Genomic DNA, 110848 nt, shown 5'->3' with positions numbered 1-110848 from the left:
CATACATTTGTAATCTGTCCTTTCGAACTGGTGTGTTTCCCTCACAAATGAAAACAGCAAAGTTATTCCAATCCATAAAAACGGAGAGAGATGTCAGTTTACCAATTACAGGCCAATATCACTACTCCCACAGTTCTCAAAAATTTTAGAAAAGTTATTTGTTAATAGACTTGATAAATATATAGAGAAGCATAATCTCCTAAGTGATAACCAATATGGCTTTAGAGTGAAAAGGTCCACTTCGATGGCAGTGATGGAACTTGTAGAAGGGATATCTAATGCAATAGATAATAAGGAATATACCGTTGGTGTTTTTATAGACTTAAAAAGGCGTTTGATACAATTGATCATTCTATATTAATGAATAAACTAGAGAGATATGGTATAAGAGGATAGCATATAAGTGGATGAAAAGTTACCTGGATGACAGATATCAATATGTTGAAATCAATAATGTAAAATCTAATCAGTTGAAGGTAACTTGTGGTGTTCCTCAGGGCTCTGTGCTGGGCCCTAAATTATTCATATTATATATAAATGACATATGTAGTGTTTCCAAACTGTTAAAATGTGTATTGTTTGCTGATGATACCACTCTGTATTGCTCAGGTAAAGACCTAGAACAGCTTCTGACTACAGTGGAAAAGGAGTTAAATATATTAAAAACTGGTTTGATGTAAATAAGTTATCATTAAATATAAAGAAAACAAAATTGATTATTTTTGGCACTAGACAAATGAAAAATATATCTAAAATCAGGGTTAATGGAATTGAAATTGAAAGAGTGTTCGAAAATAAATTTCTTGGAGTGCTAATTGATGATAAGCTGAGCTGGAAGTCTCATATAAATCATGTGACAACAAAATGTCAAAAACCATTGCTATTCTCTACAAAACAAAGCATGTCCTGAACAAAAAATCATTATACACACTTTATTGTTCTCTGTTGCTTCCATATATGACTTATTGTCTGGAGATATGGGGTAATGCATATAAAACAAATACTCTTCCTATTTTCAAGTTACAAAAAGAGCTATAAGAATTATAAATCAATCAAACTATATAGAACCAACTAACATTTTGTTTATTAATCTGAATACCCTGAAATTTTATGATTTAGTCGAATATAAAATGGCACAGATAATGTATAAAGCACAAAATAACTTGCTTTGCCAGCAGTATTCAGAAGCTGTTTAAAGTCAGAGAGAGTCAATATGACTTAAGGGGAACAGATGTCTTTAAAACAAACAAGATAAGGACAAACATAAAGCAAAGATGTGTTTCTGTTAGAGGAGTTAACCTGTTGAATAGTTATGACAATGATTTGAAAAGGTGTAGTTCATTTTCCTTGTTTAAAAACATGTTTAAAAATAGAGTATTAGAAAAATATATTAATCAAGAATGAAAAGAGCAAAATAATAATTCTGAAACTCTTGATTGTTTTGCTTTGATGTAATTATCTAAGGTGGAAAAAATTTTTGTTTGTTTGTTTGTTTGTTTTGCTTTGCTTTCTTTTATTCTTTGCTTCGAGCCCTGTGTACAGGAGCTGCATGCAAAAGATTTTTTGTTAAAAGGGTTGGCATAATAAGCAAATGCTTCAGCCAATACCCTTTGATTAGCCTTGTCTCATGATTTTTTTTGCTTTTTGGTAATCTTTATTTTGTATTCTGTATGCTAATCAATAAAAATCAATCAATCAATAAAACAACAGCCTTATCCTAATTGTCCGTCATCATTTGCTCCACATGATACGTTAAATTTCTCTGTGCTCTAAATGTCTGTAGTATATTTATATTAATGTATTTGTATATTGTTATTTCACTTCCACTTCATGGACCGTACCAGAGAAATCAGGAGACCCTCGTTTATTAAAAAGATTTTCTATAATTATTTTTAGAGTGACTATTATCAATGAAGGCATTATTTGTTCTGTTAAATGATTAATGCTGGATCAAACTAAAGGGTTTTCCAATAACTCAAACTTAAATCAAAGTATTTTCTTCTTTCTTTATTCCAGGATATCGCTAATAATCTCATGGCAAAATTGCAGTTTTCTGCAAAGTACCAGACTTTATGTTGGACTGACCTGATGAGGGCAGTATTACGCCTTTGATACCTCCAGCCTACCGTAAGTGCAATAAAAGAAGAATAGCGGCAATAGCGCCCGATTTAAGTGACTGAGTTGACCCGAGTTAAGTTTGAAGACGTTGGTTTGGCCGTATCGGTTGCTGTTGCAATAATGTCTTCAGTTCAGCATCTGAGAGATTTTATCAAGGAGAGGTTAACTACTGCTGCAGAACAAATCTTCTCGGAGTTTGAAAAAACGATCGTCCGGTATGAGGAGGAGATCCGTCAGCTAAGACTGCTGAATATCAGACCCGGGATAAAGTCACACAATACAGGTGTGTAAATTTGTGGAGATGTAGGATTGGGGGATCATCGTGTGATTCACGTGGGCATGATCTAAATGCATTGATCTAAATTAGTAATACACCACAGTAAAGTGTATGCAGTTATATCTGTGCAGCTTTGAGAAGGTTACTTTTAAAACGTTTTCCACTACAGATTACAAATTAATGGCCCAAATGTAGTTTGTAACATATTTCGTTAAGTTACTCAATGTGAATAATGTATTCTGAATACTTTGGTCCGGATTACTTGATATATTTTCATGCTTTTTACAACTACATGAATGTAATATTGCCGTGTGAATGATTGCTATAACTGAAGGCTACTAGCCACCTGTTACGTCCCTCTGCAGCCCCTAATCTCCTCAGTATGTTCAGCTGGTGCTAATTGGCCCCACCTAGTCAGGTGTTGATAAAAACATACCTGAGGCAGGCTTTCAGGAAGCTCACTAGTCTTTGCCTTGGTGGCCATTTTAGCCAACCTGCTATGCCATTTTAAGATAAAACCTCTTCTCACTAAAACTCTGGTATTCATCTCCTTTTTATGTTGCGGCTTTTGAGCCGGGTCGTAACGCTGCAAACAATCATGTGCAGACAAATCATCGTACCTGTTGTTTCTGCGCATGCGCACAATACGAAGTTAAGTTTCGAGCCGTCTTACCTTTATGAATATTAGCTAGAAAAATACTCTGATAAAATTCAGTGCCAAACCATCCTGCCTTTGTGAATGTGACCTACAAGCATGCTTTAACAGCTCAATTAAGAGGCAAATCGTCTTACCTTTGTTTATCTGAGCTAGAAGCATACTTCACTACCTAAAATTCAGTGGCGAACCATCCTACCTTTGTTAATAAGAGCTAGAAACATACTCTGATGGGCAAAGTTAAGTGGCAAACCGTCATACCTACTTAAATTTGTGCTGGAATTACTCTGTGACAACAGAAATGTGCATAAACTACTTACGGTAGGACGTTTTGCCAAAGTAGGATGGTTTGTCAGAACACCATAATGTCGTATAGAAAAAAATTTTCCACCAACCACACTCACCCATATTTTGTTTTTGAACTCCACTGCAGTTATTTCACACATTAAACCTTTGATAAAAAATAACAACATGGGTATTTTTGTAAACACAGATTTTTCTATGCCTTTGGTCCTTTTGTCCACACGCAAACGGCGTTTCGAATCACCGAAAAGGTTGGAGAAAACTCAGTTTTGCAGGCGAAGCCAAATGCAAGATATGCTTCATCATATTTTCTAGTTTTTGGCTTTGGAAACATATTCGGCGATGCTTCAACCTCTGCTTTGCGTTTGTGTGGGAGCCCCGTCAAAAAAACCTGTCCATTATTCTAGCAGTGTCCAAGCATTTTTTTTTAATTTTTTTTTTAATAAACATTCATACCGCGCCCACCTGCAATGGCTCTGCGCCCCCCACTTTGGGAACCCCTGTAGTAGGCTAACATTACAGCTGTGCACTGTGACGAAATATATCCAATGATCAAATTAAAACCTCTATCGTTTCAAATGATACGCTATTATTTGTTTTGTGGTGTCGCAAAATACATTTACAGCAATATTTTTGTCATTGGTTTCATCTTCACTGGCTATCAATAAAGATGAGGCAGAACCTGGTAGCTCCAAACAGAAGGACCAGTCAAAACAAATTGAGGATGTTATTCCTAAACCAGGGGCTCCCCCTGTAGCATGGACATGGTTTGGTTATGAAAAATCTGACACGGATCAGAAAACTCTGCTATGCAAATTATGCATAAGCGGTCCCCACCACGGACTCAAACACGACATTTCTGTTCGACCACCTACAGAAGAATCATTTGAAAGGTTGTGGAGAGAGTTTATAGATGAGAAGCAAAAAAGAGCCGTCAGGTGCTCAAATAAACCTTAGACTCAAATGTAAGAACAGGCTTTTCCCCACAACACGCCATATAATAAATACTCAGAATGAAAATGGCGGCCGTTAAAACTTATATCTAGAAATATATAGTTTAATGCATTGGTCAAAAAACAAAGACTTCCAGTCTGCCGTCTTAAAAACTACTTTAAGCTTTCATGATCATATTCAAATCATGCTACTGTTCGTTCGGTTGTTTGTTTATTCACATTGTGTGATGATCACTGGCACTCACATCTAAAAATTAGACCCCAGATGTCTGTACGGTTATCAGCATCACCCAATGAACGCATGACTGAGTGAATGTTTCTGTGACAACATCTGCAAGAATGTAAGAAGCCGTGAAAGGATAAACTTGATTCTCAATAGGTGACCCCTTTTCATCCTTCTTGATCTTTCTTATCATCACATTAGTCACTATTTTCTTGTGTCCCTTTGTTGAACACGAAGGTCTGGATGATCAGCAGGTCTGTGACCAGGAAAGGAGCTCCAGTCTCAACCAGGAGGACCCAGAGCCTCCACAGACTAAAGAGGAACGGGAGGAAACCTGCAGCAGTGAGGAAGGAGAGCAGCTTGAATTGAAGCAGGAGGATGAAGGCATTCATGTCTGGACCGGAGAACAGCTGGATTTCTTGTGTAAACTTGGATTACGGCTGACCAAAATAGGTATGTGAATCTGTAATATACAGATTTCATAATACCGAAGTGAATATGACTCATATCAATAGGCCAGGTGATGATGTCACAAAGACACGTGGCGTGCATTACTGCCTGGGATACTACCTCACTGAAGACATGTTTTCTGTTAGCACAGTAAAATAAAAACTGGATTTCAAATCTTCTGTTTGTTTAATAAAAAACAAAAAATTCCACCAGATTTAAGTCATGTTGGCCCAGAACTGTATGCAGAATGTAGAAAAATGTTGAGACGATGAAAACTGGGGATTATTGGCCACAAGGATCAAGTTGGGGTAGCGAGCTGTACGCCTCATAAATGATGACTTTCTGCATGTAAACAGAATTCTTCGCTGTTCACTGCATGAGAGAGAATATTTAAATATCGCTCACATATCTGAGAGACCTGCTCACAGTGTAACTTTTTTCTTATGTGTTGTGTCCGTCAAGACCTCCCACAGCAACATGATTGTAAGGAAAATGAGGATCTGGATGACCCGCAGGTCTGTAGCCAGGAGAGGAACTCCAGTCTGGACCAGCAGGACAAAGATCCTCCACAGATTAAAGAGGAACAAGAGGAAATCTCCATCAATCAGGAAGAAGAGCAGCTTGCACTGAAGCAGGAAACCAAAAGCGGCATCGTCTGGACCGGGCAGCAGCTGGGCATCATGTGGAACCCTGAAGTAGAGTTGCACAGAATAGGTATGCAAAACCTTAATAGATAGATTCAGTTTTGTATTAAGAAATCTAACTCATGTTGGGTCCTAATGAGACCTCAGAGATATGTTATAGAGACACATGACGAATCTAAGGACGAACTGCAACAAGGAAACTGACATAATATTCTAAGAGCCAAAATTTCTAGCCCTCCCAGTGTCGCCCCTGTCAGGACTGTCCTATGTTGTAAATAAATAAGTTGAGTACAAGAGAGAGGAAGACACCCTGCAATGAGTTGAAACATGGTTATTTATTCCTGCATATACATTTTTGTCATTCATATTGTCACTTTGTTTGTCCCTCACGAATTGCAGTCATCACTCCTTCGGCCACATTTTTCAAGTGACCTATATTTGACATCGGCATATTTAAAAAAAACAAAACCTTAAATTATGTTTTTGGTGTGCCATCTCAATATTTTCAGTAGCCCCCATATGGCCACCCATATGAACAAAATTCTAGAGACACCCCTATACATTATGACTGAGTACATCCACTGGACCTTTTGTGGATAACATAATTATCCCCATTAGGACTGAACAATCAATTTAAAATATTGATTTGAAACTAAGCTTTTAACAAGCCACACAACACTATGATAGGTGTGTCCTTGTGCCATGTTTTTCTTTCTTCTTCTGTCCCTTTGGATTCCAGTACACGGCCTGTGTAGTGATGTTATTGGTGGACTTCCTGATTGCGTGGCCAATCCAGCACCACTTTCTTTCAGAACTGGTAATGCTATTGGTTCCTGGTTTGTTCTTGACTACATTTTTTAATCTTCTCTGGCCACTGGATACAGAGGATTTGTTGCAAGCAGATGTTGATGAATGTCTATAACATACAGAGCGCTGTCTTTGTCCTGCTCCATGTTTATGAACTATAGAGAAGTATAGGTTTGACCCTGATTTTAAAAATGCTCCGCTTGGTGGAATTTCTGACCTCTTGAGTTTCAAACATCTTTTTAAATTATGTTGTTTCTTTTTTCTTTCTTTCTTTTTTTTTTTTTTTTTTAACCATAATATAAACCAACAAGTGGCCACCAGTAAATAAAACATACAAACAGACTTTAAGAGAATGCTAACTGCCCTAACAGTACTGACCTTATGAAAGCATACGAGAGAAGAAAATTAAGAAGCTTCAGCTTTGTCACTGATTCCTGGACATTTGTCTCCAGAATCTGCTGATACTGAGTGGAATCCATGTGTCCCTCTACTCTGACAAGATTCCCAGCCCCTGCACTGGCCACACAGCCCCACAGCATAGGTTGACTCTGACTCTTCTCACCATTTGTCGCTTCTGTCTATCTGAGATTTTTTCTTAGTGTGCCACTTCGAGCCTTAACTTGAACTGAGCCTTTGGTCTTCCATTTTCTCAATATGTTCCTAACTGTGGAAACAGACAGCCTAAATCTCTGAGACAGCTTTCTGTATCCTTCCCCTAAACCATGATGGTGAACAGTCTTTGTCTTCAGGTCATTTGAGAGTTGTTTTGGGACTCCCATGTTGCTACTTTTCAGAGGAAATTAAAAGAGGAGGGACACTTACAATTGACCCCCTTAAATACTCTTTCTCTCATTATTGGATTCACCTGTGTATGTAGGTCAGGGGTCACTGAGGTTACCAAGCCAATTTGGGTTCCAATAATTAGTTGTAAAGGTTTTGGAATCAATAAAATGACAACAGTGCCCAAATTTATGCACCTGCCTGATTTTGTTTAAACAATTATTGCACACTTTCTGTAAATCCACTAAACTTCATTTCACTTAAATATCACTGTGTGTGTCTCCTATATGATATATTTAACTGGCATTTTTTATTGTACCAAACAACGATTTATACAGGAAAAGAATGACTATTAACAAGGTTGCCCAAACTTTTGTATCCCACTGTGATCCCAACAACAGTGTCCTGAAGGGGCTTTATACTGCAAGGTAGGGCTGCCACGATTTGTCGACTAGTCATGATTACGTTGACTATCAAAATCGTCGACAACTAATTTAATAGTCAACCTTCGTTTGAAGCTTTGTAAGATCCCAAAAGTTGCAGGAATAAGTAGTAGGATTTAAGAGTGTAATAACGGACTGAAACGGAAGATGGCAGCACTGCATGTACAAGGATGCCAGTTGCCATTAAACCCCGAAGAAGAAGCAGTTTCCGGTATCGTAGCTGTGTCCAAAGTCAGGGGCAGCATCCTTCGGAGGCTGCATTTGTAGGCCGATTACGTTACAGCGACTTGATGAAGGCTGTCCAAATTTGAAGATTCTTACTTCTTACTTGCAGATTAGACTATTGCAATTCATTGTATTATGGTCTAGATCAGGCCACCATCCATCGTCTTCAGATGGTTCAAAATGCAGCTGCTCGCCTGCTAACTGGTACCAAACGGAGAGAGCATATAACCCCAGTTTTAGCTTCTTTACACTGGCTTCCTGTCTCCTACAGGATCCAATTTAAAGTTATACTTTTTGTTTTTAAGTCACTTAATGCCCGAGCCCCTCCTTACCTGTCTGAGCTCCTCTCTGCCTATGCTGCAGGAAAAACCATGAGGTCTAGCTCAAAATTAATGCTGTCCATCCCACGGACTAATCTCAAATCCCGTGGTGATAGATCCTTCTCTGTGGCAGGTCCCAGACTTTGGAACAGTCTCCCCTTAAATATTAGATCTGCACAAACACTTGAGCAATTTAAATCATTACTAAAGACACATTTTTATGCCCTAGCTTTTAACACACTATGATCCAAGCATTTTGGTCTTATTTGAATTAGTTTTAGTTATTGTTTTAATTCTTTCATTGTCCTATTATTGTTTTTTTTATTGTTATTATTCTATTACATTGTTACTTTTTATTGCCATTTTTATATTGTTAAGCACTTTGTGCAGCATCGGCTGTTTGAAATGTGCTATATAAATAAATTTTGACCTTGACTTCTCCAAATGCGGCCGACAAATGTGTCCTTCATTTCCAGGTTTGAAGGATGGGTCGGGTGTATCCTTCGCTGCCCAACCTATCCCAAGATTCATAGCGCGGCCCAGCCAATTCCAGTTTCCAACAATGACGGCAGCTACTTAGTTTTACTATTACCTTTATTACTCTTTCTAAAGCTCAATAAGGATAAAACTGAAATCCTCCTTATTGGCACCAAATCCAACCTTTTGAAGGCAAACCACTTCTCACTCACTATCGATAACTCCACGGTTTTCCCTTCTCCTCAAGTTAAAAGCTTTGGTGCCATCCTAGACAGTTCACTTTCCTATAAATCTCACATCAGTAATCTCACCCGTTCTGCCTATTTCCATCTACGCAACATTAACAGATTTCGTCCTTCTCTTTTCACCCGGTCTACATCCATTCTTGCCCAGTCTTGTTACCTCCCGCATTGACTACTGCAACTCTCTCTTGCATGGTCTCCCCCAAAAATCCCTCCATATGATTCAACTGGTTCAGAATTCTGCTGCTCGCATTATCACCAGGACTCTCTCCTACCAGCACATCACCCCTGTTCTTCAGGAACTTCACTGGCTCCCAGTGAAATTCCGGATAATCTACAAGTTTCTTCTGCTCACCTTCAAGACCATTCATAACCTCGTACCTCCTTACCTTTCTGACCTGTTAAGCACTACCTTTTCTGTCCGCTCACTTCGATGTTCTTCTTCTATCCTGCTTTCTGTGCCTTCCTTCCGCCTCACCACGATGGGAAGCAGAGCTTTTTAAAGAGAGAGTCTGTTTTCCGAAACCAAACCGGCAGCTTTTTCCACAGAAGAGGGACCTGAAAGCTGAAGGCTCTACCTCCCATTCTCCCCAACTTTCAGGCAATGAATGGTTAATCTAAAGAATAAATAAATAAATCCTGCAGTGAGTGTCCTGTAAAGTTTTTGACTAATTTTAAATAAACTTTTAAATGTTTTGTGCACTTTGATAACAAAATTTAAGAGATACCACTTTGTGCTTTTGTTTGATTATATCTTGTCTTTATTTTCTCATCGTAGATGGTCTGTTTATATTATTTGTAGAATTTGTAAATGAGCAACCAAAATGGTTTTCACTGAAGCAGTAAAACGGATTCTCCCACAACATGCCTTCATAGGTATATCTAAGCAATATGCTTACCATGTGGAGGCCTGCTAATGGTTAAGCTTACCTTGTAATTTCTCAAATGTATGTTTTTGATCTGTTCCTTCAGATTTTCCACAACATGACTGTAAGGACGAGGATGGGCTCACAAATCAGCAGGTCTGTAACCAGGAGAAGAACTCCAGTCTACACCAGAAGGATCCTTCACAGATTAAAGAGGAACAGGAGGAACTCCGTACCACTCAAGAGGAAAAACCGCTTGTTCTAAAGCAGGAGACTGCAACTTTTCCTGCTCGTGAAGCAAGTAACCACAGTGAACCAGAACCAAGCAGTGACCAGCTCCTTTCTCACAACTCTCCTGTCACAGATCAGGATGAAATCAAGGATGGTAACTCACACAGAAATGAGTCGGAGCAAATCGTATCAGGCCTGACAGTTCAAAATTGCAAGACAGCACATTTATGTAGCACCTGTGGGAAAAGATTTACTCAGAGGGGTCAGTTGCAGAGTCACATGCGAATTCACACAGGTGAGAAGCCACATTCTTGTAGCACCTGTGGGAAAAGATTCACTCAGAAGGGTCAGTTGAAGAGTCACATGCGAATTCACACAGGTGAGAAGCCACATTCTTGTAGCACCTGTGGCAAAAGATTCACTCAGAAGGGTCAGTTGAAGAGTCACATGCGAATTCACACAGGTGAGAAGCCACATTCTTGTAGCACCTGTGGGAAAAGATTTAGTGTGAAACAAATTTTGAATAGGCACATGCGAATTCACACAGGTGAGAAGCCACATTCTTGTAGCGCCTGTGGCAAAAGATTCACTCAGAAGAGTCAGTTGAAGAGTCACATGCGAATTCACACAGGTGAGAAGCCACATTCTTGTAGCACCTGTGGGAAAAGATTCACTCAGAAGGGTCAGTTGAAGAGTCACATGCGAGTTCACACAGGTGAGAAGCCACATTCTTGTAGCACCTGTGTGAAAAGATTTCATGTAAAATCAAATTTGAAAACACACATGCAAATTCACACAGGTGAGAAGCCACATTCTTGTAGCACCTGTGGGAAAAGATTTCATGTAAAATCAATTTTGAAAACACACATGCTAATTCACACAGGTGAGAAGCCACATTCTTGTAGCACCTGTGGGAAAAGATTTCATGTAAAATCAAATTTGAAAACGCACATGCAAATTCACACAGGTGAGAAGCCACATTCTTGTAGCACCTGTGGGAAAAGTTTTACTCACAATGGTCTGTTGAATAGACACATGCGAATTCACACAGGTGAGAGGCCACATTCTTGTAGCGCCTGTGGGAAAAGGTTTAGTCTGAAACAAATTTTGAATATGCACATGCGAATTCACACAGGTGAGAAGCCACATTCTTGTAGCACCTGTGGGAAAAGATTTACTCAGAAGAGTCAGTTGAAGAGTCACATGCGAATTCACACAGGTGAGAAGCCACATTCTTGTAGCACCTGTGGGAAAAGATTTACTCAGAAGAGTCAGTTGAAGAGGCACATGCGAATTCACACAGGTGAGAAACACATTGTTGCAGCACCTGTGTGAAACATTTTAGTTCTCCAGTACAGTTGAAAATGCAATTAGGAAAACATGCTACATGCTAAGTTTCATTCTTAGAAAATGGTGATGGTAGGACACATAAACAGTGTTTGGATCATTGAAAACTGAAAATTTCAAAAGGCTTTCGGAAGCTCAGTTTCTGTTTTGACACATGGACAAGACAAACAGTTTGTCTTGCAGCATAAAATGTGTGCACCTTTATCACCTTTTTCTGACGTCATTGTTTTATAGTTTATAGGCTTTGTCTTTGCTGAAGTTTCTTCATTTTCTTTGGCATGGCCTCGACAGTGCTTGAGATATTTTTAGTGTCATGATGTAAAAAGAACTATTTCTCCAAAACACACTCGGTAATATCTGTTGAAAAAACAACTACACGTTTGAGGTAGCCTTTATTGAAATCTTTTTGTTTTTTTTGTCTGAAGTTCAGTTTGAATTTATACACTGGATTGACATTAATGGGAAGTTCTTTGTAGATGGAATGGGAATATTTTAGGGAATGACAATGTTGACAAGTTGATCCATGTTCTTGTATTGTTTGTGACCCAGATTTTTAGGTCATTTATTATTTATATTTATAACATAACTTACACTACTTTTATGTGAACACCTGGTGATACCCAGCTGTTGTTTTGAGATATAATAATATGGACTAATGTGTAATTTTAACAGTGTTGTGTTCCATTTTGACAGGAAATAAATCCAGTTTAAGATTGTAGATTATTCATTTTAAAGATAAAATATGGATAATTATATAATAAAGGAGGAGGAGCTGGTGACTCATCTCCCATAAAGGAGCTCAGAAGTGCCCCGGGTCTTCATCTTTATTTATCTTTGTTGGCTTTTGGCCTCCATGTGCTTATAAGGCGAACACCCTAGAGAGCTTTGCTTTCTTTTAAGTTGTTTTTAATCTTGTATGTTCAATAAAACTGTTGGCATCAAACTTTACATCATCTCCTGTAGATTTTGTGTTTTGGTTTAAATTGTTCCGAAAGCCTGAATCAACATCTTTCCGGCCTGAAGAAATTCTGCAAAGCCTTTCAAATATGCGACTCCACAATCCTGCTGCTCTTTGAAAAACTTAGTGCTTCCAAACGAGCTGTTAAACAGGGCTTTGTGTGATCTGCCTTTTAATGAAGCAACTGGTCAGGAAGATTCAACACATTCAAGGGGCTTAATCATACTAATTTCCTTGATTCTCGTCCTCACTTTCCAGGTCCTCAAAAAGTGGGGCACATAATAGCAAACACTGAACACACACCTCCCCTGTCTGCTAAGAGCATGTCTTCCTTTTTTTTTTTATACCACCATCAGTGACGTGAAAAAAGTTTATTCAAACAAATCTGCAGTGGTATTTTCAGATTAAGTTAGCCAATTAAACATTACAGTGGACTTAATTAATGCGGTCTACAATTCCTTAGGAGGTACCCAACATGAATTGAAACTAGCATGCATTTTATTTAAATAACACACCTCTCCCTCTGGGAGCTTCAGTAACACCAATTTGTATCAAAATCTTTATTAACCTCTTAGGACCTGGTGTCCACATCACATTTTTGGGTGTCTAGACCAAAATACAAAATTTTGCTCTTCAAAGGCCTGATATCCACTTACAAGGACTGTTCTATCGAAAGGCCCAGGATCCTCCAGCAGCCACCAGGCCCAGGATCCTCCAGCAGCTTCTAGGCCTAGGATCCTCCAGCAGCTTCTAGGCCTAGGATCCTCCAGCAGGCACCAACAACTAAGCAGCGTTTTTGGTGAGTTGAAATTAACTACTACTTCAGAAATGGGGCTTAAGAGAACACCAACAGCTGAGGAAATTGAGGACATTAAAAAGTCATTGGACTTTTTAACTGAAGAAACATCAGCTATCAAGCTACAACAGAAATATATCCTGGACATTGTCAAGGAGATAAGGTCGCTTCACAATCAGAATGCAGAGAAGGAGAAATGGATTGTCTATCTGGAGAGCAGGGTCACGGACCTTGAGCAATACACGAGAATAAATGATGTGATCATCATGGGGCTAAAGATAAAACCTCGGTCATATGCTCGGGCCGTGACTGCTGACAGCAAAGAAGAGCATGGAGAACTGGATGTTAGCTCTGCAGAGCAACAGGTGGCTGGTTTCTTGCAGTCAAAAGGGATCGACCTGGACTCTAATAACATCAAGGCATGCCACCTTCTGCCCAGGAAAAGCACGGCACCTAAAGAAAATTCAAAATACCTGGACTGCAAACTGTAAAATATTTATTAAACTCAACGGAACACTGGAGGAAGCCAAAGTGCTGGTCATCAAACACATCCAGGATCTGGAAAAATAATAACAAGCCACATGGACCACAAATGCAAGAAGCTGAACAAATAATCTACACTCATCAAACCAAGAAGGTAACAACAGAAACTAAAGCACAACATATTAAATTATAACACAGTCAACTAATAACTTACATCTGGGAATTATACACTGCTATCACAGAGGATTGCTAATCATGAGAATCTGGAGTTAAATTCACCACAAAACACGGAATACATACACACTTCACAGAGCAGGACATTGATCAAGAATTGAACTTTTTTAAGACCAGTAACACCTGCTGTTACTATGCTGAAGAACAATTCAATAAAATTGTCAAGGCTGACTGCAAAATGTCCATAATCCACTTTAATAGTAGAAGTTTATATGCCAACTTTCACAACATAAGAGAATATTTAAGCAAATTTGCACATCAATTCAGTGTGATTGCAGTATCTGAGACCTGGATTAATAAGGAGAAAGGAGTGGACTTTGAAATAGACGGATATTAACTAAATTTTATGAACAGAAAGAATAAGAATGGTGGGGGTGTGGCTTTGTTTGTGGACAAAAATTTTAAATACAGGGTAGTGGAAAAAATGACCGTGGTGGTGGACAACATATTAGAGTGTGTAACAATAGAAATTAGTATGGAAAAAAAGAAAAATGTCATTGTAAGTTGTATATATAGAACACCAGGTTCTAACATTGAAATGTTTAAGGAGTGGGTAGATAAAACATTTATTGAGACAAATCAAAAAGTTATGTTCATTTGTGGGGATTTCAACATAGACCTATTAATTCCAAAAAAACATAGTATGACAGATGAGTTTATTAATACAATGTATAGCATGGGACTCGTTCCAATGATCACTAAGCCCAGCAGGATTACAGTACAGTCGGCAACCTTAATAGACAATATATTTGAAATGAATATTTGAATGAAATAGAAAACAGATCTATAAGTGGTCTCCTAATTAATGACATTAGTGATCATCTACCTGTTCTTGCAGTGTATGACAGCAATAACAGGAAGGTCAAACAGGAAAATACAACAAAATACAAACGAGTGAGAACAGAGGAGTCCATAAATGCATTTAAAAGTAATTTACTTAAGCAAGAATGGGAGATGGTGTATAAGGAAAAAAATATTGATAAAGCTTATGAGACTTTTTTAGGAAAATTTAAACTGTTATATGATAGCCGTAGCCCAGTAAAGAAATATAGCAACAAACAAAAATATGCAGCGTGCCCATGGATCACAAAAGGATTACAAAATGCATGTAAAAAGAAAAATACCTTATGTAGAGAATTTATAAAGAACAGAAGTATAGAAGCTGAAAATAAATACAAAAAATATAAAAATAAATTAAGTAGTGTTTTGAGGTCATGTAAAAGGAATATTATGAGAAATTATTAAATCCATCCATCCATCCATTCGCCCGCTTATCCTTTTCAGGGTCGCTGGGGGCGCTGGAGCCTATCCCAGCTGTCATAGGGCGAGAGGCGGGTACACCCTGGACAGGTCGCCAGTCTGTCGAGGGTCAACACACAGGACAGACAACCATTCACACTCACATTCACTCGCACATTCACACCTAGTGACAATTTCGATTATCCAATTAACCTACATTATTGCATATAACACTAAAGGGTTATATTAAAAATGGTTCTAGGCAGTTAAATTATCCTTTGTATTTCACTAATAATGATAGAAATATTAGTAACATGAGTGATGTGGTTAATGAGTTCAATAAATTCTTTGTAAGTGTTGGGCTGATAGAATTCCTGATACAAGAAATTGTGCAGAGAAAGAAACTAAACTCATTCAACGTAATCCTCATTCAATGTTTTTAAAGGTGGTAGAAGAAAAGGAAATCACTGATATTGTCAGGAAATCACAAAAAAAATTCTACAGACTTTGATGACATTGATATGGAAATCGTTAAGAAAGTTATCGATGGCATCTCCAAACCCTTAACACACATTTGCAATTTGTCTCTACAAACTGGTCAATTCCCAACACAAACAAAAACAGCTAAAGTAATACCACTGTTTAAAAATGGAGATAGACACCAATTCACAAATTACAGGCCTGTTTCTCTACTTTCACAATTTTCAAAAATACTGGTTTAATAATTTAATAATTTAATAAAAGTTTTCATTAATAGACTTGACAAATTTATAGATAAATATAAAATAATAGTGGACAGTCAGTATGGTTTCAGACCAAACAGATCAACATCCATGGCGTTAATGGAACTTATTGAAAATATCACCAATATAGACAATGCACAGTTGGTGTTTTCATTGACCTAAAAAAAAGCTTTTGACGCAATTAATCATGAAATATTACTTGATAAACTGGAGTACTGTGGCATTAGAGGACTGGTGCTAGAGTGGGTCAGGAGTTATTTGAGAGACAGGCAACAGTTTGTGAAGCATGGTGGATAGAAATCAGAGTGCCTGGACATTGTTTGTGGAGTTCCACAGAGATCAGTATTGGGACCAAAACTGTTTATCCTGTACATCAATGGTATATGTAAAACATCTGATATATTACAGTTTATTTTATTTGCAGATGATACAAATATTTTTTTGTGCTGGAGAGAATTCACAGCAGCTTTTGGAAATTGTCACACCAGAAATGATTAAACTGAAAACATGGTTTGACAGAAACAAGTTATCACTAAATTTGAATATAACTACATTTATATTATTTGGAAATTGTAAAACAAAAAAAAAGATGCTGGAGCAAAAATGTTGATAAATGATGTTGAAGTAGAGCAAGTTTCTCATACAAAATTTCTGGATGTGATAATAGACAACAAAATCTGCTGGAAACCTCACATAAAGCATATACAAGCTAAACTGTCAAGAAGCATCTCTGTACTGAGTAAAGCTAAACATTTTTTTCATTTTTCCAAATCACTGTGGGTACTTTACTGTTCACTTATACTGCCATATTTGGAATACTGTGTGGACATCCGGGGAAATACATACAAAACTTCACTTCAACCATTATATAAAATTCAGAAAAAAGCTATCAGGATGATTACTAAAGCAGGATTTAGGGACCACACTAACATTATGTTCTTGAAATTAAAAATTCTGAAGTTTATGGATCTTATAAAATATAAAACTGCAAAAACTATGTACAAAGCCAGATACAATATGTTACCAGGATATGTGCAGAGGGTGTTTTTTGAAAGAGGAGGGGACTATGAATTGAGAGGAAAATGAAATCTGAAGACTCTTAAAGCACGGACAAAGGTTAAAACATTTTGTATTACCATTTGTGTGGTAAAACTGTTGAACAGTTTTCCTGTGGACCTACAGCAACGTTCAGGCATTAGTCAGTTCATAAAGATGTTTCGAAAACTGCTTTTGGAAGAGTATGAAACTGATAAGTTGATGACCCATTGTATATATAACTATGCTAAATTGTATGAAGAGTATATCTATCACTGTAGCTAGGTTTATACATTTCCTTCATTCCTTGTTTATTGTGTGGGGTAAGTAATAATGGGAATTAGGGGTAACAATGAATAGTAGGATTCAATAGAATGTTGAGCATGGTTAGGGATTAATAAGTATGTATATACAGTGGCTTGTAAAAGTATTTGGCCCCCTTGAACTATTCTACATTTTGTCACATTACAACCACAAATATGAATCAATTTTATTGGAATTCCACGTGAAAGACCAATACAAAGTGGTGTACACGTGAGAAGTGGAACGAAAATCATACATGATTCCAAACATTTTTTACAAATAAATAACTGAAAAGTGGGGTGTGCGTAATTATTCAGCCCCCTTTGGTCTGAGTGCAGTCAGTTGCCCATAGACATTGCCTAGTGCAAATAATAATAATTGATTGCATTTATATAGCGCTTTTCTAGGCAACCAAAGCACTTTACAATTCCACTATTCATTCACTCACTGGTGGAGGCAAGCTACAGTTGTAGCCATAGCTGCCCTGGGGCAGACTGACAGAAGCGAGGCTGCCATATCACGCCATCGGCCCGGCGATCAGCAACCAGGTGGATCGAACCGGTAACCTTCCGGTTATAGATGAGCTTCCCAATCCCCTGAGCTACAATCGCCATAGTGCTAATGACTAAATAGAGTGCACCTGTGTAATCTAATGTCAGTACAGCTGCTCTGTGACGGCTTCAGAGGTTGTCTAAGAGAATATTGGGAGCAACAACAGTATGAAGTCCAAAGAACACACCAGACAGGTCAGGGATAATGTTATTGAGAAATTTAAAGCAGGCTTAGGCTACAAAAAGATTTCGCAAGCCTTGAACATCCCATGGAGCACTGTTCAAGCGATCATTCAGAAATGGAACGAGTATGGCACAGTTGTAAATCTACCAAGACAAGGCCGTCCACCTAAACTCACAGGCCGAACAAGGAGAGCGCTGATCAGAAATGCAGCCAAGAGGCCCATGGTGACTCTGGACGAGCTGCAGAGATCTACAGCTCAGGTGGGGAATCTGTCCATAGGACAACTATTAGTCGTGCACTGCACAAAGTTGGCCTGTTAGCAGAGACGGGTCTTCCAGCAGAATCTGCATGAATATTGAAGATACTTAATATCTAGATGGAGGAATAATCACACGTGGGGCATCAGATTTTACCGGAACATTCACACCAAAAGGCGACTTTGTTTATTGAACTCTCGCGTATACTCCGCAGCTTAAGAGGAAGCATCCTTTCAAAATAAAATCACAACAGATGACAATGAGGGCATACCTATTAACTAGCTCAACATGGCCTTTATGGAAGAGTGGCAAGAAGAAAGCCATTGTTAACAGAAAACCATAAGAAGTCCTGTTTGCAGTTTGCCACAAGCCATGTGGGGACACAGCAAACATGTGGAAGAAGGTGCTCTGGTCAGATGAGACCAAAATGGAACTTTTTGGCCAAAATGCAAAACGCTATGTGTTGCGGAAAGCTAACACTGCACATCACTCTGAACACACCATCCCCACTGTCAAATATGGTGGTGGCAGCATCATGCTCTGGGGGTGCTTCTCTTCAGCAGGGACAGGGAAGCTGGTCAGAGTTGATGGGAAGCTGGAGGATGGAGCCAAATACAGGGCAATCTTGGAAGAAAACCTCTTGGAGTCTGCAAAAGGCTTGAGACTGGGGCGGAGGTTCACCTTCCAGTAGGACAATGACCCTAAACATAACATATCCATGTGTTAGAATGGCCCAGTCAAAGTCCAGATCTAAATCCAATCGAGAATCTGTGGCAAGATCTGAAACCCGCTGTTCAATCAATCAATCAATCAATCAATCAATCAAGGCTTTATTCGCCACATGCAGGTTGCCCTGCAGTGAAATGGCAGCTGTAATTGCAGCAAAAGGTGGTTCTACAAAGTATTGACTCAGGGGGCTGAATAATTACGTACACCCCACTTTTCAGTTATTTATTTGTAAAAAATGTTTGGAATCATGTATGATTTTCGTTCCACTTCTCACGTGTACACCACTTTGTATTGGTCTTTCACGTGGAATTCCAATAAAATTGATTCATGTTTGTGGCTGTAATGTGACAAAATGTGGAAAAGTTCAAGGGGCGAATACTTTTGCAAGCCACTGTATGTCCACTGTGAGCGACCATTTTGCACAGAGGCGGTGGCTTACGACACCAACTGTCGGCCATCTATAATCCAGTTTTGAGATCCATTCCCAGGCGCCTTAACGCCCACTCACACCCTGGGCCATCTTACCTCAGGAAATCACATGATAGGGTGGGGCTAGGTTTCACAATGAGCTCACCCGAAACCCTGGCTGATTGTGACCCACACCTGTTTTCACACCTTGGCTCATGTGATTAGGTGGAGGATCATCAGGGGTCCTTTGTCCCTCTTTGGGGGTATACTCCCACAGGGCTTAAATGTGGGACTCTCCACCATTTGACCCTAGAACTGAAGAAGCTTCTTGGATGAGAGGTGAAACGTCTTCAAGCAACTTAAAGAAGTCCAGACGCTTTTCTTTGCAAGCTTCTTAGACCATAAAAACGCAACTTTCAAATTTGGACAGTGGACTTCTTTTGCCTGAGTACAAAATATTATCTCAGTGCAGCAGTGGCTTGTGGATTTTTAATTGTGGAATGTTTGGTTTGTCAAACTAAATGAATTTCCACTACACAGCTGTTATTATCAGAGGGAAGAGAAAGGCGACCAAAATGAAAACAACAGCCTTATCCTAATTGTCCGTCATCATTTGCTCCACATGATACGTTAAATTTCTCTGTGCTCTAAATGTCTGTAGTATATTTATATTAATGTATTTGTATATTGTTATTTCACTTCCACTTCATGGACCGTACCAGAGAAATCAGGAGACCCTCGTTTATTAAAAAAGATTTTCTATAATTATTTTTAGAGTGACTATTATCAATGAAGGCATTATTTGTTCTGTTAAATGATTAATGCTGGATCAAACTAAAGGGTTTTCCAATAACTCAAACTTAAATCAAAGTATTTTCTTCTTTCTTTATTCCAGGATATCACTAATAATCTCATGGCAAAATTGCAGTTTTCTGCAAAGTACCAGACTTTATGTTGGACTGACCTGATGAGGGCAGTATTACGCCTTTGATACCTCCAGCCTACCGTAAGTGCAATAAAAGAAGAATAGCGGCAATGGCGCCCGATTTAAGTGACTGAGTTGACCCGAGTTAAGTTTGAAGACGTTGGTTTGGCGGTATCGGTTGCTGTTGCAATAATGTCTTCAGTTCAGCATCTGAGAGATTTTATCAAGGAGAGGTTAACTACTGCTGCAGAAGAAATCTTCTCAGAGTTTGAAAAAACGATCGTCCGGTATGAGGAGGAGATCCGTCAGCTAAGACTGCTGAATATCAGACCCGGGATAAAGTCACCAGAGATGGGCAGTAACGCGTTACTTGTAACGCGTTACTGTAATCTGATTACTATTTTCAAGTAACGAGTAATGTAAGGGATTACTATTGCAAAAACGGTAATTAGATTACCGTTACTTTCCCGTAGGAACGCTGCATTACTGCGTTACTAAAACCGTGATTTTTTCGAGAATGTCTCATGACAGTGACGTAAACGAAAAGCGACGTTCGTGACAACAGCTGTCTGCAGATCAACAATGGATAATATATCGAAAGCGGGAGTATGAGCGTGCAGCGTTTAAAGCGTGGAAGTACTGACCTTATTTTGAGTTTGATTCCATAAAAGTGACAAAAACATTAGTGTCCATTGTGCGTGGAAGAAACCTAAACTTCCAAGCAAGCACTGAGTGCGCTACTGACGTAATGTGAAACTCACAGAGAAACTCATGGATTCTTCCACTGACCGCCAAGGCACACCTGCACCAGGGTAAACCTCCGCCTACCCCAGTCCTGCTTTACAGGTGAAAATAGAGCAACAGGACCGCTGAGTCTTTGATTTTATTTATTTTCTGCTGTGTTTTACTTTCATCTATTTGAAAGAGTGAGTGTAAACACAAAAAAATATTTTATTTTATGTGCTGGAATGTGCAGAAAATAGGTTTAAATGTTAAACAAATTTCTTCCAGTCAGAGAATGTTGCATATAATTAAGTTTTTGCTTGATGCATAAAGTTAAAAGATTTAAAGTTTTAAAAAGAGACGTTTCCATTTGATTACATTTTGTATGATGGATTATGCAGAAAAAGTAGAATTGGGCTGAAAGATCTATCGCTTTATCACCTATTCAGGTTGTAAATCGTGTTTTTAAAAAGTAACTAAGTAACTAAGTAACTAAGTAATTAATTACTTTTGAAAATAAGTAATCAGTAAAGTAACGGGATTACTTTTGGGGGGAAGTAATCAGTAATTAGTAACTGATTACTTTTTTCAAGTAACTTGACCAACACTGAAAGTCACACAATACAGGTGTGTAAATTTGTGGAGATGTAGGATTGGGGGATCATCGTGTGATTCACGTGGGCATGATCTAAATGCATTGATCTAAATTAGTAATACACCACAGTAAAGTGTATGCAGTTATATCTGTGCAGCTTTGAGAAGGTTACTTTTAAAACGTTTTCCACTACAGATTACAAATTAATGGCCCAAATGTAGTTTGTAACGTATTTCGTTAAGTTACTCAATGTGAATAATGTATTCTGAATACTTTGGTCCGGATTACTTGATATATTTTCATGCTTTTTACAACTACATGAATGTAATATTGCCGTGTGAATTATTGCTATAACTGAAGGCTACTAGCCACCTGTTACGTCCCTCTGCAGCCCCTAATCTCCTCAGTATGTTCAGCTGGTGCTAATTGGCCCCACCTAGTCAGGTGTTGATAAAAACATACCTGAGGCAGGTTTTCAGGAAGCTCACTAGTCTTTGCCTTGGTGGCCATTTTAGCCAACCTGCTATGCCATTTTAAGATAAAACCTCTTCTCACTAAAACTCTGGTATTCATCTCCTTTTTATGTTGCGGCTTTTGAGCCGGGTGGTAACGCTGCAAACAATCATGTGCAGACAAATCATCGTACCTGTTGTTTCTGCGCATGCGCACAATCTGGTTAAGTTTCGAGCCGTCTTACCTTTATGAATATTAGCTAGAAAAATACTCTGATAAAATTCAGTGCCAAACCATCCTGCCTTTGTGAATGTGACCTACAAGCATGCTTTAACAGCTCAATTAAGAGGCAAATCGTCTTACCTTTGTTTATCTGAGCTAGAAGCATACTTCACTACCTAAAATTCAGTGGCGAACCATCCTACCTTTGTTAATAAGAGCTAGAAACATACTCTGATGGGCAAAGTTAAGTGGCAAACCGTCATACCTACTTAAATTTGTGCTGGAATTACTCTGTGACAACAGAAATGTGCATAAACTACTTACGGTAGGACGCTTTTGCCAAAGTAGGATGGTTTGTCAGAACACCATAATGTCATATAGAAAAATTTTTCCACCAACCACACTCACCCATATTTTGTTTTTTGAACTCCATTGCAGTTATTTCACACATTAAACCTTTGATAAAAAATAATTAAACTGCATTAAATTACAGGTAGCAGTAAAACTATTAACTCTTATATGCTACGTCCACACCAACATGGGTATTTTTGTAAACACAGATTTTTCAATGTCTTTGGTCCTTTTGTCCACACGCAAACGTAGTTTCGAATCACCGAAAAGGTTGGAGAAAACTCAGTTTTGCAGGCGAAGCCAAATGCAAGATATGCTTCATCATATTTTCTAGTTTTTGGCTTTGAAGGAAGTTGGTTTGGAAACATATTCGGCGATGCTTCAACCTCTGCTTTGCGTTTGTGTGGGAGCCCCGTCAAAAAAAAAACCTGTCCATTATTCTAGCAGTGTCCAAGCATTTTTTTTTTTTTTTTTTAAATAAACATTCATACCGCGCCCACCTGCAATGGCTCTGCGCCCCCCACTTTGGGAACCCCTGTAGTAGGCTAACATTACAGCTGTGCACTGTGACGAAATATATCCAATGATCAAATTAAAACCTCTATCATTTCAAATGATACGCTATTATTTGTTTTGTGGTGTGGCAAAATACATTTACAGCAATATTTTTGTCATTGGTTTCATCTTCACTGGCTATCAATAAAGATGAGGCAGAACCTGGTAGCTCCAAACAGAAGGACCAGTCAAAACAAATTGAGGATGTTATTCCTAAACCAGGGGCTCCCCCTGTAGCATGGACATGGTTTGGTTATGAAAAATCTGACACGGATCAGAAAACTCTGCTATGCAAATTATGCCGCAAAGCGGTCCCCACCACGGACTCAAACACGACATTTCTGTTCGACCACCTACAGAAGAATCATTTGAAAGGTTGTGGAGAGAGTTTATAGATGAGAAGCAAAAAAGAGCCGTCAGGTGCTCAAATAAACCTTAGACTCAAATGTAAGAACAGGCTTTTCCCACAACACGCCATATAATAAATACTCAGAATGAAAATGGCGGCCGTTAAAACTTATATCTAGAAATATATAGTTTAATGCATTGGTCAAAAAACAAAGACTTCCAGTCTGCCGTCTTAAAGTACTTTAAGCTTTCATGATCATATTCAAATCATGCTACTGTTCGTTCGGTTGTTTGTTTATTCACATTGTGTGATGATCACTGGCACTCACATCTAAAAATTAGACCCCAGATGTCTGTACGGTTATCAGCATCACCCAATGAACACATGACTGAGTGAATGTTTCTGTGGCAACATCTGCAAGAATGTAAGAAGCCGTGAAAGGATAAACTTGATTCTCAATAGGTGACCCCTTTTCATCCTTCTTGATCTTTCTTATCATCACATTAGTCACTATTTTCTTGTGTCCCTTTGTTGAACACGAAGGTCTGGATGATCAGCAGGTCTGTGACCAGGAAAGGAGCTCCAGTCTCAACCAGGAGGACCCAGAGCCTCCACAGACTAAAGAGGAACGGGAGGAAACCTGCAGCAGTGAGGAAGGAGAGCAGCTTGAATTGAAGCAGGAGGATGAAGGCATTCATGTCTGGACCGGAGAACAGCTGGATTTCTTGTGTAAACTTGGATTACGGCTGACCAAAATAGGTATGTGAATCTGTAATATACAGATTTCATAATACCAAGTGAATATGACTCATATCAATAGGCCAGGTGATGATGTCACAAAGACACGTGGCGTGCATTACTGCCTGGGATACTACCTCACTGAAGACATGTTTTCTGTTAGCACAGTAAAATAAAACTGGATTTCAAATCTTCTGTTTGTTTAATAAAAAACAAAAAATTCCACCAGATTTAAGTCATGTTGGCCCAGAACTGTATGCAGAATGTAGAAAAATGTTGAGACGATGAAAACTGGGGATTATTGGCCACAAGGATCAAGTTGGGGTAGCGAGCTGTACGCCTCATAAATGATGACTTTCTGCATGTAAACAGAATTCTTCGCTGTTCACTGCATGAGAGAGAATATTTAAATATCGCTCACATATCTGAGAGACCTGCTCACAGTGTAACTTTTTCTTATGTGTTGTGTCCGTCAAGACCTCCCACAGCAACATGATTAAGGAAGGAAAATGAGGATCTGGATGACCCGCAGGTCTGTAGCCAGGAGAGGAACTCCAGTCTGGACCAACAGGACAAAGATCCTCCACAGATTAAAGAGGAACAAGAGGAAATCTCCATCAATCAGGAAGAAGAGCAGCTTGCACTGAAGCAGGAAACCAAAAGCGGCATCGCCTGGACCGGGCAGCAGCTGGGCATCATGTGGAACCCTGAAGTAGAGTTGCACAGAATAGGTATGCAAAACCTTAATAGATAGATTCAGTTTTGTATTAAGAAATCTAACTCATGTTGGGTCCTAATGAGACCTCAGAGATATGTTATAGAGACACATGACGAATCTAAGGACGAACTGCAACAAGGAAACTGACATAATATTCTAAGAGCCAAAATTTCTAGCCCTCCCAGTGTCGCCCCTGTCAGGACTGTCCTATGTTGTAAATAAATAAGTTGAGTACAAGAGAGAGGAAGACACCCTGCAATGAGTTGAAACATGGTTATTTATTCCTGCATATACATTTTTGTCATTCATATTGTCACTTTGTTTGTCCCTCACGAATTGCAGTCATCACTCCTTCGCCACATTTTTCAAGTGACCTATATTTGACATCGGCATATTTAAAAAAAAAAACAAAACCTTAAATTATGTTTTTGGTGTGCCATCTCAATATTTTCAGTAGCCCCATATGGCCACCCATATGAACAAAATTCTAGAGACACCCCTATACATTATGACTGAGTACATCCACTGGACCTTTTGTGGATAACATAATTATCCCCATTAGGACTGAACAATCAATTTAAAATATTGATTTGAAACTAAGCTTTTAACAAGCCACACAACACTATGATAGGTGTGTCCTTGTGCCATGTTTTTTCTTTCTTCTTCTGTCCCTTTGGATTCCAGTACACGGCCTGTGTAGTGATGTTATTGGTGGACTTCCTGATTGCGTGGCCAATCCAGCACCACTTTCTTTCAGAACTGGTAATGCTATTGGTTCCTGGTTTGTTCTTGACTACATTTTTTAATCTTCTCTGGCCACTGGATACAGAGGATTTGTTGCAAGCAGATGTTGATGAATGTCTATAACATACAGAGCGCTGTCTTTGTCCTGCTCCATGTTTATGAACTATAGAGAAGTATAGGTTTGACCCTGATTTTAAAAATGCTCCGCTTGGTGGAATTTCTGACCTCTTGAGTTTCAAACATCTTTTTAAATTATGTTGTTTCTTTTTTCTTTCTTTCTTTTTTTTTTTTTTTTTTTTAACCATAATATAAACCAACAAGTGGCCATCAGTAAATAAAACATACAAACAGACTTTAAGAGAATGCTAACTGCCCTAACAGTACTGACCTTATGAAAGCATACGAGAGAAGAAAATTAAGAAGCTTCAGCTTTGTCACTGATTCCTGGACATTTGTCTCCAGAATCTGCTGATACTGAGTGGAATCCATGTGTCCCTCAACTCTGACAAAATTCCCAGTCCCTGCACTGGCCACACAGCCCCACAGCATGATGGAACCACCACCATATTTTACTGTAGGTAGCAGGGTTTTTTTTGGAATGCTGTGTTCTTTTCCCTCCATGCATAACGCCCCTTGTTCTGCCCAAATAACTCAATTTTAGTTTCATCAGTCCACAGCACCTTATTCCAGAATGAAGCTTGCTTGTCCAAATGTGCTTTAGCAAACCTCAAGCGACTGTTTGTGCTGTGGGCGGAGAAAAGGCTTCCTCTGCATCACTCTCACATACAGCATCTCCTTGTGTAAAGTGCGCCGAATGGTTGAACGATGCACAGTGACTCCATCTGCTGCAAGATGATGTTGTAAGTCTTTGGTGCTGGTCTGTAGGTTGACTCTGACTCTTCTCACCATTTGTCGCTTCTGTCTATCTGAGATTTTTTCTTAGTCTGCCACTTCGAGCCTTAACTTGAACTGACCCTGTGGTCTTCCATTTTCTCAATATGTTCCTAACTGTGGAAACAGACAGCTTAAATCTCTGAGACAGCTTTCTGTATCCTTCCCCTAAACCATGATGGTGAACAATCTTTGTCTTCAGGTCATTTGAGAGTTGTTTTGGGACTCCCATGTTGCTACTTTTCAGAGGAAATTAAAAGAGGAGGGACACTTACAATTGACCCCCTTAAATACTCTTTCTCATTATTGGATTCACCTGTGTATGTAGGTCAGGGGTCACTGAGGTTACCAAGCCAATTTGAGTTCCAATAATTAGTTGTAAAGGTTTTGGAATCAATAAAATGACAACAGTGCCCAAATTTATGCACCTGCCAATTATTATAATTATTAACAATTATTGCACACTTTCTGTAAGTCCACTAAACTTCATTTCACTTAAATATCACTGTGTGTGTCTCCTATATGATATATTTAACTGACATTTTTTTTATTGTAACAAACAACGATTTATACAGGGAAAGAATGACTATTAACAAGGTTGCCCAATCTTTTGTATCCCACTGTAATCCCAACAACAGTGTCCTGAAGGGGCTTTATACTGCAAGGTAGGGCTGCCACGATTTGTCGACTAGTCATGATTACGTTGACTATCAAAATCGTCGACGACTAATTTAATAGTCAACCTTCGTTTGAAGCTTTGTAAGATCCCAAAAGTTGCAGGAATAAGTAGTAGGATTTAAGAGTGTAATAACGGACTGAAACGGAAGATGGCAGCACTGTATGTACAAGGATGCCAGTTGCCATTAAACCCCAAGAAGAAGCAGTTTCGGTATCGTAGCTGTGTCCAAAGTCAGGGCAGCATCATTCGGAGGCTGCATTTGTAGGCCGATTACGTTACAGCGACTTGATGAAGGCTGTCCAAATTCGAAGACTCCTCCAAATGCGGCCGACAAATGTGTCCTTCATTTCCAGGTTTGAAGGATGGGTCGGGTGTATCCTTCGCTGCCCAACCTATCCCAAGATTCATAGCGCGGCCCAGCCAATTCCAGTTGCCAACAATGACGGCAGCTACTTAGTTTTACTATTACCTTTATTACTCTTTCTAAAGCTCAATAAGGATAAAACTGAAATCCTCCTTATTGGCACCAAATCCAACCTTTTGAAGGCAAACCACTTCTCACTCACTATCGATAACTCCACGGTTTTCCCTTCTCCTCAAGTTAAAAGCTTTGGTGCCATCCTAGACAGTTCACTTTCCTATAAATCTCACATCAATAATCTCACCCGTTCTGCCTATTTCCATCTACGCAACATTAACAGATTTCGTCCTTCTCTTTTCACCCGGTCTACATCCATTCTTGCCCAGTCTTGTTACCTCCCGCATTGACTACTGCAACTCTCTCTTGCATGGTCTCCCCCAAAAATCCCTCCATATGATTCAACTGGTTCAGAATTCTGCTGTTCGCATTATCACCAGAACTCTCTCCTACCAGCACATCACCCCTGTTCTTCAGGAACTTCACTGGCTCCCAGTGAAATTCCGGATAATCTACAAGCTTCTTCTGCTCACCTTCAAGACCATTCATAACCTCGTACCTCCTTACCTTTCTGACCTGTTAAGCACTACCTTTTCTGTCCGCTCACTTGATGTTCTTCTTCTATCCTGCTTTCTGTGCCTTCCTTCCGCCTCACCACGATGGGAAGCAGAGCTTTTTAAAGAGAGAGTCTGTTTTCCGAAACCAAACCGGCAGCTTTTTCCACAGAAGAGGGACCTGAAAGCTGAAGGCTCTACCTCCCATTCTCCCCAACTTTCAGGCAATGAATGGTTAATCTAAAGAATAAATAAATAAATCCTGCAGTGAGTGTCCTGTAAAGTTTTTGACTAATTTTAAATAAACTTTTAAATGTTTTGTGCACTTTGATAACAAAATTTAAGAGATACCACTTTGTGCTTTTGTTTGATTATATATTGTCTTTATTTTCTCATCGTAGATGGTCTGTTTATATTATTTGTAGAATTTGTAAATGAGCAGCCAAAATGGTTTTCACTGAAGCAGTAAAACGGATTCTCCCCACAACATGCCTTCATAGGTATATCTAAGCAATATGCTTACCATGTGGAGGCCTGCTAATGGTTAAGCTTACCTTGTAATTTCTCAAATGTATGTTTTTTGATCTGTTCCTTCAGATTTTCCACAACATGACTGTAAGGACGAGGATGGGCTCACAAATCAGCAGGTCTGTAACCAGGAGAAGAACTCCAGTCTACACCAGAAGGATCCTTCACAGATTAAAGAGGAACAGGAGGAACTCCGTGCACCACTCAAGAGGAAAAACCGCTTGTTCTAAAGCAGGAGACTGCAACTTTTCCTGCTCGTGAAGCAAGTAACCACAGTGAACCAGAACCAAGCAGTGACCAGCTCCTTTCTCACAACTCTCCTGTCACAGATCAGGATGAAATCAAGGATGGTAACTCACACAGAAATGAGTCGGAGCAAGTCGTATCAGGCCTGACAGTTCAAAATTGCAAGACCGCACATTTATGTAGCACCTGTGGGAAAAGATTTACTCGGAGGGGTCAGTTGAAGAGTCACATGCGAATTCACACAGGTGAGAAGCCACATTTATGTAGCACCTGTGGCAAAAGATTTACTCAGAGGGGTCAGTTGAAGAGTCACATGCGAATTCACACAGGTGAGAAGCCACATTCTTGTAGCGCCTGTGGGAAAAGATTTACTCAGAAGAGTCAGTTGAAGAGTCACATGCGAATTCACACAGGTGAGAAGCCACATTCTTGTAGCGCCTGTGGGAAAAGGTTTAGTTTGAAACAAATTTTGAATAGGCACATGCGAATTCACACAGGTGAGAAGCCACATTCTTGTAGCACCTGTGGGAAAAGATTCACTCAGAAGAGTCAGTTGAAGAGTCATATGCGAATTCACACAGGTGAGAAGCCACATTCTTGTAGCACCTGTGGGAAAAGATTCACTCAGAAGGGTCAGTTGCAGAGTCACATGCGAATTCACACCGGTGAGAAGCCACATTCTTGTAGCACCTGTGGGAAAAGATTCACTCAGAAGGGTCAGTTGAAGAGTCACATGCGAATTCACACAGGTGAGAAGCCACATTCTTGTAGCACCTGTGGGAAAAGATTTAGTTTGAAACATATTTTGAATGGGCACATGCAAATTCACACAGGTGAGAAGCCACATTTCTGTAGTACTTGTGGGAAAAGATTTCATGTAAAATCAAATTTGAAAACACATATGCAAATTCACACAGGTGAGAAGCCACATTCTTGTAGCACCTGTGGGAAAAGATTCACTCAGAAGGGTCAGTTGAAGAGTCACATGCGAATTCACACAGGTGAGAGGCCACATTCTTGTAGCACCTGTGGGAAAAGATTTAGTCTGAAACAAATTTTGAATATGCACATGCGAATTCACACAGGTGAGAAGCCACATTGTTGTTGCACCTGTGGGAAAAGATTCACTCAGAAGGGTCAGTTGAAGAGTCACATGCGAATTCACACAGGTGAGAGGCCACATTCTTGTAGCACCTGTGGGAAAAGATTTAGTCTGAAACAAATTTTGAATATGCACATGCGAATTCACACAGGTGAGAACCACATTCTTGCAGCACCTGTGTGAAACCTTTTTGTTCTCCAGTACAGTTGAAAATGCAATTAGGAAAACATGCTACATGCTAAGTTTCATTCTTAGAAAATGGTGATGGTAGGACACACAAACAGTGTTTGGATCGTTGAAAACTGAAAATTTCAAAAGGCTTTCGGAAGCTCAGTTTCTGTTTTGAAACATGGACAAGACAAACAGTTTGTCTTGCAGCATAAAATATGTGCACCTTTATCACCTTTTTCTGATGTCATTGTTTTATAGTTTATAGGCTTTGTCTTTGCTGAAGTTTCTTCATTTTCTTTGGCATGGCCTCGACAGTGCTTGAGATATTTTTAGTGTCTTGATGTAAAAAGAACTATTTCTCTAAAACACACTCGATAATATCTGTTGAAAAAACAACTACACGTGTGAGGTAGCCTTTATTGAAATCTTTTTTTTTTTTTTTTTTTTTTTTTTTGTCTGAAGTTCACAGTTTGAATTTATACACTGGATTGACATTAATGGGAAGTGCTTTGTAGATGGAAAGGGAATATTTTAGGGAATGACAATGTTGACAAGTTGATCCATGTTCTCGTATTGTTTGTGACCCAGATTTTTAGGTCATTTATTATTTATATTTATAACATAACTTACACTACTTTTATGTGAACACCTGGTGATACCCAGCTGTTGTTTTGAGATATAATAATATGGACTAATGTGTAATTTTAACAGTGTTGTGTTCCATTTCGACAGGAAGTAAATCCAGTTTAAGATTGTAGATTATTCATTTTAAAGATAAAATATGGATAATTATATAATAAAGGAGGAGGAGCTGGTGACTCATCTCCCATAAAGGAGAGATGAGTCAGAAGTGCCCCGGGAGTCTTCATCTTTATTTATCTTTGTTGGCTTTTGGCCTCCATGTGCTTATGGCGAACACCCTAGAGAGCTTTGCTTTCTTTTAAGTTGTTTTTAATCTTGTATGTTCAATAAAACTGTTGGCATCAAACTTTACATCATCTCCTGTAGATTTTGTGTTTTGGTTTAAATTGTTCCAAAAGCCTGAATCAACATCTTTCCGGCCTGAAGAAATTCTGCAAAGCCTTTCAAATATGCGACTCCACAATCCTGCTGCTCTTTGAAAAACTTAGTGCTTCCAAACGAGCTGTTAAACAGGGCTTTGTGTGATCTGCCTTTTAATGAAGCAACTGGTCAGGAAGATTCAACACATTCAAGGGGCTTAATCATACTAATTTCCTTGATTCTCGTCCTCACTTTCCAGGTCCTCAAAAGTGGGGCACATAATAGCAAACACTGAACACACACCTCCCTGTCTGCTAAGAGCATGTCTTCCTTTTTTTTATACCACCATCAGTGACGTGAAAAAGTTTATTCAAACAAATCTGCAGTGGTATTTTCAGATTAAGTTAGCCAATTAAACATTACAGTGGACTTAATTAATGCGGTCTACAATTCCTTAGGAGGTACCCAACATGAATTGAAACTAGCATGCATTTTAATTAAATAACACACCTCTCCCTGGGAGCTTCAGTAACACCAATTTGTATCAAAATCTTTATTAACCTCTTAGGACCTGGTGTCCACATCACATTTTTGGTGTCTAGACCAAAATACAAAATTTTGCTCTTCAAAGGCCTGATATCCACTTACAAGGACTGTTCTATCGAAAGGCCCAGGATCCTCCAGCAGCTTCTAGGCCTAGGATCCTCCAGCAGGCACCAACAACTAAGCAGCGTTTTTGGTGAGTTGAAATTAACTACTACTTCAGAAATGGGGCTTAAGAGAACACCAACAGCTGAGGAAATTGAGGACATTAAAAGTCATTGGACTTTTTAACTGAAGAAACATCAGCTATCAAGCTACAACAGAAATATATCCTGGACATTGTCAAGGAGATAAGGTCGCTTCACAATCAGAATGCAGAGAAGGAGAAATGGATTGTCTATCTGGAGAGCAGGGTCACGGACCTGGAGCAATACACGAGAATAAATGATGTGATCATCATGGGGCTAAAGATAAAACCTCGGTCATATGCTCGGGCCGTGACTGCTGACAGCAAAGAAGAGCATGGAGAACTGGATGTTAGCTCTGCAGAGCAACAGGTGGCTGGTTTCTTGCAGTCAAAAGGGATCGACCTGGACTCTAATAACATCAAGGCATGCCACCTTCTGCCCAGGAAAAGCACGGCACCTAAAGAAAATTCAAAATACCTGGACTGCAAACTGTAAAATATTTATTAAACTCAACGGAACACTGGAGGAAGCCAAAGTGCTGGTCATCAAACACATCCAGGATCTGGAAAAATAACAAGCCACATGGACCACAAATGCAAGAAGCTGAACAAATAATCTACACTCATCAAACCAAGAAGGTAACAACAGAAACTAAAGCACAACATATTAAATTATAACACAGTCAACTAATAACTTACATCTGGGAATTATACACTGCTATCACAGAGGATTGCTAATCATGAGAATCTGGAGTTAAATTCACCACAAAACACGGAATACATACACACTTCACAGAGCAGGACATTGATCAAGAATTGAACTTTTTAAGACCAGTAACACCTGCTGTTACTATGCTGAAGAACAATTCAATAAAATTGTCAAGGCTGACTGCAAAATGTCCATAATCCACTTTAATAGTAGAAGTTTATATGCCAACTTTCACAACATAAGAGACTATTTAAGCAAATTTGCACATCAATTCAGTGTGATTGCAGTATCTGAGACCTGGATTAATAAGGAGAAAGGAGTGGACTTTGAAATAGACGGATATTAACTAAATTTTATGAACAGAAAGAATAAGAATGGTGGGGTGTGGCTTTGTTTGTGGACAAAAATTTTAAATACAGGGTAGTGGAAAAAATGACCGTGGTGGTGGACAACATATTAGAGTGTGTAACAATAGAAATTAGTATGGAAAAAGAAAAATGTCATTGTAAGTTGTATATATAGAACACCAGGTTCTAACATTGAAATGTTTAAGGAGTGGGTAGATAAAACATTTATTGAGACAAATCAAAAGTTATGTTCATTTGTGGGATTTTCAACATAGACCTATTAATTCCAAAAAACATAGTATGACAGATGAGTTTATTAATACAATGTATAGCATGGGACTCGTTCCAATGATCACTAAGCCCAGCAGGATTACAGTACAGTCGGCAACCTTAATAGACAATATATTTGAAATGAATATTTGAATGAAATAGAAAACAGATCTATAAGTGGTCTCCTAATTAATGACATTAGTGATCATCTACCTGTTCTTGCAGTGTATGACAGCAATAACAGGAAGGTCAAACAGGAAAATACTACAAAATACAAACGAGTGAGAACAGAGGAGTCCATAAATGCATTTAAAAGTAATTTACTTAAGCAAGAATGGGAGATGGTGTATAAGGAAAAAATATTGATAAAGCTTATGAGACTTTTTAGGAAAATTTAAACTGTTATATGATAGCCGTAGCCCAGTAAAGAAATATAGCAACAAACAAAATATATGCAGCGTGCCCATGGATCACAAAAGGATTACAAAATGCATGTAAAAAGAAAAATACCTTATGTAGAGAATTTATAAAGAACAGAAGTATAGAAGCTGAAAATAAATACAAAAATATAAAAATAAATTAAGTAGTGTTTTGAGGTCATGTAAAAGGAATATTATGAGAAATTATTAAATCCATCCATCCATCCATTCGCTTCCGCTTATCCTTTTCAGGGTCGCTGGGGGCGCTGGAGCCTATCCCAGCTGTCATAGGGCGGGCGGCGGGTACACCCTGGACAGGTCGCCAGTCTGTCGCAGGGTCAACACACAGGGACAGACAACCATTCACACTCACATTCACTCGCACATTCACACCTAGTGACAATTTCGATTATCCAATTAACCTACATTATTACATATAACATTAAAGGGATTTGGAAAACATTAAATGCCATCATTAAAAATGGTTCTAGGCAGTTAAATTATCCTTTGTATTTCACTAATAATGATAGAAATATTAGTAACATGAGTGATGTGGTTAATGAGTTCAATAAATTCTTTGTAAGTGTTGGGCTGATAGAATTCCTGATACAAGAAATTGTGCAGAGAAAGAAACTAAACTCATTCAACGTAATCCTCATTCAATGTTTTTAAAGGTGGTAGAAGAAAAGGAAATCACTGATATTGTCAGGAAATCACCAACAAAAAATTCTACAGACTTTGATGACATTGATATGGAAATCGTTAAGAAAGTTATTGATGGCATCTCCAAACCCTTAATACACATTTGCAATTTGTCTCTACAAACTGGTCAATTCCCAACACAAACAAAAACAGCTAAAATAATACCACTGTTTAAAAATGGAGATAGACACCAATTCACAAATTACAGGCCTGTTTCTCTACTTTCACAATTTTCAAAAATACTGGTTTAATAATTTAATAATTTAATAAAAGTTTTCATTAATAGACTTGACAAATTTATAGATAAATATAAAATAATAGTGGACAGTCAGTATGGTTTCAGACCAAACAGATCAACATCCATGGCGTTAATGGAACTTATTGAAAATATCACCAATATAGACAATGCACAGTTGGTGTTTTCATTGACCTAAAAAAAAGCTTTTGACGCAATTAATCATGAAATATTACTTGATAAACTGGAGTACTGTGGCATTAGAGGACTGGTGCTAGAGTGGGTCAGGAGTTATTTGAGAGACAGGCAACAGTTTGTGAAGCTTGGTGAATATCAATCAGAGTGCCTGGACATTGTTTGTGGAGTTCCACAGAGATCAGTATTGGGACCAAAACTGTTTATCCTGTATATCAATGGTATATGTAAAACATCTGATATATTACAGTTTATTTTATTTGCAGATGATACAAATATTTTTTTGTGCTGGAGAGAATTCACAGCAGCTTTTGGAAATTGTCACACCAGAAATGATTAAACTGAAAACATGGTTTGACAGAAACAAGTTATCACTAAATTTGAATATAACTACATTTATATTATTTGGAAATTGTAAAAAAAGATGCTGGAGCAAATGATGTTGAAGTAGAGCAAGTTTCTCATACAAAATTTCTGGATGTGATAATAGACAACAAAATCTGCTGGAAACCTCACATAAAGCATATACAAGCTAAACTGTCAAGAAGCATCTCTGTACTGAGTAAAGCTAAACATTTCTTGCATTTTTCCAAATCACTGCGGGTACTTTACTGTTCACTTATACTGCCATATTTGGAATACTGTGTGGAAATCCGGGGAAATACATACAAAACTTCACTTCAACCATTATATAAAATTCAGAAAAAAGCTATCAGGATGATTACTAAAGCAGGATTTAGGGACCACACTAACATTATGTTCTTGAAATTAAAAATTCTGAAGTTTACGGATCTTATAAAATATAAAACTGCAAAAACTATGTACAAAGCCAGATATAATATGTTACCAGGATATGTGCAGAGGGTGTTTTTTGACAGAGAAGGGGACTATGAATTGAGAGGAAAATGAAATCTGAAGACTCTTAAAGCACGGACAAAGGTTAAAACATTTTGTATTACCATTTGTGTGGTAAAACTGTTGAACAGTTTTCCTGTGGACCTACAGCAACGTTCAGGCATTAGTCAGTTCATAAAGATGTTTCGAAAACTGCTTTTGGAAGAGTATGAAACTGATAAGTTGATGACCCATTGTATATATAACTATGCTAAATTGTATCAAGATTATATCTATCACTGTAGCTAGGTTTATACATTTCCCTCATTCCTTGTTTATTGTGTGGGGTAAGTGATAATGGGAATTAGGGGTAACAATGAATAGTAGGATTCAATAGAATGTTGAGCATGGTTAGGGATTAATAAGTATGTATATACAGTGGCTTGTAAAAGTATTTGGCCCCATTGAACCTTTCTACATTTTGTCACATTACAACCACAAATATGAATCAATTTTATTGGAATTCCACGTGAAAGACCAATACAAAGTGGTGTACACGTGAGAAGTGGAACGAAAATCATACATGATTCCAAACATTTTTACAAATAAATAACTGAAAAGTGGGTGTGCGTAATTATTCAGCCCCTTTGGTCTGAGTGCAGTCAGTTGCCCATAGACATTGCCTAGTGCAAATAATAATAATTGATTGCATTTATATAGCGCTTTTCTAGGCAACCAAAGCACTTTACAATTCCACTATTCATTCACACACTGGTGGAGGCAAGCTACAGTTGTAGCCATAGCTGCCCTGGGGCAGACTGACAGAAGCGAGGCTGCCATATCACGCCATCGGCCCGGCGATCAGCAACCAGGTGGATCGAACCGGTAACCTTCCGGTTATAGATGAGCTTCCCAATCCCCTGAGCTACAATCGCCATAGTGCTAATGACTAAATAGAGTGCACCTGTGTAATCTAATGTCAGTACAGCTGCTCTGTGACGGCTTCAGAGGTTGTCTAAGAGAATATTGGGAGCAACAACAGTATGAAGTCCAAAGAACACACCAGACAGGTCAGGGATAATGTTATTGAGAAATTTAAAGCAGGCTTAGGCTACAAAAAGATTTCGCAAGCCTTGAACATCCCATGGAGCACTGTTCAAGCGATCATTCAGAAATGGAACGAGTATGGCACAGTTGTAAATCTACCAAGACAAGGCCGTCCACCTAAACTCACAGGCCGAACAAGGAGAGCGCTGATCAGAAATGCAGCCAAGAGGCCCATGGTGACTCTGGACGAGCTGCAGAGATCTACAGCTCAGGTGGAGGAATCTGTCCATAGGACAACTATTAGTCGTGCACTGCACAAAGTTGGCCTGTTAGCAGAGACGGGTCTTCCAGCAGAATCTGCATGAATATTGAAGGTACTTAATATCTAGATGGAGGAATAATCACACGTGGGGCATTGGCTTTTACCGGAACATTCACACCAAAAGGTGACTTTGTTTATTGAACTCTCGCGCATACTCCGCAGCATAACAGGAAGCATCCTTTCAAAATAAAATCACAACAGATGACAATGAGGGCATACCTATTAACTAGCTCAACATGGCCTTTATGGAAGAGTGGCAAGAAGAAAGCCATTGTTAACAGGAAACCATAAGAAGTCCCGTTTGCAGTTTGCCACAAGCCATGTGAGGGACACAGCAAACATGTGGAAGAAGGTGCTCTGGTCAAATGAGACCAAAATTGAACTTTTTGGCCAAAATGCAAAACGCTATGTGTTGCGGAAAGCTAACACTGCACATCACTCTGAACACACCATCCCCACTGTCAAATATGGTGGTGGCAGCATCATGCTCTGGGGGTGCTTCTCTTCAGCAGGGACAGGGAAGCTGGTCAGAGTTGATGGGAAGCTGGAGGATGGAGCCAAATACAGGGCAATCTTGGAAGAAAACCTCTTGGAGTCTGCAAAAGGCTTGAGACTGGGGCGGAGGTTCACCTTCCAGTAGGACAATGACCCTAAACATAACATATCCATGTGTTAGAATGGCCCAGTCAAAGTCCAGATCTAAATCCAATCGAGAATCTGTGGCAAGATCTGAAACCTGCTGTTCAATCAATCAATCAATCAATCAAGGCTTTATTCGCCACATGCAGGTTGCCCTGCAGTGAAATGGCAGCTGTAATTGCAGCAAAAGGTGGTTCTACAAAGTATTGACTCAGGGGGCTGAATAATTACGTACACCCCACTTTTCAGTTATTTATTTGTAAAAAATGTTTGGAATCATGTATGATTTTCGTTCCACTTCTCACGTGTACACCACTTTGTATTGGTCTTTCACGTGGAATTCCAATAAAATTGATTCATGTTTGTGGCTGTAATGTGACAAAATGTGGAAAAGTTCAAGGGGGCGAATACTTTTGCAAGCCACTGTATGTCCACTGTGAGCGACCATTTTGCACAGAGGCGGTGGCTTACGACACCAACTGTCGGCCATCTATAATCCAGTTTTGAGATCCATTCCCAGGCGCCTTAACGCCCACTCACACCCTGGGCCATCTTACCTCAGGAAATCACATGATAGGGTGGGGCTAGGTTTCACAATGAGCTCACCCGAAACCCTGGCTGATTGTGACCCACACCCGTTTTCACACCTTGGCTCATGTGATTAGGTGGAGGATCATCAGGGGGTCCCTTTGTCCCTCTTTGGGGGTATACTCCCACAGGGCTTAAATGTGGGACTCTCCACCATTTGACCCTAGAACTGAAGAAGCTTCTTGGATGAGAGGTGAAACGTCTTCAAGCAACTTAAAGAAGTCCAGACGCTTTTCTTTGCAAGCTTCTTAGACCATAAAAACGCAACTTTCAAATTTGGACAGTGGACTTCTTTTGCCTGAGTACAAAATATTATCTCAGTGCAGCAGTGGCTTGTGGATTTTTAATTGTGGAATGTTTGGTTTGTCAAACTAAATGAATTTCCACTACACAGCTGTTATTATCAGAGGGGAAGAGAAAGGCGACCAAAATGAAAACAACAGCCTTATCCTAATTGTCCGTCATCATTTGCTCCACATGATACGTTAAATTTCTCTGTGCTCTAAATGTCTGTAGTATATTTATATTAATGTATTTGTATATTGTTATTTCACTTCCACTTCATGGACCGTACCAGAGAAATCAGGAGACCCTCGTTTATTAAAAAGATTTTCTATAATTATTTTTAGAGTGACTATTATCAATGAAGGCATTATTTGTTCTGTTAAATGATTAATGCTGGATCAAACTAAAGGGTTTTCCAATAACTCAAACTTAAATCAAAGTATTTTCTTCTTTCTTTATTCCAGGATATCGCTAATAATCTCATGGCAAAATTGCAGTTTTCTGCAAAGTACCAGACTTTATGTTGGACTGACCTGATGAGGGCAGTATTACGCCTTTGATACCTCCAGCCTACCGTAAGTGCAATAAAGAAGAATAGCGGCAATAGCGCCCGATTTAAGTGACTGAGTTGACCCGAGTTAAGTTTGAAGACGTTGGTTTGGCCGTATCGGTTGCTGTTGCAATAATGTCTTCAGTTCAGCATCTGAGAGATTTTATCAAGGAGAGGTTAACTACTGCTGCAGAACAAATCTTCTCGGAGTTTGAAAAAACGATCGTCCGGTATGAGGAGGAGATCCGTCAGCTAAGACTGCTGAATATCAGACCCGGGATAAAGTCACACAATACAGGTGTGTAAATTTGTGGAGATGTAGGATTGGGGATCATCGTGTGATTCACGTGGGCATGATCTAAATGCATTGATCTAAATTAGTAATACACCACAGTAAAGTGTATGCAGTTATATCTGTGCAGCTTTGAGAAGGTTACTTTTAAAACGTTTTCCACTACAGATTACAAATTAATGGCCCAAATGTAGTTTGTAACATATTTCGTTAAGTTACTCAATGTGAATAATGTATTCTGAATACTTTGGTCCGGATTACTTGATATATTTTCATGCTTTTTACAACTACATGAATGTAATATTGCCGTGTGAATGATTGCTATAACTGAAGGCTACTAGCCACCTGTTACGTCCCTCTGCAGCCCCTAATCTCCTCAGTATGTTCAGCTGGTGCTAATTGGCCCCACCTAGTCCGGTGTTGATAAAAACATACCTGAGGCAGGTTTTCAGGAAGCTCACTAGTCTTTGCCTTGGTGGCCATTTTAGCTAACCTGCTATGCCATTTTAAGATAAAACCTCTTCTCACTAAAACTCTGGTATTCATCTCCTTTTTATGTTGCGGCTTTTGAGCCGGTCGTAACGCTGCAAACAATCATGTGCAGACAAATCATCGTACCTGTTGTTTCTGCGCATGCGCACAATACGAAGTTAAGTTTCGAGCCGTCTTACCTTTATGAATATTAGCTAGAAAAATACTGTGATAAAATTCAGTGCCAAACCATCCTGCCTTTGTGAATGTGACCTACAAGCATGCTTTAACAGCTCAATTAAGAGGCAAATCGTCTTACCTTTGTTTATCTGAGCTAGAAGCATACTTCACTACCTAAAATTCAGTGGCGAACCATCCTACCTTTGTTAATAAGAGCTAGAAACATACTCTGATGGGCAAAGTTAAGTGGCAAACCGTCATACCTACTTAAATTTGTGCTGGAATTACTCTGTGACAACAGAAATGTGCATAAACTACTTACGGTAGGACGTTTTGCCAAAGTAGGATGGTTTGTCAGAACACCATAATGTCGTATAGAAAAAATTTTTCCACCAACCACACTCACCCGTATTTTGTTTTTGAACTCCACTGCAGTTATTTCACACATTAAACCTTTGATAAAAAATAATAACATGGGTATTTTTGTAAACACAGATTTTTCTATGCCTTTGGTCCTTTTGTCCACACGCATAAGCGGCGTTTGAATCACCGAAAAGGTTGGAGAAAACTCAGTTTTGCAGGCGAAGCCAAATGCAAGATATGCTTCATCATATTTTCTAGTTTTTGGCTTTGAAGGAAGTTGGTTTGGAAACATATTCGGCGATGCTTCAACCTCTGCTTTGCGTTTGTGTGGGAGCCCCGTCAAAAAAACCTGTCCATTATTCTAGCAGTGTCCAAGCATTTTTTTAAATTTTTTTTTATAAACATTCATACCGCCCACCTGCAATGGCTCTGCCCCCACTTTGGGAACCCCTGTAGTAGGCTAACATTACAGCTGTGCACTGTGACGAAATATATCCAATGATCAAATTAAAACCTCTATCGTTTCAAATGATACGCTATTATTTGTTTTGTGGTGTCGCAAAATACATTTACAGCAAGATTTTTTCATTGGTTTCATCTTCACTGGCTATCAATAAAGATGAGGCAGAACCTGGTAGCTCCAAACAGAAGGACCAGTCAAAACAAATTGAGGATGTTATTCCTAAACCAGGGCTCCCCTGTAGCATGGACATGGTTTGGTTATGAAAAATCTGACACGGATCAGAAAACTCTGCTATGCAAATTATGCATAAAGCGGTCCCCACCACGGACTCAAACACGACATTTCTGTTCGACCACCTACAGAAGAATCATTTGAAAGGTTGTGGAGAGAGTTTATAGATGAGAAGCAAAAAAAGAGCCGTCAGGTGCTCAAATAAACCTTAGACTCAAATGTAAGAACAGGCTTTTCCCCACAACACGCCATATAATAAATACTCAGAAAGAAAATGGCGGCCGTTAAAACTTATATCTAAAAATATATAGTTTAATGCATTGGTCAAAAAACAAAGACTTCCAGTCTGCCGTCTTAAAGTACTTTAAGCTTTCATGATCATATTCAAATCATGCTACTGTTCGTTCGGTTGTTTGTTTATTCACATTGTGTGATGATCACTGGCACTCACATCTAAAAATTAGACCCCAGAAGTCTGTACGGTTATCAACATCACCCAATGAACACATGACTATGAGTGAATGTTTCTGTGGCAACATCTGCAAGAATGTAAGAGGCCGTGAAAGGATAAACTTGATTCTCAATAGGTGACCCCTTTTCATCCTTCTTGATCTTTCTTATCATCACATTAGTCACTATTTTCTTGTGTCCCTTTGTTGAACACGAAGGTCTGGATGATCAGCAGGTCTGTGACCAGGAAAGGAGCTCCAGTCTCAACCAGGAGGACCCAGAGCCTCCACAGACTAAAGAGGAACGGGAGGAAACCTGCAGCAGTGAGGAAGGAGAGCAGCTTGAATTGAAGCAGGAGGATGAAGGCATTCATGTCTGGACCGGAGAACAGCTGGATTTCTTGTGTAAACCTGGATTACGGCTGACCAAAATAGGTATGTGAATCTGTAATATACAGATTTCATAATACCGAAGTGACTATGACTCATATCAATAGGCCAGGTGATGATGTCACAAAGACACGTGGCGTGCATTACTGCCTGGGATACTACCTCACTGAAGACATGTTTTCTGTTAGCACAGTAAAATAAAAACTGGATTTCAAATCTTCTGTTTGTTTAATAAAAAACAAAAAATTCCACCAGGTTTAAGTCATGTTGGCCCAGAACTGTACGCAGAATGTAGAAAAATGTTGAGACGCTGAAAACTGGGGATTATTGGCCACAAGGACCAAGTTGGAGAAGCGAGCTGTACGCCTCATAAATGATGACTTTCTCCATGTAAACAGAATTCTTCGCTGTTCACTGCATGAGAGAGAATATTTAAATATCGCTCACATATCTGAGAGACCTGCTCACAGTGTAACTTTTTTTCTTATGTGTTGTGTCCGTCAAGACCTCCCACAGCAACATGATTGTAAGGAAAATGAGGATCTGGATGACCCGCAGGTCTGTAGCCAGGAGAGGAACTCCAGTCTGGACCAGCAAGACAAAGATCCTCCACAGATTAAAGAGGAACAAGAGGAAATCTCCATCAATCAGGAAGAAGAGCAGCTTGCACTGAAGCAGGAAACCAAAAGCGGCATCGTCTGGACCGGGCAGCAGCTGGGCATCATGTGGAACTCTGAAGTAAAGTTGCATAGAATAGGTATGCAAAACCTTAATGGATAGATTCAGTTTTGTATTAAGAAATCTAACTCATGTTGGGTCCTAATGAGACCTCAGAGAGATGTTATAGAGACACATGACGAATCTAAGGACGAACTGCAACAAGGAAACTGACGTTTCCAGAGCGCTGTCTTTGTCCTGCTCCATGTTTATGAACTATAGAGAAGTATAGGTTTGACCCTGATTTTTAAAAATGCTCCGCTTGGTGGAATTTCTGACTTCTTGAGTTTCAAACATCTTTTTAAATTATGTTGTTTCTTTTTTCTTTCTTTCTTTTTTTTAACCATAATATAAACCAACAAGTGGCCACCAGTAAATAAAACATACAAACAGACTTTAAGAGAATGCTAACTGCCCTAACAGTACTGACCTTATGAAAGCATACGAGAGAAGAAAATTAAGAAGCTTCAGCTTTGTCACTGATTCCTGGACATTTGTCTCCAGAATCTGCTGATACTGAGTGGAATCCATGTGTCCGTCAACTTTGACAAGATTCCCAGTCCCTGCACTGGCCACACAGCCCCACAGCATGATGGAACCACCACCATATTTTACTGTAGGTAGCAGGGTTTTTTTTGGAATGCTGTGTTCTTTTTCCCTCCATGCATAACGCCCCTTGTTCTGCCCAAATAACTCAATTTTAGTTTCATCAGTCCACAGCACCTTATTCCAGAATGAAGCTTGCTTGTCCAAATGTGCTTTAGCAAACCTCAAGCGGCTGTTTGTGCTGTGGGCGGAGAAAAGGCTTCCTCTGCATCACTCTCACATACAGCATCTCCTTGTGTAAAGTGTGCCGAATGGTTGAACGATGCACAGTGACTCCATCTGCTGCAAGATGATGTTGTAGGTCTTTGGTGCTGGTCTGTAGGTTGACTCTGACTCTTCTCACCATTTGTCGCTTCTGTCTATCTGAGATTTTTTCTTAGTCTGCCACTTCGAGCCTTAACTTGAACTGAGCCTGTGGTCTTCCATTTTCTCAATATGTTCCTAACTGTGGAAACAGACAGCTTAAATCTCTGAGACAGCTTTCTGTATCCTTCCCCTAAACCATGATGGTGAACAATCTTTGTCTTCAGGTCATTTGAGAGTTGTTTTGGGACTCCCATGTTGCTACTTTTCAGAGGAAATTAAAAGAGGAGGGACACTTACAATTGACCCCCTTAAATACTCTTTCTCATTATTGGATTCACCTGTGTATGTAGGTCAGGGGTCACTGAGGTTACCAAGCCAATTTGGGTTCCAATAATTAGTTGTAAAGGTTTTGGAATCAATAAAATGACAACAGTGCCCAAATTTATGCACCTGCCTGATTTTGTTTAAACAATTATTGCACACTTTCTGTAAATCCACTAAACTTCATTTCACTTCTCAAATATCACTGTGTGTGTCTCCTATATGATATATTTAACTGGCATTTTTTTATTGTACCAAACAACGATGTATACAGGGAAAGAATGACTATTAACAAGGTTGCCCAAACTTTTGCATCCCACTGTAATCCCAACAACAGTGTCCTGAAGGGGCTTTATACTGCAAGGTAGGGCTGCCACGATTTGTCGACTAGTCATGATTACGTTGACTATCAAAATCGTCGACAACTAATTTAATAGTCAACCTTCGTTTGAAGCTTTGTAAGATCCCAAAAGTTGCAGGAATAAGTAGTAGGATTTAAGAGTGTAATAACGGACTGAAACGGAAGATGGCAGCACTGCATGTACAAGGATGCCAGTTGCCATTAAACCCCGAAGAAGAAGCAGTTTCCGGTATCGTAGCTGTGTCCAAAGTCAGGGGCAGCATCATTCGGAGGCTGCATTTGTAGGCCGATTACGTTACAGCGACTTGATGAAGGCTGTCCAAATTCGAAGACTCCTCCAAATGCGGCCGACAAATGTGTCCTTCATTTCCAGGTTTGAAGGATGGGTCGGGTGTATCCTTCACTGCCCAACCTATCCCAAGATTCATAGCGCGGCCCAGCCAATTCCAGTTTCCAACAATGACGGCAGCTACTTAGTTTTACTATTACCTTTATTACTCTTTCTAAAGCTCAATAAGGATAAAACTGAAATCCTCCTTATTGGCACCAAATCCAACCTTTTGAAGGCAAACCACTTCTCACTCACTATCGATAACTCCACGATTTTCCCTTCTCCTCAAGTTAAAAGCTTTGGTGCCATCCTAGACAGTTCACTTTCCTATAAATCTCACATCAATAATCTCACCCGTTCTGCCTATTTCCATCTACGCAACATTAACAGATTTCGTCCTTCTCTTTTCACCTGGTCTACATCCATTCTTGCCCAGTCTTGTTACCTCCCGCATTGACTACTGCAACTCTCTCTTGCATGGTCTCCCCCAAAAATCCCTCCATATGATTCAACTGGTTCAGAACTCTGCTGCTCGCATTATCACCGGGACTCTCTCCTACCAGCACATCACCCCTGTTCTTCAGGAACTTCACTGGCTCCCAGTGAAATTCCGGATAATCTACAAGCTGCTTCTGCTCACCTTCAAGGCCATTCATAACCTCGCACCTCCTTACCTTTCTGACCTGTTAAGCACTACCTTTTCTGTCCGCTCACTTCGATGTTCTTCTTCTATCCTGCTTTCTGTGCCTTCCTTCCGCCTCACCACGATGGGAAGCAGAGCTTTTTAAAGAGAGAGTCTGTTTTCCGAAACCAAACCGCAGCTTTTTCCACAGAAGAGGGACCTGAAAGCTGAAGGCTCTACCTCCCATTCTCCCCAACTTTCAGGCAATGAATGGTTAATCTAAAGAATAAATAAATAAATCCTGCAGTGAGTGTCCTGTAAAGTTTTTGACTAATTTTAAATAAACTTTTAAATGTTTTGTGCACTTTGATAACAAAATTTAAGAGATACCACTTTGTGCTTTTGTTTGATTATATATTGTCTTTATTTTCTCATCGTAGATGGTCTGTTTATATTATTTGTAGAATTTGTAAATGAGCAGCCAAAATGGTTTTCACTGAAGCAGTAAAACGGATTCTCCCCACAACATGCCTTCATAGGTATATCTAAGCAATATGCTTACCATGTGGAGGCCTGCTAATGGTTAAGCTTACCTTGTAATTTCTCAAATGTATGTTTTTGATCTGTTCCTTCAGATTTTCCACAACATGACTGTAAGGACGAGGATGGGCTCACAAATCAGCAGGTCTGTAACCAGGAGAAGAACTCCAGTCTACACCAGAAGGATCCTTCACAGATTAAAGAGGAACAGGAGGAACTCCGTACCACTCAAGAGGAAAAACCGCTTGTTCTAAAGCAGGAGACTGCAACTTTTCCTGCTCGTGAAGCAAGTAACCACAGTGAACCAGAACCAAGCAGTGACCAGCTCCTTTCTCACAACTCTCCTGTCACAGATCAGGATGAAATCAAGGATGGTAACTCACACAGAAATGAGTCGGAGCAAGTCGTATCAGGCCTGACAGTTCAAAATTGCAAGACCGCACATTTATGTAGCACCTGTGGGAAAAGATTTACTCGGAGGGGTCAGTTGAAGAGTCACATGCGAATTCACACAGGTGAGAAGCCACATTTATGTAGCACCTGTGGCAAAAGATTTACTCAGAGGGGTCAGTTGAAGAGTCACATGCGAATTCACACAGGTGAGAAGCCACATTCTTGTAGCGCCTGTGGGAAAAGATTTACTCAGAAGAGTCAGTTGAAGAGTCACATGCGAATTCACACAGGTGAGAAGCCACATTTATGTAGCACCTGTGGCAAAAGATTTACTCAGGGGGGTCAGTTGAAGAGTCACATGCGAATTCACACAGGTGAGAAGCCACATTCTTGTAGCGCCTGTGGGAAAAGATTTACTCAGAAGAGTCAGTTGAAGAGTCACATGCAAATTCACACAGGTGAGAAGCCACATTCTTGTAGCACCTGTGGGAAAAGATTTACTCAGAAGAGTCAGTTGAAGAGTCACATGCGAATTCACACAGGTGAGAAGCCACATTCTTGTAGCACCTGTGGGAAAAGGTTTAGTTTGAAACAAATTTTGAATAGGCACATGCGAATTCACACAGGTGAGAAGCCACATTCTTGTAGCACCTGTGGCAAAAGATTCACTCAGAAGGGTCACTTGAAGAGTCACATGCGAATTCACGCAGGTGAGAAGCCACATTCTTGTAGCACCTGTGGGAAAAGATTTAGTATGAAACATATTTTGAATAGGCACATGCGAATTCACACAGGTGAGAAGCCACATTGCTGTAGTACTTGTGGGAAAAGATTTCATGTAAAATCAAATTTGAAAACACACATGCAAATTCACACAGGTGAGAAGCCACATTCTTGTAGCACCTGTGGGAAAAGATTTAGTTTGAAACAAATTTTGAATAGGCACATGCGAATTCACACAGGTGAGAAGCCACATTCTTGTCGCACCTGTGGGAAACAGTTTAGTCTCAAACAAATTTTAAATATGCACATGCGAATTCACACAGGTGAGAAACACATTGTTGCAGCACCTGTGTGAAACATTTTAGTTCTCCAGTACAGTTGAAAATGCAATTAGGAAAACATGCTACATGCTAAGTTTCATTCTTAGAAAATGGTGATGGTAGGACACATAAACAGTGTTTGGATCATTGAAAACTGAAAATTTCAAAAGGCTTTCAGAAGCTCAGTTTGTGTTTTGACACATGGACAAGACAAACAGTTTGTCTTACAGCATAAAATGTGTGCACCTTTATCACCTTTTTCTGACGTCATTGTTTTATAGTTTATAGGCTTTGTCTTTGCTGAAGTTTCTTCATTTTCTTTGGCATGGCCTCGACAGTGCTTGAGATATTTTTAGTGTCATGATGTAAAAAGAACTATTTCTCCAAAACACACTCGATAATATCTGTTGAAAAAACAACTACACGTGTGAGGTAGCCTTTATTGAAATCATTTTTTTTTTTTTTTTTTTTTGTCTGAAGTTCACAGTTTGAAGGTGTTTAAAGCAGAAGACAGTTGACTAACTTTGCACTGTTTGCTAACTTTTGCTAACTACACTGCCAGAACTCCTGTTGGGATTTTTTTTTTTTTTTTTTTTTTTAAATGAAATTTATACACTGGATTGACATTAATGGGAAGTGCTTTGTAGATGGAATGGGAATATTTTAGGGAATGACAATGTTGACAAGTTGATCCATGTTCTCGTATTGTTTGTGACCCAGATTTTTAGGTCATTTATTATTTATATTTATAACATAACTTACACTACTTTTATGTGAACACCTGGTGATACCCAGCTGTTGTTTTGAGATATAATAATATGGACTAATGTGTAATTTTAACAGTGTTGTGTTCCATTTTGACAGGAAATGAATCCAGTTTAAGATTGTAGATTATTCATTTTAAAGATAAAATATGGATAATTATATAATAAAGGAGGAGGAGCTGGTGACTCATCTCCCATAAAGGAGCTCAGAAGTGCCCCGGGAGTCTTCATCTTTATTTATCTTTGTTGGCTTTTGGCCTCCATGTGCTTATGGCGAACACCCTAGAGAGCTTTGCTTTCTTTTAAGTTGTTTTTAATCTTGTATGTTCAATAAAACTGTTGGCATCAAATTTTACATCATCTCCTGTGGATTTTGTGTTTTGGTTTAAATTGTGTTCCAAAGGCCTGAATCGACATCTTTCCGGCCTGAAGAAATTCTGCAAAGCCTTTCAAATATGCGACTCCACAATCCTGCTGCTCTTTGAAAAACTAACAGTGCTTCCAAACGAGCTCTTAAACAGGGCTTTGTGTGATCTGCCTTTTAATGAAGCAACTGGTCAGGAAGATTCAACACATTCGAGGGGCTTCATCATTCTAACTTCCTTGATTCTCGTCCTCACTTTCCAGGTCCTCAACCATACTCCATCAATGTCTCCTGAAGTTGTGTGTTTCAGAACAAAAGTGGAGCACATAATAGAAACATTGAACACACACCTCCCCTGTCTGCCAAGAGCATGTCTAAGACCTTCCTTTTCCATACCACCATCAGTGACGTGAAGACAGATTGTTCAAACAAATCTGCAATTGTATTTTCGGATTAAGTTAGCCAATTAAACATTACAGTGGACTTAATTAATAATTAATAGAGCTTCCAAGATGGCAGCTTTGACCAAGATGGCAGCAGCATGTCTCCTTGTTGAATGTCTGCTTTGACTTTGTGGGGTATTTTTTTTGGTTTTTTACTATTTTAAATGGATTTTGGTTTCTTCCAACAAGCTTTTTAAAGAGTATTTCAAATTATTCTGTCAGTTATTGGAAAGTGGGCTATTTATTGGGACCTCTGCTACTACCAGACGTTGTCTGCACCACCCCAGGGCCTGTGCTGCTAGAAAAAGCTCATCTGCTAGAAAAAGCTCATCGGGCCCTGTGCTGTTGATTGAAGCCCTCTATACCACATTGGTGCATGTGCTAGCAGAAGCCCTCTACTAGCAAGCCACCAGGACCTGAGCTTCTGGCTGGAGCCTTACTTGCCATCCTAGGTCTGTGCAGCCTATTTAATTCAGCAGCAACAATCATTGTGTGTTTTGGATAATGGCTTTTTTAATAACTTTACTTTGCTTATTGGTTGTGGGGCACTTTGGGACGCTCAGTTTTTCTAAGACGAGCACATTTACCAGTGTCCTCATTCTGCGAGACATGGTCCCCAGATCTACATGTGTCACTGCTGCTGTACATCCTGTACAATTTCCAATGTATTTGGAACAGGACATGAATTTATCATTTGATCTGATTGATTACAAAATTAATTATGAAAAATTCTGATTTGTTTCAACATTTCACAAGTCAAAATCAATAAGTAATGTTACAAAGCAGAGACTTCTGTTGTCTTACTACTGCTCTTATCTGGTAATGTGCAACCTAACCCAGGCCCTGAGCTGCAATGTAGTCAGACACCATCTGAATTTAAATCCTCACCTGGGCTGAAGATAGTTCATCGTAATGTGCACAGTTTGTTACCCAAGATGGATATGATCAAGATTTGGGTTCAATCAGCAGATGCAGATATTGTCCTCATTTCTGAAACTTGGTTGTCTAAATATATATCTGATGAACATATTAGCATGGCTGGATACAATATCTATCGTACCGATAGGCTTAAGAAAGATGGTGGTGTTGCTGCTTATGTTAAGTCAAAATTTGATGCTACAATAGTTCTATCAGAATCCATTTGCAAACAATTGGAATTTCTGGCTCTGAATGTGAATATTGCAAAGGGTCTTTGCATAACAGTTGCTTGTTGCTATCGACCTCCTCCTGCCTCCACAGAAGCTCTGCATTCTTTAAACCTTTTGCTGTCCAGACTAAATTATGATGAGCTTGTTTTAGCTGGTGACTTTAACTGGGATTGGCTCAAAACTGTTTCAGATGATTTTAAATCTTTCTGTGATACTATCAATCTTACCCAGCTGGTCAATTTACCCACTCGGCTGGATCTCAAAAGCCCTGAAAAGTCTACCTTGATTGACTTGATTTTGACAAATGTTCCTCATAAATTTTCATCCTTGGGTGTCTTTTGTAATGACTTAAGTCAGCGGTCCCCAACCTTTTTTGCGCCACGGACCGGTTTATGCCCGACAATATTTTCACGGACCGGCAATGAGGTGTTGCGGATGAATACAACAAAATAAAACTAGTGCCGGTACCGAAAAAAAGAAGATTTATTCATAACACACGTGAAAAGACCCAGGAAAACTGAGTTAACGATAAAAACGATAACAAAATAACGTTGAAAACCGATAAAAACCCTGAAAACCATACATTTCACACCTGAGCCTCAACTCTCGCGGCCCGGTACCAAACGACTCACGGACCGGTACCGGTCCGAGGCCCGGGGGTTGGGGACCGCTGACTTAAGTGACCACTGTGTTGTTGCTGTTATTAGAAATACTAAGGTGCCCAAGTCACAACATGGTATTGTTTTTAAAAGAACTCTTAAACATTTTAATGAACAAGCATTTTATCATGATTTGTGTCAATGGAAAATTGTACTTAGTAGTCAGTATAATCTTTTAATGATACAAGTTTACTTATGGTAGAATACTGCACGTAATCATTTGTGTTTAGAAGTATATAGTTGATGGCATATTGAAAGAATGTCTCATCCTAGGAGGTCTGTGTAGCATGAAGAGGGGGGTGCGTTCACTCCTCTTCAGAGTGCTCTGGCTTTCACACCCACACCCACATCCTAGGAGCATGGGAAAGGGAATACCTTCTTTTATTGTTTTACGGTAGGATAAACGTAGTTATGTCAGTTTTAGTCTAAGTGCCTTTTTTACATTTAGATGAACTGTTGGATTTTCCAGACCAGCAGGTTTAGGGAAGTCTTCACGGGGTCACCCACTGGTGTATATAATAAAGAGCAGGACAATGGGAGAGGGGACTCTTGGAGCCCTCGCTTCCATGCGAGCGCTCTGAGAGCTCCCCTTGCTTGCAAGTGAATTCTGCAGTGTGTGTGTCTCCACTCTCTGACTCTCAGCTGAAGAAGTGTTATTTAGAATAAATCTCTTGACAATTTGTCAAACTATGACTGGAGGAAAATAGGATTGATCCCTGATGTAGAATTAGTATGGGCATTCTTTAGGGATGGGTTTATGCAAATTGTGAATAAACATGCTCCATTAAGGAGATATAGGATAAAAGGTCGTGAAAACCCCTGGTTCTCCCCAGAGCTGGCAGATATCATTCATGAGCGTAACCTGGCTTGGGCCAAAGCTAGGAAAACAGTCTCCCCCCCGATTGGCTTCTTTTCAGACAACTAAGAAACAAATGTGCTTCCTCTATTAAGAAAGCTAAATCAGAATATTATCTGTCTGTCACCACTGAGAACCTAAATAATCCACAGAAGTTCTGGAAAATCATTAAATCTCTTTCAGTGAGTAAAAGCTCCCATGCTCTACCCACCTATGTTTTTAAGGATTCTGTTCCTGTTTATGATAGGAAGGAGATAATGAATTGCTTTAACAAGCACTTTATATCTTCTGGCTCTTTGTTTGACTCTCTGAACCCAGTCTCTGTAAAATCTGGCACAAACCTTCCGGTGTATACTGGTCAGCCATTTAACTTTGTTCCTTTCTCTGTGCAGGAGGTCTGGAAAGCTCTTAAAGTGTTAGATCATAGAAAATCTCCAGGGCAAGACTTAGTAGATCCTTACTTCTTAAAAATGGAGGCTGATTATGTGACAGAGCCTCTTACAACACTTTTCAACCTCCCACTGGATACGAACGAAATTCCCTCAGTATGAAAATCAGCTTTTGTTGTTCCTCTATTACAAGGGGGCGACCCAGCAGTGTTAACTAATTACAGACCAATATCTAATCTGTCTGTGCTGGCCAAAGTTCTTAAAGCTCTTGTGTGTGAGCAGTTAAAGGAGTTTTTACACACCAATGCCATTTTATCTGAATATCAATCAGGCTTTAGGAAAAATCACAGTACTATCACTGCTGCAGTGAGAGTGGTAAATGATATTACTATTGCACTTGAGAAGAAACAACACTGTGCATCCCTTTTTATTGATTTGTCAAAAGCATTTGACACTGTTGATCAGTGTATTTTAAAACTTAGACTCTTCCAGTCAGGACTCTCTGAGAGAGCAGAGGCATGGTTCTCAAACTACCTCAGTAATAGGTCTCAATCTGACGGTCTATGTTCTGACTTTGTTACAGTACACAACGGAGTGCCACAGGGTTCTGTATTAGGTTCCCTTCTATTTTCATTTACATAAACAATCTTGGTCTAAATGTGCCAGATGCAAACTTGCACTTCTATGCTGATGATACAGTTATTTACAGCTGTGGTTCAACTCTTGTCCAAGCCACTGACTCCTTGAAGAAAGCCTTTTTTGCTGTCCAGCACTCATTACTTCAGCTTGAACTTGTTCTCAGTGCAGACAAAACAAAGCTCATGTTGTTTTCTAAATACAGGAAATGGGCCCAAACAATCTTATCAGTAACCACTCTCGAAGGTAATAAAATAGAGTTGGTTCACACTTATAAATATCTGGGAATCTTGATTGATGACTTGCTCACCTTCAAACCACATGTAGAGAATCTTGTGAAAAATCAGAAGTTAAAACTGAGATTTTATTTTCAAAATAAGTTGTGTTTTTCTTTTAATACAAAGAAGTGGCTTGTCGCTGCAACATTTTTGCCTGTGCTGGATTATGGGGATATTCTATATATTGTCATGTATTAAATATTTATTTTTAATGCTTATTTGCTGATTATATTGTTTTATATATAAGAGAGGCCCAACTCTTAGTACAGGCTGTGCCAAAAGTACTGACAGGAAACTGCATGCTTTTGCAGAGCACAGGAGCAGAAAGTGAAACTAAGTAGAGTGTTTGATCAAAACTTAAAGTGTGTGTGGCATCTATATAAATAACCTGGCTTCCTGTTTTTGGCTTGAGACCTCGGCTGGCGTGTCTGTGAGCCTGCTCGTCTCCATATTCTGGAATATGTAAAATTAAAGATCATTTTTAAGTTACTTTTTAACCACTTTGAGCTGTGTCTTTCTTGGCCGAAAAGAATACAAAGAACCGAATTTAATACTTGGTGCCAGTGACCCGGATTCTTTTGCGGCTGAGGGGACTAATTCGGAGCTTAAGGTACGATCTGATATGAGGCGGACAACAGACCGGTCTAAAAGATTTAAAGGTAGGCACAAGCCTGTTCAAAGAAACAGCAAAATTGTGCATATTGGATGAATTAATAAATTATTTGTCCGCTGAGTGGATGACTATGACCGTCAAATTGGCTCAGTAGTAGTGAAATTAAACTAAATTATAAAATCTGTTAAGTAGATTTCAGGTGACATGTCCATGATAATTTTGGGTAATTTGGGATGAATAAAAGTAAAGTTTGGGGATATTTGATGAAAGCTCATTGTTGTTAATACTGGGGTGGATTTTTAATTGCTGTGACGTATGTTTGAAGTTGGTGTATTATGTGTGTGTTACGTCAGCCATGAAAAGAGATTAGATTAGGACATTTGGTCAGGGAATGTTATTCCCACATTGATTATAGGGTGGGACCCGAGCATCAGATAATAAACTGGCGGTTAGAGTCCACAGTGATGCTTCTAGAATTATTTAAATTACTTAGGATGGGAACGGCGATTCCTAGGAGCGTGGTTGCTCAGCGTGTGACAACGACTCTTGACCACGGACGCGTGGTTCATGTCATATTTATCTGAAAGATCTTTAACTGTTCGTATAAATCAAGTGTCCAAATCAACAGTTCTGGCTTGTGGGGTTCCTCATGGATCTATCTTGGGTCCAATTCTCTCTTGCTTTATATATTCCCCCTAGGCCAAATTATTAGGTAGTGGTGCAACGGATCACGGTTGATCCGAAATCCGAACCGATCCCACTCCACAGTTCGGTACGCACGTGATCCGAAGATTCGAAAAAGAAAAAAAAAGGATGTGTATTTTGCGTGTGGTGGGTCTGTCAAGCGGTAGTTATGGCCAGCGCTAGCGGTCCAAGTGGTGGAGCAGAGGAGTTTGCGGCATTTAACAGCCCTTTGCTGCCCAATCCGACCGGGCTAAAGCTATTACAAAACCTATTGGGGTGTTTAGCTGCAGACGGGAGGCCGTATTCCGTTGTGCAAAACAAGGGGTTTAAACTATGATGAAAGTGCTTGAGCCACGCTATGATATCTCGTTGCGTGTCCACTTCAGTGTGACAAGATCGTTCCAAGCATGTATGAGCAGGAAAAGTTTAAAGTTATGGCTGAACTGTCCCAGGCATCTTCTGTTGCCCTAACTACAAATGGGTGGAGCTCCAGGGCAACGGAAAGCCACGTGACCGCTCGTTATATCACAGCGGAGTGGTAGATACAAAGCCCTGTACTGCCCTATAGATTACATTAGATTAGATGAAATTTTATTTATCCCTCGTGTGGGTTCCTCCGGGAAATTCAGTTTCCAGTAGCACAGTACCGACAGAAGTTGCAGAATGTGAGCAGAAATATACCATATATACACATATATAAATACAGAGTATACAAAAGGGATAAATAGAATAAATAGGAATAAGAATACAAGGGAACGGCACATTTCAAGTATTGTGAGTCTATTACACCGTTGGATATTAACAAAAACTATTGCACAGTAAAAAGGCACTACAGCTTACTTGTCCCCCCCCCCTCCTTTGTCCCCGTTTCCCCTCCCTCTCCCCTCCAGCGAGGAGTTAAACAGTTTAATGGCGTGTGGGACAAAGGACTTTTTAACTCTGCTGGTCCTTGACTTTGGGAGAAGCAACCTCTCACTGAACAGACTCCTCTGGTTGTTTATGGCTGTGTGCAGAGGATGCAGAGGATGCCCAGAATGGTCCATAATGTCCATATTGCACCTTAATTTGTTTTCGTATAAGTGTGTGGAATGAGTCTTTAGTTGAATGTTTTTTAATAGGCAAAAAATACTTAAATAAGTAAATGCCGAGTCGAATTTTTGTCTTTTTTTTCTGTTTTTGCTGATCTGAAAATTGATCCGATCCGTGACTTAAAACCGTGATCCGATCCGAACCGTGAAATTTTTGATCCGTTGCACCACTATTATTAGGTGCTACAATAATCTCTCCTACCATCTCTATGCTGATGACATTCAGTTATACTGATTTTTCAAAGTTTCTGAGTTTTATAAATTGTCTAGTTTAAGTAATTGCCTGACAGAAATCAAGCAATGGTTAAATGACAACTTCCTCCAGCTAAATTGATAAAACAGAAACTTTAATTATTGCTCCCGACCATATGTTTTCAGAAATTAGGCAGCATATCAGGTTCTTAGACCCTTCTCTTAAATCAAGGGTTTCTTAGAAATCTCAGTGTCATATTTGACAGTTCGATGTCACATGAGCAACATTCCAAACGGCTGGTCCAGAACGGGTTTTATCCTCTAAGGAATATTTCAAAACTCAGACTAATTATGTCAAAGGCTGAAGTTGAGATGATTATTCATGCTTTTATTTCTTCCCGTTTGGATTATTGCAAAGGTCTTTTTACTTGTTTTAACAATTCAGCTTTAAATTGTCTTCAGACTGTGCAGAATGCTGCAGCAAGACTCTTAACAGGCACCAAAGGAAGATCACATAACACTCCAGTTTTGACCTCCCTTCAAAATTTTTGTTCTAACCTTTAGGGCCCTACATGGTCAAGCTCCCCGGTATATAACTGTGCCCAAATTCAGGGGAACGATGCTCTCAAGGATCCTACCTTCCTGCATCACATATGTAGGATCCTTTGACGGCCGGGTAGGATGGAAGTGAGCAGCTGTGAAACTGGACGTCCTTCTAGCCATTGTTCAAGTCCACCCTTACTTCAGTGTTTTCCCGGTCACTAGCACCACAGTGCGAAAACTTTAAAATGGACCCAGAAAGGCTGCTCCGGGGTTTTTTTGTACATTTTTAATTTTCGAGGAGCTAGAAAAACTTGATCGTCGGCATGTTTTGTACCTTAGGCTCATCAGAGACAATCCTGTTCAGGTAAAATAATTTTCTTTAATCTACACACGTGTGGGAATTACTTAGCTAATTTCACTGACTGAATGATCGCTGGTCATTCGTAAACATTTACTGTATTATATAAAATATATAAACTAAATGTCTTTGAAACTTATAGAATCTAATCTTTTGGTCTCTTTTTTTACAAAGCACTTTATCAAACTGTTGTCTGCTACAGAGTTACAAGTATTGTACTAGTAGTAATATAGCATCCACCATCTCCTGCTTGCATATTTCTGAAAACATCTTAGTGGTGTTGCAGCCGTCGATTGAGCTACCTTTTGTGTAGTTTGCAATATTTGCCTTTATTTATCTGAAACTGAAGTTTCATGTTCCTTAAGTACATCTGCCCTGTTGAACTTATTATCGGAAATAAATATTTAAATCAAAACAAGCTGCTGATTATTTTACATTTCAATTGTGAGCAACGGCACATTTAAATCTTACAAATATAGTTATTTGGCTTATATCGTGATATATATCGTTATCACCTGAAATTAAAAAAACATATCGTGATATGAAAAAATCTTATATCGCCCAGCTCTAATATGAGGTGATGAAGATGTTCTGCCATACTGATCAGCAGATTATCTGTTATCTCTTTTGTGGATGTGGATGAATGTTAAGGACATGACACAGTCTCAGCTGCAGCAGAAAGGACTGAGAGGCAGAGAGAGCTGGAGGTGAGTCGACAAAACATCCAGCAGAGAATCCAGGACAGAGAGAAAGATGTGAAGCTGCTTCAACAGGAGGTGGAGGCCATCAATCAGTCTGCTGATCAAACAGTGGAGCACAGTGAGAAGATCTTCACTGAGCTGATCCATCTCATCCAGAAAAGAAGCTCTGATGTGAAGCAGCAGATCAGATCCCAGCAGGAAACTGAAGTGAGTCGAGTCAAAGAGCTTGAGGAGAAGCTGGAGCAGGAGATCACTGAGCTGAAGAGGAAAGATGCTGAGCTGAAGCAGCTCTCACACACAGAGGATCACATCCAGTTTCTACACAACTACCCCTCACTGTCAGCACTCAGTGAGTCTACAGACTCATCCAGCATCAATATCCGTCCTCTGAGCTACTTTGAGGATGTGACAGCAGCTGTGTCAGAGGTCAGAGATAAACTACAGGACATTCTGAGAGAGGAATGGACAAACATCTCACTGACAGTCACTGAAGTGGATGTTTTACTGTCAGATCCACCAGAGCCAAAGACCAGAGCTGAATTCTTAAAATATTCATGTAAAATCACACTGGATCCAAACACAGCACACAAACAGCTGTTATTATCAGAGGGGAAGAGGTGACCACAATTAAATAACAGCCTTATTCTAATAGTCCATGATCATTTGCTCCATGTGAAAATTGAAATTTAGAACGTGTGTAGGATATTCATATTAATGTATTTGTATACTGTAATTGTTATCACTTCCTCTTCATGCACCGTACCAGAGAAATCAGGAGTCTTGGAACAAACTAAAGGTTTTTCCAATAAATCAAACCTAAATCAAAGTATTTTCTTCTCTTTATTCCAGGATATCACTAATAATCTCATGCCAAAAATATAAATAGTCTGAGAGAATCTGAGTTTTTAAAACAGAACAGGATTGTTGATAAGAACAAACATCTGGGACACAGAATCACCAAGCAGCATTGTTTAACTTGAACACATTAAAAATCAGATAAAATGTTTTTTTTAAAAATTACTTATTTTATATGTTTTTTGTCCTTACTATCAACAAAGCATCCGTACTTTACTACAGCTGTGATGAAAATGAAGGAACAGTGTGATGTGAGGTATGTAAGTCAGAAAAGCATGTTTTGATGGTCCCCAGAATGAGACCTTAAGCATAGTGAATTGTGAGAGATGGGCATTACAGTCATTCTTCAACTTGGATCATTGGGAACCATAAATTCTTTATCCAGAATTTATGGTTAAAGTACCATGGTTAAATCAAGTACCAGACTTTGTCAGGATTCGATTTTTGTTGGACTGACCTGATGAGGGCAGTATTACGCCTTTGGTATCTCCAGTCTACCGTAAGTACAACAGAAGAAGAATAGCGGCAATGGCGCCACTCAGAAATTCTATCGCGATCCCGAGTTAAGGTTGGAGACGTTGGTTTGGCGGTATCGGTTGTTGTTGCAATAATGTCTTCAGTTCAGCATCTGAGAGAGTTTATCAAGGAGAGGTTAACTACTGCTGCAGAAGAAATCTTATCAAAGTTTGAAAAAACGATCGTCCGCTATGAGGAGGAGATCCGTCAGCTAAGACTGCTTGATATCAGACCTGGGATAAAGTCACACAATACAGGTGTGTAAATCTGTGAAGGTGTGGGGGTTGCGTGTGATTCACGTGGGCATGTGGACAATTCCTGGAGGTGCTTTGGAAGCATTTGGAATGTGAGGATAGAAAACAGAGCTCTGACATTTGATAATCAGTAGAGAATAAATACATTGATTTAAAATAATATTACACCACAGTTACATCTATGCAGTGTTGGGAAGATCACTTTTAAATTGTTTTCCACTACAGATTACAGAATACATGGCCCAAAATGGGGTTTGTAACGTATTCCGTTAAGTTACTCAATGTTTGTAACGTATTCTGAATACTTTGGATTACTTGATATATTGTCATGCTTATTAAAACTACATGAATGTACTATTGCTGTGTGATTTATTACTATTAATGGAGGCTACTCACCACCGAGCTAACATTGTTAGCTGGCGTGAGCTAAGGTTTGTTCATAGACTTCAGGCGGTTAGACTTGATGGATAACATTAATAACCTGCTAGTTGCAAATAATCATGAGAAATGTCTTATATTGGGATATGAGATTTTGGTCTTAGTCTTTTAAGTAGAACTTACTTCCAGATGTTTCTTTAGGTTGGAGGTGAGACTTTTAGAGCAGAGAGCAGCTTTTTTTGCTGGGTCCATTGTGTAAGCCAACAACATTACCGGGACACTTGCATTAGAGTCTCTTATTGCATGTTTTGCTTGAGTTTCTCATGTTTTGTATTTTAAATGCATAACGCCGGTACATGTATGCCATTACTCCCTAACACTGCATCTATGTAAACATACTTACGGCCACTTTGTTAGGTACACCTGTTCAGCTACTCTTTAATCCAAAATGTAATCAGCCACTCAGATGGCAGCAGCCCATGCATTTCAGCATGTAGCGATCAGTGACGGTGATTGAAATCACTTTGATCGTGGTGTGGGTGTTGGTGCCACATTGGCTGATCTGAGTGTTTCAGAAACTGCTGATCTGTTTAAATTTCCAGCACAAACATCTGTATGATTTACAGAGAGTAGTCCGAAAAAGACTAAATATGCAGTGCCCTTAAAATGACAGTGAGTTCACTGTACTCGGGTGGTCTCCAGAGTCACCAGCTATCAATCCAATAGAGCACCTTTGGATGTGGTGGAATTGCATCATGGATGTGAAGTTGACAGATATGCAGCAGCTGTGTGGAGCTCTCCGGTCAATATAGACCACAAATATCTGAGGAACGTTTCCATCACTTTGCTGAATCTCCGCAAAGAATTAAGTCAGCTCTGAGGACGAAAGGGGCTCCAATCTAGTATTAGCAATATGTACATTATTAAGTAACCAGTGAGTGTTTATTTATTAGTAAAATGTTAAAAGATTAGCATTAATAGCATATCTTACCTGCCGTCATAAAATACTTTAAGCTTTCATGATCATATTCAGATCATGCTGCTGTTGATTTGTTTGTTTATTCACAGTGTGTGATGATCACTGGCAGTCAAATCTAAAAATTAGACCCCAGACAGCTGTAAAGTTATCAACATCACCCAATGAACAAATGACTATGAGTGAATGTTTCTGTGGCAACATCTGCAAGAATGCAAGAGACTGTGAAACCACAAGCTAAATTCTCAATAGGTGACCCCTTTTAATCTTTCTTTATCTTTCTTATCATCACATTAGTCACTATTTTCTTGTGTCCCTTTGTTGATGAAGGTCTGGATGATCAGCAGTTCTGTGACCAGGAGAGGAGCTCCAGTCTCAACCAGGAGGACCCAGAGCCTCCACAGACTAAAGAGGAACAGGAGGAAATGTGCAGCAGTGAGGAAGGAGAGCAGCTTGAACAGGAGGTTGAAGACATTAATGTGTGGACTGGAGAAGAGCTGCATGTGTTGTGGAAATCTGGAGTAAAGCAGACCACAGTAGGTATGTAAAACTGTAATATACAGATTTCATAATACAGAGATGAATATGACTCATATCAAAACATCACGTGATGACATCATAAAGACACGTGGCATGTATTACCGTCTGGCATACTACCTCACTGAAGACGTTTTTTCTGTTAGCACAGTAAAATAAAAACTGGGTTTAAAATCTTGTGTTTGTGTGATAAAAAACAAACATTTCCTCCATATAGATTTAAGTCAAGTTGACGCAGAACTGTACTCAGAATATAGGAAAAACATTGAGACAATGAAAAATGTGGCTCATTAGCCACAAGAACCAAGTTGTACGCCTCATAAATGATGACTTTCTGCATGTAAACAGAATTCTTTGCTGTTCACCGCATGAGAGATAATATTTAAAACACTTGTGCACCTTAAATATCGCTCACATACCTGAGAGACATGCTCACAGTGTAACTTTTTTCTTATGTGTTGTGTCCGTCAAGACCTCCCACAGCAACATGATTGTAAGGAAAATGAGGATCTGGATGACCCGCAGGTCTGTAGCCAGGAGAGGAACTCCAGTCTGGACCAACAGGACAAAGATCCTCCACAGACTAAAGAGGAACAAGAGGAAATCTCCATCAATCAGGAAGAAGAGCAGCTTGCACTGAAGCAGGAAACCAAAGGCATCACCATCTGGACCAGGCAGCAGCTGGGCATCATGTGGAACCCTGAAGTAGAGTTGCACAGAATAGGTATGCAAAACCTTAATAGATAGATTTCTTAATACAAAACTGAATCTAACTCATGTTGGATCCTAATCACACCTCAGAGATATGTTAGAATAGAATAGAATAGAATAATCCTTTAATTGTCCCACAAGGGGAAATTTGGTTGTAACAGCAGCCAAAAAGACACATATACAAACAAACAGTACACAGGACACAGAACAGAAACATACAGAATTTTTCTTACATATTTACATTAAGGAATATGGTTACTATATACAGAGAGTACTGTACAGTTATTAAATTAAATATAAATAACTACAGATAAGAGGCAAGCCAGGTTGTAGTGCGAATCGGTTAATTAACTTATTGCAGTTACAGTGCTGATGTAAACATCTATGTTTGTTGGGAGCAGTTCTGATTGCACAGTCTGACAGCTGCAGGAGGAAGGACCTGCATGAACGCTCCTTCATGCATCTAGGATGCAGCAGTCTGTCACTGAAGGAGCTCTGCAGTTCAGCAACATTTCCATGCATGGGGTGGGAGACTCTGTCCATCAGAGATGTTATTTTGGCCAGAGTCCTTCTGTCTCCCACCACCTGCACTGGGTCCAGGGTTATAGAGACACATGACGATTCTAAGCACCAACTGCAATAAGGAAACTGAAGTAATATTCTAAGAGCCAAAATGTCTAGCCCTCCCAGTGTCGCCCCTGTCAGGACTGTCCTATGTTGGTCATAATTGTAATAAACTTGAGCCCAAGAGAGAGGAAGCCTCCCTACAATGAGTTGAAACATTACCTTGTTATTTATTCCTGCATATACATTTTTTGTCATTCGCATTGTCACTTTGTTTGTCCCTCACGAGCTGCAGCTGCGAGGGACAAACTAGGCAATATCACATTTAATAACAGGAAATGAATAGGCATGTGATTCTTTTCTTTCTTTTTTTGGCCACATTTTTCAAGTGGCCTATATTTGACAAAATCATATAAAAAAACAAAAACAAAACGTTAAATTATGCTTTTGGTGTGCCACCTCAATGTTTTCAGTAGCCCCCATATGGCCACCCACATGAAAAAATTCTGGAGGCGCCCCTGTACATTATGACTGAGTACATCCACTGAACCTTTTGAGGATAAAATAATTATCCCCATCAGGGCTGAACGATCAATTTAAAAATGTAATATCAATTTGAAACTACGCTTTTAACAAACCACACAACACTATGATAGTTGTGTCCTTGTGCCATGTGTTTCTGGATCTTTCTTTCTTCTTCTGTCCCTTTGGATTCCAGCACAAGGCCTGTGTAGTGATGTTATTGGTGGACTTCTGAGGGTGAGGCCAATCCAACAATACTTTCTTTTCAAGATTGGTATTGCTATTGGTTCCTAGTTTGTTCTTGTCCACAGTTTGTAATCTTTTCTGGTCAACAGAGCAGAGGACTTGTTGGAGGCAGCTGTTGATGAATGTCTGTAATAGGGATGGACCGATCTGATATTACGTATCGGTATCGGTCCGATACTGACCTAAATTACTGGATCGGATATCGGAGAGAAATAAAAAATGTAATCCGATCCAATAAATATCACAAAAGCACCTCACAAAACTTGCGACATGGCGTGACCCAGCTCATGACCTTAGCACGTCGGAGCAGTATGCGTCACATGATAGAGCGGCTGTGGCACGCAAGACCTGTCGGCGTTCTGGTTGAGCATTTGGAGCCTCGCTGCCAAACCTGCATTTCATCTCAGAGAAAGCTATACCAGAGAAGTAAAGCAAGTGTGTAAGTTCTACTCTGAATCTTTGTAAAGCATTCCCACGTTTAACTTAACAACCGATATGTGGAGCGACTGCCTCTTTCTCTCTCTCCCTCTCCTGTTGCTACATCAATCATGAAACTGGTCAATGATCGGGTTTTTTGTCACGAGTCCTGTTTCTTTTGTTTGTTTATTACCCACTTTACGCCAGAAAGAGGAAACCAGTGGATAAACAACAGCGGCACGTTTAAGCTTGCTAAGCTGTTGTTAGAATTTCTTTAATATTACTTTCTAAACCAGGATCCTTTTCTACGAAGCTGACAGCTGGTAACTGTGCAGGGGCGGGTCTAGTTTTGCCAGGGGGCCAGCTGGGGCACTAACAGGGAAAAGGGGGCACAAAGAAATACTTTTCTTTCTTATTGTCATTCAACATGTCTAGCTTTTAATAAATAATAATTTGAATCTTAAAACAAAGTTTTCTTCTGATGTAAAATGTATAGAATTTCATTATTGTATATAGTAACTATTAAGTCTAATATATACCCTAGTAAGTAGTGGTGCAACGGATCAAAAGTCTCACGGTTTGGATCGGATCACTTTTTTTTCCGTCACCGATCGGATCAATTTTTGGATCAGCAGAAAAAAAAAGAAGACAAAAATTTAACTTGCCATTTACTTAAGTATTTTTTTGCCTATTAAAACATTCAACTCAAGACTCATTACACGCAATTATATAAAAACTAATTAATGTGCAATATAGGGCAGTACAGCGCTTTGTATCTACTACTCCGCTGTGATATAATGAGCGGTCACGGTCACGTAGCTTTCTGTTGCCCTGTCACCCATTTGTAGTTAGGGCAACAGAAGATGCCTGGGACAGTTCAGCCATAACTTTAAACTTTTCCTGCTCATACATGCTTGGAGCGATCTTGTCACTGAAGTGGACGCGCGACTGGATATCATGGCGTGGCTCAAGCACGTTCATCATAGTTTAAACTAGTGCTTTCAGCGTAAATCTCGTTAAAATGACGTTAATGCCATAATTGCATTAACATGGCAAATCTCCGTTAACTAGTTACCACAGATCGCCCCGTGCGTGGGGCTGCACGGCATCAATGCGGCAACTAACGCGTTGACTAGTTTAAAACCTTTGTTTTGCACAACGGAATACGGCCTCCTGTCTGCAGCTAAACACCCCAATAGCTTTTGTAATAGCTTTAGCCCAGTTGGACTGGGCAGCACAGGGCTGCTTAAATACCGCAAACTCCTCTGCTCATCCACTTGGACCGCTTGCGCTGACCATAGCTATCGCTTGACAGACTGACCACGCGCACCATACACATACTTTTTTCTTCTTTTTTGAATCTTTGTATCACATGCGTGCCGAACCGTGGAGTGGGATCGGTTCGGATTACGGATCAACCGTGATCCATTGCACCACTACTAGTAAGCTATAGTACTCTTTCCTTTGTTAATGTACCATCTGTGCAATCTGCAATTCTGTTGAAGAAAGATGTTGAATCTTTTTAATTATTGTAGAAAAATAATTAATTTCTGTGCATTTGTTTTACACCTCCATTAAATTAAAGTCTATTGTGTCGATTAAGCATCATGAGGCAGAGGATGGGGGATGGTTCCCTATTAGTTAGGTTGTTTGATATTTCTGCTAAGTACTCTTTAAAATACCAGGAGGCTAAGCCTACGCTTGAAGCCACTGAGGTGGTTGTTAACGAGGGGTGACCCAATGTCACTGGTATGCATGAATTAATTAAACAGTCCAATAACTTCAGCACTTCTCATCTTGTCCTTTTTGGATGCACAATTACGTGCGTCTACCTTAAATACCTTTATATGAACCAGCCATATGAAAACAGAAAAAGGTGACCTCTAGCGGCAACATAAGGTATAAACCCAAAAATGGCTCCTACAACCAGAATAGAGAGGATGGTGTAGGTTTAAGTTTATTATATTGATCAGCATTGCTGAACTATGAAATATTTTGGGTGCAGTGTATTTTTTTCAGGGAATGAGTTCTCTTTGGCTCTTGACAAAGGCGGTCGCACTTTTTCTCCCTCTTCCTTATCTTTCCTGCTTGGCTTCTCATGTCCTTGGTTAGTCTTGTCTACTTATACTTTTTACTCTGGAAGACTTTCACAGCCTGTTCTCTAAAACCTAAAAGAGGATTATGGATTTGATCAAGTGGTCCCTGAATGCAATTGACACCCTCTTCTCAACGAGAAGCCTGAGTTCAGGAGAGCCCGAATGTCCGGGAGGGACGTTCCCTGCTGGATACACGATGGACAAGTGGAGGAACTGGAGGGTCGTGTGCCTGGCGGGACAGTCGATCAAAGACATTGAAGACACCTAGCTTTTCAGAACCATGATAACGGGGTTCTTGCTGATTGGAGCTGGCTTGGCCCTGGCTTATCGAAGATTAAAGAAAGCGGAAAACGGCTGTTCAAAACCCCACAAAGCTCCCTGCTGTGATTGAAATGATGGGACTAGTCGTGACTTCTCAAAATGTGCTCATTGAACCCAGCACGGATAAGATGTTGGAGAAGCTCGAAGCTGTCGTGAGTACTCAGACCATTGTTCCTTCAGTGGGCTGGTTTCAGTCATTATGCAAATGTACTGTTTATAAGATTGGGGAAACCTGCAGTCAACTGAGACTGAAGGAAGTCACTTGGATGAGTGACGAAACGTTTCTCCCACAAAACGCTACGTCCAGATGAACAGAATCAACTTTTGGAGATTGACTTTCCTGGATGATTGAGAATGCATCAAGATGTTTTAACCCACTTTGGCAAGAACTGCCTAAAGCTTGTACGTCAGTATGAGCAAACAGCACATAAGATGGCGGACTACAGGAACCACCTGAGATTCAGCCTCAGATGCCGACAAAACAGGATTACTCCTAAAAGTTTGCAAATGAGCTCTTCAGTTAAAGGCTTCCGGGCAACAAAAATCCTCCAGAAGGCACAGCATCAGTTGCTTAATGAACGGGTGACGCAAACAAATTTTACCATCGACATGCTAAAATCTCAAGAGGAGCGGATCCAACAGACTGACAATGCTTTTAGATGGGAATACTCTTAAAAAGGTGTTTAACTTTACTGAGAAGGCTCGTCTAGCACAGCACAAGAAGTCTAAGACCAGGCAACAAAGGAAGTTTGACTTGCTTGTTGTATGTCGGAAATCACCGCAAAATACAGAGAGTGTCCTCAGTGGCCAGAAGAGACAAGGATGCGACACCAAGGATGTGGACAAGTGGGTGAAGAATTTGTCTGACAGACAGCTCACCCAAACAGAGAAAACATCCTTGCTAAGGGTTGAATTTTGCTGTCACACCGAGACAAATCCCGCTAGTGGAGCTGATCACAGCCACAGAAACAGCAATTTGTAACAACAATATTGCAGAAGTGGAAGCAGAGTAAATACGGACGACAGTTTCGGCCTGTCTCAGCAATGCAAAGCCCCAGCATCCAACATCACCATGGAGGAGAGGAAGGCACTCACATCACTTAGTGATGACAACAACATTATCATCCTTCCGGCAGACAAGGGTTGGTCTACAGTACTGCTAAACCAGAAAGACTATCATGAGAAAATTTTGTCACTACTCAATGATGAAAATACTTATGAGCCCCTATAACGAGACCCAGGAAGTCGCTACAGGAAGAGGGTGATAGTCTGTCTGAAGCAGTTAGAACAAGACAAGGCTATTGATTGAACCTCATACCACAGGCTATACCCAGGGGAGTCTACACCAAGTCTGTATGGTTTACCGAAAATACATAAACAGGGTGCACCAACTCTGTCACCTATAACATCTCCAAGTTTCTGGCTTCGATCCTCAACCCGCTGGTGGGCAGCTCTGAACACCACATCCAGAACACCCTGGATTTTGTCGAGAAGGTGAGAGATGTCGTTATGGAGGCAAATGAAACCATAGTCTTGTACGACGTTACATCTCTCTTCACTTGCATCCCAGTCACGGAAGCGTTGGAGGTAGTCCGTAAGAGATTACAGGATGACACCAACCTTAGCAACAGGACCACTCTCAGCATCGACCAAGTGTGTTTGCTTTTGGAACTGTGTCTTCATTCCACCTACTTCACATACATGGGTCAGTTCTACAGGCAGAAACATGGGTGTGCCATGGGCTCCCCAGTTTCACCCATCGTGGCCAGTTTGTACATGGAAGAAGTGGAAAAGAGGGCTTTGCTATCCTACCCTGGAACACCACCAAGCCATTGGTTCAGATATGTGGATGACACCTGGGTGAAAATCAAATCTCAGGACGTACTACATTTCACGGATCACATTAACTCGGTGGACCGGCACATCAAATTCACCAGGGAGGATATGAAAAGTGGCAGGTTAGCTTTCTTAGACTGTGAGATGTCAATCAGTAATGGGGGACATCTAAAAGCTGACGTGTACCGTAAACCTATGCATACTGATCAGTATCTAAGGTCTGACTCTCATCATCCACTGGAGCACAAACTGGGTGTCATTAGGATGCTACAACACAGAGCGAACACCATCCCCACTGACACAGCGGCCAGGGAGGCAGAAGGACAGCACATCAAGAAGGCCCTGAGTAAATGTGGTTATCCCAGCTGGACTTTTGTCAAAGCTGGAAAGGCACCTAAAGAAAGCTCCAGCCGATCCAGGAGAGAAGGACAACCGCTGCCCAAGCGAAAACCTGTAGTGATCCCGTATGTGTCAGGAGTATCGGAGCAGTTGAGACGCATTTTTTCTAAACACCGGGTCTCTGTGGCTTTTAAACCCCAAAACACGCCGTGCCAAAAATTGGTCCACCCCAAGGATCAGGTCCCCCGACACAAACAGAGTAACGTAGTGTATGCTGTTAAGTGCCAGGAGGATTGCCAGGATTTATTCATCGGGGAAACCAAACAACCTCTGGCGAAGCGGATGGCACAACACAAAAGAGCTACTTCGTCAGGCCAGGACTCTGCAGTCTATTTACAACTACAGGCCAGTGGACACTCTTTCAAGGATGAGGATGTACACATCTTGGACAGGAGGGCACGCTGGTTTGCTGCATGAGTCAAGGAGGCCATTTACATGAAAAGGGAAAGACCATCTCTGAATCGAGGAGGGGGCCTAAGGGTACATCTTTCGCCATCTTACAATGCTGTGATTGCAGCCATTCCCCAACTCTCTGTAAATGGTACTCATGGCCATTGATCAGTGTTCTTTGATCAGTGGGTTTTGGTCAGTGGTTGTTGATCAATGGTCATGAGAATTTGCATGGTTAAGATAAAGGATATAACAGAATAGTTTTAGTGTTTTGTTTTTTAAAATTTCAGTTTGAACTTATACGCAATGCAGCAAAATATTTAAGAAAAGTTTTATTGATTATAAAATACACTACATCAGATTCATATTGGTATCAGCAGATATCCAAATGAATGGTATCTGTATCAGACATAAAAAATGTGGTATTGTGCCATCTATAGTCTGTAACGTACAGAGTGCTATCTGATCATGGTATGACAGTGTGAACGGCACAAATCCGATATTTTCAAATCTGATCTGGGTCACTTTCGTATGTGGTACTGAATCCAATACATATCTGATGTTTCACAAAACGACTGCTGTTTGAATGGTCAAGTCGCATTAAATCCGTTTTTTACGTCACTGACACAAGACAGACGCCAATTATCTGCGCCGGAGAAGGGGCCAATAAGACATCGCGAACGCTTCTTGGCCATCCTGTGTAGATGTTACTGAAACTGTTGGGAAGACAACGCTGGAGAAATGTGAACATTTTATTTGTACTGTATAATCTGCAGATTCTGACAGAAATCCGCAACTATCCTTTGAAGCACTGCTTCTCTCTAAAACAGCAATAAGGATCATTATTAGGCCATATGTAAATTACTAAATAACTTTAACTTAAGGCAAAATTGGGAAACGTAAAGTCCGAAACAAGTCTTTATATTAAGGCCATAAGTCAAACAATACTGTTTGGTCTGGGTCTAAACAGAGCGCGTTGTATGTGACGTCTTCTTTTGCGCATGCGGGCCGCTTTGAGGGTTCACACTAGAGCGAGTTTGCTGTCACATTTTATTTGTAGTGTGAACCAGTGGACAAAAAAATCAGATTTGATCAAAAGATCGGAATTGAGCATTAAGACCTGCAGTGTGAACGTAGCCAAAGAGACTTTAGGAGAATGCTAACTGCCCCAACAGTACTGACCTTATGAAAGCATACGAGACAAGAAAATTAAGAAAATTTACAAACAGGGTTCCATTGCACTAAGAGTCATGAAACACTCATTCCTTGTCTGAGGTCATATGGCATTATTAAAGAAAAGTCTCCCCTATCCTATTTAATCAACTCCTACTATGATTTGTGCATAAATGATTCTTCAGCTTGTGTAACATGACCTCCTTCACTCAGCTCCATTCAGTTTTATTTATATAGGGAAATAATCCCAGTGTCCTGAAGGGGCTTTATACTGCAAGGTATAGACTCTACAAAATTAGAAAGAAACCACAACAATCACACAACACCCAGCCACCATACACGCAGCTCACTAGCTACCAAAGCCAACAAGGATGTCTGGCACTAGAGCTCACCTTAATTGTTTATTAGAGTCAGTTGTACAACAAAGGTGACCCCGAAGGTGGGAGAAATGGCAGGACGCACCCACACAAAGTCAATTGCACAGGAGGTCCTGCTAGGGCCATAACACTCTGTTAGCAAAGAGTTGGCAATAGTAGGAAGAGAAAGCAGCATTTTAACGGGAAGAAACCTTCGGCAGACTCAGAGAGGGGCAGCCATCTGTTGCAACCAGTTGAGGATGAGGAAAGCAGCGAGTGCCAGAGTGAAATAGTTACTGATAGTTAAATATGAGAGTGGTATAGTACACCATGTTAACTTTTGTCAAACTTAACAATGTTAAGTTTGACAAAACTCCTAAACACAAACTTAACAATGTAGTGTATGCTTTACAGTGTAGCGAGGAATGCCCAGACCTCTACATTGGAGAGACCAAACAGCCACTTCACAAGCGCATGGCACAACATAGAAGAGCCACCTCCACGGGACAAGACTCAGCAGTCCATCTGCATCTAAAGGACAAAGGTCACTCTTTCAAGGATGCCAATGTTCACATTTTGGATGTGGGGTGGCTGTGGCTCAGGTGGTAGAGCAGATCAGCTACTGATCGGAAGGTTGGTGGTTCGATTCTTGGCTTCCCCAGTCTGCATGACAAATATCCTTGGACAAGATACTAACCCCAAGTTGCCCTCCGATGCGTACATCGGAGTATGAATGTGTTTGAATGTAGTTTAGTTTGCACTTGTATGAATGAGTGAATTAGGCATGTTGTATACAGCGCTTTGAGTACTCCGGGAGAGTAGAAAAGTGCTATATAAGAATCAGTCCATTTACCATTTACATTTTGGATAGAGAAGACAGATGGTTTGAAAGAGGAGTAAAAGAGGCCATTTATGTCCACTGTGAGCGACCATCTTTGAACAGAGGCGGTGGCTTATGACTAGAGATGGCACGATACCACTTTTTAATTTCCGATATCATAAATTTGGATATCTGCCGATACCGATATGAATCCGATATGGCGTATTTTGTAATCAGCAACACTGATCAATCTAATAAATTTAAACCTACACCATCCTCCCTATTCTGGTATTTTAAAGAGTACTTAGTGGAAATATTAAGCAACCTAACTAATAGGATTGCCAACTCCCAGCAAAAATATTGGGGAACCACCCCCCGCCCTTAATCGATGTAATCAACTTTAATTTAATGCAAGTGTAAAACAAATGCACAGAAATCACTTTTTCTACAATAATTAAATAGATTCAACATCTTTCTTCAACAGAATTGCAGACTGCACAGATGGTACCTTCCCAAAGGAAAAAGTACTATAGCTTACTAGGGTATATTAGACTTATTAGTTACTATATGCAATAATGGATTTCTATACATTTAATCAGATAACCACTTTTGTTGTAAGATTCAGGTAATTATTTTTTCAAATTTTTTAAATGACATAACAAAGAAAAGTATTTCTTTGAGCCCCCCCTTTCCCTGTTAATGCCCTACCTGGCCCCCGACAAAACTTTGCTAGACCCGCCCCTGTACAGTTACCAGCCGTCAGCTCTGTAAAAAAAGGATCCTGGTGTTATTTGTCTCCCAGAAACAGTTCATAACTTCCCTTCAACACTCAAGCAGAGTGTTTGATCGAAACTTAAAGTGTGCGTGACGTGTAGAGGAGTATATAATAATCAGGCTGGCTGCTGCTGTTTCAGACTTGAGCTGGTGTCTCTGTGTGCTCAGTCCCCATTCCGGGAATGTAAAATAAAGATCATTTTTTGAGTTAGACCACTTTGAGCTGTGAGTTTTTCTTCGCCGCCAAAAGAATGCAAAGAACTGAATTTAATAGGTCATTTTGTAATACTTTGGATCGGATTACATTTTTTATTTCTCTCCGATATCCGATCCAGTAATTTAAGTTGGTATCGGACCGATACGTAATATCGAATCGGTCCATCTCTACTTATGACACCAACTGTCTGCCATGTATAATCCAGTTTTGAGATCCCTTCCCAGATGCCTTAACTCCCACTCACATCCTGGGCCATCTGACCTCAGGAAATCACATGATAGGGTGGGGTTAGGTTTCACAATGAGCTGACCTGAAACCCTGGCTGATTGTGACCTACACCCATTTTCACACCTTAGCTCATGTGATTAGGTAGAGGATCATTAGGGGGTCCTTTTCTCGCTCTCGGGGGCACACTCCCACAGGGCTTAAATGTGGGTCTCTCCACCATTTGACCCTAGAATTGAAGAAGCTTCTCGGATGAGAGGTGAAACGTCTTCAAGCAACTTAAAGAAGTCCAGATGCTTTTCTTTCCAAGCTCCTTAGACCACGATGACCTGGATGACTGAGAACGTTCACAGACCGATTATATGTTGTCTTTATTTTCGCATCGTGGATAGTCTGTTTATATTATTTGATATCACATATCTGAGATTCAACACCACAGTTTAAATCAATTGAACCAGTTTCAGATATTTACTGAGATGAGACATGCACATTAAAACAAAAACTCCACAGTCACTTGATAACACACAAAATCCAACAGAGTAAAATTTATGAGAATCTCGTAGTTCTTCCTACAGATACTTTTTTGTGTTGTTTTGAGATCGCCCCTGATGTATGGTTATCTTTTTATTTACATGAATTAGATTTCCACCATTGAATGATACAAAAACTGAGCAGAAAGCAAGAAGTGAAGTGTTTGAGTTTAAAGTTTCCACCTCATGGATTTTCATTTTTTCGTTCAATTTAAAGAATTCCAGGTATCGTCTGCAGCATGGAATGAAAAAAATAATTTAAATAGATTTCGGACTGGGATAAATGTAGTTAAATATTTATGCTCTGCTGTTTGGAATATACAATTCCAAACTTAAATTGATCACACAACAGGAGTGTTCTCAGCAAAACAGCTTCTCCCCCCAACATGCCTTTCATTGGTATATCTGTGCGACATGCTTACCATGTGGAGACCTGCTAATGGCTATGGTTAACTTGTAATTTTTCAAATGTATGTTTTTTTTAATCTGTTGCTTCAGATCTTCCACAATGTGACTGTAAGGATGAGGAGGGGCGCACAAATCAGCAGGTCTGTAACCAGGAGAATAACTCCAGTCTACACCAGGAGGATCCTTCACAGATTAAAGAGGAACAGGAGGAACTCAGTACCACTGAAGAGGGAAAACCACTTGCACGAAAGCAGGCGACTGCAACTTTTCCATCTCATGAAGAAAGTGACCACAGTGAACCAAAACCAAGCAGTGACCAGCTCCTTTCTAACAACTCTCCTGACACGGATCAGGATGAAAACAAGGATGAAAATTCACACAGAAATAAGTCCGAGCAAATAATAGCAGACCTGACAGTTCAAAATTCAAAGACAGCATGTTTATCTAGCACCTTTGGAAAAAAAATTAATAAAACAAGAAAGTTGAATAGACAAATGCGAATTCACACAGGTGAGAAGTCACATTCTTGTGGCGCCTGTGGGAAAATATTTAATCAGAAGGAACATTTGAAAATACACATGGAATTCCATACAAATGAAAAACGATATTCCTGTAGCAGCTGTGGGAAAAGATTTAATGTAAAATCAAATATGAAGACACACATGCGAATTCACAGAGGTGTGAAGCCACGTTGCTGTAGCATATGTGGGAAAAATTGGAGTTCCCTCATGTATTTGAAAATTCACGTGAGAATTCACACAGGAGAGAAGCCATATTGTTGTAGCACCTGTTGGAAAAGATTTGGTCACAAGTCACACTTGAAAGAACACATGCAAATTCACACAGGTGAGAAGCCATATTCTTGTAGCACCTGTGGGAAAAGATTTAGTCGGAAGTCACACTTAAATAGACACATGCTAATTCACACAGGTGAAAAGCTGCATTCTTGTAGCACCTGTGGGAAAAGATTTGGTCTGAAGTCAAGCTTGAAAAAACACATGCAAATTCACACAGGTGTAAAGCCGCATTCTTGTAGCACCTGTGGGAAAAGATTTGGTCTGAAGTCGATCTTGAATAGACACATACAAATTCACACAGGTGAGAAGCCGCATTCTTGTAGCACCTGTGGGAAAAGATTTAGTCGGAAGTCACACTTGAATAGACACATGCAAATTCACACAGGCGAGAAGCCGCATTCTTGTAGCACCTGTGGGAAAAGCTTTGGTCTGAAGTCGATCTTGAATAGACACATGCTAATTCACACAGGTGAGAAGTCACATTGTTGTAGCACCTGTGGGAAAAGCTTTGGTTTGAAGTCAAGTTTGAAAAAACACATGCAAATTCACACAGGTGTAAAGCCGCATTCTTGTAGCACCTGTGGGAAAAGATTTGGTCTGAAGTCGATCTTGAATAGACACATACAAATTCACACAGGTGAGAAGCCGCATTCTTGTAGCACCTGTGGGAAAAGATTTAGTCGGAAGTCACACTTGAATAGACACATGCAAATTCACACAGGTGAAAAGCCACATTCTTGTAGCACCTGTGGGAAAAGATTTGGTCTGAAGTCGATCTTGAATAGACACATGCTAATTCACACAGGCGAGAAGCCGCATTCTTGTAGCACCTGTGGGAAAAGATTTGGTCTGAAGTCGATCTTGAATAGACACATGCTAATTCACACAGGTGAGAAGTCACATTGTTGTAGCACATGTGGGAAACGATTTGGTGTGAAGTCAAGCTTGAAAGAACACATGGAAATTCACACAGGTGAGAAGTCACATTGTTATAGCACCTGAGATGAAAATTTTAGGTCTTCGGTACACTTGGAAAAAGTATATAGGAAACCATGCTACATGGTAGGCTTCATTCTTAGAAAAGGGTGATGGTAGAACACAGAAAAAGTGTTTGAATCATCGGGAATTAAGCATTTGAAAAAATTTGTTTTCAAAAGGTTTTCGGAAGCTAAGTTTCTGTGTTTACATGAGAACGCGAAAAACTGTCTCGGTCCAATACAACTCAATAAAATTGTTGGCATCAAACTTCACTCATCTCCTGCGATTTTTGTCTTTTGGTTTAAATTGTGTTCCAAAAGCCTTAATCAACATCTTTCCGGCCTGAAGAAATTCTGCAAAGCCTTTAAAATTTGCGACCCCACAATCCAATTCTGCTGCTCTTTGAAAAACTAACTGTACTTCCAAACTGCTGTTAAACTGGCCAGAAAGATTTGACATGTTTGGGGAGCTTCATCATGCTGACTTCTTTATTTCTCGTCCTCAGTTTCTAAGTCCTCCACCATACTCCATCAATGCCAAGAGCATGTCTAAGACTTTTTCTATACCATCATCAGTGACATGAAAACCGGTTGGTATTTTTAGATTATGTTAGCCAATTAAACATAACAGTGGACTTTATTAATGCGCTCCACAATTTATTAGTAGGTACCCAACATGAATTTAAAACAGCATGCAATCCAGTTAAATAACACACCTCGCCCTCTCAGAGGCTTCAGTAACACCAATTTGTATCAAAATCTTTAGTGAATTTGATATATGTAATTAACCTCCTTTGCCATATAGACAGGTGGTGTGGTCATGTTGGACATCACTGAAAACAAAGATCTCAGAACATAACAGCGTGGCCATGACTTGTGCAAAGCAAGCATACAGTGTAGAATCTCTAAAGACTTCAATAGCATTCACTGTTGATGTTCAGAAACGGTGTCCGAGAGAATGGAAAAGAGTTAAATAAGAATCAGTCTATTTACCATTTCTCTGCCACCTGATGTTTCAGCATTCCTTCTGTGAATTTTTTTTAAATGTTTTTGCAAAGATGATCTTGTCTTTGAACCATCTCCAGTGTGTGGGCTGCTTCGTCTTCCAACTGTTATATAGTTTGGTCCGTTTCTCTTCTGTTGAACAACTAAAAACCCCCTCAGTTGCTTCAGTGTTTTCTCTTCATCTTTTCTCTTTGGTTGGGGTGAGTTCATTAATTAATTGATTGATTGATTCTACCTCTTCCCTTTGACCATCATTTGACACATTCTTCTCATTGTCACCAGAAGATCTCTCTTTTAATCCATGTGTCATGGCTCTGGTGTCAGCAATCAGGGATCTGCTATTCTCCCCCGCCAAAAAGAGTGATCTGTCCATGGTGGAAGCCCAGTCCTTTTCTTCTCACCTGTAACTCATCATTCCATCCATCCGCTTCCGCTTATCCTTTCCAGGGTCGCGGGGGGCGCTAGAGCCTATCCCAGCTGTCATAGGGCGAGGAGCGGGGTACAGGTCGCCAGTCTGTCACAGGGCTAACATACAGGGACAGACAACCATTCGCACTCACATTCACACCTATAGGTTTTTAAATTAACCTATCCTATGCATGTCTTTGAACTGTGGGTGGAAGCCACGCAAACACAGGGAGAACATGCAAACTCCACACAGAAAGATTTCCACCGTTTCACCTGCCTGTCCTCCTGCCCACCGGTTTCCATTATGCCTGGAAAACAGATTAGAAGTTGTCTTCTCCTGTTCACTCACTCAGATTTCCCCTCCAATCATTAACTTTTCTGTCCTCTGTTGCAGTGCCTTTTACCCTGACACTCATTATCACTCACACAGCAGAACCAGAGCTCCTAGACTGATACCACGTTGCCATAATTGTAAATACACAATAAAGTAGTGAAAAGCAATTCTTGAGTCCGTAATGTGTCTCGCATTTGGGGCCACGCTCTCCCTCTCCGGCCACCTGGCACCAACACTTGAGCTGTCTCATATTGCTAGGCAGTGCTGGGTCATCATCTTTGAATGTTGCAGGGATACTAGTTGCCATTGTAATCTCTCTCTCTCTTGTTGTTAAGAGTGAATGGACATTGATGCTGTAAATCTCAAATCATCACATTTTTACTGCTCACCTTCAATTTGCATAAAAAGTTATGGTCAAATGTTTGAACATAAACAGTGATTGCTGTGAAATTGTATCTTCATACATCAAGTAGTTTTGAAGATTATTCTTTTGAAAAATGGTCCACCCATTAATGCCCGTCCATTTATCAAGATTGTGAATGTGATAAGGATAAGGTAAGATTTTGACATTCATACAAGAGGTGCATCTAATAATAAAATTTCTGAAAATCGTTTGAATGCAATAACTTAAGAAGTAAGTCACCATGGATTTTCAAATTTATACCATAGGTGAATCTACAAGAAGGCTGAAGGGTAGCACTAGCATCTGCCAGTATTTTGCTCTCATCATGATGAGGTGATGAAGATGTTCTGCTGTACTGATCAGCAGATTATCTGTTATATTTTGCGGCTGTGGATGAACGTTAAGGACACGACACAGTCTCAGCTGCAGCAGAAAGGACTGAGAGGCAGAGAGAGCTGGAGGTGAGTCGACAAAACATCCAGCAGAGAATCCAGGACAGAGAGAAAGATGTGAAGCTGCTTCAACAGGAGGTGGAGGCCATCAATCAGTCTGCTGATCAAACAGTGGAGCACAGTGAGAAGATCTTCACTGAGCTGATCCATCTCATCCAGAAAAGAAGCTCTGATGTGAAGCAGCAGATCAGATCCCAGCAGGAAACTGAAGTGAGTCGAGTCAAAGAGCTTGAGGAGAAGCTGGAGCAGGAGATCACTGAGCTGAAGAGGAAAGATGCTGAGCTGAAGCAGCTCTCACACACAGAGGATCACATCCAGTTTCTACACAACTACCCCTCACTGTCAGCACTCAGTGAGTCTACAGACTCATCCAGCATCAATATCCGTCCTCTGAGCTACTTTGAGGATGTGACAGCAGCTGTGTCAGAGATAAACTACAGGACATTCTAAGAGAGGAATGGACAAACATCTCACTGACAGTCACTGAAGTGGATGTTTTACTGTCAGATCCACCAGAGCCAAAGACCAGAGCTGAATTCTTAAAATATTCATGTAAAATCACACTGGATCCAAACACAGCACACAAACAGCTGTTATTATCAGAGGGGAAGAGGTGACCACAATTAAATAACAGCCTTATTCTAATAGTCTATGATCATTTGCTCCACGTGAAAATTGAAATTTAGAACGTGTGTAGGATATTCATATTAATGTATTTGTATACTGTAATTGTTATCACTTCCTCTTCATGCACCGTACCAGAGAAATCAGGAGTCTTGGAACAAACTAAAGGTTTTTCCAATAAATCAAACCTAAATCAAAGTATTTTCTTCTCTTTATTCCAGGATATCACTAATAATCTCATGCCAAAAATATACAGTGGCTTGCAAAAGTATTCGGCCCCCTTGAACTTTTCCACATTTTGTCACATTACAGCCACAAACATGAATCAATGTTATTGGAATTCCAGGTGAAAGACCAATACAAAGTGGTGTACACGTGAGAAGTGGAACAAAAATCATACATGATTCCAAACATTTTTTACAAATAAATGACTGAAAAGTGGGGTGTGCGTAATTATTCAGCCCCCTGAGTCAATACTTTGTAGAACCACCTTTTGCTGCAATTACAGCTGCCAGTCTTTTAGGGTTTGTCTCTACCAGCTTTGCACATCTACAGACTGAAATCCTTGCCCATTCTTCTTTGCAAAACAGCTCCAGCTCAGTCAGATTAGATGGACAGCGTTTGTGAACAGCAGTTTTCAGATCTTGCCACAGATTCTCGATTGGATTTAGACACCAGACAGGTCAGGGATAAAGTTATTGAGAAATTTAAAGCAGGCTTAGGCTACAAAAAGATTTTCCAAGCCTTGAACATCCCACGGAGCACTGTTCAAACAATCATTCAGAAATGGAAAGAGTATGGCACAACTGTAAACCTACCAAGACAAGGCCGTCCACCTAAACTCACAGGCCGAACAAGGAGAGCGCTGATCAGAAATACAGCCAAGAGGCCCATGGTAACTCTGGACGAGCTGCAGAGATCTACAGCTCAGGTGGGGGAATCTGTCCATAGGACAACTATTAGTCGTGCACTGCACAAAGTTGGCCTTTATGGAAGAGTGGCAAGAAGAAAGCCATTGTTAACAGGAAACCATAAGAAGTCCCGTTTGCAGTTTGCCACAAACATGTGGGGGACACAGCAAACATGTGGAAGAAGGTGCTCTGGTCAGATGAGACCAAAATGGAACTTTTTGGCCAAAATGCAAAACGCTATGTGTGGCGGAAAACTACCACTGCACATCACTCTGAACACACCATCCCCACTGTCAAATATGGTGGTGGCAGCATCATGCTCTGGGGGTGCTTCTCTTCAGCAGGGACAGGGAAGCTGGTCAGAGTTGATGGGAAGATGGATGGAGCCAAATACAGGGCAATCTTGGACGAAAACCTCATGGAGTCTGCAAAAGACTTGAGACTGGGGCGGAGGTTCACCTTCCAGCAGGACAATGACCCTACACATAAAGCCAGGGCAACAATGGAATGGTTTAAAACAAAACATATCCATGTGTTAGAATGGCCCAGTCAAAGTCCAGATCTAAATCCAATCCAGAATCTGTGGCAAGATCTGAAAACTGCTGTTCACAAACACTGTCCATCTAATCTGACTGAGCTGGAGCTGTTTTGCAAAGAAGAATGGGCAAGGATTTCAGTCTGTAGATGTGCAAAGCTGGTAGAGACATACCCTAAAAGACTGGCAGCTGTAATTGCAGCAAAAGGTGGTTCTACAAAGTATTGACTCAGGGGGCTGAATAATTACGCACACCCCACTTTTGAGTTATTTATTTATAAAAAATGTTTGAAATCATGTATGATTTTCGTTCCACTTCTCACGTGTACACCACTTTGTATTGGTCTTTCACGTGGAATTCCAATAAAATTGATTCATGTTTGTTGCTGTAATGTGACAAAATGTGGAAAAGTTCAAGGGGGCCGAATACTTTTGCAAGCCACTGTAAATAGTCTGAGAGAATCTGAGTGTTTAAAACAGAACAGGATTGTTGATAAGAACAAACATCTGGGACACAGAATCACCAAGCAGCATTGTTTAACCTGAACACATTAAAAATCAGATAAAATGGTTTTTAAAAAAATGACTTATTTTATATGTTTTTTGTCCTTACTATCAACAAAGCATCCGTACTTTACTACAGCTGTGATGATAATGAAGGAACAGTGTGATGTGAGGCATGTAAGTCAGAAAAGCATGTTTTGATGGTCCCCAGAATGAGACCTTAAGCATAGTGAATTGTGAGAGATGGGCATTACAGTCATTCTTCAACTTGGATCATTGGGAACCATAAATTCTTTATCCAGAATTTATGGTTAAAGTACCATGGTTAAATCAAGTACCAGACTTTGTCAGGATTCGATTTTTGTTGGACTGACCTGATGAGGGCAGTATTACGCCTTTGGTATCTCCAGTCTACCGTAAGTACAACAGAAGAAGAATAGCGGCAATGGCGCCACTCAGAAATTCTATCGCGATCCCGAGTTAAGGTTGGAGACGTTGGTTTGGCGGTATCGGTTGTTGTTGCAATAATGTCTTCAGTTCAGCATCTGAGAGAGTTTATCAAGGAGAGGTTAACTACTGCTGCAGAAGAAATCTTATCAAAGTTTGAAAAAACGATCGTCCGGTATGAGGAGGAGATTAGTCAGCTAAGACTGCTGAATATCAGACCTGGGATAAAGTCACACAATACAGGTGTGTAAATCTGTGAAGGTGTGGGGGTTGCGGGATCATCGTGTGATTCACGTGGGCATGTGGACAATTCCTGGAGGTGCTTTGGAAGCATTTGGAATGTGAGGATAGAAAACAGAGCTCTGACATTTGATAATCAGTAGAGAATAAATACATTGATTTAAAATAATATTACACCACAGTTACATCTATGCAGTGTTGGGAAGATCACTTTTAAATTGTTTTCCACTACAGATTACAGAATACATGGCCCAAAATGGGGTTTGTAACGTATTCCGTTAAGTTACTCAATGTTTGTAACGTATTCTGAATACTTTGGATTACTTGATATATTGTCATGCTTATTAAAACTACATGAATGTACTATTGCTGTGTGATTTATTACTATTAATGGAGGTTACTCACCACCGAGCTAACATTGTTAGCTGGCGTGAGCTAAGGTTTGTTCATAGACTTCAGGCGGTTAGACTTGATGGATAACATTAATAACCTGCTAGTTGCAAATAATCATGAGAAATGTCTTATATTGGGATATGAGATTTTGGTCTTAGTCTTTTAAGTAGAACTTACTTCCAGATGTTTCTTTAGGTTGGAGGTGAGACTTTTAGAGCAGAGAGCAGCTTTTTTTGCTGGGTCCATTGTGTAAGCCAACAACATTACCGGGACACTTGCATTAGAGTCTCTTATTGCATGTTTTGCTTGAGTTTCTCATGTTTTGTATTTTAAATGCATAACGCCGGTACATGTATGCCATTACTCCCTAACACTGCATCTATGTAAACATACTTACGGCCACTTTGTTAGGTACACCTGTTCAGCTACTCTTTAATCCAAAATGTAATCAGCCACTCAGATGGCAGCAGCCCATGCATTTCAGCATGTAGCGATCAGTGACGGTGATTGAAATCACTTTGATCGTGGTGTGGGTGTTGGTGCCACATTGGCTGATCTGAGTGTTTCAGAAACTGCTGATCTGTTTAAATTTCCAGCACAAACATCTGTATGATTTACAGAGAGTAGTCCAAAAAGACTAAATATGCAGTGCCCCTTAAAATGACAGTGAGTTCACTGTACTGGGTGGTCTCCAGAGTCACCAGCTATCAATCCAATAGAGCACCTTTGGATGTGGTGGAATTGCATCATGGATGTGAAGTTGACAGATATGCAGCAGCTGTGTGGAGCTCTCCGGTCAATATAGACCACAAATATCTGAGGAACGTTTCCATCACTTTGCTGAATCTCCGCAAAGAATTAAGTCAACTCTGAGGACGAAAGGGGCTCCAATCTAGTATTAGCACTATGTACATGATTATATGACCAATGAGTGTATATTTATTAGTAAAATATTAAAATATTAGAATTAACAGCGTTCATTATCTACCTTCTTAAAATCCTTTAAGCTTTGATTATCATATTCAGATTATTTTACTTTTCGTTTGTTTGTTTGTTTGTTTTTTCACATTGTGTGATGATCACTGGCAGTCGCATCTAAAAATTAGACCCCAGCTTATGAAACCCTAAGCTTGATTCTCAATAGATGACCCTTTTAATCTTTCTTGATCTTTCTTATCATCACATTAGCTATCATCACCATTTTCTTGTGTCCCTTTGTTGATGAAGGTCTGGATGATCAGCAGGTCTTTGACCAGGAGAGGAGCTCCAGTCTCAACCAGGAGGACCCAGAGCCTCCACAGACTAAAGAGGAACAGGAGGAAATGTGCAGCAGTGAGGAAGGAGAGCAGCTTGAACAGGAGGTTGAAGACATTAATGTGTGGACTGGAGAAGAGCTGCATGTGTTGTGGAAATCTGGAGTAAAGCAGACCACAGTAGGTATGTAAAACTGTAATATACAGATTTCATAATACAGAGATGAATATGACTCATAACAAAATGTCAGGTGATGTCACAAAGACACGTGGCGTGTATTAACGTCTGGCATACTACCTCACTGAAGACATGTTTTCTGTTAGCACAGTAAAATAAAAAATGGGTTTAAAATCTTCTGTTTGTTTGATAAAAAACAAACATTTCCTCCATATAGATTTAAGCCATGTTGGCCCAGAACTGTACTCAGAATATAGGAAAAACATTGAGACTGTTAAATTCTCCCAATTCTTTCATCTTTGGGCTGAAGGAAAGACAACACTCGGTGTATAAATGCTCAATCAACAATCATTTTATTCCATACAATTCTCATTATTGCATACAACACTTTTGAGCATAAACCATCCGGAGGGGAGATGAGCGCGGGAGGGTGTCCGCCTGATCTCGACGTGTCTGAGCGTTTCTCACATTCTTACACCCTCAGCCCCCCTCCAAAGTCATAAAACCTAAACATCCACATTCTTTCTCTCTCTCAGTGAGCCTAAGTTATGACCTTGGCTTCCTGTGCAGTGTGTTCTGTTCTTTTCTAATCAGACAAATAAGGTGATGACTCTCTGAAAACAATATTTCTTATACCTCAGCAGTATAATGCATTATAAAACAATATCATTCATTCACAATAAATCAGCAGTCTAATGTAATACAAATCAGTTTAATAACTGTAATAGTTATCACCTTCTAAGTCAGGAGAATAATGCAAACTAAAACTACGTAATGATTTCACAATCTTTAATTAGGGGTATAACGTGGCATAAGATAATATAATAAGACAAGACAATGAAAAATGTGGATCATTGGCCACAAGGACCAAGTTGTACGCCTCATAAATGATGACTTTCTGCATGTACACAGAATTCTTCGCTGTTCACCGCATGAGAGATAATATTTAAAACATTTGTGCACCTTAAATATCGCTCACATACCTGAGAGACCTGCTCACAGTGTAACTTTTTTCTTGTGTGTTGTGTCCATCAAGACCTCCCACAGCAACATGATTGTAAGGAAAATGAGGATCTGGATGACCCGCAGGTCTGTAGCCAGGAGAGGAACTCCAGTCTGGACCAGCAGGACAAAGATCCTCCACAGACTAAAGCGGAACAAGAGGAAATCTCCACCAATCAGGAAGAAGAGCAGCTTGCACTGACACAGGAAACCAAGGGCATCATCGTCTGGACCAGGCAGCAGCTGGGCATCATGTGGAACCCTGAAGTAGAGTTGCACAGAATAGGTATGCAAAACCTTAATAGATAGATTCAGTTTTGTATTAAAAAATCGAACTCATGTTGGATCCTAATCAGACCTCAGAGATATGTTATAGAGACACATGACGAATCTAAGCACCAACTACAATAAGGAAACTGAAGTAATATTCTAAGAGCCAAAATGTCTAGCCCTCCCAGTGTTGCCCCTGTCAGGACTGTCCTATGTTGGTCATAATTGTAATAAACTTGAGCCCAAGAGAGAGGAAGACTGCTTACAATGAGTTGAAACATTACCTTGTTATTTATTCCTGCATATACATTTTTTGTCATTCGCATTGTCACTTTGTTTGTCCCTCACGAGCTGCAGCTGCGAGGGACAAACTAGGCAATATCACATTTAATAACAGGAAATGAATAGGCATGTAATTCTTTTCTTTCTTTTTTTGGCCACATTTTTCAAGTGGCCTATATTTGACAAGATCATATAAAAAAAACAAAAACAAAACGTTAAATTATGCTTTTGGTGTGCCACCTCAATGTTTTCAGTAGCCCCCATATGGCCACCCACATGAAAAAATTCTGGAGGCGCCCCTGTACATTATGACTGAGTACATCCACTGAACCTTTTGAGGATAAAATAATTATCCCCATCAGGGCTGAACGATCAATTTAAAAATGTAATATCGATTTGAAACTACGCTTTTAACAAACCACACAACACTATGATAGTTGTGTCCTTGTGCCATGTGTTTCTGGATCTTTCTTTCTTCTTTTGTCCCTTTGGATTCCAGCACAAAGCCTGTGTAGTGATGTTATTGGTGGACTTCTGAGGGTGAGGCCAATCCAACAATACTTTCTTTTCAGGATTGGTATTGCTATTGGTTCCTAGTTTGTTCTTGTCCACAGTTTGTAATCTTTTCTGGTCAACAGAGCAGAGGACTTGTTGGAGGCAGCTGTTGATGAATGTCTGTAATAGGGATGGACCGATCTGATATTACGTATCGGTATCGGTCCGATACTGACCTAAATTACTGGATCGGATATCGGAGAGAAATAAAAAATGTAATCCGATCCAATAAATATCACAAAAGCACCTCACAAAACTTGCGACATGGCGTGACCCAGCTCATGACCTTAGCACGTCGGAGCAGTATGCGTCACATGATAGAGCGGCTGTGGCGCGCAAGACCTGTCGGCGTTCTGGTTGAGCATTTGGAGCCTCGCTGCCAAACCTGCATTTCATCTCAGAGAAAGTTATACCAGAGAAGTAAAGCAAGTGTGTAAGTTAAACTCTGAATCTTTGTAAAGCATTCCCACGTTTAACTTAACAACCGATATGTGGAGCGACTGCCTCTCTCTCTCCCTCCCTCTCCTGTTGCTACATCAATCATGAAACTGGTCAATGATCGGGTTTTTTGTCACGAGTCCTGTTTCTTTTGTTTGTTTATCACCCACTTTACGCCAGAAAGAGGAAACCAGCGGATAAACAACAGCGGCACGTTTTAGCTTGCTAAGCTGTTGTTAGAATTTCTTTAATATTACTTTCTAAACCAGGATCCTTTTCTACGAAGCTGACAGCTGGTAACTGTGCAGGGGCGGGTCTAGTTTTGCCAGGGGGCCAGCTGGGGCATTAACAGGGAAAAGGGGGCACAAAGAAATACTCTTCTTTCTTATTGTCATTCAACATGTCTAGCTTTTAATAAATAATAATTTGAATCTTAAAACAAAGTTTTCTTCTGATGTAAAATGTATAGAATTTCATTATTGTATATAGTAACTATTAAGTCTAATATATACCCTAGTAAGTAGTGGTGCAACGGATCAAAAGTCTCACGGTTTGGATCGGATCACTTTTTTTTCCGTCACCGATCGGATCAATTTTCGGATCAGCAGAAAAAAAAAGACAAAAATTTAACTTGCCATTTACTTAAGTATTTTTTTGCCTATTAAAACATTCAACTCAAGACTCATTACACGCAATTATATAAAAACTAATTAAGGTGCAATATAGGGCAGTACAGCGCTTTGTATCTACTACTCCGCTGTGATATAATGAGCGGTCACGGTCACGTAGCTTTCTGTTGCCCTGTCACCCATTTGTAGTTAGGGCAACAGAAGATGCCTGGGACAGTTCAGCCATAACTTTAAACTTTTCCTGCTCATACATGCTTGGAGCGATCTTGTCACTGAAGTGGACGCGCGACTGGATATCATGGCGTGGCTCAAGCACGTTCATCATAGTTTAAACTAGTGCTTTCAGCGTAAATCTCGTTAAAATGACGTTAATGCCATAATTGCATTAACATGACAAATCTCCGTTAACTAGTTACCACCGATCGCCCCGTGCGTGGGGCTGCACGGCGTCAATGCGGCAACTAATGCGTTGACTAGTTTAAAACCTTTGTTTTGCACAACGGAATACGGCCTCCTGTCTGCAGCTAAACACCCCAATAGCTTTTGTAATAGCTTTAGCCCAGTTGGACTGGGCAAAAGCTTTTGTAATATCTTTAGCCCAGTTGGACTGGGCAGCACAGGGCTGCTTAAATACCGCAAACTCCTCTGCTCATCCACTTGGACCGCTTGCGCTGACCATAGCTATCGCTTGACAGACTGACCACGCGCACCATACACATACTTTTTTCTTCTTTTTTGAATCTTTGTATCACATGCGTGCCGAACCGTGGGGTGGGATCGGTTCGGATTACGGATCAACCGTGATCCATTGCACCACTACTAGTAAGCTATAGTACTCGTTCCTTTGTTAATGTACCATCTGTGCAATCTGCAATTCTGTTGAAGAAAGATGTTGAATCTTTTTAATTATTGTAGAAAAATAATTAATTTCTGTGCATTTGTTTTACACCTCCATTAAATTAAAGTCTATTGTGTCGATTAAGCATCATGAGGCAGAGGATGGGGGTGGTTCCTATTAGTTAGGTTGTTTGATATTTCTGCTAAGTACTCTTTAAAATACCAGGAGGCTAAGCCTACGCTTGAAGCCACTGAGGTGGTTGTTAACGGGGGGTGACCCAATGTCACTGGTATGCATGAATTAATTAAACAGTCCAATAACTTCAGCACTTCTCATCTTGTCCTTTTTGGATGCACAATTACGTGCGTCTACCTTAAATACCTTTACATGAACCAGCCATATGAAAACAGAAAAAGGTGACCTCTAGCGGCAACATAAGGTATAAACCCAAAAATGGCTCCTACAACCAGAATAGAGAGGATGGTGTAGGTTTAAGTTTATTATATTGATCAGCATTGCTGAACTATGAAATATTTTGGGTGCAGTGTATTTTTTTTCAGGGAATGAGTTCTCTTTTGGCTCTTGACAAAGGCGGTCGCACTTTTCTCCCTCTTCCTTATCTTTCCTGCTTGGCTTCTCATGTCCTTGGTTAGTCTTGTCTACTTATACTTTTTACTCTGGAAGACTTTCACAGCCTGTTCTCTAAAACCTAAAAGAGGATTATGGATTTGATCAAGTGGTCCCTGAATGCAATTGACACCCTGTTCTCAACGAGAAGCCTGAGTTCAGGAGAGCCCGAATGTCCGGGAGGGACGTTCCCTGCTGGATACACGATGGACAAGTGGAGGAACTGGAGGGTCGTGTGCCTGGCGGGACAGTCGATCAAAGACATTGAAGACACCTAGCTTTTCAGAACCATGATAACGGGGTTCTTGCTGATCGGAGCTGGCTTGGCCCTGGCTTATCGAAGATTAAAGAAAGCGGAAAACGGCTGTTCAAAACCCCACAAAGCTCCCTGCTGTGATTGAAATGATGGGACTAGTCGTGACTTCTCAAAATGTGCTCATTGAACCCAGCACGGATAAGATGTTGGAGAAGCTCGAAGCTGCCGTGAGTACTCAGACCATTGTTCCTTCAGTGGGCTGGTTTCAGTCATTATGCAAATGTACTGTTTATAAGATTGGGGAAACCTGCAGTCAACTGAGACTGAAGGAAGTCACTTGGATGAGTGACGAAACGTTTCTCCCACAAAACGCTACGTCCAGATGAACAGAATCAACTTTTGGAGATTGACTTTCCTGGATGATTGAGAATGCATCAAGACGTTTTAACCCACTTTGGCAAGGACTGCCTAAAGCTTGTACGTCAGTATGAGCAAATGGCACATAAGATGGCGGACTACAGGAACCACCTGAGATTCAGCCTCAGATGCCGACAAAACAGGATTACTCCTAAAAGTTTGCAAATGAGCTCTTCAGTTAAAGGCTTCCGGGCAACAAAAATCCTCCAGAAGGCACAACATCAGTTGCTTAATGAACGGGTGACGCAAACAAATTTTACCATCGACATGCTAAAATCTCAAGAGGAGCGGATCCAACAGAGACTGACAATGCTTTTAGATGGGAATACTCTTAAAAAGGTGTTTAACTTTACTGAGAAGGCTCGTCTAGCACAGCACAAGAAGTCTAAGACCAGGCAACAAAGGAAGTTTGACTTGCTTGTTGTACGTCGGAAATCACCGCAAAATACAGAGAGTGTCCTCAGTGGCCAGAAGAGACAAGGATGCGACACCAAGGATGTGGACAAGTGGGTGAAGAATTTGTCTGACAGACAGCTCACCCAAACAGAGAAAAACATCCTTGCTAAGGGTTGAATTTTGCTGTCACACCGAGACAAATCCCGCTAGTGGAGCTGATCACAGCCACAGAAACAGCAATTTGTAACAACAATATTGCAGAAGTGGAAGCAGAGTAAATACGGACGAAAGTTTCGGCCTGTCTCAGCAATGCAAAGCCCCCAGCATCCAACATCACCATGGAGGAGAGGAAGGCACTCACATCACTTAGTGATGACAACAACATTATCATCCTTCCGGCAGACAAGGGTTGGTCTACAGTACTGCTAAACCAGAAAGACTATCATGAGAAAATTTTGTCACTACTCAATGATGAAAATACTTATGAGCCCCTATAACGAGACCCAGGAAGTCGCTACAGGAAGAGGGTGATAGTCTGTCTGAAGCAGTTAGAACAAGACAAGGCTATTGATTGAACCTCATACCACAGGCTATACCCAGGGGGAGTCTACACCAAGTCTGTATGGTTTACCGAAAATACATAAACAGGGTGCACCAACTCTGTCACCTATAACATCTCCAAGTTTCTGGCTTCGATCCTCAACCCGCTGGTGGGCAGCTCTGAACACCACATCCAGAACACCCTGGATTTTGTCGAGAAGGTGAGAGATGTCGTTATGGAGGCAGATGAAACCATGGTCTCGTACGACGTTACATCTCTCTTCACTTGCATCCCAGTCACGGAAGCGTTGGAGGTAGTCCGTAAGAGATTACAGGATGACACCAACCTCAGCAACAGGACCACTCTCAGCATCGACCAAGTGTGTTTGCTTTTGGAACTGTGTCTTCATTCCACCTACTTCACATACAAGGGTCAGTTCTACAGGCAGAAACATGGGTGTGCCATGGGCTCCCCAGTTTCACCCATCGTGGCAAATTTGTACATGGAAGAAGTGGAAAAGAGGGCTTTGCTATCCTACCCTGGAACACCACCAAGCCATTGGTTCAGATATGTGGATGACACCTGGGTGAAAAACAAATCTCAGGACATACCACAATTCACGGATCACATTAACTCGGTGGACCGACACATCAAATTCACCAGGGAGGATATGAAAAGTGGCAGGTTAGCTTTCTTAGACTGTGAGATGTCAATCAGTAATGGGGGACATCTAAAAGCTGACGTGTACCGTAAACCTATGCATACTGATCAGTATCTAAGGTCTGACTCTCATCATCCACTGGAGCACAAACTGGGTGTCATTAGGATGCTACAACACAGAGCGAACACCATCCCCACTGACACAGCAACCAGGGAGGCAGAAGAACAGCACATCAAGAAGGCCCTGAGTAAATGTGGTTATCCCAGCTGGACTTTTGTCAAAGCTGGAAAGGCACCTAAAGAAAGCTCCAGCCGATCCAGGAGAGAAGGACAACCGCTGCCCAAGCGAAAACCTGTAGTGATCCCATATGTGTCAGGAGTATCGGAACAGTTGAGACGCATTTTTTTGAAACACTGGGTCTCTGTGGCTTTTAAACCCCAAAACACGCCGTGCCAAAAATTGGTCCACCCCAAGGATCGGGTCCCCCGACACAAACAGAGTAACGTAGTGTATGCTGTTAAGTGCCAGGAGGATTGCCAGGATTTATTCATCGGGGAAACCAAACAACCTCTGGCGAAGCGGATGGCACAACACAAAAGAGCTACTTCGTCAGGCCAGGACTCTGCAGTCTATTTACAACTACAGGCCAGTGGACACTCTTTCAAGGATGAGGATGTACACATCTTGGACAGGGAGGAACGCTGGTTTGCGCGCGGAGTCAAGGAGGCCATTTACGTGAAAAGGGAAAGACCATCTCTGAATCGAGGAGGGGGCCTAAGGGTACATCTTTCGCCATCTTACAATGCTGTGATTGCAGCCATTCCCCAACTCTCTGCGAATGGTACTCATGGCCATTGATCAGTGTTCTTTGATCAGTGGGTTTTGGTCAGTGGTTGTTGATCAATGGTCATGAGAATTTGCATGGTTAAGATAAAGGATATAACAGAATAGTTTTAGTGTTTTGTTTTTTAAAATTTCAGTTTGAACTTATACGCAATGCAGCAAAAATATTTAAGAAAAGTTTTATTGATTATAAAATACACTACATCAGATTCATATTGGTATCAGCAGATATCCAAATGAATGGTATCTGTATCAGACATAAAAAATGTGGTATTGTGCCATCTATAGTCTGTAACGTACAGAGTGCTATCTGATCATGGTATGACAGTGTGAACGGCACAAATCCGATATTTAAAGTCTATATTTTCTATATTTTATAGACTTTAAGAGAATGCTAACTGCCCCAACAGTACTGACCTTATGAAAGCATACGAGACAAGAAAATTAAGAAAATTTACAAACAGGGTTCCATTGCACTAAGAGTCATGAAACACTCATTCCTTGTCTGAGGTCATATGGCATTATTAAAGAAAAGTCTCCCCTATCCTATTTAATCAACTCCTACTATGATTTGTGCATAAATGATTCTTCAGCTTGTGTAACATGACCTCCTTCACTCAGCTCCATTCAGTTTTATTTATATAGGGAAATAATCCCAGTGTCCTGAAGGGGCTTTATACTGCAAGGTATAGACTCTACAAAATTAGAAAGAAACCACAACAATCACACAACACCCAGCCACCATACACGCAGCTCACTAGCTACCAAAGCCAACAAGGATGTCTGGCACTAGAGCTCACCTTAATTGTTTATTAGAGTCAGTTGTACAACAAAGGTGACCCCGAAGGTGGGAGAAATGGCAGGACGCACCCACACAAAGTCAATTGCACAGGAGGTCCTGCTAGGGCCATAACACTCTGTTAGCAAAGAGTTGGCAATAGTAGGAAGAGAAAGCAGCATTTTAACGGGAAGAAACCTTCGGCAGACTCAGAGAGGGGCAGCCATCTGTTGCAACCAGTTGAGGATGAGGAAAGCAGCGAGTGCCAGAGTGAAATAGTTACTGATAGTTAAATATGAGAGTGCTATAGTACACCATGTTAACTTTTGTCAAACTTAACAATGTTAAGTTTGACAAAACTCCTAAACACAAACTTAACAATGTAGTGTATGCTTTACAGTGTAGTAAGGAATGCCCAGACCTCTACATTGGAGGGACCAAACAGCCACTTCACAAGCTCATGGCACAACATAGAAGAGCCACCTCCACGGGACATGACTCAGCAGTCCATCTGCATCTAAAGGACAAAGGTCACTCTTTCAAGGATGCCAATGTTCACATTTTGGATGTGGGGTGGCTGTGGCTCAGGTGGTAGAGCAGATCAGCTACTGATCGGAAGGTTGGTGGTTCGATTCTTGGCTTCCCAGTCTGCATGACAAATATCCTTGGACAAGATACTAACCCCAAAGTTGCCCTCCGATGCGTACATCGGAGTATGAATGTGTTTGAATGTAGTTTAGTTTGCACTTGTATGAATGAGTGAATTAGGCATGTTGTATACAGCGCTTTGAGTACTCCGGGAGAGTAGAAAAGTGCTATATAAGAATCAGTCCATTTACCATTTACATTTTGGATAGAGAAGACAGATGGTTTGAAAGAGGAGTAAAAGAGGCCATTTATGTCCACTGTGAGCGACCATCTTTGAACAGAGGCGGTGGCTTATGACTAGAGATGGCACAATACCACTTTTTAATTTCCGATATCATAAATTTGGATATCTGCCGATACCGATATGAATCCGATATAGCGTATTTTGTAATCAGCAACACTGATCAATCTAATAAATTTAAACCTACACCATCCTCCCTATTCTGGTATTTTAAAGAGTACTTAGTGGAAATATTAAGCAACCTAACTAATAGGATTGCCAACTCCCAGCAAAAATACTGGGGAACCACCCCCCGCCCTTAATCGATGTAATCAACTTTAATGCAAGTGTAAAACAAATGCACAGAAATCACTTATTTTTCTACAATAATTAAATAGATTCAACATCTTTCTTCAACAGAATTGCAGACTGCACAGATGGTACCTTCCCAAAGGAAAAAGTACTATAGCTTACTAGGGTATATTAGACTTATTAGTTACTATATGCAATAATGGATTTCTATACATTTAATCAGATAACCACTTTTGTTGTAAGATTCAGGTAATTATTTTTTCAAATTTTTTAAATGACATAACAAAGAAAAGTATTTCTTTGAGCCCCCCCTTTCCCTGTTAATGCCCTACCTGGCCCCCGACAAAACTTTGCTAGACCCGCCCCTGCACAGTTACCAGCCGTCAGCTCTGTAAAAAAAGGATCCTGGTGTTATTTGTCTCCCAGAAACAGTTCATAACTTCCCTTCAACACTCAAGCAGAGTGTTTGATCGAAACTTAAAGTGTGCGTGACGTGTAGAGGAAGTATATAATAATCAGGCTGGCTGCTGCTGTTTCAGACTTGAGCTGGTGTCTCTGTGTGCTCAGTCCCCATTCCCGGGAATGTAAAATAAAGATCATTTTTTGAGTTAGACCACTTTGAGCTGTGAGTTTTTCTTCGCCGCCAAAAGAATGCAAAGAACTGAATTTAATAGGTCATTTTGTAATACTTTGGATCGGATTACATTTTTATTTCTCTCCGATATCCGATCCAGTAATTTAAGTTAGTATCGGACCGATACGTAATATCGAATCGGTCCATCTCTACTTATGACACCAACTGTCTGCCATGTATAATCCAGTTTTGAGATCCCTTCCCAGATGCCTTAACTCCCACTCACATCCTGGGCCATCTGACCTCAGGAAATCACATGATAGGGTGGGGTTAGGTTTCACAATGAGCTGACCTGAAACCCTGGCTGATTGTGACCTACACCCATTTTCACACCTTAGCTCATGTGATTAGGTAGAGGATCATTAGGGGTCCTTTTCTCGCCTCGGGGCACACTCCCACAGGGCTTAAATGTGGGTCTCTCCACCATTTGACCCTAGAATTGAAGAAGCTTCTCGATGAGAGGTGAAACGTCTTCAAGCAACTTAAAGAAGTCCAGATGCTTTTCTTTCCAAGCTCCTTAGACCACGATGAACTGGATGACTGAGAACGTTCACAGACCGATTATATGTTGTCTTTATTTTCGCATCGTGGATAGTCTGTTTATATTATTTGATATCACATATCTGAGATTCAACGCCACAGTTTAAATCAATTGAACCAGTTTCAGATATTTACTGAGATGAGACATGCACATTAAAACAAAAACTCCACAGTCACTTGATAACACACAAAATCCAACAGAGTAAAATTTATGAGAATCTCGTAGTTCTTCCTACAGATACTTTTTGTGTTGTTTTGAGATCGCCCCCTGATGTATGGTTATCTTTTTATTTACATGAATTAGATTTCCACCATTGAATGATACAAAAACTGAGCAGAAAGCAAGAAGTGAAGTGTTTGAGTTTAAAGTTTCCACCTCATGGATTTTCATTTTTTCGGTCAATTTAAAGAATTCCAGGTATCGTCTGCAGCATGGAATGAAAAAAATAATAATTTAAATAGATTTCGGACTGGGATAAATGTAGTTAAATATTTATGCTCTGCTGTTTGGAATATACAATTCCAAACTTAAATTGATCACACAACAGGAGTGTTCTCAGCAAAACAGCTTCTCCCCCCAACATGCCTTTCATTGGTATATCTGTGCGACATGCTTACCATGTGGAGACCTGTTAATGGCTATGGTTAACTTGTAATTTTTCAAATGTATGTTTTTTTAATCTGTTGCTTCAGATCTTCCACAATGTGACTGTAAGGATGAGGAGGGGCGCAGAAATCAGCAGGTCTGTAACCAGGAGAATAACTCCAGTTTACACCAGGAGGATCCTTCACAGATTAAAGAGGAACAGGAGGAACTCAGTACCACTGAAGAGGGAAAACCACTTGCACGAAAGCAGGCGACTGCAACTTTTCCATCTCGTGAAGAAAGTGACCACAGTGAACCAGAACCAAGCAGTGACCAGCTCCTTACTAACAACTCTCCTGACATGGATCAGGATGAAAACAAGGATGAAAATTCACACAGAAATAAGTCCGAGCAAATAATAGCAGACCTGACAGTTCAAAATTCAAAGACAGCATGTTTATCTAGCACCTTTGGAAAAAAAATTAATAAAACGAGAAAGTTGAATAGACAAATGCGAATTCACACAGGTGAGAAGTCACATTCTTGTGGCGCCTGTGGGAAAATATTTAATCAGAAGGAACATTTGAAAATACACATGGAATTCCATACAAATGAAAAACGATATTCCTGTAGCAGCTGTGGGAAAAGATTTAATGTAAAATCAAATATGAAGACACACATGCGAATTCACAGAGGTGTGAAGCCACGTTGTTGTAGCATATGTGGGAAAAATTGGAGTTCCCTCATGTATTTGAAAATTCACGTGAGAATTCACACAGGAGAGAAGCCATATTGTTGTAGCACCTGTGGGAAAAGATTTTGGCTAAAGTCAAACTTGAATAGACACATGCAAATTCACACAGGTGAGAAGCTGCATTCTTGTAGCACCTGTGGGAAAAGATTTGGTGTGAAGTCAGGCTTGAAAAAACACATGCTAATTCACACAGGTGAAAAGCCGCATTCTTGTAGCACCTGTGGGAAAAGATTTACTCTAAAGTCACACTTGAATAGACACATGCTAATTCACACAGGTGAGAAGCCGCATTCTTGTAGCACCTGTGGGAAAAGATTTAGGCTGAAGTCAATCTTGAATAGACACATGCAAATTCACACAGGTGAGAAGCCGCATTCTTGTAGCACCTGTGGGAAAAGATTTGGTGTGAAGTCAAGCTTAAAACAACACATGCAAATTCACACAGGCGAGAAGCCGCATTCTTGTAGCACCTGTGGGAAAAGATTTGTTGTGAAGTCAATCTTGAATAGACACATGCGAATTCACACAGGTGAGAAGTCACATTGTTGTGGAACCTGTGGGAAACGATTTGGTGTGAAGTCAAGCTTGAAACAACACATGCAAATTCACACAGGTGAAAAGCCGCATTCTTGTAGCACCTGTGGGAACAGATTTAGTCGGAAGTCACAGTTGAAACAACACATGCAAATTCACACAGGTGAGAAGTCACATTGTTGTAGCACCTGTGGGAAAAGATTTGGTCTGAAGTCGATCTTGAATAGACACATGCAAATTCACACAGGCGAGAAGCCGCATTCTTGTAGCACCTGTGGGAAAAGCTTTCGTCTGAAGTCGATCTTGAATAGACACATGCTAATTCACACAGGTGAGAAGTCACATTGTTGTAGCACATGTGGGAAAAGCTTTGGTCTGAAGTCACACTTGAATAGACACATGCAAATTCATACAGGTGAGAAGCCGCATTCTTGTAGCACCTGTGGGAAGCGATTTGGTATGAAGTCAAGCTTGGAAGAACACATGCAAATTCACACAGGTGAGAAGTCACATTGTTGTAGCACCTAAGATGAAAATTTTAGGTCTTCAGTACACTTGGAAAAAGTATATAGGAAATCATGCTACATGGTAGGCTTCATTCTTAGAAAAGGGTGATGGTAGAACACAGAAAAAGTGTTTGGATCATCGGGAATTAAGCATTTGAAAAAATTTGTTTTCAAAAGGTTTTCGGAAGCTAAGTTTCTGTGTTTACATGAGAACGCGAAAAACTGTCTCGGTCCAATACAACTCAATAAAATTGTTGGCATCAAACTTCACTCATCTCCTGCGATTTTTGTCTTTTGGTTTAAATTGTGTTCCAAACGCATTAATCAACATCTTTCCGGCCTGAAGAAATTCTGCAAAGCCTTTAAAATTTGCGACCCCACAATCCAATTCTGCTGCTCTTTGAAAAACTAACAGTACTTCCAAACAAGCTGTTAAACTGTCCAGAAAGATTTGACATGTTTGGGGAGCTTCATCATGCTGACTTCTTTATTTCTCGTCCTCAGTTTCCTCCACCATACTCCTCCACCATACTCCATCAATGCCAAGAGCATGTCTAAGACATACTTTTTCTATACCATCATCTGTGACATGAAAACCGGTTGGTATTTTTTAGATTAAGTTAGCCAATTAAACATAACTGTAGACTTTATTAATGCGCTCCACAATTTATTAGTAGGTACCTGTAACATTGACCCTGTTAAGCATCCACAGGACACGAGTGTGGTGACCGCAAGTACTGTGGGTTTTTCACAGACACACCCGCTCTCTGCTTTCACATCCGCTCTCCTTCCCTCCGACTTTCACTGTGAACGTATAAAGAGTCACAATCACCTTCACATCCCAGTACACCTGTTCACCACGCCCCTGCGCCGCCCCAGGAGCTCGCTGTGTCCCCCCCTCCTCTGCAGCCGGCCCGAGACCACACCCATGCCACACATCCCCACCACCCGACTGAGGCCGAACCTACCCCCCCCCCACCACCACCACCGGGAGAGGAAATCGGCCACGATCATCTGCGCGCCCGGCCTATGGATCACCTTGAATTAAAGGGCTGCAGAGCCTGATACCACCGAGTGATCCTCCAGCCCTCTGCTTGAGGCGTCAGTCTGCAAAAAAAAAAGGGAGGGAGAAGTTAGGCGTGAGCAGCAGCGACTCTCCACAGAGAGCCTGTTTCACCTGCACAAACGCCGCCTGGACCAGATCCGGGGCACCCTTGCGGGTGAGATCAGTTAGACGGCTGGTCAGGTCCGCGAAGCCTGGTACGAACCGCCGGTAGTAGCCGGCCAGCCCCAGAAACTGTCTCACCTCCTTTTTCGTCTTGGGACGCGGGCTGGGTGCAATCGCTGCCGTTTTCTCTACTTGAGGTCGCACCTGTCCGCCCCCCAAGTGGTACCCCAAATAATCCCTCCGTCCAACCGCACACTTCTTCGGGTTCATGAGCCCCGCCTGCCTCAGAGACTCCAGCACACACGCTGGACATGCTCCGCCCACGTGTCACTGTACATGATGACGTCATCTAGATTGGCGGCAGCATAGGCAGCGTGGGGCCACAGCACCCGGTCCAAGAGGCACTGAAAGGTTGCAGGGGCCCCGAACAAGCCGAACGGAAGCGTAACGAATTGGTACAAACCGTACGGAGTGGAGAAGGCCATCTTTTCCTTTGACTCTGCAGACAAGGGAATCTGCCAGTAGCCCTTAGTTAAATCCAGTGTCGTGAAAAAGCGAGCGGTGCCCAACCAGTCCAGGAGCTTGTCGACCCGGGGCATGGGATAAGCATCAAAGCGTGACACCGTGCGACTCCTCTATTACTCCCAACCTCAGCATTTCCTTCGATTCCAGAAGACCAATTGTCTTTTATGTTCCTGCAGCCTGTAGGGCCGTGAATGCACCGTCACGCCAGGCTGCGTCTCAAATCACCCAGCCGTACTTCTCTCATAGAGCAGTACGGCTAAGGGGGAGAACATTTCGGCAAAGCACTGTTGCAAAGCAGCAACATCCACCCTCTGGGCCTGTGTGAGATGGTCACTACAATGGAGGGAGATGGGGATGTTAGATTTTGGCAGCTCCGGCCCCCACTCTTCTCTCTCTCTTATCAGGCTCACCAGAGAAGCGGTCTCCGCCTCCCTCCAGGCTTTGAGGAGATTGAGGTGGTAAATCTGCGTGGCTCCGCCCCTGTCCGACCGCACCACTTCATAATCAACGTCCCCCACTCACCGTGTAACCACAAAGGGCCCTTGCCACTTGGTGAGCTGGAAGAAGAAGGAAGTAACACAAGCCCTTTATCTCCCGGTGAAAATTGCCTGAGTTTCGCCCCTCTGTTGTACAGGCGTTGCTGCCGCTGCTGGGCCTGTAGCAAATTCTCCCGTGAGAGTCTCCCCAGTGTGTGCAGCTTTGCTTGCAGGTCCATCACGTACTGAACTTCACTTTTCGCAGGGCTCGGACCTTCCTCCCAGTTTTCCTTAATCAGGTCGAGCACTCCCCGCGGCTTTCTGCCGTACAACAGTTCAAAGGGAGAAAATCCTGTGGAGGCCTGGGGCACCTCCCGCACTGCAAACAACAGAGGGTCTAACCAGTGATCCCAATTGCATTCATCTTTGTGAATGAACTTACGAATGAAGTCTTATTCAGCCGCTCCACCAGCCCATCAGTCTGAGGGTGGTAGACACAATAGATTCAATGCCCAGTAATTCGTACAGTTCCCGCAATGTGCGCGACATGAATGACGTGCTCTGGTGAGTCAGTATTTCTTTCGGAATACCGACTCGGGAGATGACCTGAAACAGTGCCTGCGCCATGCTCTTTGCTGAAATGGTGCGCAGCGGCACTGCTTCTGGGTATCGCATTGCGTAATCCACCAGGACCAATACAAAGCGATAGCTGCGTGCAATCCGGTGAAATGGCCCGATGAGATCCATGCCAATGCGCTCAAATGGGATCTCCATCAGTGGTAATGGGCACAACGGCGCCTTCGGCACGGCCAACTGGCTAACCAGCTGGCATTCTGGGCACGACAAACACCAGCGGCGCACGTCGGCCCAAATGCCTGGCCAATAGAATCGGGCCATCATGCATTTGGGTTTGAGTTTTCTCACAACCCAAATGCCCTGCCATAGGGTTCGAATGAGCCGCCTGGAAAATCGGCAACACGGAACACCTGCCCCACCTCCATGAGCGGACATTCACGACGCAGGTGCGCGTCTGTGCGGCTTCCCGTGGCTCCGTGGCAACCTCGGCAGCCGCCAGGGTTCTGGCGGAAAGCTGCGGCCAGAACGGGTTCCTGCTCCGTCCCAACAGGGCCGCTGTGTCGCCGCCACCGGTGGCCTGGGTGGCGGAATATGGCCACTCCGCCGCGGCTCCTCATGGCTGCGTCCCGGGTCGGCTGCCAGATGGACCTCTGCCAGCGTAACCGCCACCGTCAGATCTGCCAGGCGGTGGCAGCGGACCCAACGAGCCGTTGCCTCTGGTAGGCCCCCCATGAACTGCTCTAGGATGACCAGATTGAGCAGCCGAGCATCCCCTGCCTAGGGACATGGTCGCAGCCACCTCGCTCCCGCATCCTGCAGCTGCCGAGCCCACACAAACGGCCGCTCCCCTCCCATCATCCTGCTGGCCCGGAATCAACGGCGGTAATCCTCCGTGGAGAGCCCCAAACGGTCCAGCACAAATCCTTGAACGACCCCCGCAAGCCGAGGGGCGAGGCTCAGCACCGCCGTCTGAGCCTCGCCCGACAGAAGCGGCAGCAGCCGGGCGGCCCATTCCTCCTCCGGCCAGTGACAGGCCAACACCGTGGCCTGGAAAGCCTCAATAAACATCAGCGGGTCCTCCCCATCCCTCATCCGGTGCAACGTCACCGACAGTGGAGGGGGGGGAGCCGGCGCGGCCGCATTCCCCAGCAGCTGCCCCAGGGCCGCGGTCTGCTGCTCCGGGGGAGCAGGAGGAGCGGGCTGGGGATCGGACATCGCGCCAGGGTTTTGGCACCAGTGTAACGTTGACCCTGTTAAGCATCCACAGGACACGAGTGTGGTGACAGCAAGTACTTTTATTTACAACTGTGGGTTTTTCACTGGGACAGAGACACTCCCACTCTCTGCTATCACGTCTGCTCTCCTTCCCTGCGACTGTCACTGTGAACATGTAAAGAGTCACAATCACCTTCACATCCCAGCACACCTGTTCACCACGCCCCTGCGCCGCCCCGGAAGCTCCCTGCGTCACCGCTCCTCTGCAGCCGGCCAGAGACCACACCCATGCCACAGTCCCCAACATGAATTTAAACCAGCATGCAATCCAGTTAAATAACACACCTCTCTCTCTCTCAGAGGCTTCAGTAACACCAATTTGTATCAAAATCTTTAGTGAATTTGATATGTGTAATTAACCTCCTTTGCCATTGCACATTGCACCCGACCCCTATGGCGCCTCCTGCGGGTGGTGGGCCTGCGGGAGGATGGGCCCATGTCTCCTCTTCGAAGCTGTGCCCGGCCGGGCCCCATGGACTAAGGCCCGCCACCAGACGCCGCCCTCGGGCACCCTCCCGGGCCTGGCTCCAGGGCGGGGCCCCGTAACCCTATCCCGGGCAGGGTAAACTGTTCCCTCGATGTTCTTTTCATACGGGTCTTCTGAATCGCTCTTTGTCTGGTCCCTCACCTTAGGCTGCTGCCCCCGCGACCCGACTTCGGATAAAGCGGATGAGGATGGATGGATGGATCTTATTTATCTTTAAATAAACTCCAATTATGGAGACCTGAAGTCACATGCTTAGGGCACACCCTCTCAGGTGAAGGCAGAAAGCTACTAAACAAAGAAAAGAAGCTATACAAAATGTGCCACAGCCACAAAACTAAGCATTTACATTCTTTCTGACTCTTTGTGAGCCTGAGTTATGACCTTGGCTCCCTGTTTTTCTGCTTCCACCAAAGGTGGGGGTGACGCTCCCGTGGCATGTGCTCTGTTCTTTTACTATCACAAAGAAAAAAAAGAGAGAGAGGCCCCTACACTCTGAATACAATATTCTTTTCATAACTTGGCAGTATGAAATGTCATGAAACAGTGTAACTCACTCACAATAAATCAGCAGCATAGGATAATACAAACCTATCTAATAAATCTAATGATTTTCACATTCTTTTAACTCAGAAGTGTGATGCAAACTAAAACTACATACTGATTACACAAGAAATATGATGTGGCCTACAGCAGTATCATGATTCACTCATTTTGATTATAGGTATAATGTAATATATAACAGCATAATAATCTCACAACTGCTTCAAGCACATTTGCCTTTCTTAACACACGCGAGAGAAAGGCAACTGTTGAGAAAATGCTGTTTTGGGTGAGACAGTCCCAGAGGCCTTGCATGCAAGCTACTAACACACATATACGCAATGAAAAAACAGCTTACACTCATGAACACGTGAAGATTTTCCAGCAAGGTTAGAGCAGCGAAAATTAACATACACCTGTTGTTGAATGATGAATTTTATCCATTACTAACAAATAAACTCTCTGGGTTGCAGGACAACAACTTCAAAAAGAAAGAGACTGGTATGACCAACCAGTGATGAAACAACAAATTTAGTGGTTAAGAGTCAAATTGTGAGATGTTTTCTGCTGATTGAATAATAGAAGTGATTACTGAAGGAAGGAAATTGCTTTTTGTGCTTTTAAACGTGATCTTACGAATTTTAATATCTACCTGTGTTGTCCTGTCAACTTGGTGGGTTATGAGTTAATTATATTGTGAGGAAAAACAAAAAAGGGGGGAGAGAAGGCTGACACAGGGCCTGGCCCGGTGTTTCTCCCCTCTCTGAATAACACAGCCAATACAACATCATTTTCCTGTTCGTCTGTTTTTGTTTTGTTTTTGTTTTTTCTCTTTATGTTTAATTACAGGCTGCTTTGCCGGTCCTGAAAGCCGAAGCTGACCTGGACTCCTGCTCTCCCCTCTACCATCTCTGACCTTGACCCTGACCAAATGCTGCAGCAGCTGGACCCATAACAACAATCTAAAAATGTCAACAGTGCTACAGGAAAGCGATCTCATGCAGCAGAGACGGAGAGCGTTAAATCCAAGGCCTGTTTCACTACACGGGGTAGATTTCCAGACAGCTTCAGCTGACAGAGCTGTGACGAGACGCCCATTAAGCCCGAATGAAAAGTAAGGCCGAGCAAAGAATGCTGACCTTGATAACTCTGCATTAACACTGTGCAGGACAGTGACGGACCAACACGGATGATCGGGCAGCAGAAGAAAGGGCGTGCCAGAGACAGGAGGAGCAACTGAGGTCAAAAGGCACCTCAGAATGGACAAAACACAGAAGAAGATGCAGGTTTCACCTGCGGTGAGCATGGACACTGGAGAAAGGACTGCCCCAATTGGGGCCAGGACCAGGACAGACTGAACTATGAGCAGCAGCAGCAATGGTCACAACCGGACTGAAAAGGAGGAGGGCAGGACCCCAGGGCACGCTTCAGGCCGTGGTTTACCCAAAACACCAGAACAGGAAAGTGATAAACACGCCAACATACACTAACATACACATCTACACACACTGACTCAAAATGAAGAGAAACACACACCTGAACAGACGTGCACTTGTTGATTGAGTGACAAATGAGACACACACACATCAGACAACGTACACTCATCAAACATGACTGATGCCCTGAACGCCTTGAGACAGATCAAGCAGGCCCAAAATCAGGACTATGTAAGTAATACAAGTGACTGGTTTTCTTGGCTTTACACTGGCTCCTGGCTACAGCTGCTAAAAAGACTACTACTGCCTTTTCACTGTGCAATACTTTTTGTTAAAAACCAACGGTGCAATAGACTTCAATACTTGAAATACTTGCAATTCCTTTGTATTCTTATTCTTATTTATTCTATTTATCCCTTTTTGTATTTTTACTTTTATTTTGTGTCTTTGTAACATGTATCCTGCCATGTCTAAAACTCATGATTAACCGTATAATTGTTTCCACTGTGGCTGCATACATAGCCGTGACAAATGATGATGATGATGACCCCGACCTGTTGAAACATGAAAACTTTGTGTGATTAATGATGGTGTGATAGAAACTGTACAACAAGATGTTACATACTGATATCTCACTTGAAAGTTATACTGACAACAGGAGGGAATGTCAATGGAAAATTGTACTTAGTAGTCAGTATAAGCTTTTAGTGATGTAAGTTTGCATATGATAGAATACTGTATGTTGACCCTTTGATGACTTAGACTGTTGTCCACTACAAGACTGTTTTATAAATTCTTTCTCACAGCGATAATAGCTGAACAAGCAGGAAGAGGAGAGCTGGACACTCTTATCTGACGCTCCCTAACAAGAAGAGAGGCCGCGTCTTTCTGTATCCCACAACACACATGCATACACCTAAACCACTCTTATCTTCACTCCCTACGCACTAACTTTTCTCTGCCTATGAATAGACGTATTCACTGTTGTATTATTTTTGTATATAAATAAAGACAAGTGCAAGAACAGAGCGCGCATCGCAGGGCCCCCACTCTGGTGTGAGCGTTCTGTGACCGCCCTTGTATACAAGTAAATGCTGCAGCGTCTGTGTGTTTCTACCCTTAGACTCTTAGCTGAAGAAGTGTCTTTAGAATAAATCTCTTGACAGCCATATAGACAGGTGGTGTGGTCATGTTGGACATCACTGAAAACAAAGATCTCAGAACATAACAGCGTGGCCATGACTTGTGCAAAGCAAGCATACAGTGTAGAATCTCTAAAGACTTCAATAGCATTCACTGTTGATGTTCAGTGACAGTTTCCGAGAGAATAGAAAAGAGCTAAATAAGAATCAGTCTATTCACCATTTCTCTGCCATCTGATGTTTCAGCATTCCTTCTGTGATTTTTTTTTTTTTTTTTTTAAATGTTTTTGCAAAGATGATCTTGTCTTTGAACCATCTCCAGTGTTTGGGCTGCTTCGTCTTCCAACTGTTATATAGTTTGGTCCATTTCTCTTCTGTTGAACAACTAAAAACTCCTGCAGCTGCTTCAGTGTTTTCTCTTCATCTTTTCTCTTTGGTTGGGGTGAGTTCATAAATTAATTGATTGATTGATTCTACCTCTTCCCTTTGACCATCATTTGACACATTCTTCTCATTGTCACCAGAAGATCTCTCTTTTAATCCACGTGTCATGGCTCTGGTGTCGGCAGTCAGGGATCTGCTATTCTCCCCTGCCAAAAGAGTGATCTGTCCATGGTGGAAGCCCAGTCCTTTTCTTCTCACCTGTAACTCATCATTCCATCCATCCGCTTCCGCTTATCCTTTCCAGGGTCACAGGGGGCGCTAGAGCCTATCCCAGCTGTCATAGGGCAAGAGGCTAACACATAGATGGTAAATGGTAAATGGCCTGTATTTGTATAGCGCTTTACTAGTCCCTAAGGACCCCAAAGCGCTTTACACATCCACCCATTCACACACACAGGCTGTATCCCAATTCAGGGCCTGCAGCCTCGAAGGCCACATTTTAAGGCCGATTACGTCACAGCGACGCGACGAAGGCTGTCCCAATTCAAAGGCTGCTCGAAATGCAGCCTCAAATGCGTCCTTCATTTCCCTGAATTTTAAGGATGTGGCGGTGTAGACTTCGTGACCCAACATATCCCAGACTTATAGCGCGGCCGTGGGTGTGGATCATTTTGCCGAAAAAAAATGGCGGAAGACGGACGGCCGAAGAGCAAACTTTTAAAAGTAAGTACTGAATATGATGTCACGTATTTATGTGCAAATGTTTAATAATGAAGAACATTAAAACATTATTGTTGGCCACATGTCGGCAAAGTTATGTGACATTAGCGACGTTAGTACTTTGTGCGTTAACTTGGTTTTAAAGCCTTTACTTTAAAATATACGCCGTTCAGTAGTTGACCTTAATCTTACAGAGAATGTGATGATTTATGGATAATTAAAGTCAGTCATATATCCACAAACACAACAAGCTGAAAGTCAGTGATGCTGCTTGGTTTGCAGTCCTGAATATCACGGCACAAGCAGGATTCACTGCACTGTTAATGTTAGCTATGTTATATTGCTGCCTCTGTTCGGTGGTGTCGAGCCAAACGGACTTTAACGTGTGTTTGAACGAGCTGACGGTTCACTCATTAAGCTGAAAGAAAGATGCTTTAATCACAGGAGTCACACATGTGTCCACTGTACCATCTGGGAACTCTTCTTGTTTAGCACTCGTAATAACACAAACACTAAATCCTCCTTCTCTTGTGCTGTTTTGTAGCAGTGTATACACCTGAGTCTGTCACCTGTCTGTCTGTCCTGCACTCTCTCTCTGTTTCTTTCTCTCTATGTGGAATAAAAGTATGAACATGTATTTATAAGTTACACTTGTGTTTGAATCCTGCAGCTTATCACACATTTGATTTCCATGTGTGACAACTGCAAGTGTCCAGAGTGAGGACAGACTGAGGGACCCACTGCTGCACATCATCCACCAGGACAAACTCAGCAGTGTGTGAGGAGGAGGAAGAGCCAGCAGCAGCTGACAGATGGAGAGAATAGACAGACTGTTCCCTGTTTGTGAAGGACTGCTAGGAAAGTTTAAAATAACTAATTGTCTGTCCTGAATCAGTCTTATTAGGTAATGTTCAAATAATTTTATCATTCCAGTGTTTTCAGTGTGGGAGAAAGTACTCAGGGCCTTCAAGTTACACACTATGAAAGGCAGCAACAAGTTTAATATTCAGAAACCTAAAGTATGTATCAGCAGCAAAATGGAGCTAAAAATAAATGTTTGTTTCAGTTCTATGAAGCTTTGAGTATTTTTGGATTAGTAGTACTGCTGTGTTTGTTGCATCATATTGCTGTAATTGTTTATATGCTTTATATATTCTGAGCTAAGTTGATCTATACAGGGAGTGCAGAATTATTAGGCAAATGAGTATTTTGTCCACATCATCCTCTTCATGCATGTTGTCTTACTCCAAGCTGTATAGGCTCGAAAGCCTACTACCAATTAAGCATATTAGGTGATGTGCATCTCTGTAATGAGAAGGGGTGTGGTCTAATGACATCAACACCCTATATCAGGTGTGCATAATTATTGGGCAACTTCCTTTCCTTTGGCAAAATGGGTCAAAAGAAGGACTTGACAGGCTCAGAAAAGTCAAAAATAGTGAGATATCTTGCAGAGGGATGCAGCAGTCTTAAAATTGCAAAGCTTCTGAAGCGTGATCATCGAACAATCAAGCGTTTCATTCAAAATAGTCAACAGGGTCGCAAGAAGCGTGTGGAAAAACCAAGGCGCAAAATAACTGCCCATGAACTGAGAAAAGTCAAGCGTGCAGCTGCCAAGATGCCACTTGCCACCAGTTTGGCCATATTTCAGAGCTGCAACATCACTGGAGTGCCCAAAAGCACAAGGTGTGCAATACTCAGAGACATGGCCAAGGTAAGAAAGGCTGAAAGACGACCACCACTGAACAAGACACACAAGCTGAAACGTCAAGACTGGGCCAAGAAATATCTCAAGACTGATTTTTCTAAGGTTTTATGGACTGATGAAATGAGAGTGAGTCTTGATGGGCCAGATGGATGGGCCCGTGGCTGGATTGGTAAAGGGCAGAGAGCTCCAGTCCGACTCAGGCGCCAGCAAGGTGGAGGTGGAGTACTGGTTTGGGCTGGTATCATCAAAGATGAGCTTGTGGGGCCTTTTCGGGTTGAGGATGGAGTCAAGCTCAACTCCCAGTCCTACTGCCAGTTTCTGGAAGACGCCTTCTTCAAGCAGTGGTACAGGAAGAAGTCTGCATCCTTCAAGAAAAACATGATTTTCATGCAGGACAATGCTCCAACACACGCGTCCAAGTACTCCATAGCGTGGCTGGCAAGAAAGGGTATAAAAGAAGAAAAACTAATGACATGGCCTCCTTGTTCACCTGATCTGAACCCCATTGAGAACCTGTGGTCCATCATCAAATGTGAGATTTACAAGGAGGAAAACCGTACACCTCTCTGAACAGTGTCTGGGAGGCTGTGGTTGCTGCTGCACGCAATGTTGATGGTGAACAGATCAAAACACTGACAGAATCCATGGATGGCAGGCTTTTGAGTGTCCTTGCAAAGAAAGGTGGCTATATTGGTCGCTGATTTGTTTTTGTTTTGTTTTGAATGTCAGAAATGTATATTTGTGAATGTGGAGATGTTATATTGGTTTCACTGGTAAAAATAAATAATTGAAATGGGTATATATTTGTTTTTTGTTAAGTTGCCTAATAATTATGCACAGTAATAGTCACCTGCACACACAGATATCCCCCTAAAATAGCTAAAACTAAAAACAAACTAAAAACTACTTCCAAAAACATTCAGCTTTGATATTGATGAGTTTTTTGGGTTCATTGAGAACATGGTTGTTGTTCAATAATAAAATTATTCCTCAAAAGTACAACTTGCCTAATAATTCTGCACTCCCTGTAGTGTTACATCATATTCTATAAGGATGTTATGTGTTTGTATACTTTCTCCCCAGTTTGACCCATTTAGTAGAAGTCAGCCTGTTTAAGGCTCTGATATCTATTCTGTATGACTTAAAGCAGTTATGACATGGTCTGATTTTCTCACCCAATAAAGGAATATTTAATATATCAGTCTACTCTTCATTCTATCAGAAACAGTTATCACAGCTCGTACATTTTCTTTTTATACATATATGTAAGCATTGAGCCAAATTTAGTAATGTCACCATACTGAAGGAACAACATTTGTCTCTTATATATAATACATCTATATATACACTGTCAAAGATACTTGTCTTTGGCTACGTTCACACTGCAGGCGAAAGTGCATCAAATCCGATTTTTTTGACCCTATGCGACCCATATCCGATCATGGTATGACAGTGTGAACGGCACAAATCCGATATTTTCAAATCCGATCTGGGTCACTTTCGTATGTGGTACTGAATCCGATACATATCCGATGTTTTAGAAAGCGACTGCTGTGTGAACGGTCATGTCACATTAAATCCGTCTTTTACGTCACTGACACAAGACAGACGCCAATTATCAGCGCCGGAGAAGCGCCCGATAGGACATCGCGAACGATTTCTTGCCATCCGGTGAAACTGTTAGGAAGACCACGTTGGAGAAATGTGAACATTTTATTTTTACTGTATTTTCTGCAGATTCTGACAGTGTCAGGAGTTTTCCTGTATTGCAACTCAGGTCGGAATAAAAACGCTCAGACAGGTTTAACGTGTACACGGGTGAGACTCAGGGAGACTCGCACCGTGCAATAGTTGTCAGCCTTTTTATTCATAGCATTCTCAGAGACGTACAGGAAGAGATAAAATAGAACTGTGCAGGCTTCCTGTTGAGTCTGCACTTCCCCATTTAAGTGTAACTTCCCCATTTAAGCTTAATACTGAAAGAGCAAACATATTTAGATAAAGAAACATACTTTTAAGCATAACATAATAAAAATCCCAAAATCCTGAAATCTTTTGACAGACAGAAATCTGCAACTATCCTTTGAAGCACCGCTCCTCTAAAACAGCAAAAAGGATCATTATTAGGTTATTTGCATTATTATGTAAATAACAAAATAACTTAAAGCAAAAATTTGGAAACATAAAGTCCGAAGTCTTTATATTAAGGGCAATCAGTCAAACAATATTGTTTGCTCTGGGTCTAAACCGAGCGAGTTGTGTGAGACATCTTCTTTTGCGCATGCGGGCCGCTTTGAGCGTTCACACTAGAGCGCGTTTGATGTCGCATTTTATGTGTAGTGTGAACAAGCAGACAAAAAAATCGGATTTGATCAAAAAATCGGAATTGAGCATTAAGACCTGCAGTGTGAACGTAGCCTTTGAGTGAAGATTTAAAGTGATGGGAAATAAAAATAACTGCAACTTGAATCTTTACTGAAGCTCAGTATTTGACAGAGTTCACTCACATGAATTTCACTCACATGTGCTGTACCAGTGTACCTGCACATGTGATGTGACAATAGAAGTGATTTGATTTGAGAGTTCAAACTCACTGCTGTAATAACTTATAATGATTAATATAATAACTATAATATTGGCCATATCATATTTACACTGACTTTCGTCTCATGAACAACATTAGCTAATTGTTATTTACTAGCTAATCTTAAAATGACTGTTCAGTACAGATATGAAGGCCAACAATCATGTTTTACAGTCCCGCGGTCTCAGCCTCAGATACTTATTAAATCACACAGAGCTCGTGTAGAAACAAACAAACAAATGAACAAAATATGTTCTCCTTCATTTCTGTCAAACACACGTTTCCAGCTATCATGGTTGCTAGGCAACCTGGGCAGCGCAACGGAGGCTAGACCGTCCCATTTCACAAGCCTCGCACTTCCGGCCTTAGCGGTCTTTGAGTACGCGGCCCTTGAGGATCGTTGAGGCTGCGTACTTTAAGGCTGCAGACCCTGAATTGGGATACAGCCTTTGAACGGCATTTTCTGCCGAGTGGCGGAAAAAACGGCGTTTCTGTCTGTCTTTGAACGCCGCTTTTTACGTCACTTGGATGGTGCGTTCAGAGCGCCATGTGAGAGTCGGAACAGAACGCCGTTTTTAATAATTAAACGGCGTTTTTTACGCCATTTCTTAACCAAACGGGTTAGAAAAGTGGCGATTTTTGGCACTAATGGCTTGCCATACATAGGTGTGAACATCTCCTGCCCTGATAGCAGCTGGGGGAGGACTATCCTCCGCCTGTGAGTACCATGGCAGCACCGCTGCTTGTTGAGAGTAAGAGCGATACGCGTTTTCACGTCAAAAAGTCATCATAAATAAGTCTCCAATAACACCAGAAAAAGTCAGATTTGTCGCTAGTCGCTTTTTAGAAAAAAAAGTCACTAAGGGGTCTGAAAACTCGCTAAATATAGCGACAAAGTCGCTAAGTTGGCAACACTGGATACAGCCTTTCTCTCCCTCTCCCTCCTGCTCTGTTCCTGCTGCGAGTGTAACTACCGCTCCCAGTAGCGGTTTTAGATACGGGCGACACGGGCGGTTGCCCGGGGCGGCATCGTGATGGGGGGCGGCATCACGGGCATCGGCAAAAAAAGAAAAAAAACGCCGTACTCATGCTGCCCCTACGGCAGCCAGCACATATTGGGAATGGCACAGGCATCGATCGGTTTTCTATCGCCCATTTGCTGGGAGTAAGGGCCCTCCGTTTATGTGGTGCGCCTGCTGCTTGCGGCACAGAGAGGAGAGGCGGGCGGCGGGGATTCTCTGGCTGACTGGAGCGGCATCTAATAACCAACTAGCAAAATAAAACAAAATAACAAACACGAAAACACCAGACATCATGATACAGACTTATAATTTGCACCGATGTTTTTTCAAAATTCTATACACGAAAAGTGAGCGCGAGAGCCCTCGGTGCGCCTGCTCGCTGCTGAAGTCAAAGTAAACTTTATTGTCATCTCCGCTACATACAGTCCAGTATATAGAGAGACGAGACGACGAGGCTCCAGTTACAGCAGTGCAAGTAAACAAACAATAAATATAAGAAGAGTAAGAAAATAAATATACACTTTAGGACTCGGGGTAAAGGGATCAATGACAATTCAAAATTTACAGTTTGATGATTTAAAGTCTCACACACAACCAGTCGAAAGGGGAGGAGCCCCGGCTGCTTCCAAATCGAGCACATTTCATTCCTAATGTTGTAAATCCAAGTCTGTTATGTATTCATGATTTGAATCCTGGGTTGTGTGAAATCTCAGAAATGCACCCTAGACAAAGTGAATCTGTGAACTAAGGTGTAGGTCTGTTAGGTTATGTTGTGGTGATCCTCGGGTTGAAGGATGGGTGTTCATACTGGAGTGCAAAATTAAAACCAATGGAAGATGGACAAGAAAAGTTCAAAGCCATCAGGTGCTCAGTTTAGAAAAAGTAGAAAAGAAGAGGAGGAGAAACGAGCAAAAGATACAGGTAAGCAGATGTGTCATTGGATAATGGCAGGTCATCCTGAAACAGTCAGAATCAGAATACTTTATTAATTCCTAAGGAAATTACGTGTGTTACAGCTGCTCCAAGAAGAAATGGTAAAAATAGTAACACTAACATATTAAACTCCAAACAATACATTATGTTACAGATTTTAATATTAATTAGTCATTGTCAATTGTTGATTTGTCCTGTTCTCATTGTATGAAGAATTATGATGTCTGTTTGGTAGCTGTTTGCATACTATGCATACTCTCTCTGTCTTCATATGTGTGTGTGGACAACAGTTTTATGTTAATGTACGATCCTTAATATGTTTTGTGTGTGTGTGTGGTGGAGGGGGGGCGCCAGAGGGAGTGTTCGCCCAGGGCGCCAAACAGGCTAGGACCGCCACTGACCCCTCCTCCCCCTCTGCTCGGCAAACATAAGGCAGTGTTTGCGCTCCTTCCCCCTCAACTCACTGCAAACACAAGGCTCACGTGCGGCGTGAAGCGAGAAAGGTGAGAGAGAGAGGGTGAGAGAAAGAAAAAAAAAGAAAGAAGTCTCTCTGTTCTGGGAATCCATCCTACCCGTTGTTTTTGCCCATGCGCACAACACGAAATTAAGTGTCAAATCGTCCTACCTTTGTGAATATGAGCTAGCAGCATACTTTAACAGCTAAAATTCAGTGGCAAATCATCCTACCTTTGTTTATGAGAACTAGAAACA

At 41.0% G+C, this 110848-nt stretch overlaps 5 protein-coding genes and 1 long non-coding RNA gene across 11 annotated transcripts; 5 read left to right on the top strand and 1 right to left on the bottom strand.

Annotated features, from left to right (window-relative positions):
* The first annotated feature begins 2148 nt into the window (after window positions 1-2148).
* LOC120434258 (zinc finger protein 2 homolog) lies at window positions 2149-12092 on the top strand. 3 transcript variants are annotated; one of them, XM_039602027.1, is made up of 5 exons: window positions 2150-2401; window positions 4767-4982; window positions 5442-5693; window positions 9890-10645; window positions 10898-12092. In XM_039602027.1, the coding sequence occupies exons 1-5, from the start codon at window positions 2239-2241 to the stop codon at window positions 11347-11349; spliced, it is 1839 nt and encodes a 612-aa protein (XP_039457961.1). In that variant the 5' UTR covers window positions 2150-2238; the 3' UTR covers window positions 11350-12092. The 3 variants fall into 3 exon arrangements, with proteins under 3 accessions (XP_039457960.1, XP_039457961.1, XP_039457962.1); XM_039602026.1 differs by having other exon boundaries at window positions 2149-2401; window positions 9890-12092; XM_039602028.1 differs by lacking the exons at window positions 9890-10645; window positions 10898-12092 and adding an exon at window positions 9720-9776 and having other exon boundaries at window positions 2154-2401.
* On the bottom strand, window positions 5704-25243 carry LOC120434288. Its single transcript, XR_005609040.1, has 3 exons — window positions 24974-25243; window positions 21074-21075; window positions 5704-5836 (listed from the first exon to the last, which is right to left on the bottom strand). It is a non-coding gene; the product is annotated as an uncharacterized LOC120434288 (long non-coding RNA).
* Window positions 20333-48302, top strand: LOC120434259 (gastrula zinc finger protein XlCGF8.2DB-like). Of its 4 annotated transcripts, XM_039602031.1 has the most exons (6): window positions 20333-20547; window positions 21543-21556; window positions 23998-24213; window positions 42462-42713; window positions 45856-46900; window positions 46985-48302. In XM_039602031.1, exons 1-6 carry the CDS (start codon window positions 20399-20401, stop codon window positions 47229-47231), a joined length of 1923 nt encoding a protein of 640 aa, XP_039457965.1. In that variant the 5' UTR covers window positions 20333-20398; the 3' UTR covers window positions 47232-48302. The 4 variants fall into 4 exon arrangements, with proteins under 4 accessions (XP_039457965.1, XP_039457963.1, XP_039457964.1 ...); XM_039602029.1 differs by having other exon boundaries at window positions 45856-48302; XM_039602030.1 differs by lacking the exons at window positions 20333-20547; window positions 21543-21556; window positions 23998-24213 and adding exons at window positions 39163-39415; window positions 41786-42001 and having other exon boundaries at window positions 45856-48302.
* LOC120434233 (zinc finger protein 501-like) lies at window positions 28930-32471 on the top strand. Its single transcript, XM_039601909.1, has 3 exons — window positions 28930-29719; window positions 29888-30223; window positions 32086-32471. Exons 1-3 carry the CDS (start codon window positions 29200-29202, stop codon window positions 32469-32471), a joined length of 1242 nt encoding a protein of 413 aa, XP_039457843.1. The 5' UTR covers window positions 28930-29199.
* Window positions 48303-58263: 9961 nt separating the features above from the next.
* On the top strand, window positions 58264-74467 carry LOC116309840 (zinc finger protein 345-like). The gene is made up of 4 exons (XM_039602010.1): window positions 58264-58540; window positions 60222-60431; window positions 60901-61152; window positions 72524-74467. The coding sequence occupies exons 1-4, from the start codon at window positions 58378-58380 to the stop codon at window positions 74230-74232; spliced, it is 2334 nt and encodes a 777-aa protein (XP_039457944.1). The 5' UTR covers window positions 58264-58377; the 3' UTR covers window positions 74233-74467.
* Window positions 74468-79793: 5326 nt separating this feature from the next.
* Window positions 79794-95418, top strand: LOC116309832 (zinc finger protein 260-like). The gene is made up of 4 exons (XM_031726537.2): window positions 79794-80073; window positions 81691-81900; window positions 82931-83182; window positions 93475-95418. Exons 1-4 carry the CDS (start codon window positions 79911-79913, stop codon window positions 95181-95183), a joined length of 2334 nt encoding a protein of 777 aa, XP_031582397.2. The 5' UTR covers window positions 79794-79910; the 3' UTR covers window positions 95184-95418.
* Window positions 95419-110848: the final 15430 nt, after the last annotated feature.

Source organism: Oreochromis aureus, linkage group 18, assembly GCF_013358895.1.
Source record: "Oreochromis aureus strain Israel breed Guangdong linkage group 18, ZZ_aureus, whole genome shotgun sequence".
NCBI classification, from domain to species: Eukaryota; Metazoa; Chordata; class Actinopteri; order Cichliformes; family Cichlidae; genus Oreochromis; species Oreochromis aureus.
The sequence above is the reverse complement of the archived record's forward strand: the minus strand, read 5'-3'. Positions and strand labels throughout refer to the sequence as shown.

Bases quoted from the DNA above. Each gene is read 5' to 3' on its own strand.
- LOC120434258 (XM_039602026.1), top strand. From the start codon at position 2,239: ATGTCTTCAGTTCAGCATCTGAGAGATTTTATCAAGGAGAGGTTAACT. The intron at 2,402-4,766 runs GTGTGTAAATTT...TTGAACACGAAG, and splicing joins GATAAAGTCACACAATACAG to GTCTGGATGATCAGCAGGTC. The intron at 5,694-9,889 runs GTATGCAAAACC...CTGTTCCTTCAG, and splicing joins AGTAGAGTTGCACAGAATAG to ATTTTCCACAACATGACTGT.
- LOC120434259 (XM_039602029.1), top strand. From the start codon at position 20,399: ATGTCTTCAGTTCAGCATCTGAGAGATTTTATCAAGGAGAGGTTAACT. The intron at 24,214-42,461 runs GTATGTGAATCT...GTGTCCGTCAAG, and splicing joins ATTACGGCTGACCAAAATAG to ACCTCCCACAGCAACATGAT. The intron at 42,714-45,855 runs GTATGCAAAACC...CTGTTCCTTCAG, and splicing joins AGTAAAGTTGCATAGAATAG to ATTTTCCACAACATGACTGT.
- LOC120434233 (XM_039601909.1), top strand. From the start codon at position 29,200: ATGCGAATTCACACAGGTGAGAAGCCACATTTATGTAGCACCTGTGGC. The intron at 29,720-29,887 runs GTGAGAAGCCAC...AAATTCACACAG, and splicing joins TCACATGCGAATTCACACAG to GTGAGAAGCCACATTCTTGT. The intron at 30,224-32,085 runs GTGAGAACCACA...TTTTAACTGAAG, and splicing joins GCACATGCGAATTCACACAG to AAACATCAGCTATCAAGCTA.
- LOC116309840 (XM_039602010.1), top strand. From the start codon at position 58,378: ATGTCTTCAGTTCAGCATCTGAGAGAGTTTATCAAGGAGAGGTTAACT. The intron at 60,432-60,900 runs GTATGTAAAACT...GTGTCCGTCAAG, and splicing joins AGTAAAGCAGACCACAGTAG to ACCTCCCACAGCAACATGAT. The intron at 61,153-72,523 runs GTATGCAAAACC...CTGTTGCTTCAG, and splicing joins AGTAGAGTTGCACAGAATAG to ATCTTCCACAATGTGACTGT.
- LOC116309832 (XM_031726537.2), top strand. From the start codon at position 79,911: ATGTCTTCAGTTCAGCATCTGAGAGAGTTTATCAAGGAGAGGTTAACT. The intron at 81,901-82,930 runs GTATGTAAAACT...GTGTCCATCAAG, and splicing joins AGTAAAGCAGACCACAGTAG to ACCTCCCACAGCAACATGAT. The intron at 83,183-93,474 runs GTATGCAAAACC...CTGTTGCTTCAG, and splicing joins AGTAGAGTTGCACAGAATAG to ATCTTCCACAATGTGACTGT.